Source organism: Phaseolus vulgaris, chromosome 9 (assembly GCF_051622355.1).
Source record: "Phaseolus vulgaris cultivar YP4 chromosome 9, ASM5162235v1, whole genome shotgun sequence".
Taxonomy (NCBI): domain Eukaryota; kingdom Viridiplantae; phylum Streptophyta; class Magnoliopsida; order Fabales; family Fabaceae; genus Phaseolus; species Phaseolus vulgaris.
Genome location: NC_143506.1, coordinates 7,524,840 through 7,669,018, shown reverse-complemented (window position 1 = coordinate 7,669,018; position 144,179 = coordinate 7,524,840). Strand labels below are relative to the sequence as shown.

General features: G+C 35.4%; 9 protein-coding genes, 1 non-coding gene and 3 pseudogenes across 14 annotated transcripts; 4 read left to right on the top strand and 9 right to left on the bottom strand.

Moving 5' to 3' along the window:
* Window positions 1–18,914: 18,914 nt before the first annotated feature.
* Window positions 18,915–22,043, top strand: LOC137821662 (transcription factor bHLH63). Its single transcript, XM_068626363.1, has 7 exons — window positions 18,915–20,020; window positions 20,125–20,370; window positions 20,484–20,618; window positions 20,710–20,781; window positions 20,864–21,073; window positions 21,156–21,258; window positions 21,873–22,043. The coding sequence occupies exons 1-7, from the start codon at window positions 19,613–19,615 to the stop codon at window positions 21,911–21,913; spliced, it is 1,215 nt and encodes a 404-aa protein (XP_068482464.1). The 5' UTR covers window positions 18,915–19,612; the 3' UTR covers window positions 21,914–22,043.
* A 14,684-nt stretch (window positions 22,044–36,727) lies between these two features.
* On the bottom strand, window positions 36,728–38,108 carry RD2 (Adenine nucleotide alpha hydrolases-like superfamily protein). Its single transcript, XM_068626304.1, has 5 exons — window positions 37,761–38,108; window positions 37,593–37,672; window positions 37,264–37,382; window positions 37,110–37,186; window positions 36,728–37,019 (listed from the first exon to the last, which is right to left on the bottom strand). The coding sequence occupies exons 1-5, from the start codon at window positions 37,990–37,992 to the stop codon at window positions 36,994–36,996; spliced, it is 534 nt and encodes a 177-aa protein (XP_068482405.1). The 5' UTR covers window positions 37,993–38,108; the 3' UTR covers window positions 36,728–36,993.
* A 33,301-nt stretch (window positions 38,109–71,409) lies between these two features.
* LOC137820741 (protein RER1B) lies at window positions 71,410–73,698 on the bottom strand. 3 transcript variants are annotated; one of them, XM_068624973.2, is made up of 4 exons: window positions 73,469–73,698; window positions 72,936–73,389; window positions 71,890–72,070; window positions 71,410–71,735 (listed from the first exon to the last, which is right to left on the bottom strand). In XM_068624973.2, the coding sequence occupies exons 2-4, from the start codon at window positions 73,283–73,285 to the stop codon at window positions 71,682–71,684; spliced, it is 585 nt and encodes a 194-aa protein (XP_068481074.1). In that variant the 5' UTR covers window positions 73,286–73,389; window positions 73,469–73,698; the 3' UTR covers window positions 71,410–71,681. The 3 variants fall into 3 exon arrangements, with proteins under 3 accessions (XP_068481074.1, XP_068481075.1, XP_068481076.1); XM_068624974.2 differs by having other exon boundaries at window positions 72,936–73,302; window positions 73,469–73,651; XM_068624975.2 differs by having other exon boundaries at window positions 72,936–73,342; window positions 73,469–73,619.
* A 2,268-nt stretch (window positions 73,699–75,966) lies between these two features.
* On the bottom strand, window positions 75,967–78,335 carry LOC137820118 (SNF1-related protein kinase regulatory subunit gamma-1). Of its 3 annotated transcripts, none has more exons than XM_068623950.2 (7): window positions 78,058–78,335; window positions 77,781–77,956; window positions 77,605–77,712; window positions 77,118–77,276; window positions 76,948–77,030; window positions 76,642–76,833; window positions 75,967–76,563 (listed from the first exon to the last, which is right to left on the bottom strand). In XM_068623950.2, the coding sequence occupies exons 1-7, from the start codon at window positions 78,245–78,247 to the stop codon at window positions 76,176–76,178; spliced, it is 1,296 nt and encodes a 431-aa protein (XP_068480051.1). In that variant the 5' UTR covers window positions 78,248–78,335; the 3' UTR covers window positions 75,967–76,175. The 3 variants fall into 3 exon arrangements, with proteins under 3 accessions (XP_068480051.1, XP_090150838.1, XP_090150839.1); XM_090294712.1 differs by having other exon boundaries at window positions 76,379–76,563; window positions 76,674–76,833; XM_090294713.1 differs by having other exon boundaries at window positions 76,379–76,563; window positions 76,701–76,833.
* Window positions 78,336–78,817: 482 nt separating this feature from the next.
* On the bottom strand, window positions 78,818–83,120 carry APL4 (Glucose-1-phosphate adenylyltransferase family protein). The gene is made up of 15 exons (XM_068623947.2): window positions 82,821–83,120; window positions 82,474–82,719; window positions 82,254–82,376; window positions 81,973–82,143; window positions 81,737–81,829; window positions 81,548–81,631; window positions 81,408–81,463; window positions 81,111–81,204; window positions 80,583–80,768; window positions 80,393–80,473; window positions 79,902–79,988; window positions 79,681–79,785; window positions 79,494–79,600; window positions 79,357–79,417; window positions 78,818–79,254 (listed from the first exon to the last, which is right to left on the bottom strand). The coding sequence occupies exons 2-15, from the start codon at window positions 82,699–82,701 to the stop codon at window positions 79,153–79,155; spliced, it is 1,578 nt and encodes a 525-aa protein (XP_068480048.2). The 5' UTR covers window positions 82,702–82,719; window positions 82,821–83,120; the 3' UTR covers window positions 78,818–79,152.
* Window positions 83,121–89,895: 6,775 nt separating this feature from the next.
* LOC137823007 (uncharacterized) lies at window positions 89,896–90,954 on the bottom strand. The gene has a single exon (XR_016515656.1). It is a non-coding gene; the product is annotated as an uncharacterized LOC137823007 (transcript).
* A 1,794-nt stretch (window positions 90,955–92,748) lies between these two features.
* On the bottom strand, window positions 92,749–93,761 carry LOC150025133 (uncharacterized; annotated as a pseudogene).
* A 7,145-nt stretch (window positions 93,762–100,906) lies between these two features.
* On the top strand, window positions 100,907–101,984 carry LOC137822151 (uncharacterized). Its single transcript, XM_068627054.2, has one exon. It carries the CDS (start codon window positions 100,955–100,957, stop codon window positions 101,840–101,842), a length of 888 nt encoding a protein of 295 aa, XP_068483155.1. The 5' UTR covers window positions 100,907–100,954; the 3' UTR covers window positions 101,843–101,984.
* A 1,708-nt stretch (window positions 101,985–103,692) lies between these two features.
* LOC137823006 (uncharacterized) lies at window positions 103,693–104,690 on the top strand. Its single transcript, XM_068628076.2, has one exon. It carries the CDS (start codon window positions 103,767–103,769, stop codon window positions 104,688–104,690), a length of 924 nt encoding a protein of 307 aa, XP_068484177.2. The 5' UTR covers window positions 103,693–103,766.
* A 1,505-nt stretch (window positions 104,691–106,195) lies between these two features.
* On the bottom strand, window positions 106,196–106,652 carry LOC137822149 (uncharacterized; annotated as a pseudogene).
* A 1,047-nt stretch (window positions 106,653–107,699) lies between these two features.
* LOC137821219 (uncharacterized) lies at window positions 107,700–108,917 on the bottom strand. Its single transcript, XM_068625703.2, has one exon. The coding sequence runs from the start codon at window positions 108,701–108,703 to the stop codon at window positions 107,822–107,824; it is 882 nt and encodes a 293-aa protein (XP_068481804.1). The 5' UTR covers window positions 108,704–108,917; the 3' UTR covers window positions 107,700–107,821.
* Window positions 108,918–111,355: 2,438 nt separating this feature from the next.
* LOC137823195 (Ribosomal protein S25 family protein) lies at window positions 111,356–113,204 on the bottom strand. Its single transcript, XM_068628360.1, has 4 exons — window positions 113,068–113,204; window positions 112,910–112,984; window positions 112,654–112,788; window positions 111,356–111,570 (listed from the first exon to the last, which is right to left on the bottom strand). Exons 1-4 carry the CDS (start codon window positions 113,068–113,070, stop codon window positions 111,457–111,459), a joined length of 327 nt encoding a protein of 108 aa, XP_068484461.1. The 5' UTR covers window positions 113,071–113,204; the 3' UTR covers window positions 111,356–111,456.
* Window positions 113,205–128,957: 15,753 nt separating this feature from the next.
* LOC150025132 (uncharacterized) lies at window positions 128,958–130,248 on the top strand (annotated as a pseudogene).
* The last annotated feature ends 13,931 nt before the right edge of the window (window positions 130,249–144,179 follow it).

The window sequence follows — 144,179 nt, the reverse complement described above, 5'->3', positions numbered from 1 at the left end:
GGAAGCCCATATCACTTATTCCATCATCTCCACTGGCTACACCTTCTATCATAATTGGCACATTTGAAAGCAGTCTCTACCAGCCACAACCACCTCCAAACTTATATTTCATTCAATGTCCTACCCCAACTAGACTGTCTACCCTAGCTAGACTGTCTAGCCTTAGACCACAACCCTTAGACGATCCCCAAACAATTAACCATATTAGATCGTTTATATTGAATAATTTTTTGTCTTCCATCTATACTCTAGAAAGTACCATCATCCATTCATGGAAGAAATTGTACCATTTCACACGCCCTCTAGACCTACCCCAGTTCCATCCACTATTTCAAGGCTTCTTCATCATAATATTTTTGTTACATAGTTTACCAAGGTACTGCATGCTTTGGTTAGACGTTCCAGCTGATAGTGTTTCTACACCACTGTGGATGAAGAGTCTTGGCTTGTACTGTAAAGGGGATGGTTGAAACAGTTGCAACTGCCACTTCCCTCAAGCTGAATGAGCGAGTACTTCTTCTCGTACTTTTATCATACACGTTTGTTTATTGATTTTACATTGAGGACAATGTGTGATTTAAGTGTAGGGGAGAAGAATCATAGTTTAGGATTTATCTTTTGTTGATTTGTTTTTTTGTTTTTCTTTTATTTGTTTGAATTTCTTTTTGGTTCTGTTAAAATAAATAAACTTTTTAGGATTGTCTAATGGCTGACATGTTTTATAATTCTTGAAAATCTTGGTTTCTTGATATTTTTTGTTTGGATTTTCTTAAAAATTGATAAATAAACTGGTTATGAGAAATTTTGGGTTGAATCTTTTGATAAACTGTCCCTAGTGAGTTTAATTAATATATCATTTTATTTTATTTTATTTTAGTGTGTTTTCACTCATGTTTGCTTATACTTTAGAACTTACCTTGATTATTTGTTTTACAATTGTGATTTACGTGCATGAACTGATATGATAGAGGCATTCTTTGTTTAAATTAACCCATTAGCCAGATTAGCCTACCTTTATTAATCCATTTGTTATCCCCTTGAGCCTATAGCTTTTTTCTTATTTTTAACCCTCATTATAAGCCAAAAACAGAAAAACCATGATTACCCATACCTTAGAAGATAAAGGAGCTTTGAAATTATTTGGGAATAGGTTCTTGAATAAGTGTAGGGGTGTATCCCATTCTCATAGTTTACCTCTTCAAATACAAAAAAAAAAAAAGAGATAGAAAAAAAAGAATACAACAAAAAAAAGCAAATAAAGAAAGTAAGAGTGGATCCTCTAATACATTGGATTGACAGTCTACTGTATGAAGAAAAATGATATCTTGAAATAAAATAAATAAATAAATAAAGAGTTGAATTGTCATGATACTTACACTTGTTTTTAGACCTATCCTCCATTTCTCCTTTGTTTTCTATGGTTTTTAAGCTTATTTTCCCACTTTTACCTACCTTTACCTTAGCCTCATTACATCCCTTTTGAAGTCCTCTTGATCTCTACTTGTATGTTTTTCAATTGTTCTGAATATTAGAGTCTTGCTAAGCATATGGAAATGTGTGTTTGCATGAGTGCTGAGTGTAAATACAAACCCTAAACACTTGAGAGTAGGAGAGTGTCCAGTGAAGTTTTGTCAATTTTGATTCAACCTTCAGTTTCAATATTACCTGCTTGTATATTAAAATATAGGAATTTCCATTCACATTTTTCTTGATTCCTTGATTTATATCTTGTCTTTCATTATGAATTCTTAGAATTTTCTATTTCTTATTTGCACTGCTTTTGTTTTCTTTTTAAACCTTAGAGTCTATTGCCCAGGAGTGAAAAAGGATAAGTGTGGGGTATTTGATGAACATATATTTATTCACACACAATAGCCTTAATCATAGATTATTGGACTCTAATAAAAAATAAATTCATTGTTTTAATTAATATTCTTATAATTGGGTTTATTTGGGCCTTAACTATTATTTTTGTTAATTTTGTATTTTTAAAGTAAATTATGTGGAGGAAGCATCTAGCTTTGTGAATGGGCCAAATATGCAAAAGTCCAAGTTGCTTCTTGAACCAAAATAGGAAACAAATTCTGAGGAGAAGAAAGAGAAAATAAAATCTACAATATCTCAGAAACAGAATTGGAAGCAAATCATCTGCAAAATACAAGAATTCTGGAAAGTTGGAAACTGTTCACAAAATATAAACTACAATATTTTCCCAAAATCCTTTGAGGAGAAAAGCCTATAAAAGGACACAAGCATCAAGGAGAAAGAGAGAGCTTCATAGGGTTTTCTTAGTTTCTTTTCTTCTTTGTAATTCTTTTGTTTTGTCTCCGCATGGAAGGATAAACCTTTTTGGTTGATCCCTTTGTAATTTCTCATTGAGTTCTAAGATTTTGTTTAATAAAAGTTTCGATTTTTAATTCTCTACAACAGTTGTTTTTATTGTCTAATCTCCTGGAAAACTGGTTTTTGTGAGAGGTTGTACTTGAACGCATGCTTGAGAGTCTTCCTTATCTTAAACTTTGGTTTCTTAGTTAGTTCGCATTGTTCTAATTAATTTCTTGGGCGCATGATTCAAGAGAGAGGAGGTAAGCATTCTCATGGAGTATACGCATGGAACAAAGTGGGTATTGATTAAACAAGTAGACGCATGCTTTACTGGTGAGTTTCAGTTTTATTAGATTGACGTATGTTTAATCTGGTTTAACTTTGTTGGAGGATTGAGAAAAGATTAATCTTTAGACAACCTGTGAAGAATTCAATGGTGGAAGAACTCAGGGATCAACCGTTTTTTATTTGTTGTTTTAATCTTTTTTACATATTTTGCACAACTATTTCAACCTTTTTTTTATTATTATTGTTATTGCTAACTTTTATTGCTTGCAGATAGATTCTAAACACCGATCTAATGATTTTACTATTGGATTCATTTGGAGACAACTTGGGGTCATCTGACCACAATTATACTATCATCTCTCTAGTGTTAGAGTGGTCTACGCTAGAATCATATTAATTTGACAGCAAAACGACAGTTATCAACGACCAAGGAGAACCACAAGAGGAAGTTGTTCTAAGGGACCAGGCACACGTGGTTCCCGTGCATGCCGAGTTAAATACGATCTCGGGTGGGTTTTCTAGAGGAGGCAACACGGCTACCAAACGCAAGGGCGCTGATGTTGTTGGAAGCAAGAGATCACGATGACACGCTAGATCCAGATCTCTATTTCACGAAGGCCGACTTGGTAGGTGTGGTCCCCCGACAACGACTGGTAATGATATTCATTTTTATGATAGGAAGAAAGGTGAATAAAATAAAGTACTAATGTTAGGTTGAGTGTTTATCACTAGTTATATCTTTTAGTTAGATAGAATTTTTTTAATTAAATATGTAACAATTATGATTTGATCTATTTATACTCATATTAATTTGTTGGAATGAGTTTCTAAAAAAAAAATTTATTGTAAAATTCTAAACATTTTTATATATTTTGTATTTATTCATATTTTAACTTAAATGATTTTATTGAAAAACTTAATTTAGTGAAAGTGTTAAGGATTAGTATTTTAAAATATTTATAAAGGGATTAAATGACATTATTGGTTTTTTTGGATTGTGTAGAATATTTGAAGTAATGAAAAATGATAAATTTAAAAAAAAAAGTTGTTTGAATTAAGAGAAATATATTAAAAGATATTTTTTATAAAATTTTGGGAATGTATTGAATTTGATTGAATTGTAAATTAAGATTAAAATATATTTTAAATTAAATTTGTATTATTATAAAATATTAATAAATAAAAAATAATATTTCAAAATAAAAATTATTAACATAAATCATCAAAATTTAATTTAATTTATTTATTCATTTATTTAACATTAAATATATATTAATAAAATATTAAATTAAATTAATTGATTATTTTAATATTTTTGTTTTATTATTATATATTTTAGTCATTTATTATTTTAGAATAAAAGAATAAATATCTTGTTATTTTTATTCAATATAATCCATTACTTTTATATGTTTAATCGACTATAAGTTAAAAAAATCAAACACTGGAGAAAGTCGATAATCTGACAATGATTTTTTTTTTTTTCGTAATTTCAGATTTGTTTTTTCTTTTTTAACTTTCCTGAACTTTCTGTGCTTGGTAACTTTCCGTCGTTAAAACTGAAGTATGTGTTTGTGACCGTGTCTCCAAATTAACTTTACAATGTCAAATTCTACTAAAAGTGTTCGTACATTCTTAAATATTATGTTTATGTGGAATGTCTCCTTTATTTTGGTTGAATACCTAACATGTACTTTATCACATGTGTAAACAAGACACAATCTACAACCTAAATTCTAAGTGAAATAACTGATAAACTTATCATTTTAATTTCAATTAATAATTTAATTATTTATTTATTTTGTCTCCTAAATAACTAATTTTAAATAAAAATTGAGAAGTTTTAATTTAAAAAGGTTCTTTTATGCTGTGAGAAGTCAGTTCAGTTGTTAGGTCTAAATAAGACCTGTTTCAGGGTAGGTCCAGCCTAAAGCACATGGTGGAGTTGTTACACAAATTAATTTTATCTATACACATGTTTATAGATATGTTTGGAGTGGTGAATATAATCTTGTTATTATTGTGAGACGTGTTGAAACTGAATATTACGTATAAAACTACATATCAATAATGCACGTATGAAACTTATTGCAATGAAACTGTTATTTAATAAATTAAATTGATAGTATTCTTTCAAACTTTATTTTCTTAAAGATTTATTCAGTTTACAAAAGCGTCCCTAACTGCGTGAACCAAGCTGGGCCTGGACTTCCGTTGCCTCCAGATTTATTCACAGCCAATTTGTCACAAGCGTTTTCTTCTTGCACCTCCAAAATATTTTTAATTTCAAAATTATCCTTCAAATTATAGAATTTAAAATATAAAATATATTTCGAATTGTAAAATATATTTTTAAAATACCTTCTTAATTTTAAAATTCAAAATAAATTTTATATTTCAAATTATAAAATTTAAAAGTTATTTTTTAAATTTAAAAACATTTTTCAAATTCTAAAATTTAAAATATAATTTTCAATTTAAATTGTAGAATTTGAAAATTACTTTTTTAGATGCAAAGATACATTATTAATTCTACCATTTAAAATATAAATTTATTATAAATAAATTAGACTTTTTTTTTAAAAAAAGTATGAAAGTTTAATAATAAGGTATGAAAGTAAAAGTATTTTTAACATATTTTTTTAAATCCCACACCATTTCATTTTTTATATCAAAATTTATTAAAAAAATACCCTCATACATATAAGGTTTTGTAACATTCCTATATTTTTCCCTATCTAATCACCATAATCTGTATGACATATTAAAATAAATATATAAACATAATACAAATATATCTACACTTCTTTCATATAATGTTTCAAATTATCTCTCTTCATAAGATTTGAAACAATTACATAAAATTAAAAACAAAATTTCAAAAGAAAATAAACATTTTTTCTCATCCATCTTCTTGCCGAGAAACTTTATCACCTGTAACATCATCTGCTCCCGTGTAAAATACACGATCATTACAGATCAAAGAAAAACAACCACAAAACAAAACAAAGGGTAAACTAGGTATTTTTAAAACTTATAACATAAATATAACTTTAAACATCCACATAAATCCATCATTTCTCATTCATTCCACATAATCATCAAGTGTCTATCAACAATTTCAATATTCATCTTTCTCATGTCAGACTTCTACTGACTCATAACACATAGACACTTGACTCTACTTCCGGAAGACTCGTGCGTTGACTTAGACTCAGAGATCTGCACTTGTCATACTACATCACTGTGAAATCCACACAACTATGCGCATAAATAATCTCAATATCATCTCTCTCCTAGTATGACAAGGTTAACTCATATAAAAAGTCAAGTTAGTTATCTTTCAAACAACTTACCCATTCATATGAACCTCCTTCGACTCTCACCACATGAATAACTTCATCTATATGATTCCATTATCTCAGTAGAGTCAGAACATCTCCTTTTAGACGATTCCCTAGTCAATGCACATCCTAAACAATCTTAACAGATATTTTATTTCCTAAAAATACTATGTCTTGATTGAAATTCATACTTTGAACCTCACAAAAATCCAACATCAAAGAATCAAATCATACAAAATCTTAGAATTTCCAAAACATACCACAATTCATCTACTAATAATGTAAATGTCTAATTAAAGAGATTTTCAATTAAATATACATGAAATAAAAGTTTATATAATTTATAACTATACAGAAAGAAATAAACCAACCTTTTAAAAACAAATATATATAGAAAACAAATTTCAGATTTATTTTCTATTTTTTAGAGAGTCTAGCTTGAGCTAGAATTTGCTAGCTTGAGCTAAACTCAACCCGGGAACACCCAAAATTTTAGCTTGAGCTAAACTCAACTCGAGAGCGCCCAGAATTTTAGCTTGAGCTAGAATTATCTAGCTCAAGCTAAACTCAACTCGAGAGCACCCAAAATTTTACATTGAGCTAGAATTATCTAGCTCAAGCTAAACTCAACCCGAGAGCACCCAAAATTTTCGCTCGAGCTAGAATTATCTAGCTCGAGCTAAACTCAACCCAAGAGCACCTATAATTTTAGTTTGAGCTAGAATTATCTAGCTCGAGCGAAATATGCAGAAAAATTCTGCATAACTTAATATACCTATTAGATTATAAATCAACATCTCATTTAATTCATAAATTTATAAATCTACACATTACATTGACAGTTCCTGTTCAATATGATACAATCACTCTCATTGAATCATTGAGCTATTATGTCCATCTATGCATATATATGATTTCTAATTCCAAAACCATTTAAATTTAAACAACCAATTCTCAATCACAACACTTTCAATTTCAATCAAACTACAATCCACTCAAAACAAGAAATCTTGCAACAAAATTTGGAATTGGTGAACACGTCACACTCACATTCAAATCTTCTAACCTAGGGTTCTATTGAAAATTTTAAACTAGCTTCCCTTACCTGGACTTTAGCAGATACTCACTAAGAGCTCCAAACCCACCAAAAGCTTAAGGATACCCTAACCTGCACCACAGAGTTCTGATCACAAATCTAACTATATCACTAGTTCCCTGAGCTAACAAAGACTAATTCTGAAGATAAAAACCTTACATGCAAACTTTAACTTAAAGGCAACCTAACCAGATCAAAACTAACTCAAAGGAAAAGGAGTCAAGAATGAACTTACTCTATCTAAGATTTTGATCGGTCAATCTTGTAGAGTTCACTGTCAGGAGTCCAATGACGGACTCCGATCGTTGATCTGATGAGCGAGGATGTCGAAATTTTAGAGAGAAGGCAGAAGAAAGGAAAAGGAGTTTTTAGAGATGATGGTTCTTTTCAAATGAAATCTGAATAACTAAATTTCTATTTATATAGCCTTCTCACTTTAATAATAAAATATTTGCAGGTGCCATTTTAATTGTACCATTTTTACTTTTTTTCTCGGTCTTTACAGGTTTCCTTTTTTTTTTCTTTCCCGAACTGCTAATGTTGGTGTGTTGGTAATTATATTTTGTGATTTCGGTCTTTTAAATTTAAAACGTGTAAATTAAATTATCAACATTGTGATTCTTTTAAATATTTTATCGTCAAATTGCTAAGAAAAATTCTAAAACTTTAATTAATGATCTCTAAATTCAAAAAATTAATCGCTAAAATAATTAGAGACTAAATTAAAATTATTAATTTTAGAGAAATATTTAAGATTTAATAACTAGTTATTCCATTTTCTCTTTTGGCAAGCATTTACTGGGACTTTAGTTTAATGTTCTTAAAATGAATACATAGGTTAATTACTTCTGTTCTTCATTTTCCTACCCCCGTTGCATCATTTAGTCGGATAGCTTTTACTTTCAAAAGAATTTTTAGTAATTTATAAAAAAAATTCTAATTCTTTCAAAGCGACATGGCTATTTTTTTTTTAAGATTTTTATTACAAAGTGAACTTTAAGCCTAACTCAATCCCATAAAACTCACTCATGAGGTTGAAGTTTGCACCCACTTATATACAATGAAAGGCTCTAATATCTAGTCAATGTGAGATCTCCAACATACACCTCCACGCCGAAAGTGACAATTCGTGCGTGGGATAACATATGATGGGTGGTCCGATAACGGCCCGATAGCAGGTGGCCTGATAAGCCCAATAAACACTCGCTAGGATAGACTCAAAATGACTCTATACCATATTATGAAGTGGACTTTAAGCATAACTCAACCCCATAAAACCGGCTCATGAGGTTGAGGTTTGCATATTATGGGTGGTTTTTTTTTTTTTTGAGAATGAATATCTCTTTTTTATTCTTATTCAAATCAAAACAAATGGTCTGAATATATACAAGTAGTACACTCATTCTAGGTTTACCTAAAGAGGGAAAGAATTAATAATTAAATACTAGAATCATAACACACAAAGACAAAAACACCTAATTATTCTTCTCTATAAAGAGAAACAACTGATAATTAGAAAAGACACCCAATTAATATTAGGATCCTTCTATAACTCTCTGGTATTTGTATCCTTTAATACCCCGCCACAAGCTGAGGAGCAAATATTGATGAGACCCAGCTTGGAACAAATATTCTTAAAAGATTGAATACTTAAAGCTTTGGTATAAATATCAGCCAGTTGCTCCATGGTGGAAATGGGAAGCAAATGGATGAGACCCTTCTTTAATTTTTCCCGGACCACGTGACAATCTATTTCTATATGTTTTGTACGCTCGTGAAACACTGGATTTGATGGAATGTATCTTGTTGAGTCATTGTCACAGTATAAAAGAGATGGTTGCTCAAAAGGAACTTTGAAATCTTGAAGAAGATAATTTAGCCATTGAATTTCACATGTAACAATGACCATTGCCCTGTATTCAGCTTCACAAGAACTCTTTGATATTGTTCCTTGCTTTTTGGATTTCCAAGATATGAGAGAATTCCCAAGATACACACTAAAACCAGTCACTGATTGTCTTGAATCACTGCAGGTGCCCCAATCACTATCACAAAGGGCTTTGAGATGAATAGAGGTAGTGGAAGAGAAAAATAGACCAAGACTTGGAGCCCCTTTGATATATCTGAGAATTCTAATCGCTACATTATAGTGAGCAATTGTAGGCTTAACAAGAAACTGAGAAAGTTGTTGCACAGAAAATGTTATGTCAGGTCGGGTATTAGTGAGATACATAAGCCTTCCAATCAATCTTCTGTAGGCTTGAATATCTTTGAAAGGAACACTTCCAGTAGAAGAGAATTTCTCATGATTATCAATAGGAGTGGGTGCAGGTTTGCAAGCTAAAAGACCTGCATCTATTAATAATTCCAATGCATATTTCCTTTGATTTACCATTATTCATGTCTTACTTCTTGCTACTTCTAGACCAAGAAAATATCTTAAATTCCCAAGATCTTTAATCTTGAATGTCTGATTCAAGGCTTGTTTGATTCGAGCAATCTCTTCTTTATCATTTCCTGCCAATATTATATCATCCACATATACTAATAATGCTGTAAAAGATCCTTCAGAAGAATTAATGAACAAGGAATGATCGTTCATAGATTGAGTATATCCCATAGAAAGCAAAAATGATGACAATTTGGCAAACCATTTTCTGCTAGCTTGCTTAAGGCCATATGAAGCCTTTTTTTAGTTTACAAACTTTTCTTGGTGGAATATAAGTCAATCTAGGAGGAGCAACCATGTATACATCTTCTTTCAAATTTCCATGTTAAAAGGAATTGTTTATGTTTAATTGTTTCAATTCCCAATTATAAATAGAAGCTAAAGAAAGAAGCAACCTTAAGGTGGTCATCTTTGCTACTGGAGAAAAAGTATCAAGGTAGTCAATGTCTTCTGTTTGTGTATATCCCTTTGCCACTAACCTTGTTGTATACCTTTCAATTGTCCCATCAGCCTTATATTTTATTTTGAATATCCATTTGCAACCTATGGCAGCTTTGTTCTTAGGCAGAAGAGCAGTCTCCCAAGTTTGATTTGACTCTAAAGCAGATATCTCACATTGTATAGCTTTTCTCCAACAGTCATGTTTCACAACTTCAGATTAAGTGTTTGGTTCAACATGTGAAGAAAGAGACATAACAAAAGATTTGTAAGAAGGTGATAAATTGTTATAAGAAAAAACAAAATTCAAAGGATATTTAACTTTTGAAGATGTACTGGAAACATTAAGATTACAATGATAATCCTTTAAATACTCAAGTGGTCTTTTTATTCTTGTGCTCATTCGGACAGATGGATCTGATTCAGAACTTTGTTCTATATCATGAATTTCATTGAGGTTTTGGTTTATATGGGAACAATCTTCTTCTGAAACCTCAATTTGTGACTCACAATTATTATCACTGCTATTTTCAACATTATCACAAGGTGTGTTATCACAGATTAATCTTCAGCAAACAAAATTTGATCATTAATGTCAGGACTATTAGTTTCATTGCTAGTATCTTAAACCCTTTGGTATGGAAAAACATGTTCGTAAAAGACAACATCCCTAGACACAAAAAATTCTTGATTGAATATTTAACAAAATATATCCTTTTGTCCCCCTTTGAAAACCAATAAAAACACATTTTGATGCTCTTGGATCAAATTTCCTTCTATTTGTTGACAAAGTGCTAGCATAACATAAAGAACCAAACACCTTTATCCATTAAAATCTGCATCAGTTTTGAAAAGCATTTCATGAGGAGAAGAATAGTTTAAAACAGGTGTGGTAATCATGTTTATAATATGTGCAACACGTATCACAAAATATGACCAATAAATTTTGGGTAAATGAGATTGTATCGTAAGAGCTCTTGCTACATCTAAATGACCATGTTTCCTTTCAACTATACCATTTTGTTGTGGAGTATTGACACATGATGTTTGATGTATTATTCCTTTACTGACAAAAAAATTAGTCATGAAAAATTCAGTTCCATTATCACTTCTTATTATTTTTATTGTTGTCCCAAACTGTGTTTGAACAAAAATAACAAAATTTTCCAAAACCTTAACAACTTCAGATTTTTGTTTCAAAAGAAAAATCCATGTGTACCTCGAATAGTCATCAACTATGGTCAAGAAATATTTATGACCATGAATTGATGGTATTGAGTATGGTCCCCAAACATCTACATGAATCAAATCAAAACATTTTTTTGATTTAGTTGTACTAATAGGAAAAGAAAGTCTTTTTTGCTTTGCAAAATGACAAACATCCCAAATAAAAGATTTGTTATATTTAACACAAGGAAATTTATTCTTGATAACATCAATACATTTATTTGAAATATGAACTAATCGAAAATGTCAAAGGGTTTCTAGATCACTAGCACTGACATTAACAATATTGATGATGTGTGTAGATTCAAGGGGCTTAATTGAAATTTCTGGTAAGATGAGATCCTGAGTATATAAAGTCTATCTTGCATCTTAGCAGAACCAATTATTTTCAAGGAGTTTTTGTCTTGAATGTGCAACCATTAGAATCAAAGGTAAGAACACAAGATAGTCTATCAATCAATTTTGTTACCGAAAGAAGATTAAAAGTTAAGCAAGAAATATAATTTGTTTATGACATGATTTTGATTGAGAAAAACACTTCCAAAATAATTTGCAATGACTTGATTTCCATTTGGTAATTTGACATAAATAGGATCAATTTGATGATATGAAGTGAAGTAAGTTAAGGATGAACAAATGTGATCAGTAGCACCACTATCAATAATCCAAGAACTAAAAGAATAAATAAAGTTATTACCAGTTTGTGTTGTCATGTTGGAAGGAATAACAGAGACTTGACTAGAAACATTGGCGCTGGATTTGACCTGTTGTAAAAGAGCTAACAATGTTTGATACTGCTCAGGAGTAAAACCAATTTGTTGAGACTCCACTTCTGACTTTGAACCTTCATGATTCTGCTCATTATTGTTAAAATTTGTATTGTGAAAGGTTGCATGACTCTGATGATGGTTCTGATTTTTAAATTTGAAATGAGGTGGAAAACCACGCTATTTATAGCATGTATCAATGGTATGCCCTGTCTTTCCACAATAACTGCAAATTTTGGAAGTATATTCTCTTCCCTAGCTTCCTCTTCCATATCCACCACCCATGACATAGGTCGTAGCATTGTTTTTATAACCTCCTTTGCTAGTAGCAATCATTGCCTTGGATTGATCACCAAAAACTTGTCTCTTTGGTTGTGTAATGAGAGAGTAAACTCTATTCAAGGATGAATTATCTGATGAACTAACATGGTAAGGTGAACAAAGATCTTGTGAGGGATGAACAACTTCACCCATAGATAAATGTAGCAACCAGAGCTCTAATCAGAGCTCTGATACCATATTATGAAATAGAAGAGAGATGAATAAAAGAGAACAAAGATGAACAAAAGAGTAAAAGAAAGGTAAAGGATATGAGAATGAATTATCTGATGAACTAATATGGTAGGCTTAAAGTCCACTTCGTAATATGATATCAGAGCCATTTCGATCCTATCCTAGCGAGTGTTTGTTGGGTTTATCAGGTCACCTGCTATCGGGTCGTTATCGGACCACCCATAATATGCAAACATCAACCTCATGAGTCGGTTTTATGGGGTTGAGTTAGGCTTAAAGTCCACTTCGTAATAATTCTTTTGAACTATGCTTCATTTTCGTTTTATGTATAAAGGGTTATTATATAATTATTCAAACCAAGGACTTTTTCATTCCCATTCTTCCGCAATCAGCCTTTTTTTCTCAACTCAAATCTATAGCTATATTCAATTCTACTAATACCAATAAACATCTTATTTTAAAAACATATATTTGAACCTCATTGGTTATAACTTAATTAAGTTAAAACAAAAGTAATTTTATTTTTTGTATTGGACCAGAGCACGTAGAACTCAGGTGGTCGGACATTAGCTTCTGTGCTAAACAAGTCAGCTCGGTCATTGAGTCAAGACTGACATATCACACGAGTGGGCCCCCGGTATGTGTGTATTGACTCTCATTCATATACTTAATGTATTCCTTCGCGTATAAGGCCTAATCGTTCAGCGAAGAGTGTTATTGGGCCTAGGGGTGCGTTTAGTGCATTCGGGTCTAGTACAAGTAAAACATTCTCCATAAGCCTAAGAGCGTTAGGGTTTAAGGGAATAGGTTGCATGCATGGTACGTAAAGGCATGTATGTCTGCGAGAGACAGATTGGACCCTTGATGTTGGTACATGAGTTGGTACCCTGGTGGTTATTCTTTTAAGATTTTATGCACTCCAAGGATGTAAGATTCTGTGCAGTTCAGCGCTAAGATTGTGCGCATTGTAATAGACTCTTCTCCCATTAAACATGCTTTCACTCTAGATAAGATTCTCGTGAGAGAAGGTTGTTACAAGAGGTAACATATAGGTAGTCTATAAAAAGGACTTGAGATCCCAGGTGAAGGTACGTTGTTTCTAAGACTGAAACTACTCACTTACTTCTTGTTTCTATACGCCATATACTGACTTGATTGTTAGAGTGCAATCAACATGTAGGGTTCCCCCTGTCTCAACGGAGCCGCATCCCAGCATCCAAAGGGAAGCACATAATCCACCAAAGATAGACGAAACCACAACTTATCTTTGAAGTCAACTGACGACCAGGTCAACCGACGAGAAATTTTTTAAAAAACTATTTAATTTTTTTTTATATAATTCAATAGTTTAATTTTATTGCCCACCAACATAATTGGAAACAGTGGGCTACAAGAATGCTTTTAGGATGAAGCCGCATGTCAGGGTTAGTAGATGATAAGCATTACTTGAAAACATTATATAGTAAATTTAAGCATGGAAACCGACAATTATTTTATAGTTAAAACTCTATTTACTTGTATGTACTCTTGCAATATGAACACCGATAATTTGACAACCCACTGAGTGGCTGCGCCAAATTACAGCTGTTTCAAATTTTAAAATTTTTCTTACAATGACAAAAATACCATTGTTCACGTCATCAACCCTTGCTACGTGAAAGTTGTAATTGGCGCAATGGAAAGAGAAGTTGTCAAATAATACTTTTCCTATCTGTATATGGCAAAATTAATTATGGTACGTGGTGTAGAAAATGAGAATGTAAGGAAAAGGAAAGCGTGAGGGAATTAATTGAAGAATGATTTGAAGAGAGTAAAATTTGTATTTGATTATGGTAGTTGAATAAATGAATATGTTGATGGCGTTCCATCTCTTTTTTTCTCACTTTGAACATTAGAATATGGGAAAAAGAAGCATGTGTCTGCTACTTGCTGGTTTATTTAATCCATATAGGACATTTTGTATTGCCACTTGCTAATAAAGAAGATACTAGATAATAATCAAACAAATTCATTGTTGAAGTTTGTGTACTCAGGGAGAGAGAAAGAGATTGCCATATTTATCTTCAGTAGCTACACAAAGGGATGCATACTAAATTGTTGCACGCAAATTATACCAAGAATACAATGAGATGAGCTAGTTTAGTGCCTGCAAGAACTAGATTTGAGATCTCACCATCTCTCTCTTCCCAGTCACATTTGTCTGTACTCCATAATCTTCTCATTACTCCCTCACTTTGCTCACTCCAAAATTCTATTCTAATATTGTCGAAGCCTTTTGTGTCTTTGTTCTTAGTGATTCTTCCAAAAACCTTCATGTGGTATTGCCTCTCTTTATCCATTCACATCTCCTATTTTCTCCCGCTAAGTTTTCAACCTATATGGGCTTCCTTCTTCAATGTATATGAGTTTGGGAGCATCATTAAAGTTGTAGGACGATGATAGGATCACTCTCATTAAAATATGAGACTTGTTGGACACTATGCAGAAAACCTCTGCATGAATAATGATGAATTTGAAGGGTCTTTAGATTAGATAAGATATTGGTAGCAGCTGGTAACTTGGAACAACATTCTCTCACTTAAGACTCCATCTATATATATATAAATTTAAAGCTGCTTTAAAAGATATTGATTCACTGGGAAGATCAGCAATTCTTGATATATTTGGAATAATAATTGGAATCTAAAATGTGTGATATTCTCTCAATGTGATTACTCGTTACAGGTGAATCTTATCCCTACATAAAAGAGTTATGTAAAAGCATCAGTTAAAATTAATTGCTTTAAACGTGTCTGTCGAAATTGCTAGCTCACTTGAAAAAATTTGATGTGCACTGAACTTGGGTCGAGCGAGGATATGCTCTGAAAAGTAAAAACATGTGAGACTCGTGGCATCTTGTCACCATCATCTTATTACTGCATGTACGTCAGTATCTTTTTATACATGCATTTGTGTATAGCATATTTTGTGAAGAGTGGCGACTGTTTTTATCTTTTGAGTTAAGTTTATACAAAGGGAAACCTTTTACGTACATGCTTCCTAACTTACACCTTTGTCACACAATGATGTAACTGTTGAAAATATTTTTTTAAAGAAGAGGAAGAAGATAAACGATGAAGACAGAAGGGTTAATATCGGTTGATGAAGGACGAATGAATTACGGTAAAAATTAGACAAGAAAATTAAGAATTATGTTGTCAGAAGTAGGCTTGATAGCTAGTAGGGTCTGCATTGAAGACAAAATATAGTTTGAATAGTTCAGACTCCATATCTAATATAACCATGTAAGCAAAAAAAGTGGTGAAACCTTTAAGGGTAAAGTTCATGAATGTACAAAATAGATGTAGGTAGGTGCATGGTAGTATCGTGTGATGTCCAAATATAGAAGATAGTATGTATTTTGAAATAGAAACAAAATTGGCAACGCAGAGTGGTGAAATCAGCACAAGAAGCGTAAAGAATATAACCACCAAAATGAATTTAGAAAACCATGTGGGAATTGTTGTTGGATTTGACCTCAAAGGAACACATGCCATGCATTTCATTTCTCTTTTTCTCAGAAAAACGTCTCTTAAAAAATGACTTTAATTTAAATGTAAAGCATCCACAGCTAAATATATGTGTGTGTGACAGAGAGATCAGAACATGTAGAATATGTTTGAAAGGAAAGAAAAGAAAAAGAAAAGGAATATATTGAGATGAAATTTGGAGAGTAGGAGAGAAATTATTAGTGCATATGCATGCGGTAGCAGTTATAGCTTGTTGCTTCTCTGGTAGGTAACCACAAGTTTCAATTATGATTATAATTATGAAGTATTTTATGAACTGTTACTATTTCAGAGTCAAACTTTTAAAATAAATAAAAAAATTGAGTATCCTCGATAGAGAACTATATTTATTATTGAATTAAGCTTATAACAAGATTAAATACAACGAGATTTTAGTATATATCTATATAAGAAAGAAAGATAGGTGAGATTTTGGATGTTTATTTAGTCCATATATAGCAGTAGTACTGTCTTCTAATATGTTGGGATATCTTTAAATTGTCTTCTTCTTCGTGCTGCTAAATTCTCATATACTCAATACTTTAGGTGAATTATATATTATGCATACTATTCTTTATTAGTTTATAGGATTTTTTTAATTTCTAAAACTGTGAAGGAGTGAGTTTTAAAGTAAACAGTATAATTTAATTGAGTGTTAGGAGAAAGAAAACTGTGAGTTTCATATAGAACATAGGTTACCAGAGAAGCAAAAGATTTTCTGCCGCCATGAAAAATGAAGCAGAGTGTGTGTAGATGTAGAACGTATCGTTGTGTATGTGCAATATGCAAGGCATGTGCGCTGCTAGCATGACAAGACGTAGAAACTTTTACTGCAAATTTAAAAGGTGCGGGTTCCAACGTCACGAATTGGAACTAGAAAAGAGACTCAATCTTTTCTACTTTTTCTTTAAAAAAATGTCTAATTTTTGTATTAGTGTTGAGTACTTTTTATTTCATTGAATTCACGTTTAGGTAGAAGTTTAAAAAAAAGCGCTTCTAATCTAACATGAAAAGATAAATGCACTCAAATGTCATGTTGGGAACACTTGAACACAGTTTTGTATTGAGATATTTTGAGTATATTTTTATTATTCATTGAAAATGTAGTCTTGTCAGTTTATGTTGTAACCCAAACAGAGGTTATCTCGAAGAAATATTATTAGATTAGAAATAACAAAATTGTCTACATATGGTATTAGACATTTTAAAAGTATAAATATATTATTAAAATATTTATTAACTCAAGAATGGAATGGTGTAACAATTAAATTCAACTTCTACACATGCAGAAGTAAATTAAGATTAATCCAATGATTTAAAAGAATTTCTCTAAAAGATCAATAATCTTCTGTATCTATCAAATAAATCTAGAGAAAGTTATGATTATTTTTTTTTACTAAAAAGAAATAAATCAATAAGAATTGTTACATCCGAAAATCACTCAACTTATTTCTCCTTTCTCTGCCTAATAAATATAACATTTGTTAATATTATTATTATTATTATTATTATTATCAAGTAAAGGACTAGTTTCCGATACATTGGATCTGGTGCTCTTCTGCGTTGCCACATGCGACATCTTTCTTTCCAATTATTAATTTGGTTCATAATATATATATATATATATATTGGATAAGAAGAACTTCCTCGCCAACCCAATTATTAAAAATGGGGATTTAATTTGCGTGATTGGTCCGAACAAGATATAACATCAGACTCTCAACCGACAGTACAAAACGAAAAATGGAAAAAGAGAAAGAAAGGAGAAAAAACAACAACACACCTCAAACTATGATAATTTTATCAAATACTTGGATGCTTGTAATAAAGTAAACATGTAAAAAATAATTAATATGGCAAACCTTTACCACTGAAATTTTATTTAACTTTAAATATTTATATGTTATTACAGTTTTTCTTAATATCTATCAGTAAATCTATTGAATTTATCTACTTGAAATATTTAAAGTGTAACGAAAATTTTACATGCGTTAAAAATTTGATAAACTTAAAATTTATAAATCAAAGATGATTTCCGCTTGGTAAATAGATTTTGTCCTCTGTTAAGTTTGATCTAAATTTAATTCTAATACTAAAGGAAGATTAATATTCTAAACATCAAAATTTATGGTAAAGTTAAATTGTCACTAATTCTTAGGAGATGCATTGTGTGAAGGATATGCAAGTAGCAATAAGATAAAATCTATTCTAAAAGATTGAAATTTATTAATAAATGATCAAACTCTCTCAATTAAATATCTGTCTTCATTGAAAATAATGTCTCATTTAGTATTTGACGAGATTTAATAAAATTGTTGGAATAAAAATATAGGCGCGATCCAACTCAAAAGTGTTGGAGTCTCGTCTTTGGGTACAGGCAAATTACACATGTTGATGAAACAAAAAAAAACTAAAAATTATAGCGCCCAAGTATATATGATTGGGCCAAAAGTTGATGAAACAAAGCTAAGGATGAGAAGCTAATAACTTTATAAGTTATTACTTTGATATACCTAATTATTGCTTAATATATGTTTGAAAATAGAGCATTTAGTTTAAAATTTGACATTAAAAAAGTTAGTGAAGGGAGAGGCCCATTAAGCAATAATGGAGGTTGTCTTGATCTCATAGATCCTACCTTGTATCTTTTTATACTTCACTCAGTCCTAACCAGGTACAAAAATTATGTACATCATAATATCACCTTCCACCATTGCTTCAACCTGCAAATGGTGTGCATAAATAAATGTGCAAGCAAAGCATGATTTAGACCACTCACTCTTTCACTTCAACTAGTTGTGGGCCTTCTCTTCTCTTCTCTTGTGGCAACCAGATTCCTCACACTCACTCACATTTTACTCACTAACCTTCCAACCCATCACTTCCATTACAAAAACTTAAACCAATTCATCATTATTTAAACACACAACTTGTAGGAATTGAAACATCCATCCATCCATCCACAGCAAAAGGGATTTTGAAGTGGTCCAGTAGGTGGGGCAGGCCTAGTGGCTTAGGTAAGAAGGTTGAATCTATATGAACGGGGTTTTCTATTTTTGGAACGGACTAACAGGAGTATAAGAATGTTGAGCTTCTAATCATGAAGCTACTGTGCTTTGTAGCTTAACTTTTGTGGTAAATTAAGAAAGGTGTGATTATGCGTATTTTGGGTAAAAAAAGTGGCACATGGATGAAGTAAATATAGGTGATTAGTGTTAAGCAGTAGGGTATGAGTGAGACAGGCCCACGTGGCAGTCATGTCAATAGGGTCCAACGCCCACAGCTCTCTCTTTCTCAACTTCTAATCTAATCCACTCCTTGTCTCTCTTCAATTAATTCACACTCACCCTTTTTTCATTTATTTTTTTATTTTTTTATCTTTTCCACCACTTTATTTATATATACCCCATCCCTTCTCCACTCCAATCCTAACCATAACAACATTTGGCTTCTCCTAATTCTCCTTCACTTCGCAAGAACTTCCTGTGGGGCCCTACTTACCTTTTCTATAAAGTATTGCCTTTTCCCCACGCGCCCTCTGCAAAATCCTCTCTTTCAATTCAACAACAACCTACAACTCTTACTTATTTTCTAATTCTAATTAACGTAAAGAAAAAATGTTGCACTGTGCGAACGCGTCGGGGAATCTGGCTGGGGACATGACAGTGTTGGAAAGACAGAGGGCGAGGATGAAGTGGCAAGAAGAGCAAGGGTACTTTTCTGGGTTCAACGCTGTTTTCTCTTCTTCTTCTTCTTCTTCTCTTCATGTTCAAGATTCCTTGATGTTGGCTGCTGATTCCGGTTGTGCGCTTGGTGAAGTGGTGGCTCAGGCTCAGGCTCAGGCTCAGACTCGCTCCATGAATAAGCCGTCTCTTGCCGGGTTTGATTCAAGTTCTTCAATTTCAAGGACTTTTAGTTGTCCGCCTGCTCTGGTGGAGCCCGAGCCCAGGCCCAGGCCCACTGACTCCTCATTTGGGAAAGAGTGTTTGAAGAAAAGGAAACCTGACAAGCTTCACAATGCTAAGGTGTGTGAACGGAGAAGAGAGAAGAGAGAAAAGAAGATGTTGTGCATTCTATGAGTGTTGTTGTGTTATAATTGGCTAAACTGACCGTTAGAGTTTTTGTTTAGTTTGTTACAGAAAATGATACCAAAGACAAGAGGATCAAAGTGGGCGCTGACGATGAACAATCCAAAATCACAGGGAGCCCCAAGAGTAACACGAAAACTAATAGCAACAAAAGAGAGGCTTGGGCAGATACTTCAAATTCAAAGCAAAATTCCAAACCCTCCGAGGTTCAAAATCAAAAGCCTGATTACATTCACGTACGAGCACGTCGTGGCCAAGCCACCGATAGCCATAGCTTAGCTGAAAGAGTGAGTGCTAATGAACATTTTATCTTCTGCGTTAAGGTTCACAGTGTTTCTCTTTGTCTAGATTTTGGCTCTTGGATTTTAAAGTAAGCATTCAATTTCAACTTTTTACGCAGGTCAGAAGGGAAAAAATTAGTGAGAGAATGAAGTATTTGCAAGATTTAGTACCTGGTTGCAACAAAATCACGGGAAAAGCTGGAATGCTTGATGAAATCATCAACTATGTTCAATCTCTTCAACGACAGGTTGAGGTAAGTGTTAGCGGTGCATTTCCTCTTTTCCTTTGACATTGACGTGGACATTAAAAACTTATTGTGTATATTTATGTGATCATTATTGCAGTTTCTGTCAATGAAATTAGCTGCTGTGAACCCAAGGCTTGAATTCAGCGTTGACGATCTATTTGAAAAAGAGGTCAGGAATATTATGCGGTTACAGTTATTCCTACGTCTTAATTGTATTTTCTGATTCTGAAATATTTGATTTGATCCTATAGGTGTTTCCTACTTCTGCTGCCAATTTTCCAAACATTGGAATGTCATCAGATTTGACTAACTCTGCCTATCTTCAATTTAATTCACCACAACAAATGGTTTCGTATGGAGGATTAGACACGGGGATTAACCCTCCCTGTATGGGTCTAAAAAGGAGTATAAGTGCTCATGTATCAATGCCTGAAACATATCATCACTCCTCCTGTTTCACAGTAGGTTTCCCCTCTCTTTATCTATTCCTTCTCGTTATATTGCTCAATTTTCTCAATTTGATCTCATTTACTTATGCTGCAGCAAATGCTGCCCTCCTCAGCATGGGAAGGTGATTTCCAAAACCTTTGCAATTTGGATTTTGATCAAGTGCGAGCCACATCTTTCCCTTCTCATCTGTCCTCAGGTAACTAAAAATTTGTGCCGTGTGGATCAATTTTTCCTTAGCCTGCTATCTTAAAAGCAGAAAGTAGAAAGCTAAACAGAGTGGATTTTAATGCATGATAGAGACGTGAAGCCCCACTGATGTTGATAACAGCATATAAATGCTCATACCTTTTTCATTAATCAGAATAAATATTTTTTTTAAATGATCTGTTTAATCATTCAATTATTCAACTGGTTTTCTTTTACGTGCTTCTTCGTTTCTGAGTCCATTGTTTACTCGCTGAGAAGGATAAGACATTAATTAATCACACGAGAAAAGGAAAAGAAACCAGGTTGTTTAGAGAGTTAATTGTATATTAAGTGAAATAAAATGAATAATATTGAAGATGAAGAAGCTTCCCTTTTGGCAATTAAGTTCCTATTGGGCAAGTTGGATGAATAGGGCAGGACCATGATCAATCGTTTTCTTGAAGACATCTTAGCCTAGGGGATCGCAAATTGGACCTGTCTCTCCTTGTCATTTCACAATCTTTCTTTTTAAGACCATTTGAAATATTTACAGACTTTGGAAGTAGTTATACTAGAGTATTCAATATAAATTCTGAAAAAGTTGTTTGTTTGACATCTCTGCAGGACTTGTTGAAGCTGGCAATCATCTAAAGATGGAGATGTAGACTAGAGCTTCTATTTCCTTCTGCAACTTAGCAAGATTCTTTTTGTTTTCTTTTCAAGTACATAGCATATATCAATTGTTTGTAACTACTCCATAATATAAATAAAATTTATTAGTACCTGTTAACTTCAGTCACCGTCTCCACGTTCAAATCATGATATAGCCAATGAAGAAAAGAAAAGAAAAAAGAAAAAAAAAAGGAGAGGTTGATAACGATCAGCAGCAAGCTATAATCTGGGACCAAAAATGTAATCAGTTTGCACAAGGGATTTAATCTGGATTTCTCATTGGTCGCCCTCCCTGCATTGAGAAATTTCGGTAAAGCGAAAAAATCAGCATGAACTTGAAAAGTTTCTTATATTGAAATGCATAAGCAAATACTTAAATGTATATATCAAGTGTGCAGCCATTAACATCAGCTCCAGATTTGGTGGGTGTTTAATCAAGTTAAAAAATTGGTTTAATAAAGTTATATTAATTAATATGCCTTTATTCACGTGTTTAATGGGTTTTAAGTTTATGGATTTATAATATATTTTGAATTGAAAACAACTTTTAAATGACTTGTGTTTTGGGTTCATGTATGAATTACAAACGCACATATCTAACTATTTCCTTTTGTTAGGTCCACATCCACGGGTAACAACATGTCACCACATACACTGTGAAACCTAAAAATTACACTACTTCACTTCAAATTCAATTTTATAAAGCTCCCTCAAACACACATTCTACAAACAACCAACCATTGGTGCTATTAAATCTACATGAACAGAGTTTAGCAGCAAATCATGTTAAAAAGGAAATGAACTGAAAATATATTTTGTGTGTGTATCTTTATTTATTCCCCTTCAAATCCAGATGCATATGCATGGTTGAATTAAGAGTTACATTTGGTTAGGTGAAGAAGAATGAAAACACAAAAGATGGAAGAGAGAGAGAGGTAGATAGTGGACCTTGAGAAAGCAGTTGATTGGGACAGTGATAGGAAGGCCACAGAATGATGAATAGAAAGGTCTAAATATGGGGTGGAGAAGAGGGAGATGGGCAGACATTTGCATCTCTTGAATTTATTGCAATGCTCTTTTGTCTCTCAAAGTACTCAACAATTGTCATTCACTTCAATCAGAAACCCCGTTTCTACTCACGTGTCCATGGTTAAAAGCATGCATGGTCACCCCAGTTTTCTAATGTTTACAATAGCATTGACAAAGGACACTCGCGCCAAAAGGAGAACATATCTTACCATTTCTTCATTTTAGTTCCTCCATTGCTTAGACTAGGGACATGTGTACTCATGGGAACCAAAACCCAAATCTCAATCAATTTCCCATGTTGCTCCTACTCCTACACCTACTTCAATCATTTCTCTGTTTGCTTCTCTTTTAACTTGATTCAAATCAAAGTATCCCCAATCACATCATAATTACGTAATTAGTAAGTTTGTTCATAGACCAATCCAAATAATTAACAGACATAAGTTTTGGGATGTCTTATCTTAATTTGCATGAAAGGAACTTTTCAATGTTTGGTTGCATTGGGGAGTGGTTTTTTTTTTCTTTCTTGTTTATCTTGGAGGGACTGGTGCCTAAGGTATAGTTCACTTTCAAGGGATGTATAAAACGGTGACAATGGTGGAGCTGTCACATTCATACCAAAGATTTTGTTGATTCTTTGTTCCTGCGGATAGGGAGAGATGATATAGGAATTTGCTTTCAGTGGCCCCTCTTCTCTGTTTCTCTTCTTATGTCTCACTCTCTTCCCTTTCACTCACATGGGGGCTCCTCCACCACTTCCAATCTTATTAAGGCTATGGAAAACCCACAAAGATTCCCTCTCCCTTCCTTTTTCTCCCATTTAGTTCTATTTCTTAACCACATCCCCATCTTGGATCACCTTTTAAGGACTGCAACCATTCCACCTATGTAACATTCATCAAACTCATTTTTTTAATAACATCTAATTTTTACAACAGTATAATCATCACTCATTATAATTCAATACTTTTTCACTAAATTTTGATAATATGTGGTGGTCTTGTAACAAATTCTTATTAAATAGATTTAAATAAATTTAATATTAAATTAGAAAGTAAATTTTAAAATTAATTTAACTTTATACCCCTATGTAATAAAATGGATTTTGTGTAGTGAGAATTAATCCTCAAGTAGTTTTATTTTGTCAGGATTCAGTTTGTTAAGCGTACAGTGAGATATTATAATTTTTTAGGTCAATTCTTAATAACAATTTTTATTTTATTTTTTATTTACTTTATATATGATTGCGAGGTGAGCAGGTGCAAGCATTTAATTATTTAATGTTGGTACGGCTGCTACTGAGCATATAACGTGATGTATAGTTTTCATTTTTAAACCTCGCTTAATTTTATTAAAATCTTATTTTCATTTATATTAATTTTTTTAAAACTAACATTTTTTTTAATTTATTCAAACGATACTGTGTGATGAAATTCGTAACAAATTCAACAAGATTCAACCATTTATCTTTTTAAAAAAGAGAAAGCATTAGCGGCTAATATGTCACTACAAAAAAAATAATATAGTGGAAAATTTATGCTAAGTCCCAAATATTTATACGTTTTATTTAATGAGTCGAATTAAGAAAGATTAAAAGAAAAAATAATTTAACCGTTTTCCTTAACGTCCTAGAGGTACTAAAATAGATAAAATAAAAAACTAAAAACGAGGCAATAATTCACTTCAAGATAATAAATTAGAATATTCATTTTATTTCTGTACAAACCTTTCTACACCAAACTTCCAATTTATTTATTTGTTTAAAATCACACGTTCTTTTGCTTTTGAATTTTTAAACATCTGGAGTGTGTTTGACTTATAAAAGAAAGTAAAATAATAGAAAAAAAGTGGAAAGTGATAATTGCTTTATATGCTTACCTTTTCCGGTACATGTAGTTGTAATAATCTTATCTTTCCTCAATTTAGAACCATGTTTGGTCCGATATTAAATAAAATTGTAATTAGTTAGGAATTAGGTTTAATTATTTAGATATTAGGGTTTATTTTAACGTCATTAGTTTTTATTTATAAAAATTGAAAAATTAAAGTAGTAATTTTGAAGTCATGACAAAAAATAAATCAAATGAGGAAGCACTTTTCTATGACCTTCTTTTAATGTTAACTTTGCTAAGTCAAGATCAATATTGCTTGGCAAATATGAGAAAGAGCAAAGATGTTTGCAACTCTAAGACTTTTATAATTTCAAATATTTTCCTATTAACTTTTTCTTTTTGAAGTTTTCTTAAATAAATTTACGTACCTCTATCATAATTAAACATATTATGAATAGTTTTGAATTAATAGTTTTAAATTTTTCCTATATATGAAACATCTGTCCTATATGATAATTGTTGGTTGGTTAAAAAAAATAACTAGTAAATTTATTTTTTGTAAGGGACAAAACAAAACTACAAATACAATGATCCTCAACTTGTCTTTGCAATTGTTTCCACGACAAATTTAGACCAGGATCCGATGATTGACGTGAAATCACCAAAATATTTTTTATAAGTTTTTGAAATCTATTTTTTAGATACGTTTTTGGATTTTTTTTTTGAATTTTTTTAATGAGAATTTGATTTTTCAGTTTCATTTTCGAAACACAAAATTATTCTAAATTTAACTTTTTCAAAATGAGAAACAATTTTAAAATTTTAAAAAGTTGATTGAGTACTTAGAAATTGGTTATGAGAAAGGCTTCATTATGGAAGTAATGTGAACCCAATTTATTTGGGCTTTCAACTAGCTAAGATTGATAAGAAAAAGCAATTGCTAAATATACCTCCAAGAGTATTCTCATTTCTTTTTAAATCTCCAACACAAACCATCGCTCAGCCGCCGTTTTTTATCCTTCGGTTTTATCGAACGGCTGCGGAAAAGTGCAGCACTACTATAACTAAGGAAGGACCTTCAACATATAGAATAACCCTATACGAGTACCTTTCAATTCAAAGGACACCAACAATCATTTAAAAGGAAAATGACACTTTCACACCCATCAAATAATATAACAATATATATTAAAATTTGTTAAAAACAAAATAAATACAATTAAAATATTATTATTTTGTTTGAGTTGGTGAGTGTCAAAAATATCACTATTCAATAAATAATTAATAAAATAATTTGAAAATCCAACCTAGCAATTTAGGATTGTTAGTTAAGATATTTTCATTGCACTACAAAATTTATTGTTATGTAAAATAGTTTATAAACCATTTTTTAAATTCACATTTAATTAGTTTCCAAAATTTAAACATTCAATTTTAAAATTTAAATTAGTTGGTAATTAGGTAGAGCATTTTTTTAAATTTAATTTTCTAAAATATATCTTTATTTTTTTTTCAATTTTTATGGATAATTGCTGTTTTTTAATTTAAATTTTTGAATTTTTGAGATTTAAAAAAATAATTAGTTAGTAATTAAAATTTTAACAACTAATTAAATATCAATTTATAAATTAGTTTATAAATTTATAAATTACTTTAAATACCAATATTTTTTTTAAGTATCTAAAATAGTCTTTAATTTAGCTATATCAATCTAAAAACTAATTTATAAATTAGTTTACATACCATTAAATTTGTAGTCTCGTACAATAATATTTAATTTAGTCTGTAGTGTTTTGAATATATTACTAACATTTTTTAGAAGAAATTTTAACTACATTTATCCCACATTCATACATTTATATATACATACATATATATATATTGCACTACACACTTAAGCTTTTAATGAAGTGCCCACAAAAGCATTTCTATACCAATTATTCCTGACTTTAAACTTAGTTACCAAGAATAATAATCATTACAGTAAATTATTCAAAATCTATGTAAGCTAAAAATATAAAGATTGAAAGATAGTTTATAATTACGTTATTATATTTTTTATAATTTTGCGGTTAAAAATTCTTACAGAATAATATAATATAAATATTTTATCTAAGTTTTTTTGAGATATGATTGATTTCATAGTATTCTTCCTCAAGTTTGAGAATCAATATAAAACATTCTCAACTTGCATTTCATCAAGAATAAATTGACATTCTTTCTCTCTGTGTCAATTTCTCTCCTGAAATATGAAGTTAGTTGTAATATCTAAGGGTGCTCTCTATTGTTAAAACATAACAATGTTTGTTTTTGGATGCAATATTGGTAAATCTCTCAACAATGATTATAATCAAGACAACTCACAACAAGTAGAGTCATGTTTTTATATTCAGTTTTTGTTAGGGATAGAGAAAGAATCTTTTAACTCTTTATTTGCCAATAGATAAGGAAGATCATAAGAAAACACAATAATCCTTAGTTAATTTTTGAAATACTAGGAAATCTTCTGAGTTTAAATTGTAGAAAGTTTGCAATGATAAATCATTTTATGAAGGAAAAATAGACCTTGATCTAAATTATTCTTTAACTACCACATAATAAATAGATTGTAGCTTCGATTTGAGACTTACATGGAACAAACAAGAATATGCTTAGTATGTGCACTACCTAAATGATATCCAAATTAGTAATTATAAAATAAAGTAAGCGACCCACAAACCGTATGTATATTGACAAATCCTTTAATAACTCACCTTCATCTATAAGTGTTATATACACTACAAGAAAATGATGAAATAGAAACCAATTTTTAGAAACCAAAATAATTAGTTGTAATAGTAACTAAATTAGAGACCATTTTAGAAACTAAAACAAAAATTGGTTTTTAAATTAGTTTCTATTATTGTTAAATAGTTTCTAAATTAGTATCTAATTAGCAACCAATGTTTTATCTACCAATTATTTAGTTTCTAAATTTAGTCTCTAAATCCTTGGTTGCTAATTAGAGACCAATTTAGAAACTATTTAACAATAATAGAAACTAATTTAGAAACCAATTTTTGTTTTAGTTTCCAAAATGGTCTCTAATTTAGTTACTATTGCAACTAATTATTTTGGTATCTAAAAGTTGGTTTCTATTTCACCATTTTCTTGTAGTGATATTATTATTTGGAAGGCTTAACTTCCAAATATCCATTTGACAATTTTCAATGTATTTTTCCTTTTTGATATGAAAATACCTTTCTTAGAAGGACAAATGTCAAATACCTATAAAACTTTAAATCACCAAAATATTTTATCCAAAAATGATTGTACAAAAATTGTTAAGATTAGATATTGCAATAGATATCATTATCGATTATGAGAATATCATCAATATAGTCAACAAAGTTGCAAATGACTTTCCTTTTATAGATGTAAATAGTGAATAATCTACTTTTGATTAAATAAATCTAGCAACTTGAATAGTAGAGAATATGTCTAACTATTAACAAGATGTTAGTTTTAATCTATATAAGGACTTTGAGGTGTTGCATATTATTTTCTCTTGTCCTTATAATTAGGAGGGATGAGACATAGTTTTTTTGAAAAAATCACCATGAAGAAAAAGCGTTAGGGACATCAAAGGTCAATGTTGAGAAACTACAAAAGCTAATAACCATTTTAGTAGCAGGTGAAAAGATTCATGATAATCAATATCTTCTAGTTATGTATATTCCTTTGCAAATAGGTGCTCATTATACACTTCAATAAAACCATCAGATTTTCACTTGATTTTGTACACCTAACTATACCCAATAACATGTTTTCTAGGAAGGAAGAGTTGTGAGAGAACAAGTATTATTTTGTTGAATTAAGCACTAACTACTAGACCAAAATATAATTAATAATCAGGTTGCAACTCTTTCTACTTAAAAGTGTAGTAGTCTAAGCTCTTAGTTGTGGATATTCTTTTGTAACTAGGTGCGCCTTATGCCCTTCAATAGAACTAACAAATTTTTACTTGATTTTGTAGACCTAACGACCCAATAACATGTTTTCTAGAAGCAAGAGCTCTCACAGACCAAATATTTTGTTGAATTAAGCACTTACCACTAGACTAAAAATTATAACTGATGATAATGATGCAACTCTTTCTAGTTTAGAGTGTAGCAACCCAAACTTCATGATTTAATTGTGACTTGACTCACTTGGCTACATCTTGAAACAATTTTTTTCCACCTAATTGTCCTATTGGGAACAATTTATGTCATCTACACTATTATTGACCTAAGTAGCCAACTCATATCATTGTCCATTGCCAAAAAGTTTAAGGAGCTTGAGCACAACATGCATGTGTATTTATGGGAGGAAGATATATCAATGACATCACTATCAATTATTAGTTTACGTGGTGAGAAACATGAAGAAACATTAACATTGTTTGTCTTAGGAATAACTGCCCAAGATTACCAATTACCCTACATAATAGACAAAATGTGTTACCATTGTAACTCAATTAATTAATTCATTGTGGAATAAAACTATTGTCTCATTGGTTGGGTTGGGCTCACTTCCTATATGGAGGCCCAACCCAATATTAATCACCTTTAGGTTTTATTCTTGAACAAAGAGAGTAGTCAGCAGAGAGAGAAAAAGAAAAGGAGAAAAGAGTGAAGAGAGAAAGTTCCGTCCAACAACTTTCGGTCGTTGTTGACACTTCGTCCACCGTTGGATCGGGCTGAGTTTTTTTTTCAGTTGTGGTACTTCAATCCGACTGTTCGGATCTTTGAGAAGTTGATTGAGCAGTGAGAAATTTGTCTCACATTGCAACAACGTTTTTTGAGGATGGAAAATTTTCCAATCATCGTTGCTGCTTCGTCCAATGTTGGATCGGGCTGGGATTTCGTTAGCAGGTTCATAACTCATGGTGCTTCAATTTGACCATATGGATTGTTGAAAAGTCACCGAAACAGTGACCTGTAAGCCGCGTACAGTAGCTGCGATTTTTTGTGAATTTTCTTTTTTCTTGTTCTCTATTTCATCTTGTTGTCTTGCTATTTGGTTGATTATTGAGCACAATTTGTGATATGATTTGAGACTCTCTTGTAACCTTAATTTTTATCATAGTGGAACTTGATTGACTGGTTTGTGTCCGTGGTTTTTACTTCTCACATTTAGAAGGTTTTCCACGTTAAAAATTTTGTGTCTTCCTTCAGTGTGTTTTTTGTTGCTGCCATTATTTGTTATTGCTCCTCACAGATTCTTGCAAGTTGTGGAAATTATTATTCGCTGGTTATTACTCTGGTTGAGTTATTATTTTACTGTGTTAAGTTTCCCATCAGAGTGGTATCAAAGCTCCTTGGTTGGAGCTATTTGATTGCTTGAATGATGGAGGCAAATACAAATAAGATGGTATGTTTGAACAACACTAACTATCATTTATAGAAGGGAAAAATGAAGGATCTGTTATTTGTAAAGAAATTCCATCTTCCCATGTTTGCTACTGAAAAGCCAAAAGGCAAGACTGATGAGGAATGGAAGTTTGAGCATCAACAAGTTTGTGGTTTTATTCGTCAGTATGTTGAAGAAAATGTTTCTAATCACATTGCTAATGAGGAAGATGCAAAATCCTTGTGGAATAAGATTGACACTTTGTATGCTTCTAGGACAGGAAACAATAAATTATATTTTTTGAATTCCTTGATGAATTTGAGGTACAAGGAGGAGACTTTTATTTCAGATCACTTAAATGATTTTCAAAGGCTCCGAGATCAATTGTCAGAAATGGGCATCAAGTTTGATGATGTTAGGATTATGGCTACTGAATACTCTACCAGATTCTTGGAAAACATTTCGGGTTTCAATTACAAACTCATCCCCTGATGGTGTTGTCTCCTTGGAAAATGTCAAGAGTAGTGTTCTTAATGAGAAAATGAGAAGGAAGTTCCATGGTACTTCATCTCATTCCGAGGTACTTGTCACTGATAATAGGGGGAGAAGTCAAAAAAATGAATTGAAAAGGAGTAGACAGAACAACAGAAGTAAGTCCAAGTCTAGATACAAAAATGTGGAGTGTCATTATTGTCACAAAACAAGGCATATTCAGAGAAATTGTTTTCTAGGGAAAATGGAGAATAAGGATAAGAAAGGGAAGCCGGAGGAGAAACATCATGACAATGATGATTGTGTTACTACTACTACCTATGATGATGATCTTATTATTCCCAGTGACCATGATTCATTTAATCTTGTATCAGATGAGAGCATGTGGATAATTGATAGTGGTGCTACACTGCATGTTACACCAAGGAAGGAGTTCTTCACATCTTACACTTTTGGTGATCTTGGAGTGTTGAAGATGGGTAGCTATGGTGTGTCTAAGGTAGTTGGTATTGGCGATATGCTTGCAGACCAATATAGGAATGCAGTTGTTGATTAAAGGAGTCAAACATGCTCCAGATATCCGCTTTAATTTGATCTCTGTGCAGATGCTTAATGATAGTGGTTACGAAAATCACTTTGGTTCAGGAAAGTAAAAACTCTCCAAAGGTAATCTAATTGTGGCCAAAGGGGGGAGAATTATTAAATTGTATTGGACAAAAGCATTGGTTGCTAAAGACAGTGTGAACACCATGGATATGAATACTTCTTTGTGGCGTCGAAGGCTTAATCATATCAGTGAAAAAGGGCTGAATTGTTTAGCTAAAAAGGATGTGCTTCCAGATTGAAGAGTTTAGAGTTGGAGAACTGTTCTCATTATATGGCTGGTAAGCAGACCAGAGTATCCTTCAAGAAGCATCCTCCCTCAAAGAAGTCAGAGTTGCTTGGATTGGTGCATTTTGTGGCCCATTCAAGGTAAAGTCATTTAGTGGTGCACTTTATTTTGTTACCTTTATTGATGATTGTTCCAGGAAGCTTTGGGTTTATATTTTGAAGACAAAGGACCAAGTTTTAGAAAAGTTCAAAGAATTTCATGTTTTGGTTGAAAGACAATTCGAGAAGAAGTTGAAATGCATTCGTACTGACAATAGTGGTCAGTATTGTGGACTGTTCAATGTTTATTGCAAGCAACACGATATCAAACATGAAAAGACTCCTCCTAAAACTCCTCACCTGAATAGTTTAGTAGAAAGGATGAACAGGGCATTGATCGAAAGAGTTAGGTATATGCTTTCTGAAGCAAAGTTGCCTAAGCATTTTTTGGGTGAGGCATTGTACATTGTGGTGCATATTATTAATTTGAGTCCTGTAGTTGCTTTGAATGGTGAGGTGTTAGAAAGATTTGGTTTGGGAAGAATGTCAGGTATGATTATTTGCGAGTCTTCGATTGTAAAGCATATGTGCATGTTCCAAAGGATGATTGATCCAAGTTGGATGCAAAGACAAGACAATGCATCTTTATTGGTTATGGTCAAGATGAATTTGACTACAAGTTCTTTGATTCTGTTGAGAAAAAGGCAGTTAGAAGTCGTGATGTGAAGTTCATGGAAGATCAAACCATTGAAGATATTTATAAGATAGAAAAGACAACATTTGAGATAGATAATAGATTGTCTAATGTTGAACTAGTTCGAATGCCATTACATGATCTGGATACTATTGAGAATAATGTTTAGAATGATGAGCAACATGATGATGTTGATGATCAACAACTTGGAGATGATTTTGATGTTACTGTTGCTGACGTTGAAGAGGAACATGGGATGTCACAAGATGAGGATCTTGGTGAGGCTCCTGAACCACCTCAAGTTCAAATTTGGAGGTCTAATAGGCAGAGGGAACCATCTACCGGGTATCCTTCTGATGACTATGTTACCTTGACAGATGAGGGAGAACCTGAGTGTTATCTTGAGGCCATGAAGAGTGAAGAAAAGAAAAAGTGGTTGGATGCAATGCAAGATGAAATAAAATCTTTGCATGATAATCACACTTTTGACTTGGTGAAATTGCCAAAAAGTCAAGAAGGCTCTGGAAAATGGGTGGATATACAGGGTAAAGCAAGAAAGCAATTCTACATCTCCAAGGTATAAAGCCATATTTGTGGTGAAAGGTTTTAGACAGAGAAAAGACATTGATTTCAATGAGATTTTTTCCCTTGTGGTGAAGATGTCATCCATTAGAATTGTGCTAAGTTGGGCTGCTACTCTTGATTTAGAGGTAGACCAAATGGATGTTTTGAGGAAGAGATTTACATGAAGCAACCTGATGGTTTTCTTGTTGAAGGCAAGAAAGATCATGTGTGTAGGTTGAGAAAAAAAGTCTATATGACTTGAAGCAGGCTATGCGTCAATGGTACAAGAAGTTTGAGTTTGTTATGTGTGAGCAAGGCTACAAGAAGACTACTTCTGATTATTGTGTCTTTGTTAAAAAGTTTTCTAATAATGATTTCATTATCCTGTTGTTGTATGTTGACGACATGCTTATTGTTGGGAAAGATATTTCCATGATCAACAAGTTGAAGAAGCAATTGAATGAGTCATTTGCTATGAAAGACATGGCAGCTGCTAAGAAAATTCTTGGTATAAGAATCATGCGTGATAGGCAAGAGAAGAAGCTTTGGTTGTCATAGGAGCACTATGTTAAAAGAGTGTTATAAAGGTTCCAGATAAAAAATGCCAAAGCGGTAAGCACTCCTCTCACTACTCATTTTAAATTGAGTGCAAAACAAAGTCCTTCTAATGAAACTGAAAAATTAGATACGCAACGAGTTCCTTATGCATCTGTTGTGGGTAGTTTGATATATGCAATGGTGTGTACAAGACCAAATATTGCACATGTTGTTGGTACAGTTAGTAGATTTTTGTCTAATCCAGGTAGAGAGCATTGGAATGCTGTGAGATGGATTTTAAGGTATCTTCGTGGTACTACTTGTTTGAAACTTTGTTTTGGAGGTAATATGCCTACCCTTATGGGCTATACTGATTGTGATATGGGTGGAGACATAGATTCTAGAAGGTCTGCCTCAGGCTACGTGATTAAATTTGCAGGGGGAGTTGTGGCATGGCAATCTAAATTGCAGAAGTGTGTTGCGTTGTCCACTACTGAGGCAAAGTTCATTGCATTACAGAAGCATGCAAGGAGTTTCCTTGGGTGAAGAAACTCCTGCAAGAGCTTAGTTTTATTCAAGACAAGTACTTGCTATTTTGTGATAGTCAAAGTGCAATTCATCTTGGTAAGAATTCAACTTTCCATTCTAGGTCCAAGCATATTGATGTGAGGTATCATTGGATATGTGATGCTTTGGAGACTAGGTTGCTGGAGTTGGCAAAAGTTCATACAAATGATAATTGTGTCGATATGATGACTAAGACACTACTGATAAGCAAGTTTGAAACTTGTTGTTAGATTGTCAGTTTGTCGATCATCTCCACATAGTTGTGAGGGGGAGATTTGTTGGGTTGGGCTCACTTCCTATGTGGAGGCCCAACCCAATATTAATCACCTTTAGGTTTTTTATTCTTGAACAGAGAGAGCAATCAGCGGAGAAAGAGAAAAAAGAAAAGGAGAAAAGAGTGAAGAGAGGAAGTTTCATCCAACAACTTCCGGCCACCGAAGCTTCATCCACGGTTGGATCGGGCTGAGTTTTTGTCAGCAGGTTTATAACTTGTGGTACTTCAATCTCACGGTTCGAATCTTTGAGAAGTTATTTGAGCAGCGAGAAATTCGTCTCACATTGCAATATTGTTTTTTTAGCACGGAAAATCTTCCGATCGTCGTTGTTGCTTCGTCCACCGTTGGATTGGGCTGAGATTTTGTCAGCAGATTCATAACTCGCAGTGCTTCAATTTGACTGTTAGGATTGTTGAAAAATCACAGGAACAGTGACCTATAGGTCGCGTACAGTAGCTGCGGTTTTGTGTGATTTTTTTGGTTTCTTGTCCTCTATTTCATCTCTGTCATCTTGCTATTTGATTGATTATTGAACACAATTTGTGTTGTGATTTGAGACTCTCTTGTAACCTTAATTTTAATCATCGTGAAGCTTGATTGTCTGACTTGTGACCGTGGTTTTTACTTCTCACATTAAGAAGGTTTTCCACATTAAAAATTTTGTGTCTTCCTTTAGTGTGTTTTTTGTTGCTGCCATTATTTGTTATTACTCCTCACAGATTTTTGCAATTTGGGAAAATTATACGTTGCTTATTGTTGTGGTTGAATTATTATTTTACTGTGTTGAATTTCTTATCAAAGGACTTGATCTGACATTATTAGTTGAAGATTGATTGATTCCATTGTGCTTATTAGAATAAGCGATCCTGAGTTATGTATGCTTTAAGTGTCTAAGCGGATAACCATATAGCTTTGAACATGTTTCTTTTGTGTGATGACCTTTATCACAATGAGAACAATGCAGTAATTTGCAGTTAGATGAATTAGCATGAGAAGAAGGAACATGTTCTTGTCAAACAGTAATGGTTACTATATCATTTTACTATATCATTTTCCTTAACAACCATGACTGAAGCTTATATTATTTTACGTGTTGTGCCCAAATGTCATTTTTCTTATTGAATGATGGAAGAATAAGTTTTTGTGACATCAAGTAGTGGATTCCTCGTGTTGAGCATGAATAACTTGCATCAACTTGCGCCTTTTATTATCTGTTCCACACGTGCAGATCTCATTGCTCTAGGACTCTACCTCATTCCGTAATTTCTTTAACCTTTAGGCAGCAATACTCATTTGATCTTAAGCCAAGCAAGAAATGTCTCTCAATCTAAACAAATTATGGTCCATGGCTATGACAAAAGCGATTTTGAATATCTTCTCAAACTTTGTGCGTAGTGTATAAATAATGACACTACCTACAATATCATGTATCAGAATTTTTATGCATTTTTATACTATTGATACTATATTTTCTGTAGCCATTCTGATGGAAACCGTCCAGCCACGCATAACCCCATAATAAGGAGGATGAAAACTTAGAGGTTGTTTATTGATTTAATTGCAAATATGGGTCTAATTGGGCTTTTGTTTATTTTTGTAGGCTCAATCAAGAGGACAACTCTAGGGTGAAAGAATGAACAAACATATCCAAGAAGCCCTTCAAGTCATCAAAACATAAACTAGAGTTTTGGTAAGAAGAACACAAGAAAACTGAGTTTTTGCTGACTAGTCAACATTATTTTTGGGTCAAGTTTTAGCTTAAATAAATTGTATAAAGTTGTTTAGAATTTCATGGGCCATGTATTGGGCCTAGTAGCGTAAAATAATTGGACCAAATATTTGGGTCAAGTAGTATAGGTTTTTAAGTTTGCATTTGGGACAATAGTAAAATATGACTAATTAGAGTTAAAAGTGACTAGTTAGGGTAACAATTGGGTTTCTTTGAGCCCAATGTAACCCTAAAACGTCTGGGGTATATTGGAGAACGAAAATACTTTGGCATGGAACACATGAACGTCCACATGGCAACATAGGAGTGGAGAGGATTTAGCATATAAGGTGTGAGCTAAACATGAAAAGCATGACTCCACATAGCATCTTCTCATTGGAGAATTTTATTTTGAATTTTCAAATTTTGGCTCCAAAATGTTCACCCTCTCTCCTATAAATTGAGGTGCTTGGTTCATGTATTTTCAAGATTAATCAATGAGTTAATTGCTGCCAAATTTTTGCCAATTACACTCTTGTCTCCTATCCTCCCAAGGATAGACGTTTGATCTTCAATTTTCCACTAGACTAAGTGATTAGGCCTCACCTATCACTCTCCATACCTATCATTCACCTTCTTCAAGGAATCCACAAGCTCTAAGTAAACTCCTTATCCGCTATAATCTATGAAGTCTCCACACCTCTTCACCAAGAAAATCCAATCGGAATGAAAGCACTCTTCCATCACATTCTAATTTACCTTATATTGGAGAATGGTGTCCACACGGTATGCATGTGAAATCTAAGCAGTTCAATTTATTTTATTTTATTTTTGACAGAATAAGCAGTTAAATTTTAAAACCAATAAACAACTAGCAATAAGTTCTTTATTTACATTCAAATTTATAGGTAGAGAGGTTTTCAAATATGGGAACATAAGCAACGAGTCAATGGCTACTTTCCAGAAAACAATATGTAGAATCACAAGAAAAATCACAGCATTCGATGCTTTTTTTTTTCTTGATCTGATGAATTAGAAACAATCTCCACACAGGCATTTGATGTTAAGATACAGGGTAAAACGAAAGGCGATATACCTAACACAGTCTTTTACAACTCAATTCCACTAGTAACTAGATTACTGACTCGTCTCCAACATCTGTTGATCAAAGAAACGAAAGTGCTTTAAAAACCAGCTAGCTGTAAGAAAATGTTGAAAAAAATAATGAGTAAGGCAGAGAAGGCACACCTTTTCCAGGAACAATCACAATAGGTGCTGCTTTACAGTGGTGCAAGCAGTACGCCCCAACACTTCCCTGTAGCACACTGAAGAAAATCACAAGATGCTTCAGTTCAATCATAAATGCATGATTCAGATGGATAGAGGGAGAGTCAAATCAAACCTTTGAATCAAGCCTCTGCCTCTGGTCCCCAAAATTACAGCTGCAGGTTTGATCCTCTCTGCTTCCTGGCAAACTACTTTTCCTGGATCCCCTTCCACAAGCCTGGCTACTGTTTTCACCTATATTTATATCTTATCAATTAAGATTAAGCACAGGAAGAAGATTTTCAATGTGTTAAAAACCTTGAATATGGCATACAATGATTCTTAACAACACTTGTGGCAAAACCTCCAACATAGTTTGTTTTGCAATTAACAACATCAAGAATTATTTTGTATAACTAACGCAAGATTCAAATTAAAGTCTTGAAAAGAAAAGGAGATGCAAACCATTGTTACTTGAAAAGCCTCAACAGCCAATTTCTCCATCAGCTCCTGGCTTGTGTCATAAACAATTTGGTTCTTCAAATCTGCAAAAAAATCCCAAAAAAAAAAAATAGTAAATATCCATTTGGAGATTAAAAGGGAAAAATATATGAAAAAAGTAAAGCCAGAAACCGGAAACGGCGTGAACGAGATGGATAGTATCAGCGAGTCTGCAAAAGTGAATGAGAGCCCAATCAAAAGCGTGTTTGCTGTCGGGGCCATGATCTATGGCTATGATTATGTCCCTTCCTCTTCTTCTTTCCCCTGTTTCCCTCTGCAGCTCCGGCTCCGCGGCCACTGGAATCATAGACGGAAGTTTCACTTCTCTGCAGTTGAATTCTTCATCTTCCATTACTGTCTCCATTCTCAACTACTTCCCTTCATTTTCTCTGCCTATACATTTTCTTTAATATCTTTTTCTTGTCGTTTTTTTATTAATCATCACCTTTATTCATTACTTTTTTATAAAAATTTATTACTGCTATAAATTCTTATCTTATATTTGTGTTTATAATGCGTTTTACTTTTGAAACAATGTGTGATTTTAGGTGATGTGGCCCACACATTATATTAAGGCTTTTTTTTACATAATTGATGTAATTTTGATTGTAGATTATATAAATAAACAAATTTTTAAAAAGTTATATAATTAGATAAGTAGTGTTTATAAAATTGATTTTAAAATGAAGAAGTTTTTTTTTTCATATACGAAGTAGTTGTATTTTTTCGATTTATTAAAGTCATATTAGCTAAGAATATCTAAAGGAGGAACAATTAAGTTTGAGTTTTATATCCTATTTTATTCTTTAGGTTTCCTTTAAATGTTTCTCAGCCATAAAAAAACTAAATAAGTGTAGAATAAAAAAAGAAAATCCAACCCGTTTATATATTAAAAAGCGATTTAGAATTGGATTTTTAAAGACCAAACTCAACTCAGTCCTAGCCAATTTTTTCATTCTAACAACTCAAGTTTATTTTATTCCTTTAAAACATTAATATTTTATTCCCTAAGTTTAATTAATATTTAATTAAACTAAATAAATTATATTATTTTTATTTTAAGAAAAACTGGATGTCACACTTGAAAATTTAGATCAATAATAAATTAAAACAAAATGGGAACAATAATATGTTAAAAAAAATGTAACTCATCGGCTAGTAATCTCAAAAGGATCAATTAGGTTTGAACTTTTGAACTCTTATCCATTACATAAAGGATATAATTTATTGAATCGATTTAAGATAAATTATTTATGAAGTTATTTTATTTACTGGTATAAGTAATATTCAAATAAACGTGTTTCGAAAACATTATAAGGTATACCAAATATGAATATTAAAAATTAATATAAATTGAGTAAATTAAAGAGAAGGGATATAGAACAGGGCATGATTTATTATGAATAGTGTATATTTACCTGTATAGGTAAAGAAGGCCTAGATAGTACCTGAATGTACAATTGTTGACGTTTGGTGATCCTTTAATTCCTTCATTTAAGTCTTCTTTCACAATGTTGATGCTCGGTTTAGGGTGACCTGAAAAAGGTATTCTGACGATCAAGTAAGTATTATAGGTAAACAGTGTATATTGGTAATTGGTAAAAATGTACCTTATACCTTCGCAGAGGGTTTATTTATACTGTTGGTCCTAGGTCCTTGTTATGATGGGTCAGATTTCAGTTATTTGCTGATGTGCATCATAATCCCTAATTAATAGGGAGGTATATTAGTATATAGGTATGTTGGAATATCTAAAGGATATTTGTGTCATCTTTCAGTTAATCAGTTTGTAGCTAATTTGTCGAAGATACTTTCCACATATTCCAGGATACGAATTATGACTCATTAAGTGCTATTGTAATTGTTGTTACTACCATTTATTGCATGTCATGTAGTGTCCTTTGACTCGAGCGGTCGATCACCTATGTCGAGACTGGCTCGTCCGGTACCAACCGATACACTTGCCCCCTAGGCTCTAAAAAATTAATTTATGAAGAGTCGTTAAATGATCGTTGGAGTTCCCGAGGCAAGATGTGACTGTTGTGTGCATTAAATGCTTGGTAGAGATGTGACGCTTGCTTTTTCGAAAAAAGTCGTCGTTTGGTGAATACTGTTCAATTGAAGAGATCTTACGGTTGAGATTTAGTGTCGTTTCATATGTCGAATGACATGAGCATATTGGATGAACGTTGATCTAACAGTGCTGAGTGGATCACACTATAATCTCTTTCCTCTTTGGTTTCTTATAAATAAAACCTGATTTGAACGAAGTAAAGTTTACTTCTTCATCACTGTGCTATAGAGTTTGCTTAATTTTCTCTGAGTGTCGAGTCTACAAGCTTTCTTTCGCTTTTCTTACACCAAGGTTAATAATGTCTTCTTTCACCGATCTTTCTGATAGTATTTTAAATATTGAGTCTTCTGAGTTTTCCCGCACTGCATCTGGTGGTGCGAGAGACATAATTGGCTTGGACCATAGGTCGACGCTAAGTCCGAATGTCTGAGCTACAAGTGGATTGATCCACGCGTCTTAGACATCCCTACTTGCTTCAGGGGTCCAAATGCTTTGGATAAGTTTTTATCTAAAGATAGTTACGACCACACCGACCGAGTATGTCACGGGCGAAAAAGCGCACCCCAAGACTTCTTTTTTGTGTATAACACGTTTTTTTTAATGATTTACATGTCACACTCCCCTTTGATGAATTTACTATGGGAGTCTTTCGGATCCTTAACGTGGCGCCGACCCAGTTGCATCCCAACTTGTAGGCGTCCCTTCAAGCGTTGGTTGTGTGATATCTTTAAGTTATTGCCTACTCCTCAGTCCTTTTTATTCTACTATAACTCTTGTCTGAGTACTCTTGTGAGTTGGTTGTCTTTGACGAGTCGCCTAGGGAGTATTCGATTTGCAGCCTTTACTTCCTCGTATAAAAATTTTAAAGAAAAATATTTCAAAATTTTGTGGAGCAGGACGACAAACCCTTTTATTTATGATGCGGAAGGGAGAACCAAATTTCCTTTTCACTGGTCCCAAAATCCAACAAGAATTGTCTCCTGGCCGAGGTCTTCGATGATTCCTCATGATAAAGAATTTTTGTGTGTTTTTGACCAGCACCCAAATAAGTTACCTACTCAGGAGTTGGTAGCGATGTACGAGTCGTCCAAGAGGTGGACAAATTTTATTGGTATGTAAATGTTTGATGTACCCGATAGTATTCATTATGTTGACGAAGTGTTTAATTTTTTTGTGTTTTGCAGTCATCATGTCACGAGTGGATCCAAACTCGGTAAATTATTTGAAACAATTGAGAAGGCAAACAACCACAAGAAAATCAAGTAGTTTTGAGTTAATTGGAACAGGAAACCCAAACCCTTCGGTCGACGTCGTGCCGCCGGCGACAACAGTGCCTCTGATGAACCCCAAGAAAAGACGTTGACTGACTAAATCTACACAACAAAGGACAGAGGCGGGGTCGTCTTCTCGCCAACCAAGTATGCTCGGTCAACAACTACAGTTGGCCCAAGGTTTCCAAATTGCTTTGACTCAAGAAGAAGAAAGCATTTTGGTGGTCATCTCGACACAAGGCATAGTGGCAGAGTTGGCTAAGCTTCATAGCCTTGCCATGGTTATCGGTCGGGCATTGGGGGTGTTGAACAAGATGCTTTGATGTCTCAAAATTCAAGAGGAAAGCTTGAAGACCTTGTTGCTGGGTGTGTGTGTTGTCTAGTTGTTTGAAGCTTGTTAATTCACTCCTTAAGATTATCAAAGTTCATTTGAATCTTTAACCTTTTGAAAAGATGTGTTTTCTAAAAAGCTGTCAAAATTTCAACAGGTTGTTTTACCTTAGTAGTTTTTGAAAAAGGTTGAAAGCTGTTTGACTTGGTTGACTTTGTTGTCAAACCAAATCAATCGATTGTTTCGACAAAACAATCGATTGTTTTCCTGAAAACCTTAACAGAATTCTGTTAAGTGGTTTTTATATGTTTTAAATGATCCTAACTAACTTGGCTCCTTTATTAAATGCTTTTGACCACTTGGTAGGTCTATATAAATGTGGTTTTACGCTCCTAATCTTGGAGTAAGAAAAAGAGTTTATCAAAACAGTTTTTCCAAGATTTGAAAGAGCTTTTGATCATTCTTAAGTGTGTGGAATAGGATTGGGTTGTAATTTTGAACTTTAAGCTTTGTAATACCCAGGTGTATTCTATTCCCTTCTTCCTTGATTACTGTATTTTTGTAGTTGTGTTGCCAAGGAGTGTTGTGTGTTCTTGAGGTGTTCAAGATCAACATTCTTGGTGTGGTTTGCCATAGGTAGTGTGTTTCTTGAGGGGTTCAAGGTCACTACTTTGGTGTGTGGTGTTTGTAATATGGTTTTGATTGCATAGTGGATTACCCAGTGGTTTCTGGGGACTGGATGTAGCTCTTGGTATAAGAGTGAACCAGTATAAATCTGTTTGTGTGATTCTCTCTTTCCCTGATCTCACATATATTTGTTTTAAGTATTTTTTATTAACTGCTGATAAAAACAACTGATTGTTTCGACAAAACAATCGTTTGATTTTCTGGAAATCAATTAAATCAGCTTTGTGCATTGCTTTCCTTAATTCCTTTCTATGTAATTTTTCATTGGCTTTCATTATACCTTCAAAGTTTGCGAAAATATCTTATAAACAATTCACCCCCCTCTTGTTTAAGGCCATATATTCTAACAATTGGTATCAGAGCTAAGTTCTTGTAGTTACTCAAGTTTATGATCCTAAATCTTTTTTCTATGGCTGAAAAACTACCTTTTGGGGAGGGTGCCTCAATTAACAGGCCACCTCTATTTTGTGGATTGAATTATCAATTATGGAAGGTTAGAATGAAATTCTTTCTTGAAACTATAGATAGAAAAATCTGAAATGTTATTACAAATAGTTATCTCATGCCTATATCTGAAAATGTTTCTTCTGAAGAGAACATCTTGATTGTGTAGCTATGAACATCATTGTATCTGCACTTGATTCTAATGAATTGCTCAAGGTTTCAGAATGTAGTTCTGCCAAAGAAATGTGGAATACCCTTGAAGAGTATCACAAAAATCCAAGGAGTGCCTTAATGGACAAAGAAGAATCTTCTGCTGAATCTTTCTCTTCAGAATCAGGAAAAGAGGTTTGTCTTGTGACAAAAGAAGAATTTGGATCAAGTCAAGCAAGAAGGAAAAGAAAGCAAAATAAAAAAGAAGCCAATTTGTGTCTGATGGCCAAAGAAGAAGATGATGCAAGTAGTGTAAGTTCTTGTACTTCTTTAAATGTTGAAAATTATAGTCAGCTTCTTCAAGCCTTTAATGAAACTCATAAGGAAGCTAAAAGGTTGGCCATTTTAAATAAACGGTTGAAAGGTTTAAACAATTCATTGGAAAATAGAGTCAAGATCTTGGAAGAAGAGTTGAACCATTCAAAAACAAATTTTGAAAGTTTGGAAATGATTTACAAAAACTCTTCTTGCAAGTGTGATTCTAGCTTTTGTGAAAATTGTGAATCACTTGAAAAGAAAGTCCACTACCTTTTAAAAACCATGGACAAGTTTTTCAAAGGTCAATCCAATCTTTCAAAAATGTGTTTTTGGCAAGGCTTGGTAGGGGTTTAATCCAAATAGCAAGAACAAATTTGTTTCAAAACCATTTTCAAGTTTCTTTGAAAAACAACCTGTTGTTTTATCGAAACAACCGGTTGAAATTTGTCATTACTGCATGAAAAGGGGCCACACTATTAGATTTTGTAGAGTAAGAAGGTTTTTTGTTCCTAAAGGTATTTTGAAATGGGTTCCTAAGGTTTCTAAGGTTCCTAAGGTTCCTACTAACATCATTGGACCTAAATTCATAAAGGGACCAAATCTTGCTTCTTAATCTTTTCTTGTAGGTATCCTTGGCAGCCAAGAATCATTTTTGGACTTGAATAATGGCTACTAAAGGGAAGTATATCAAGAGCAAAGACAATCTTTGTACCTACACTTTTCAATTGTATATGTCTTGCAGATTTCTTTGAATGCTAAGAGACATCCTTGGCACATGCATAGTGTTGATCAAAAGAAACTTCAAAGAGAGTATGTGTGTTTTCATTTCTCAATTTATGTAAGTGTGCCTTGTGACCATATGAACATCTCAAAGTCTTCTTTTTGAGTGAATATATTGGGGTTCTCTGTGCAAAGGTATGAACAAATTGCATATTGCATTTTCATCAATTTAAAAGGTAATTTTTTGTTATGAAAAATGTTCTTTTTGCTGTCACAGTAAAACAACCGATTGTTTTTCCTCTGGCACCTTTGTATAATGCTGCCAAGTTTGCTTATGCATGATTAAACCATTCCTCTTTTTCAAATCTTGCTTTTGAACAAATATACATTGAGTGTGCCTCAAAATTTGATAATAAAAGATTATATCCACTTGTATTCTTGAAAGCTCTATGTCATTTTCTATTCTTGAAATGTCAACATTGTTTGTACTGCTGGTCTACTATATTATCATTCTGATTTCTACTTTGTACAATCCTTCTCATTGTCTATTTGTATATCAAATAGGGGGAGAAGTTTATGCTTGATTTGGTTGTATAGTTAGCTTTAAATCTGATGCATTATGTTGTTGCTTCTCTGCACTTGAAAGCTTTGATTACTTCAATTTTTTTGGTTTTTCTACTAATGTTGTGTATGCAGAAAACTGGTTTGTGTGTCTTGTTATCTTGCTGCTATACTTGCTTTGTATATGCATCAATTTTGTGTTACAGGACCTTTCAAGTACAGGTGCTATGATGAAGAATGATCAAAGTGATGCTTATGGTTCAAGAGCATATACACCTTACTCATATTCTTGACAAGTTAAAATTCATGACCTATGTAAAGAAACTTCAAGAATAAAGAGTCTGATCTAGTGTTGTTGATGGCTTATAACTGTGGAGGAGTCTGTCCATGTGGTGTTTGATGAAATCATTCATAGTGATCAGGGTTCTACAAAGGTTTATGTAGAAGAAGATGAGTAGAACATCACCTTGGAGAAGCTGGAATCCTGTCCAGAAAAACAACCGATTGATTCTGTGAAACAACCGGTTGAAATTCTGCAATAGGAAGAGTTGTCAAAGGAATGGAGAAGTCCAAGTGATCTTTCAGTGGAGAACATCAATGGATGCAAATGGGTTTTCATAAACAAGATGGATGAATCTGGAGTAATTACAAGGAACAAGGCAAGGCTTGTGGCTAAAGGTTATAATCAAGAAGAAGACATAGATTATGGTGAAACCTTTGCTCTAGTTGCAAGATTAGAAGCTATAAGGTTGTTGCTGGCCTTTGCTTGTATGAGTGGATTCAAATTGTTTCAAATGGATGTTAAGTGTGCTTTCCTCAATGGAATCATCATTTAGGAAGTCTATGTTGAACAACCACCGGGCTTTGAAGATCATCAACATCCTAACCATGTATACAAGCTGAAAAAGGCCTTGTATGGGCTTAAGCAAGCTCCAAGGCAGTGTGGTATGAGAGGCTTAGTAACTTGTATACCTTCATCCTTTGTAAAGTAAGTTGTATATGTTCATCCCATGCTTTTGACTTCATAAGACCAAATGAAATTCTAAACATGCTTGAGGTAATGCAAAGGTATGAATGTATTTCATTATGCATTTCTCATCACTTTGAAAGATGATTTGCTTTGAAAAATAACATTTTCTTGTTGTCTCAGAAAAACAACCGATTATTTTCACGAAACAACCGATTGTTTTACCTCTGGCATATTTGAATAAAGTTGTTATGATTTCTTATGCATGATTACAACTGTTTCTTTTCTTTCATAACCCATTATGAGTCAAATATGCATTCTTTGTGCCTATGAATTAGATCATAAAGAGATGTATTCTTTGTTTTCCTTGAAATTCAAAGCTTTTTGTGAATGGCAACCACATTGGTGGTCATGGGGTTGATGAATATTTGTGAATGTATCTTTGGAACGTCTGGAAGGTTTGCTCTTAACAGAAGAAAGAATATTTTTCTACCAAATCCACCTCTTGAGCAATCATTTGACCAACTTGAATTGCTGGATGAAGAAAAGATAGGGGGAAAAATTGTGGTCTCCTTGCTGAAATTTTTGGGGTCTATGGTACTTTGATTTTGCTGCTGTCATAGCTCTGATACACCATATATTTTTGCTGCAATTTTGATATGGTATCACAGGTTTGTTGTTGCAATGGTGCTGCTACACATACTGGTATTATGGTTTTTCTTAACCTTGTTTTTATCCCTTCTTTCATTCTATTTAAGAAGACAAATAGGGGGAGAATGGTGTGGTTTTATGTGTTGTGTTGTTGTTGCTACACTATGGTGTTATCTGATTTTATCATGGTTTAAATTCTGTTGTTGCCATGCTCTTATTCACCATAGTTCTGCTGCACACAAGTCTCATTTTGGCACTAGTTTTTATGACTATTTGACTGGTTTTTCTGCTTAAAGGCTTATGCAGAAAACTAGTTTTGTGTGCCTTGGTATACTTGCTTTGTATATGCACAAATTTTGTTTTGCAGGACCTTTCAAGTTCAAAAACAACAACACAAACAAACCAGGGATTTGTCTTTATCAAATAGGGGGAGATTGTTGAACAAGATGCTTTGATGTCTCCAAATCCAAGAGGAATGATTGAAGACCTTGCTCCTAGGTGTGTGTGTTGTCTAGTTGTTTAAAACTTGTTAATTCACTCCTTAAGATGATCCAAGTTCATTTGAATCTTTAACCTTTTGAAAAGATGTGTTTTCTAAAAAGCTGTCAAAATTTCAACAGGTTGTTTTACCTTAGTAATTTTTGAAAAGGTTGAAAGTTGTTTGACTTGGTTGACTTTGTTGTCAAACCAAATCAATCTATTGTTTTCTTGAAAACCTTAACAGAATTCTGTTAAGTGGTTTTATATGTTTTAAAGGATCTTAACTAACTTGGCTCCTTTATTAAATTCTTTTGACCACTTGGTTGGTCTATAAAAAGGTAGTTTTATGCTCATAATCTTGGAGTAAGAAAAAGAGTTTATCAAAACAGTTTTTCCAAGATTTGAAAGAGCTTTGGATATTTTTAAGTGTGTGGAATATGATTGGGTTGTAATTCTGAACTTTAAGCTTTGTAATACACATGTGTATTCTATTCCCTTCTTCCTTGATTACTGTATTTTTGTAGTTGTGTTCCCAAGGAGTGTTGTGGGTTCTTGAGGTGTTCAAGATCAACATTCTTGGTGTGGTTTGTCAAAGGTAGTGTGTTTTTTGAGGGGTTCAAGGTCACTACTTTGGTGTGTGGTGTTTGTAATCTGGTTTTGATTGCATAGTGGATTACCCAGTGGTTTTTGGGGATTGGATTTAGCTCTTAGTGTAAGAGTGAACCAGTATAAATCTGTTTGTGTGATTATCTCTTTCCCTGATCTCACATATATTTGTTTTAAGTTGTTTTTATTAACTGTTGATAAAAACAACTGATTGTTTCGACAAAACAACCGGTTGATTTTCTGGAAATCAACTAAAACAGCTTTGTGCATTGCTTTCCTTGATTCCTTTCTCTATAATTCTTCATTGGCTTTCATTATACCTTCAAAGTTTGCAAAAATCTCTTATAAACAATTCACCCCCCTCTTGTTTAAAACCATATATTATAACAGGGGGAAGAATTGGAGAGGAATTCGGCCACCGTGATGGCAAAGCTAAAATAAGATTTGAATGAATCGTCCAATTCCCTCTAGACTAACCTGATGCCATGGGGGCATTGGTTGTGAAGTTGTGCCAAGTCACCAAGGAGGCCGACAAGGCGAAGAAGGAAGCAGCCATGTGGAAGGTTGAGGTTGAGACGGGGAAGACCGCCCTCACCTAATATCAATAAGAAACCACAAAGAGGGAGAAGACATTATCCACCAAGTTAGAGAAATGTCAATCCTTCATCTTGCAATTAAGCAAGAACTGTTTTTATCCGAGCCTTCGTTAGGCAGCCTTTTTCCATGGGGTTCCTTTGGAGGACAACCGGTACGACATCAACAAGGATGTCGTAGATGGAAAATTGCTACCAGTCGATGAAGATGAAGAAGATGGAGTAGAGAATGTTGAAGGCCAAGGTGCTTAGCGGTGCTCTTATGGAAGTCGAAGCCTCTGTAGAGAAGGTTATCAAACCTTTGTAAATTTATTCGTAATATCCTGGACCCGAGATGTCGGCACTGAACAATTTTATTTTCTGCACATTTACTTTGCGTCAACGATGTTTGTAATATTTCGCGTTTGCTGATAACATCTTTAACCTTGATTGCGCTTACCTCCATAGTGATAATATTCTGGTTGACCGAGCTTTTTTGTAATTTGTCTTCAAAAATTTATAACGAAAGCTTTCAATGATTTTAAAAACATAAGTAGTAATGGTTGGTCGAGCCTGAAGGTTTCTTCGAACAATTTATAGTTGTAAATGAATGTCGCATGTTAAGCCGAGCATCGAGAGTAAAATAATTTGAATATTAACAATTTAAATAACTTCGTCTGATCGACATGGCGTAATAAGTTGGTCGATGTATAAGGCCTCTTCTTTTTAGAATTCGTTCGTTCGTTGGGATGAGATTGATGCGAAGGCTTGGACGATTGTATGGTGAATGAGAAGGCTTGGTCGAATGAGTCTCAAAATGTCAAAAGCCAATCCAGTCCATACAATTTTTAATCAATGAAAATTTATTTTGATTGCGATAGATATTTGTACTGGTCAAGAAGTTGGCCTTTGATGGGTTTCGAGTAAAAACTCTTATTCTGATTGTGTTAGTGAGAAAGTGTGCTGGTCGAGCAAATTGAAATTTCTTATTTTATTATGATCGAGTTCGACGATAGGGGTTTGTATTTGCCAACTTATTCTTGATAACATAAGTTGAAGTGCGGTAGGTTGTACCGGTCAAGAAGGTATTGTCGAGAAATGCATTTGGAGTTAAGACTCTTATCCGAATTGCATGAGCGATAGATGATGTTGGTCAAGAAGGTATTCTTGATAAATGCAGTTGGATTTGAGATTCCTATTTTATTTTGATCACGGTAGGCGATAGTAAGTTATACTGGCTGGAGGGTTATTCCCGATAAATGCAGATGGAGTGAAAATTTCTATCATTTTTTTATTGCTCTGGGCAATAGTTATTTAAGTTGGTCGGGTGGTTATCCCTGATAATTTAGCTGGAGTGAAAACTCGTATCATATTCTAATCACTCTAGGCGATAGTTATTTAAGTTGGTCGGGTGGTTATCCCTGATAATGTAGTTGGAATGAAAAATCCTATCATATTCTGATCGCTCGGGACGATAATGTGATAATGATTTGATCGGTCACCTACACCGGTAGGGATCCTAACATTTGAGCGACAGCCGGTGATGGAGATCAAGAAGAAGAAGAGAATGAGGTTGAAGTTCAAGATGCTCAAAGACACATTAGCTCATCATCCTTTTTACCTCAAAGGATTACAAGGAGCAAAGCTAAAGGGTTAAGTAGTAGGCTTCAAATGTTTTCTCTTTTTATAGTTTTTTTGGATAAAATTTAAAACATATAGAGTAGTGTTTAGGAAGGTGCTAAAGAGGGAAACCTAAGACACCTCCTTTGTATAGCACCTATAGGCGTTAGTTTTAGGAAAAATCTAGAAGGTGCCTATTCACTTTCCATTTAGGCGCTAGAATTGGAAGAGTTAGAAGGCTACCTTGCAAAGCTTCTCTTGTAAGCTTCCTTTGTAAGAAGTGACCGGTCCTCCTCCCTATAAAAGGAAGGCTTGGGTCTTTGAAATAATAGAATTGATTTTGTGAGTAAAGAACCTCTCTCAAATTGGTGAGTGAATTGAGAGAGACTTGCGTCTTCTTATTTTCTAGTCTTATCTTGAGTGAATCCTTGGTCTCTCAAGTGGCGGCAACACACTCATCTTGAAGCCTTTCATCCTTCAAGTGGCGTGCACATTTCCAAGAGCTCCAACCACATATGTTTCCTTGTTCTTTTCATCTCCTTCTTCCATTTAAATTCCAAAACAAACTTTAAAACATGTCTTTGGTGTTTCTTGATGTTTCAATCGGTAGAACTTGTTTGTTTTGTGTTTATATTCAGTAGTTTCATTGTAGTTGTTGTTCTAGTGGTTTTAATTGTGTTTACTTGAGTTTTAATCGGTTCATTTGTGTTGTTTTTTGTTTTAATCGGTTCATATGACAAAATATGGGTTTCTATGTGAGTTTGGCTTGGTTACTTGTGTTTTGGTGAGTTCTTGAATGATAAGAACATTGATCCAATTCTTAAAAATCATCTTTCTCCTTTTAAGTTGTTACCATCTCCTATAGGATTTGTGCCTAAAGAGAAAGTAACCACAATTGAACATTTTAAAATGCATAAGATGATTAGAGAACACATACAACAATCAAAAGAGAAATATTGTACAAAGTTGCCGAAACCAAAAGAAAAGCAAAAATTGCAACATAGTAAAGTTGATTTTCAAACTAACACCTATGCTTTATTTGATGATTCCCATAGGTGGACGTTTGATCCAAGAGGACAAGCCTTGATGAAGCAAGAGGCTGCTATCCTAGATCAAATCTGTAGATATGAGGATAAATCTTCTCAAGAGGGAGGAGATGATGGACACCATCCAGCCACTTTCATCCTCCTAGTTAAAGAAAAAGCAATGGATTTGAGGACAAAACCTTTTCAAGAGAGAGGGGATGATGGAAGAGGCCCCAGCACCACCATTCATAAAGGGAACCCACAAGAGCGTCTAGGACAACCATTGCATGAAGGCAACCCAAAAAGGAGTGTCTAGGACCACAGAGGAGCGTGTAGGACAACCATTGCATGAAGGCAACCCAAAAGGAGCGTCTAGGACCACAAAGGAGCGTCTAGGACAACCTTGCATGAAGGCAACCACAAAGGAGCATCTAGGACAACCTTGCATGAAGGGCAACCACAAAGGAGCATCTAGGCCAAGAGCAAGGGCGTTACGAATAAAAGGGAAACATGCCCAAAAGGCCCATCAAGTGTAGCTTAGTCTTAATTGTGGTGTAAATAGCATAGCCTTATGAACCTTTGATTAAATTCTGCAAATTAAGATTAAGGAGGAGTTAACCTAGATTAGCTACGGTTTCTAGAAGCTCTCCACTAATCTAGGACGTCCATGTGCAAGTTAGGAGGCCATGTGCCTCCATGTGCTACTCTTTTGCATTTCATTTGGCTTGCATTTGCTCATCATTTAGGTCATCATTTCAGGTCCTCCTTAGCCTATAAAAGGAGGAGCCAACCTCATGTATTGGAAGATTAAATTGAGTATTGTTATGCTGCCAAACTTGAGCCATACATTACTCCCTTGCCTAGAATTTAGGTCTTAATCTTCAATACTTTCACCTTCCAAAGGGGCTAGCCGAACCTCCCTAAATTCCCTACTCTTCTTGCACCTACGAGGCAGCCACACCACTTAGGAGGGCCTTGATCCATCAACAAACCACTAAGCTTCCGCAAACCACCCCAAAAACACAAAAGAGAAGAGCTCGATGCCGTCATTTGGTATCATGAGCTATGGTCTTCAAGAGATAAGTATCTCTTTGTATTTTTCTGCTTGGGTTCTTCTTATTTCCATCTTGTTCATCTTGTGTTCATCTTGTCTTGCTGTTTTTACGTTTTTAATATGATTTGAATGCTTTTCTATGCATTTCAATCGGTAGTTTTTGTTTGAATTGTGCTTGAACATCTTATTTCAATTTTGTGTAGGATTCTTGATACTTTCTGTTGCTGTTTTTTTTTTATTTTTTAGGTTGCTTGAGTCTTGATTGCAATTCTATTTGGTTCATATAATGTGTTTGAGTCATTTTATTTTATGAATCCATAAGTTTTGTCTAGTCATGTGTTTTCCAAATTTGTCAACAAATTCTAGTAGTACTCTTCTTGATTTAATTGTTTCTTGTTTTGGTTTGAATGCTTGATCTGAAATCTATATTGTTTTGATCCTTTGGTGCATTTTTATTTTAGTTTGAGTTTATATTTGTGTGTTAGATCCACACAAATTTCATTACACTAATTCCATTATGTTTTTGAAGTATATCTTTCTGTTTTGATTTTAGATTTCAGAATCCTCTATTTTTCACAATTCTGTTTTGGCTGTTTTGCATTATGAAAATTAACTAAATCATAAGAAAATTCTGAGCCTCTGGATTTCACTAGTTTGAGGTGCTAGCAAAAGAACAAAAAAATAAAAAGAATCAGTTGAAAAAAAGAAATAGAAAAAAAAGATAAATCACACAAGAAAAGTGTGTATTCTGGCGCTGGAACTGACGGTTTTGGACACTGATTTTAAAAAAGTATCATAATTAAATGGCACATGTTATTTAAGTGAAACCAACGCCAAAAGTTTGTTCAGAAATTGAATTAAGTGTGTTTAAATTTTCAGAAACAAATACAAAATAACCAGCTTAAGATAAATCTTTGAAGTCACGCATTCTGGACCCCAATTTTTTTTCAGTGGTGCTGTTTTTGGTTTTTAAATCAAATCTAGTGCTATTCCTTAGGTTTCTTTTGTGTGCCATCCATTATTTGAGTGCCTATTTTTATTTGCTTGTCCATTTCATTCTGAACTCCTTCTAGTTGTGTCACAATATTAATTCCAATTGTAGTGGTGCTGTTTTCAAATTTTATTTGTTTCTTGCTTTATTTTCTTGACCTCTAAGCTTTGTTTGTGGATTATTATCAATTGGTGCTTGTTGAGTGGGATTTGACTTGAGGAGAGTATAACTTTACTTAATAGGTGTTGTATCGAAGAACCTAATTACCTAATTCCAAGAGGATCAAGGCAAGGGGCAGCAACAAACACCATATCAAAAATACAGCATACACTTTTGAAGGTCACAACCAAGAAGATCAACAACAAGCCAAGGGAGTGCACTTTAACTTGTGGAACTTAATTTATTTGCAAATTACTTTTGTTAATTAGTAGCTTAATCACGCAAGTAGACGGTGAGTGTGTCTTCAAAGGCTCCAAATGTCTAAGAAGCCTCAACTAGGATCGCCCAGTTTAAACTTTCTAGCTTAGCATTTGTTAATTGCTTTAATTACGCCATTTGTTTTTGTTTAACTTCGCTTAATTGCTTTTGTTTGGTCTTGTTTAAAGCTTTGATAATTTGCTAGACAACTTGCATTGTTTTTGTTGCATAAAAAATTTGATTTCTACGTCCTCATTGTGTTTTAAGTGATTTACCTAAAGAAAGATTTGTGTGAAGATCTTGAGGGATAGTTTTTGGCTAAGGCAAAGACTTGGTATTTAAGTAGTCCATTGTGACTCACCTCTCTTACCTGGAAAACTACCTTCATTAACTTCCCTCATCTTTCTTAAAGTAAAACATTTCTATACACAAAGTTTTAGTCATTTCTTCTCACTCCTCTAAATCTCTTAAAAGTGACGTGAAATCCTTGAAATCTCTTTTAAAACAACTTTCCAAGGATATTCAATCAATTTCATCTAAACAATTGGAGAATGAGACCAAAACTAATGAATTGACTAAAGCAAAGGATGAGAAGTCTCACATTTCAAAAAAATTACCTTCTCGTGCATTTATCTCTAAAGATCATGATTCTTTTGGGGAGGGAAGCCTTAAAATAAATTATTATTATCAAGCACCCCCTAGAAGACATAGAAGAGATAGAAGAGAACAAGAAAGCCCAAGAGAGGTTAGGGTAGACCTACCCCATTTCCATGGAAAAGAAAATGTAGAAGCTTGCTTAGATTGGGAAATGAGGGTAGAAAAATTGTTTGTTTCCCATAAAGTAAAGAAGGAAAGAAAGATACAAAAGAAAAGAGAGGAAGACGAAAGGGAAGCTAAAGAAAAAGAAAAACCAAGTGAGGGGTGGTGTGAATCTAGAAAGAGTGAGGAATATCTTATAACACCCCTTACAAGCATATTAAAAATAGAAAATCAAGAGAAAACCCTTGAAGAACAAAAGGCATGGGAAAAGAGTGTTACTTCCCACAAGATCCTTCAACAAAAAAGAAAATTTGAAAATACCTTTGAAAACATACTTCTTGTTGAACAACCTAGCCTTACCTTTTGTGAAGGAACACTTGCAAGCATAGTCACAAAAGAAGAAACCTTAAAAGAGGTTTGCATAGATAAATATGTATTAGTTTACTTTGAATATATGAGATATCACCCACAAGTAAAGGTCAAGTTATCTATAGGCAACTACCAAGACGATTTTTTATGTAAGGTAGTCCCTAAAGAGACTTGTCATGTCTTATTGAGACAACCATTGCAAAATGATTCCATGATCAATGGTCGTATCAACGAGACTACCTTCACACATAAAAAAGAAACTCGTCATGAAGGAGAACTCATGGGACAAAATAGAGTTGATAAAACTCTAGTGCTTTTAAAGGGAAAACTTTTGTCACCCATGAGAAAAAGATGTTCAAAGACATTACCCTAGATACATTTCTTGTTTTAAAAATACACCTAAGGTGATGTCTCATGAGCTCTATACTCCTTTACCTTTTGCAAATGATCCTTGGGAAGACATAAACCTCAATTTTATCTTAGAGCTTCCTAGGACAACAAAAGGTTTTAATTCCATGGATATGGAAAACCTCTTCTCTAGAGAAGTGACAAGTCTCCATGGTTTATCTTCAAGCATAGTGTTGGATAGAGCTCCAAAAGTTAAAAACCATCATTTGAGGATTCTCTTGGAAAAACTTGAAACTAAGTTGTCCCCTATAAATTCTTATCATCCTCAAAAGCATGGTCAAAATACATTTGAAAATCTAGCTCTTTCTACTATGCCTAGAGTAATCATAAAGAACAAACACATACATACCATAAAGTAGTTCACAAAACTATTTATATTTCTACTTTTGAGGTTATATGTGGGCTAAATCATCTTTCTCCTTTTAAGTTGTTACCATCTCCTATCGGATTTGTGCCTAAAGAGAAAGTAACCACAATTGAACATTTTAAAATGCATAAGATGATTAGAGAACACATACAACAATCAAAAGAGAAATATTGTACAAAGTTGCCAAAACCAAAAGAAAAGCAAAAATGGCAACATAGTAAAGTTGATTTTCAATTTAACACCTATGCTTTATTTGATGATTCCCATAGGTGGACGTTTGATCCAGGAGGACAAGCCTTGACGAAGCAAGAGGCTGCTATCCGAGATCAAATCTGTAGATCTGAGGATAGATCTTCTCAAGAGGGAGGAGATTATGGACACCATCCAACCACTTTCATCCCCCTAGTTAAAGAAAAAGCAATGGATTTGAGGACAAATCCTTTTCAAGAGGGAGGGGATGATGGAAGAGGCCCCAGCACCACCTTTCATAAAGGGCACCCACAAGATCGTCTAGGACCACAGATGAGCATCTAGGACAACCATTGCATGAAGGCAACCCAAAAGGAGCGTCTAGGACAACCATTGCATGAAGGCAACCCAAAAGGAGCGTCTAGGACCACAAAGGAGCTTCTAGGACAACCTTGCATGAAGGCAACCACAAAGGAGCATCTAGGACAACCTTGCATGAAGGGCAACCACAAAGGAGCGTCTAGGCCAAGAGCAAGGGCGTTATGAATAAAAGGGAAACATGCCCAAGAGGCCCATCAAGTGTAGCTTAGTCTTAATTGTGGTGTAAATAGCATAGCCTTATGAACCTTTGATTAAATTCTGCAAATTAGGATTAAGGAGGAGTTAACCTAGATTAGCTACGGTTTCTAGAAGCTTTCCACTAATCTAGGACGTCCATGTGCAAGTTAGGAGGCCATGTGCTCCATGTGTCTCCATGTGCTACTCTTTTGCATTTCATTTGGCTTGCATTTGCTCATCATTTAGGTCATCATTTCAGGTCCTCCTTAGCCTATAAAAGGAGGAGCCAACCTCATGTATTGGAAGATTAAATTGAGTATTGTTATGCTGCCAAACTTGAGCCATACATTACTCCCTTGCCTAGAATTTAGGTCTTAATCTTCAATACTTTCACCTTCCAAAGGGGTTGGCCGAACCTCCCTAAATTCCCTACTCTTCCTACACCTACAAGGCAGCCACACCTCTTAGAAGGGCCTTGATCCATCAACAAACCACTAAGCTTCTGCAAACCACCCCAAAAACACAAAAGAGAAGAGCTCAATGCCATCATTTCATCCCATATGTCAGGTTGTATGGGGTTTTCTGTGTAGTAGATTGTGGTGTACATTGGTAAGCTCACAAGACTTCGAGAAGTTCTTGGGTCCACTTACCTTTAGCTGGGTCGAGTCTCCTTTTTAATTCATTAAGAGTGATTTTATTAGCGACATCGACTTGGTCGGTGGTTTGCGTGTGTTCCATTGAGCTCGTGATATGTTTAATATCAAGCTTTTCATAAAATTCATCCAATTGTCGGTTGGTAAATTGTCGACCATTGTTGGTGATAACAACATGTGGTATTCTGAAACGATACACAATCCTTTTTCATACAAAGTTTTGGACATTTCGTGTTGTGATGGCTGTCAGTGGTTCGACCTCTATCCACTTGGTAAAATAGTCTATTCCCACCAGAAAAAACTTACATTGCCTTTCCTGGAGTAAAGGGTTTGATGATGTCCATTTCTCATTTCACAAATGGCTATGGGGAGAGAATATAGTGAAGGTTCTCAGACCTTTGATGAGGATAAGCTATAGTATTCCTGACACTTAATACATTTTCTCAAAAAATTTGTACAATCGCCCTAGACGGTCGACCAATAATAAACTTCCCTGATACCTTAGCGGCCATTGCTCTTGCTCCCGAGTGCGTACCACATACCCCCTCGTGTATTTTTCGCATGACATAATTGGCTTGATCGGGGGTGATACATTTTAAGAGAGGTCGAGTATATCCTCGGTAGTAGAGATCCTGGTCAATAAGAAGAAACCAGGCGGCTTGCTACCACACTATTTTTTCAGAGTGTGCCCCACAATTCCCATCTATTAAAAATTGTTTGATGGGTGACATGCAGTTCGGTTGTACATCAGTCATCATACACTCATCTGAGCTAATATTAGGATTGTTCAGGGTAGCGTAGATGACCGACTGATGGAGCCCTTTCTTTTTTACCGTGGCTAGACGTGAGAGCGTATCATCTCGGGCATTTTGTTCTCGACGGATGCGCTGGATCATTCCCTCAGTAAATCTGGCCATCAAATTCTGAATGAAATGATAGTACCATTATAGCAATGATTCTTTAATTTCGAATTCTCCTTTAAGTTGATCGACAACAAGTTGGGATTCACTTTTGTAAATAAGTCTTTTTACCTCCAAATCGAGGGTTAGATTTAGATCGGCTATGATGGCTTCATACTCGACCTGGTTGGTTGATGTTTTAAACTCAAATTTCAATGCTTGCTCAAGAAGTTCGAGCATCACCCTTGCACTGCACGATTTGTTGTTGGAGGAACCATCAACATGCAAAGTCCATTAAGAGTTGAGCTTAGCTGCAAAATCAGCTAAAGCTTGGGATTTAATTGTCCTCCTGGGCTGGTATTGAATCTGAAATTCCGCGAACCATCCTATCATCCGTCTGGCCAAGGCTAGTTTCGCTAGTATCTTCATTATGGGATAGTCAGTTCTGAGTATGATAATTATAGAAGTACATACGCATTCGTTGTGCAGTTATCACTAAGGCCAACGCGACCTTCTCAATCATCTGGTATTGAACCTTGACGTCGTGAAGCACTCAGTTGATGAAGTAAACTGTTTTTTCCTTTTTTTTCAACCCCTTGAACTAATGATGCACTGATGGCATCCTTCGAGATAACGAGAAAAACAGTTATGGGCTCCATGGGGGGGGGGGGGGGGGGGGTGGGGGCACACCAAGAAAGCTTTCAACTGGAGGAAGATCCCTTCGCACTCGTCCGTCCATTGGAACTTAGCCGCCTTTCATAGTAGCTGCACAATAGGTTTTGTTCTCTCTGCTAGCTTTGGTACGAACCTGGAGAGTGTTGTAATCAGCCCGATTAGTCTTTGAGTTCCCCTTACATTCTCAGGGCTTCACATCTCGATGATCACCCAACATTTTTCAGGGTTTGCTTCTATGTCATGATGAGTGAACAAAGAACTGAAGAACTTTCCTCCTTCCACCCTGAACGCGCATTTGTCGGGGTTAAGCCTCATGTCGTGGTCACGAAGGGCTTGAAACACTTATTGTAATTCTTTGATGTGTTGTCGGCATTTGTCGGACATGATGACAATGTCATCCACATAAACTTCAACACTTTGGCCGATTATCCCCTTGAAAATGTAGTCCATCAGTCGTTGGTAGGTGACACCTGCATTTTTGAGGTCGAACGACATGACTTCGTAATAGAAGTTGTTGCAGTCAGTCATGACCGCTGTCTTTCCTTTGTCTCTCAAATGCATCCAGATTTGGTTATATATAGATGCATCTAAAAATCTTAAAACGGTGCGACCTGCTGCTCCATCGATGAGTCGGTCAATGCTCGGTAGAGGATAAGAATCTTTGGGATAAGCTTTGTTGAGGTCGGTATAATCAGTACACATCCTCCATTTACCATTTGATCTTTTTACCATGACCACTAATGGATTTGTGCCTTCATGACCGAATTCTTTGATTGAATTTTGGAGAGGATTGGCGGAAGCTTCAATGGAAGAGGCGTGCAAGGAGGCTCACATGGAGCTTGCAATTTCCTTGGAGGTGCAAGCTAAGTATGGAGAGTGATGGAGAAGTGCCTTCATGATTTGTAGAATTGTTGGTGATCGGCGGAAGCTCTATGGAGTGTAAGCGAACAAGGTCCTCCTAGGAGCTATGGTGACCTTGAAGGTGCATGATAGGTAGGGATTGAGAGTGGTGAGGCCATCTCTCTTTGGTAAGGGGGAAATTTGAAGATCAATATCCTAACCTAAGAGGTTTTGGGCAAGAAATGAAATTGGCTCAAATTTGGCAGCAATTCATTATGTATATTAATCTTGTAAAACCAAGAGCCAAGGCACTCCTTAAATAGCATTGGAGGCCGGTTTACAAGGCAAAAAAAGAGGGAAATTCAAAGCTAATCTAAAATGAAAAGTGGCGCCTAAAGTTTGAGCACATTGGAGGTATGTTCTAGAATTTAGCATGTGTAATGAATTCTAGAACTTACGCTCCAATTGGCTAGCTTGGATCAGCCTAAGTTTAATTAAGAGCTTAGGAAGTTCTAATTAAACTTAGGTTAGCATTTTAGGTACCAAATGTCATTTTTAACAAAAATACAAAAGAATATTCTATGCTAATTTGGTCAAAAATTAAGATGCCACTCTACACTAGAGTTTATGGCATGTAAAATGCGTCCTCTTGGATCCTCTTGACAATCACTCTAGTGGTTGACTCCATTTGGCATGTTAGTGGTCTTTCAATAGAATTGGTGTTGGAGCCTCTTCCATCATCCCCTCCCTCTTGAAAAGGATTTGTCCTCAAATCCAAGGCTTCGTCCTCGTCATTAATAGGGGAATGTATGTGGCTGGATGGTGTCCATCATCTCCTCCTTCTTGAGAAAATCTATCCTCAGATTTATAGAGTCGATCTCGAATAGCAGCCTCTTTCTTTGAAAACTATGCTCGTCCTCCCGGATCAAATGTCCATCTATGAGAATCATCAAACAAAGTAAATGTGTTAGTTTGAGCAGTTGTATAAAAATCAATTTTATTAAGTTGCCATTCCTCTTGTTTTTCTATTACTTTTGGCAACTTTTCACAAGATTTCTTTAAAGAGGGTACAAAATTTTCTTTTCTAAATGTTTTCTCCCTTGTTCTAAATTTTTGTTATTAACCTCTTTAGGAATTTTTCTATGTGTTCCTTTTAAAAGGCTTGAAAGTTGTTCAACAAGAAACATATTTTCAAATGTGTTTTTAATTATTTCTTCTTGTTGAATGACCTTATGGGAAGGAGCACTCTTCTCCCACGCCTTTGGCTCCCTAAGATTTTTTTTGTTTTTTCTAATATTTTTTTTTCTCTTCATCCCTCTTTTGTTTCATTTGTACTTGATCTTTTACCACTTGTGAATGTGATAAAGGATTAAGTATAAACTTCGTTTCGTTATGGGTGAAGATAATCTCGTTGGTTAGACCATTGTGCATGGTTTTCTTGTCAAATTGCTAAGGTCTTCCCAATAAGATGTGACAAGCTTCCATGGAAACTATATCACATAAAACGTTATCTTTGTAGTTACCCACAGAAAACTCGACTTTCACTTGCTTGTCTACAGTTAATACCCCATCTTCATTGATCCATTGAAGTTTGTAAGGTTTTGGATGAGGGACTAATTGTAGATTTAGCTTTTTCAACCATCCTAATGCTACAACAATTGCAGCAAGAACCGCTATCCACAATGAGAGAACATATATTATCTAAAACCTTGCATCTTGTATGAAAGATGTTCTCCCTTTGTGTTTCTAGGTTCACACTAGTTTGGTTGTTGAGGGTTCTTCTAATCATCATTAATTCCCCCTCACATGGATATACTCTCTCATTGTTCTCCTCTTCTTTCCCACTAGGTGTATCATCACAACTACTATACTCATCTACCCCCTTTAAAAACAAAGTTCTTTGATTTGGGCATTTAGCTTGTACATGATCTCTTCCATAACATTTAAAGCACTTGACATCCCTAGCGCAGATAGGTGGAGTGAGCATATCTTTTCCTACACTTTCGGGAGTTTCTCTTGGTTTTTCCTTAGGCACACTTTCCTCCCTTCTAAACTCTCTTCTTAGATAAGAATTAGGGTATAAATCTTCCCTATGACTTGAAGTTTTCCTCAAATTTTGTTGTTCAACCTTGATACACAATTGAACTAAACCATTCAAGTCTTGGTAAGGTAAGAGTTCAACTCTTTCTCTAATCTCAAGATTAAGCTCACTTAAAAACCTTGCTATGGTAATGGATTCGGATTCCCTAATGGAGGTTCTCATCATATATAGTTCCATTTTCTGCCTATATTCCTCTACACTCATGGTCTTTTGTTGGAGTTTTTGGAGCTTGTCCATTAACTCCCTATTGTAATAGGAGGGAATATGGCGTCATCTTAAAGCTCCCCTAAGATCATTCCAATATTCTATGGGAGGGTCTTTATGAAGACACCTATTTCTCTCAAGGGTCATCCACCAATACATAGCACTGCCTTGAAAACTTAGAGTGGTTAAGGGTACTTTGTTTCTTCGCTCACTTTGTGACAAGCAAACAATTGTTCTACTTTCATCTCCCAGTCTAGATAGATTTCTACATTCTCTTTGCCATGGAAATGAGTTAGATCAACCCTAACCTCTCTTGGACTTTCTTTCTTTTCCTTCCTAACTCTCATAGGTGGTGGTTGGTAGTATTTATTGATTTTAAGACTTTGTTCTCCATATGACTCATTGCCCCTAGAGCTAGATGTATGCGAACTCTTTTTGGATTTAGTGTATTCATCTTTAACCATTTTCAAGTCATCTTGCATCAAAGCAAATTGAGCATCCCTTTCTTTAAGTTAGATCTCATGTTGCAATTGTCTATATGAAAGTGCTTGAACATCTTGTGCAATTCTTTCCAAAAGAGTTTTAAGAAATGTTCCCTCACTTTCATTAGAGTTGTGAGATGGAGAAGACATGGTTAAAGACTTGTGTTATAAGTATTTTACCCCAAAAAAGATAAGGATAGTAGTGAAGGTAGCTTTCCAGGAAAGAGAGGTGGATCACTAGGATCTCTTAAGTACCAAGTCTTTCCTTGCCAAAAACTATCCCTCAAAACTTGTCACAAACCTTTTTCTAAGTAACTAACTTAAATCACAAGTAGGAATGAAAACACAATTTTATGCAAAGAAAACAATGCAAAGCAATTAACAATACAAAACAAGTAAGTAAAGTAAAACAATTAACTAAGCACAAATTAAAGATTACTAATTAAAAAGCTTTAAAACTAGGTGAATCCTAAGGTGAGGCTTCTAGACACTTAGAGTCATTGAAGACACACTCACCGTCTAATATGTAATTATTCCACTAATTAATCAAAGTTGAATGCAATTACAATTCAAATAGAAATTGAATTTCAAAAATAAAATTCAGATTTCCTATACTATGCAATCCTTGGCTTTTGTTACTCTTTCTTGTTGTGTTCCACAATTTGTAAGTGTTTGTAATCTTATTTGTTGCAGCTCCTTGCCTTAACCTCTTATGGTTAGCCAATTTAAATCTCCAAAACAATACCTACTAAGTAGGGATGGACTCACCACAAAGGTTAATTCCAACTTAACAAGCACCACTTTGAAATTATTTCACCAACAATTAGAGGTCAGCAAATTAAAGCAAAGAACAATACAAATTTAGAATAGGACAACAACAAATGGAGTAATTTGTATGACACAACTAGAAAGAATGTTGAATAAATTTGACAAGCAATCAAATAAGCACTCAATAAAAGGTGGCACACAAATTAAACCTAAGGAATGGCACTAGAATTGATTAAAAAAACCAAAACAGTACTACTGAAAATTTTAGGCACAAAAAGCGTGACTTCGAAAATTTATGCTGAGCTGGCTATTTGAAATTTGAATCTGAAATTTTAATTTTTCCAATTGAAACAACTAATTCTTTGTCTATTTTCTTATTGATCATCACCAACGCAAATACACTTTTAATTGTTTTGTTCTATATTTAACGATTATTGTACTTGATAATTCACTGTTCCTTGTGGGATCGATATCCGTCCTTAGGGACAATAAACGCGGTGCACTTGCCGTAAAAAGTCAACACTAGACCATGAAAACTCCTAAGATCTCCTACATTTTGTGGGGTTGGCCATTCTTGGATGGCTTTGATTTTTTTGGGGTCAACATGTACCCCATTTTTGTTAACTATAAATCCTAAAAATACTACATTATCAACACAAAAAGTACACTTATCTATATTAGCAAACAAACTATGTTTCCTAAGCACTAAGAGAACCTCCCTAAGGTGACTTAGGTGGGAATATAGGCTTTGACTATAAACTAATATACCATCAAAGTAAACTACTACATATTTACCTATGCAATCCCTAAAGACATGATTCATTAGCCTCATAAAAGTGTTAGGTGCATTAGTGAGTCCAAAAGACATCACTAACCACTCATATAGTCCAAATTTGGTTTTAAAAGTAGTTTTCCACTCATCATCCTCTTTGATTCTTATTTGGTGATATCTACTTTTAAGATCAATTTTGAAAAATATAGTGGAGTCATGCAATTCATCAAGCATATCATCAAGTCTAGGAATTGGATGCCTATATTTGATGGTGTTGTTATTGATGGCTCTATAGTCACAACACATTCTCCACTTGCCATCTTTCTTAAGCACCAACAAAATAGGTACAACACAAGGACTTAAACTCTTTTGAACCCAGTCCTTCTCCAACAATTCCTGAACTTGTGATTCTATCTCCTTAGTCTCCTCGGGATTAGTTTTATAAGTTGGTCTATATGGTAGACTAGCTCCCGAAACTAAATCTATTTGATGTTCTATACCCATAAAAGATGGAAGTCCAATGGGTCCTTCCTTAGGAAATACATCCCCAAATTCTTTTAAAATTCTTTTGACTTGAGGAGGTAGTTCACAAACTTCAGCAAGTGTGGCGGTGCATGTAAGTGTTCCTTTACAAACAAGGAGGCCTGAAGGTTGTTTAGATAGAAGTATCTTTTCAATTTTATTTTCAAATTTTTCTTCTTTCTGAATGATCTTGTGGAAAGGAACACTCTTTTCCCACGCCTTAGCTTGGTCCCTAAGAACTTTCCCTTGATTTTCTATTTCTTTCTTTTTTTTCTCATTTTCTTCACTCTCACTAGTTTATTCTTCTTGGCTACTATATTCATCTTTGTCCCTTAAGATCATAGTTCTTTCATTGGGACACTAAGATGCTAAACGACTCTTACCAAGACATTTAAAACACTGAATTTCTCTAGCTCGAGTGTGTGAGATATGTTTATATTTGGATAGGTTTAGGGAAGGTTCTAGAGATGTTTCTTTTATATACTTACCCTTATTATATATAACACCATCTTTTGTCAATATTCTTCTACACTTAGATTTTTTTGATGAAGTCTTTGGAGCTTGTCCATCAACTTCCTATTGTAGTAGGAGGGAATATGACGGCGTCTTAAGGCTCCCATAAGATCATTCCAATACTCTATGGGAGGGTCCTTATGAAGGCGCCTTTCTTTCTCAAGGGCAGTCCACCAATACATAGCATTACCTTGAAAACTTAGGGTGGCTAAGGGTACTTTTCTTTCCTCACTCACATGGTGGTAGGCAAAAAAGTTGTTCTACCTTCATTTCCCAATCTAAATATGTTTCAACATTTTATTTTCCATAGAAATGAGGTAGATCTACCCTAACCTCCTTTGAGTTTTCTTTTCTTTCTCTTTTAACTCTCCTAGGTTGAGGTTGATAATATTCATTCATTATAAGGCTTTCTTCACCATATGAATCACTCAACCTAGAGCTAGATGCATGTGAAGATCTTTTTATTTTTTTGATGTATTCATCCTTTTCTTTAACAACTTTCAACTCTTCTTCTAATATAGCAAAATGAGCATCCCTTTCTTTTTTATCTTCTTTAAGTTGGGCCTCATGTTGCAATTGTCTATATGATAGTTTATTGAAAGTCTTTGACTAATTGTTTTATAAGAGATTTTATAGAATTTCTATCACTTTCACTTGGACTAGAAGAATGAGAAGACATGTTTAAAGTTATGTGTTAAAAGAAATTTACCACAAGAAAGATAGGTGCAGTAATGTAGGTAGATTCCCAGGAAAGGGAGGTGGATCACTTGGATCACTTAAGTACCAAGCTTTTCCTAGCCAGATTCTATCCCTCAAAACTTTCACAAACCTTTCTCTAAGTAATTCACTTAGAGCACAATCAAGAATGAAAGCACAATTTTATGCAAGAAAGCAAAATGCAAAGCAATAAACACAAACACAATTGAAAACTGCTAACTAGAAAGCTTTAAACTAGACGTATCCTAAGGTGAGGCTTCTAGGCACTTAGAACCATTGAAGACACATTCACCGTCTAATGCGCAATTAATCCACTAAATGATCACAGTTTTTTCAAGATACAACTCAAAGAAAATACAATGAAAATTGAATCGTCAAATTTTGAAGCACCAAAAATTTTGAGCCCTAATTTATGCACTCCTTCTTTTTTGTAACTCCTTTGTGTATATTTTTATGCTAGCTTGTTGTTGTCCCCCTTGTTATACCTCTTTAGGATATTCAACTTTGAGTATTCAAATCTGCACCTCTTTAGCGATATAGCTCTCACCAAAAATTTCAACTCCAAAACTCACCAAGGCACTTTTTTAATTACTTCCACCAAGAAAGAGGTCAAACAAATTTTTAAGCAACAAAAACTCAATTTAAAATTGGACCACAACAAAGAGAATTAATATATGACAAGACTTGAAAGAGTATTTAATGCAAATGACAAGCAAACAAATTAAGGTACTCAATAAAAGGTGGTACACAAATTGAACCTAAGGAATGGTACTAGATTTGGATGAAGAAAACCAAAAACAACATTATTGGAATTTTGATGTGAAATTTGTGTGACTTTAACAAATTATGTTGAGCTGGATATTTCAAATTTGAATGTGAAATTTAAACCACAGAAAGCTCAATGTCTTAACTCAAATTAGGCACTGAAATTATGCCAAAATAGTGCACCAGTTAATTATGATAAATTTTTCAAAAACATTGTCGCTTCACTTTCTTTCCAGAGTTAGCATTTTACACTTTGTACGTATTTCATTTATCATTTTTTTTTTGTATTTTGAATTTTGCTTCACTTTTTTTTAACACTTCAAACTACTCAAATCTAGAATCTCAGAATTTTTCAACAACGAAATTAATTTTCACAAACATTTTCAGCCAGCACAGATTCAGTGAAACAGAGGAAACCTACACTGTAATTAAAAACAAAATTGAAAAACTTCAAAGACACAATGGAATTGATGTATATGAACTTGTATGGATTTAACACACAAGCATGAACTCAAATCTAAAAATAAAAATGCACCAAAAGCTCAAATACAGAAATATAAAACTGCACTCAAATTAAAACAAGCAACCAAATCAAGAAACAATCAGCACAACTTGGAATTGATGACATTATGGAAGAAACATGACTTGAAAAAACTGAATTGGAATCAAAAATTTAAAATGACTCAAACCAAACAATATGCACCAATTGAAATATCAAGAAGACTCAATTACAATAAAAACAGAACATCACACACAATTAGGAACCTAAACACAATTGAATTTAGAAGTTCAAGAACAAATTGAACCAATTAAACCGTACAGGATTTTAAAAACAGCAACATATACTAAATCAAAATTAAAAATAGCAAAGACATTCAAGAACATGATGAACAACACAGAAATAAGAACACAAAAATTAAAAGAATAGAAGACACACTTAGTTCTTGAAGAACCATGGCTCTAGATACCAAATGATGGATTTTTGCCTTCATGGCCGAATTCTTTAATTGAATTTTGGAAAGGATTGGCAGAAGCTTCAATGGAGGAGGCGTGCAAGGAGGCTCACATGGAGGTTGCGGTTTCCTTGGAGGTGCATGCTAAGTATGGAGAGTGATAGATGAGACCTAATCACTTGAGCTAGGTGGAGAGTTGAAGACTAAAGTGTCTATCCTAAAGAGGCAAGACAAGAGTGAGAATTGGCTCAATATTTTGGCAGCAATTTCACTCATTCATTAATCTTGAAAAATGAGAGTCAAGCATCTCAATTTATAGGCGAGAGAGCTGAACATTTTTGGAGCCAAAATTTGAAAATTCAAAATAAAACTCTCCAATGAGAAGGTGCCATGTGGAGTCATGCTTTCCATGTTTAGCTCACACCTTCCATGCTAAATCCTCTCCACTCCTATGTTGTCATGTGGATGTCCATGTGCTCCATGCCAAGGTGATTTTCGTTCTCCAATATACCCTAGACATTTTGGGGTTACATTGGGCTCAAAGAAGCCCAATTGTTACCCTAACTAGTCATATTTTACCATTGGCCCAAATACAAGCCCAAAAACTTATGCTACTTGGCCCAAATATTTGGTCCAATTATTTTATGCTACTAGGCCCTACACATGGCCCGTGAAATCCTAAACAACTTTATACAATTTATTTAAGCTAAAGTTTGACCCACAAATAATGTTGACTAGTTAGCAGAAACTCAGTCTTCTTGTGTTCTTCTAGCCAAAGCTCTAATTTTGATAAGTTAGAGGTCTTCTTGGATATGTTTGTACATTCCTTCACCCTAGAGTTTTCCTCTTGATTGGGCCTACAAAAATAAACAAAAGCCCAATTAGACCCATATTTGCAATTAAATCAATAAACAACCTCTAGGTCTTCATCCTCCTTATTATGTGGTTGTGTGTGGCTGGAGGCTCTGCCATCAACCACGTTGGTCAACCATGTAGTGTAGTGCGCCTTTTTGATGAAGCCGACTTTCACCAACTTCTCGACCTCTTGTCATGCGGCCACACGCTTTTCTTCCCCCATCTTTCGTTTTTTCTGGGCTTTTGGCTTGGCTTCTTTGTAAATAGAGAGATGATGTGTAATAAAATCCAGGCTCAACCTGGGCATATCGGCAACTGTCCAAGCAAACAAATCAGCGTTATTAACCAAGGTTTGTTTTACCAACTTGCTATCGTCCGGTTTTAGGGACGTTCCAATGTGCGTCTTGTGTTCGTCGTCTCTAAGAGGTAAAGGGCGAAGGTCCTCACACGGTTCAATACAGGCTTCGTTGAGTCGAGGATCAAGATCAATGAGAGTGATCATGTGTTCTTTTGTTATTCTTTCTCGGGAACGTTTCCTGATCGGCTCCCTGTATGCAGAGGACCATCCCCTCCTTTCTCGAGAACGTTCCTGCGGTGAGGCTTTGTACAAACGACTGGTTGACTCAATCTTCAAACTCGCCATGTAACATTCGCAGATTGTTTTTTTGTCCACATGAACCGTTACAATGTCATCAACTGCTGATGAAAACTTCATCACTAGTTGAGGAGTAGACATTATTTCCTGCAGACGATTTATGGACGACAGTCCAAGTAGTATATTATAAGAGGTATTTGCATTTACAAGTAAATACCTAATTTTTATTGTTTTACGAAGGTATCCTTCTTCCCGAACGTAGTATACAGGTCGATGAATCCCCTTGTGTATACCCGTTCCCCTAAATATTCGACAATCTATTCATCATATGGCTGAATTTCTAACTTTGGAATCCTCATTTTCTTGAAGGTCATCCAATACAGAATATCGACCGAGCTGCCTTGGTCCACCAAAACCTTGGTAATGGTAAACTTATCTATCTCCACGGTGATTACGATGGGGTCTTCCTGAGCCGAGTCGATTGCGGTGAAATCTTTGTCAATGAATGTGATCCAGGGCATCCTCAGTCGACTTCTGGTGGATACAAAATGGACCGATAGAACGACCCAAAAGTGCTTCTTTCGGGCAGAATTGGAGCATTCGCCTCCAACAAAGCCTCCTGCGATTATATTTACTTCTCATCCAGTGCTTTCGAATGGGATCAGACCAGCTATAGTATTGATAACCTCTTGGGCACCGCGTCTTGTTCAATCGTTCTTCCTAAGACCCTCGCTTCGCGGTCGAGTCCTTCGTACTAGGCTCTCACTTCTTCTTCTATGCTTTGCTGGACGCTGGTTGTCATCAAAACGACATGAGCCTTCTCATCCACACCAATCGTATTGTTCTTTACGACTCTTAAGTAGGTAGCCTCCCTTTGTGGAAATCGGTACAAGTTAGTGTCGATCTTAATGAATTTGCGCAGGTGGCCAGCTTGGATGAGTTCTTCTATCCTGTCGTTTAGTGCTTGACATCCCTCGGTCGTATGGTCGTAATTGCGATGGTACTGACAATGTTTAGACGTAACAACATTTTGCGGAATTTGTGATGACCATAGGGCCGGGATTAATTCGGCTTGTAGCTCCTTGTCCAGAATTCTACCCCTTGGAGCAGTCAATGGGGTGTAATGAAGAAATCGAGGTCCCCGATTTTCTCTGAAACGATCTGACCGACCTGATATAGGTCGATTCCCCCTGTCTTTCTCCTTCGCTTTTTCTCCTTTCTCGGATCGAATGCTTTTGTGATAGTTGGTATGTTCCTCTATCTGCATGAATTTGGTTGTGCGGTTCCTCAATTCATCAAGGTCTTTGGCAGGTCTCTTAATCAAGCTTTCGGTGAATCGGCCCGATCGGATTGCCGAGACTAGGTGATGCATGGCTAATTCTGGCATGAGGTTCCTAATGCTCATCGAGACATTATTGAATTTATCCATGAACGCCCGCAAATATTCCCCCTTTTCTTGCTTTACGTTAAGGAGGGACATGGATGAGGTGTGATGCGATCGGCTTGTTGCATACTGAGTGGTGAAATTTAACCGTCAAGACTTTAAAGCTACCCACAGAGTTAGGAAGGAGCTGGGTGAACCAGCCGAGGGGCCCTTCTTGGATATAAGTGGGAAAAACTTTACATCATACGACTTTGTTGATTGTATAAAGGGTTATATGTGTTTTGAAGACGTTGTGGAGTCGTCATAGAGGTTAATAGTCAGTCCCTTCCACTTTGAGGGGAGTTGTGTGTCTATGACCTCACCCGTAAAAGGATGTCCTCTTGTGTCTTCATCGTTGTCGGGCGAGGGAGTGTGCTTAGAACTTTGATGAGTCTGTGTTCAAGACTGGTATTTTCGTTCACGCCCATCAAGTCGTTGCTTTAACTCTTTATTTTGTTCCTTAAGAAGAAGTACCTCCTCCTCATTCTGATGTCGATCCTCTTCATTCCGCAACTGGTATTCAATGCCTTTTTGTCGTATGTCGTCCATTTGTGCCTGGAAATCTTGGATCAGTGCGATCTGCTCGTCCGCGACTTGATTGTTGTTAGCGTTGTTCCTTGTTGACACCATTGTTGTTGGTTTATACTTGTTGCTGAAATTGACTACTATCTCGGCCCACGGTGAGCGCTAATTGTACCTGTATAGGCAAAGAGGGCCTAGATAGTACTTGAGATTGGACGTACAATTGTTGACGTGTCAGTGATCCTCTAATTCCTTCCTTTGAGTCTCCTTCCACAAATGTTGATGCTCGGTTTGGGGTGACCTAAAAAAGGTACTCCGACGATCAAGAAAGTACTATGTGTAAAAAGTATATATTGATAATTGGTAAAAGCGTATCTTACACCTCCACATATGGTTTATTTATAGTGTTGGTCTTGGACCCTTATTATGATGAACCGGATTTCAATTATTTGTTGATGTGCATCATGATCCCTGATTAATAAGGAGGTATATTGGTATATATGTATGTTGGAACATCTTAAGGATATTTGTGCCCCCTTTCAGTTAATCGGTTTGTAGCTTATTTGTCAGAGATACTTCTCGCGTATTTCGGAACACGAATTATAACTCATCAAGTGCTATTGTAACTGTCTTTACTATCATTTATTGCATGTCGTGTGGTGTCCTTTGACTCGGACGGTCGGTCACCTATGTCGATATTGACTTGTCCGATACCGACCAGTACAATATCACTACTTAATATTTGTAACTAATCCTCAAACAAAAGCTTAATATATATATATATATATATATATATATATATATAATACACTTATTTACTCATTTGATTATAAATTTTTTTATGTTTAATTTAATATAAATAGGGATGTTTAACTATGATATTTTTTTTAATCATGGTATTGGAATAAATTATTTAATGTTAGAATCAATTATTAATATTGTTGAGACTTTATTTAATTAAAAATTACCAATTAATATTCCAACACCTATATAATTTGTTATGAATATAATGTTACTTTTACTTTTAAAAAAATATTATGATCTCCCACGTTAAACCAATGTAACTTTATTTGGATGTCCATAGACTGTTAGTTTTATTCAAATTCTATCACAGATAATTCGTGGAGTAAAATTACATTAGAAATGTATCGGATCAAGCTGAGTAATACATAAAAGTTAACCTGTGAAAAAAAGTCTTCAATGCTGACCATTAATTAAAATGAATAACATGAACGTTAAAACTTGATTAAAAAAACATGAAACTTTGTTAAGGTAAAATAAAAACATTTTCGACTTGTAAAATAACACTTAAATGATGAAATATTTTATGATAGAAATAATAAAATTTTATTGAAGGGAGTTGGTGAAGACTAATTTAAAATGACTCTTAAAATGAAAGAGATCGAAAATAAGGGAATGGAAAAGAGAATAAAAAAAGAGAGAATTATTTGCATGGATGAAGGAAAACTGAAGAGAGAAGAATGGAAAGATAAAAACTTTCTAAATATTTCAACTTTTTCTTTTCACTTTCCACTTACTTCTCCTAGATTTAAAGGATTCAACTTTTCAAGTTTTTTCTTTCCTCTTTCCACTAACTCATTCCCATATATCCAAATAAAGGCATTAAATTTTAATTATTTAGATCAATATAATAAATAAAATATAATTTCAATGTATGTTTGTAAAGGCCAAATCATTAGGATAATATGTCCACATATTTTGCTGATGACTTTCCTAATTAAGGTCTTTCTCTTCCATCCAAATGGAAATGGATGTCTAGACAGCTTATCAACTTTGCTTTCGGTGATGGAAATGGAAACCTGAATCTATCCACCAATCTCTCTACTTTCGGTGATGGTGTTCAAATCAACACCCTATCTAATCTTTAACTGTATGGTTGGGGCAGACAGAAAGCCTAAAGCGACAGATCAACTTTGCAGGATTGGAAAAATTCCACTATGACAAATTCAAGAATACAAGCTGAGATTTACAAGAAAATCCAATCAATACATGTGTACCAATATTAGCACGTCTTCATGTGTAATATGATAAAGAGTGGGCAATAAGATTTTCTGTACTGCATAATGCATACGCATCCATAATACCCTAAATACAAATTCTTTCATAAAAAGGTGGAGGGGGGATTAACTAGCCTGATTGTTCAGAAATCCTAACACAGTAGATCCTCATCGTGAGAGCCAAGTTTTAGTCTGCTCGAGAGCCACTGCTACCTGCAGAAGATTTCTTACCGCTATACTTCTGCCAAATATTAAAAGAAACAGTGTGTTATATTTCAGGAAGAAAGGATACAAATAAAACAGCCAATCTTACTTGTGCTGGACTTAAGTTACGAGAGAAATACTAACAATTGTACAAATAAACTATGGAAGGGAAATCTAAGAATAAGACCAACCTGCTTCCCCAAGTTAAATGGGATATATTTGTATTTGATCATGTGTGCAACTTGGCGCCTCATTGTAAGGACAAAGAGAACAAACCAGTAACAGAGTAATATAGGCCAAAAGACAGGGACATCAAACGGGGAAAAGAAGGTCATCACAAACGCTATGCAGAGAGCCTTGGTGAAAGAATACCTACACCCATTACAAAATTCACACGCATGAAAAACAACAACCAATTTTAATAAATAAAGAAGTTACATATACAAATGAAGTCACACCACCGAAATCACTTCCAATTTAGACTGTAGTTAGATAACTTACCAGTAAGTACTTACAGAAAAAGAAATTAGGATAAAAGGAATTGAGTTTTTCCCTTAAAACTAATTAATAAAACTTTCTCATTTATACGCCTCAATTAATTCCAAAAACTGATTTTAATTTACAGGAGAAACTAACGACTTATTTGGTGGATAAATTTCTCTATTAATACTTTTAATAAAAAAAATACAAAATTGTTCCACAAACTCAAATTAGTTCATGCATTGGTTAGAAAATAGATTTCGGCTAAACTAAAACTTTTACATAAACATATTAAATTAAATAATAAATAAGCCAACTATGGTTTTTACATAAACATATTTCATGTTTTCTTCTTTTAGAAGTATTTACGTATCCAAAAACTAACCCTTAATTCATCTTAGCATCTAGTTTTCTTGTTCTATAAGTGATTACTGAGAAGTAGTTTATCCAAGCAGTAACTTATTACATAAGCTAATTTTAAGATGAGTTCTCAATAAAAACTTCTACATGAGAAAAATTAATTATTTCATAGGCTATAATTAACTTATGTCATTATTCTTTCTTTGTATTCCTTTTTCATGTATTCCTTATGGAGAAACTCTTCCAAAAGAACCCTAAGTTTAATTCGCTTCATCTTCCTATTTCCTATACGTGCAATAAGTTAAACTCAGGCAACTACAAACTGGACCATAAACGGGCATACAAAAAATCCCGAATTAGCATAACTTAGAGAGTTAGAGTGTGTGTGAAAAGTTACCAGAACTTAAACTCAGGGAGGCGGCGAATGAAGGGTTTGAACTCATCGGATCCTTTGGTTGGAAGCAAAGGGGAGTTGGAGGGATCGAGCTCTGGATCAACCAAAGGGGAGAGAAAACCAATCAAGAGATTGAGGAGGTAGATTCCGAGGCCGTAAGAGACAACGTAAAACCCCTGCACATAAACAATACGCAAGACGTAGATTGATGCCATGACCAATGTCCCAATCCATCTGTAGGCGGAATGGGGGGTAGATTTGTCCAGATAATACTGAAACAGCTTAGAGAACTCCTGCAAATATTGCTTCACCGGCGCAGACGACGGAGAAGCGCCACCGCCACTTCCCTCCATTCCAAAGGATTCCGACGCTTCAAGTTTAGAATCCCAACAAACGAAAACAATCGCGTACTGTTATTGTTATTTATTGAGGTTTAGGAAATCAGGGGAAAGGAGATCTGGGAGGAAAAGAAACCCTAAGAAGGTGGAAAAGAAAAGAAAAGAAAGAAAGAGAAACGAAGAAGAATGGAAGCAAACCTGAATGAGCGGATCTACTCTACAAGGTGGATAGGTTGGGTTTGAATGTTTGGTTCCGTCAACCTGTGTCTCATGTCATGTTAAGAGGATCCAAGTGGTAACTTAGCTTCTGTTTCATCTTTTATGTTATACGTTTTCTGATTCTAATGCTAACTCACTCACTACCTTCTTTCTTACTTACTTACCATCTCTACCCTTCAACACTGCATCTAATTTTCACAACTAAAATCAACATTGTAATAAAAACAATTATTTCTTATTTTCACTTTCAATGTTAAAATTCAAATTAATTATAAAAAAATGCAATATATTCTACTGCTGGATAAAAGCAAAAGTTAATTATTTTAAAATGGTTATTTTAGTCTGATGCTATTCCGAGGGTACGTTCAATTTTAAATTTCTCTTCTCATTGCTTCTAAAAAAATTGCTATAACTTTTCTAAAGAAAATAAAAATTTGAAGGTTATTCCTCTTATAATATTGTCTTTCTTTTGCATGGTTCCTTGAATTGGGCTTTGCCCGTCGGCCCAATACATTATGGGCGTAACTTTGTTTGTACCTTCCTTTTCTTAATGGGTGTTTCTTCCTGCATTTTTACACTTTTCTTCCTGCATCCCTACATTTTTCAAAAATATTAAAATTACCGTGGTTCCATAAGCAAAGAATATTTTTGGAATAAAAAATTCAGAAGACAAAAAATCATTCTGGATTTATAAATCCGGAATTCATAAAACATGTTATGGAAAAGACGTTCCAGAAATATTTTGGAAAGAACAATCCAGAAACCATATTTTAAAGGGGCAAAACAATCTTTTCTGAAAGTGAGGGGGTGCAGGAAGAAATTTGTAGAGGTGCAGGAAGAAGTGGCCTTTCTTAATTTAGTTTTGATCCTATTATGACTGCTTCTTCCTGCACCTCCATCATTTCTTCAGCCACCTCCATAAATTTTAAAATTCCCAAAATTATCCTTAAGTTAAAAGATAAAAATATAAGTAATATGGTTTAGGGTTTAGGGATTACATAATCCAGAAGTCAAAAATTACGACTTCCAGATTACGTAATCTAAAAGTGATACTGGATTACATAATTCAGTAAGTTTATTTTCTTAAATAAGTTCTGGATTACGTAATTTGTGAGTTGTTAAATAGGTTCTGAATTACGTAATCCAGAAGTGCAAATTTTTGACTTCCAGATTATGTAATCTTGGAAGTGGGAAAATCCGGAAGTGATAATTTTTTACTTCTAGATTACATAATCTATAATATAAAATATTGCTTCTATTTTTATTCTTTTACTAAAGGTAATTTTGGAACTGAAAAAGTGATGAGGTGCATAAAGAAGTAGTCCCTATGTAGCTATGACGTGATCAATAGATTAATATGTATGAGGATATTAGTGTGCATCTTGGCCTAATAGATCTTCAAAGAAGAACAAAAAAATCATATCATTGAACAATGGTTTGGCAAAGAATAACAAAGAATCACATCACTAAAAAACAATGAAAATAATAATACATTTTGAAAATTAAAATAAAACTAAAAACGGAAAACAATAAAGTACTTAAATATAGTTAATTATCATAAATAACATTATCACAAGAAAAATATGTCTCCAATTACTATCTTTAGCTAACAATTTATATTATTATTAATATAATATGTAAATAAGTTAGGTTGAATTAATAAGATTCAAAACTCATTAATTGGATACTCGATCCGATTCTAATTGAAGTTGTGAAATAAATCCAATTAAATTCTATATTTTAGTTCAATGATCCAACTTATATAAATGTAGTTGGGTTGGGTTGGTAAGATATAGAAGTTTATTTAACATTTGAAAGTGCATTTGATAGAACTCCACACTTGAATATGAATGAGAGGATAACTCTCAAAATCAAGAGAGATTATTTCCTTGGATGGATCTATGGATATTAATAGATTACTTTTTTTTTATTTCTTACAAACAACTACTTGGGTTCACGAATAACGATTTTTTTAACCGGACTAAAAACATGTCAATTTTAGAGCCATGGAAATGTCGATTAATTATGTAACTTAAATATAAAATTATAATTTATTCCACAATTTTGTATTTGTTCTGAATGCTAATAATCAGTTCATTTTCTCTTTTGTTTTTTTTCTAGCTCATATGGTTTAATTCATGAAAGGAAAATGATAATTTGACAGCTGTATACACTTTAGCTGTGATGTGTTTAGAAACTAATATATATAATAAAAAATAAATTTAAAATTAAATAATATAAAAAAATATTAAAATAATAATATTAAGAATTGTAATGTGGATTTATAAAAAATTGGGTGGTTAGTGTATTATTACCCATGATGATACATGAAGAAATAGTTGTTGACCCTTCTTCCTGCATCCGTACATAGTTTCCTATGCTGTGCAGATAATGATGCAAAGTAAAAACACAGTAGCTGTGGCAATGGCAACTGTTCTTCGTAAGATGGAATCTGCAGAAGGCGGATTAAAGGACTATTGGGGATATCGGATTCTTCTCACGGTGCCAGAAGCGGGAAAACTGTATACAGTCCTAAGACTTGGCAAAATTATGAATATGTCAAGAACTTAGAACACAAAATCATAGGTAATGCAGAAACGGTAAAGATTACACTGCATCTTCCCAAAAGTGGCATGAATTTTGTAGGCCTTGATGAGCCTAAGTCTTTAAAGATTGCTGTATCAGATCAATGATTACGAATCATAGTTCCATTTTTCACTTGACATCCACTTTGCTCCAAGGCAAATTCAAAAAAGCCACCTCCATTAATGGTAGAATTAACACATGGGGGGCCAAACAGCAGAATTATATCTCTCAATGTGAGCAAACCTGTAACTTGGTCCTTATCGTTGAGCAGAAAGCTGAAACTGCTGTTAGTCTCTGTGGTATGCTCCATTACTTGCTTGAGCGTTGCATTTTCCTTGATGGCAACTGGCAAGTCCATTCTGGGTATGAAGCTGTTTTTCAGCCGAAGACTTCCTGCTGTGAGAAAAGCCCCATGATCATGTTCAATGCTTGGCTTAGTTTTTGCTTTCTCAGTCTCTATGTGAATGAATTCCCCCACAGTTAAAATCCTGTCATTGCATATAAATAGCCATCTCTATCATATTGGTTACAGCAATACTGAGAAAGAGGACATGTCTTGAACTTACGTTCTACTTCTAAAGAGGTCATTATTCCTTACAAGAATATAAACATCACTTTTCCTCACATTGCCAAGGAGCTTCTTAGTTTCTCGATCTACCACAGCTACTGGAGTAGTTTGGTTTTGCCAGAGCGACTTCAGAGCATCTGCGACACTTTGGTCCGCAAATACACAACTGGGATTTTCTTGGCCTTCAAATCTTTGCAAGGATAAGAAAAGGGTCAAAGAGCAACAAAGCAAGATTGCCATTTCACTTGAACAAGTGGAGAATGGATGCATCATGTATGTACATTAAGGAATGTGAGTTGAATACCGCAAATTTGACAAGTTCTTGTCTGCAATGTTATCAAACCACTCTAGTTCACTTGATTGAAGAAGGTGTTGGACTACCGCATTCTAGCAGAAAAGCACAAGCAGCATATTACAATAAGATATCTGTGCTTCACCCCATAATTCTAAACCTGTGCTTAACTCAGCAGATACCTGTGTAACAAAACCGATGAGTCCATCTTCACGTTGCTGAATGACCGGCAAAACGTGCACCCGATGCTTAGAGAGAAGTAACAGTGCATGCAAAACCGTATCATCCAAGTTTACGGGGAAAAATGGTTCCCAGAGGAATGATCTGGCCAACTCGCTAATCTAGTAATATTGGAGTAGTAACTTAAAATTAACAATTGTTCAAGTGGACAGCTTTTGCATGCTTATAATGAGATCCATTCCAAGCCTCCTATCACTGCAAAAGTCTTTCAAACACAAATTTTGGGCATGGTTTGCAAGGACAGAATAAAGCTTTGAATAAATTTCTTTTTGAGATCTTGTAGGAGAGAGAAAAAGATTAAATGAACTGAAAAGATCTTCAAATTTGTAGATTTTTTTTTTCATTAAACTCTACAACTTAAGAAGTATAAGTTGACTTTAATCTCAAAGATATTCAGAGTAAAAGTAGCATAAAGAAAGCGCAGGAAACCTTGGTTTGCCCAATCTGAGGAATCTGGTCCAGGATGGAGAAAAAGCCGTTGTACTTGAGATCTTTGTGAATGTTTTCCGTGGTATCACTCATGATCTTTCCATATTCCTTTTAAATAGCACATGTTTAATTAGAATGGCGTGAGATAGAAGGTTTCCTAAAAATACAAGTAATACCTCAAGGCACCAAAGAACCATGCTTGTAAAATCAACGAGACCAATGTACTGATCTGAAAACGTTACGCTATTCGCATTGGAGTCTAATACGTCAACAATTGCTGCAGAAAAGACGTCCTTTTCGTACAACATATGAATTGCATCCCTTATACTGTCTCCGGCTTTCAATTCCAAAACTTCAGATACAAGGGACAGGAGACGTATTGAATCATATAATGTTCACGACATGCATTGATTCTTGAACAAAAACACAAGTAGGCAACAAATATAAACGTACCAGGTGAATTTTTTATGCCAGCTATTGAACTAATGGGTATGTGATCAAGAAATTGTTGAAGGGCGGAGCCAGAATCAATCTGCACGTGTTGGTTATCACCATTGCCGAGGCTTGAAGTTAGGTTCTTTTCCTTGTCTTCTAACCCACCCTCCGAGACGTTCAACCCTTCCACTATCTTCCTAGATTGCATTGTCTTCGTTTCTTCTTCTCCATGCGCTAAACTCCATGCATTTAATTTAGCTTAACTCTTACTTTTCACATTCCTCACTCACCACCTGTGCCTCTCACCGCACATTTAGGACTTTGACTTTCTTCAAACTCGCAACTTCCACGTCTCCATTTCTTCATAATAACTTCTCCTCAATGGAGAAATTATTTACTATAGATCTACATTGTTTAATTACAAAAATGATGCAATATTTAACCACACTTTATGAATACAGTGCTATATGAATATGAAAACCACTTTATCCTCGTTATCTGATAATAATTCCTTCCACTAGACATTATCTTGACAAAACTCTTCCAAACTATTTATTAATTATACGTAGACACCTTAACATATCAGTCACTATAATAACAGCATAATTACTATTCTTTTTATAGTATCATATGATATCTCGTATCTATCCTTTTCTCCTGAAATAACTTGATAGTGTCATTTTCCTGAGAAATTTGGCGTTCATTTATACTGTCACTATTTTCATCACACTCTCGTCATTAGTGCTTCAGTTAGCGTATAACTGTAAACAAGAACGGATGGTTATGAGTCCGCTGACTCATTCTCTATTACTTTAGCGAGAAACAAAACAATATTTTACAAAGGGGTAAATAAACTTTGTAGCTCAGTATTGGTCCTTCAATTTATTTGCTTTCATGCAAGTTGATTTTCATGTTTTATTCATTCTATTTCTACATGTAGTGATGGTGGGGGAAATTCTATTTTACAAATAGAAAATCGGGTGCTCTGATTTCTCCTTTGTCACCTAACACAGCATTGCATTCTGCCCGAAAAGACGTTTGAGTGTGTTCCTCACAATGCTTCTTTCACCGAGCGCCTTTGGGCAACCCGCCCAAGACATAAGCGCTATCCTTTTATATGACAGTGCCATCTTCTATTGTTGCCTTCTCCGCTATGATGGTGATTCCTGATCGAATGTAAAACCCATCTTCCGGTCTATCTGCTTCTTGAACATCCTAGAGAGAAAGTATTTGATTTGCTAGTTAAGACACAAATAGGTTGCTTAAACCAGAAAACAAGTGACTGTAAAACAGGATCAAAGGTAAAATCACGCTTACATCTTTGTTCTTGATGATGACATCTTTCCCAATTTTTGCATTTTTGTCAATGATACAGTTCCTTCAACAAAGATAACAAATTATGTGAACAACTTCATTTACTTTTAACTTTTCAGGCCCACAAACGTTAAAATTACCTAATTTTGGTATTCCTTCCGATCCCAATTGGGACCTTCCCCTCTGCCAGGAGAGAAGCAATTTCGGATTCAGTTTGGTAATAGTCCGCTCCCATCATTACAGTGTCCTGCAAAAGAAGGTTTCAGTTAAGAGGAATTTTAAGTGGGGTGGTGTAGCATCACAGGTCTAGAATGTGAAGTAGGTTACCTGAATTTCAACTCCATAATCCAAACGTGAACGTTCACCCACAATGGAGTGTTGGACAGTGCATTCTCGCAGGAAACATCCATGGGAGATAATGGCATCCACAATCTACCAAAGCCACTCAAACAGAATGAGCAAGACATTTCATGATCTTACTCTTCTTTTTCAAATAATTGCATGATGTTACTAACATATTATAAGGTGGAATTTTATCAATGTCATACCCGGGATTTGTCAATCTTAGTTGGTGGTAGAAATCCAGGAGATGTGTAAATGGGAGTCTTGGGGTCATAAAATTCGAACTCATGACTCTGCAAGAGAATGACATAGAGCAGACGAGTATTAGTTTTAATAAACACAGAAATGACACTGAATACTGATAACTTGCAACATTATAGGAGCTAATTGAGATGAGTTTCACTGTAACTACTAATTAGGCCTCTGCATAATGAGCCATAGTAAGTACTCTTGCTTATTAGTTATACTAAACTGATTCATGCCTCCTCCGATTTAGTATGCTACAATTTTACCATTTTTTATTGGCCCTCACACTCGACCGAAAGCCTATGTTACTGAACATTGGGTGCAAAAAAGGGACCAGTAATGTATCTTTGGTATTGTGGCTCGTAACTAAGGCATGGTGCCTACTGCCTACACTCAGAATGGGAAAGCTATTAAATTAGAAAAACGATAGCCATAAACATCTTGAACCCACCTCTTCAGTAAGAGCCAAGTTAGCATCATAAAAGGATTTTATTGTTCCAATGTCTTCCCAATAATCTCTGAAAAAATACGACTGCAAAGACAACAAACATGTAACTTTTTTACTTCTTCCATAGGTGTAATTAGAACTCTAATGTACAAAATCATTTGAAAGAAGATAAATTAATGGAATTTTCTCTTACTTGGACATTGTGGTCCCTCACAGCTGCAGGGATGATTTCAGATCCGAAGTCATTGGAGGTAGGATGCCTACATTTCAGAAGATTGAGTAAAACATCTGTCTTGAATACATAAACCCCCATAGACGCAATATATGGTGACTTTAATGCATCTGGGGGCGACAACCCAAGAAGAGAGGTGTCCGCTTGCTGCGAGAATAGCACAGGAATACATGAGTACATTAAGCTCAGACAAATATATATTATGAACATATTATTATGGTGGGAGAAAGTTTTGTAGAAAAATCAAATAACTATGGCAAGAAGGAGAAAAGGATGAAACATCAGGTTTTGAGGTTTATTTTGGTCCAGCAAGTTCAGGGAAAATGCTATAATGCTAAGATTTTTACTCCTACAAGGAGGAAAGACTCTTGAAATTGAGGATGGTAATTTTCTTTTCTTTCTCTTTGTAGCAGTGAGCAGCCACAACAAAATTACCAGATAACTTGAAAACAGAAAAAAGATGTAACATTAGGCTAGATTGTGAATTACCATTGCTGTCATATCATCACCCTTTGGTTTTTCTGAAAATTGAATGATGCGGCCTCTATCATCTACTTTAACCAATCCATAATCTGATGCACGGCTGTAAAGCAGACAAGTAAATTTGTAATTTTTTTGTTACCAGGAAGTTAGTTGTTTCTATGTACTCATCCTGGAAATAAATTAAGCACAATACTTAGCATAATAGTACTTTCTCCGGTCCCTTTTTATAAGAAAACTATAATTTGTTCTATAAAGGAGGGGTAGTATCAAGCAACAAAAAGAAACACATCTGTCTAAACACACCTGTTACCCACAGCAGCACATGAAACTGTGATATCAGCATTTCTATCAACGTGACTCTGTTCATTTGTAACCAAAGTAAATGAGAAAACTTTTGAAAAATAAAAATAGTATCCATTATACAAAACAATTACACTGTAAACCTGTATTAGGTCCATGTAATCCATTCGATATAGATGATCTCCAGCCAAGATCAATACATTCTCAACGTGTGTATTCTTGGCATCCTGCAACAACGACCCTGTTACTTGTAGAGAAGCTCAAAACGTGATAATTGTACTGAACAAGAGCTTAAAGAAAAGGCCAAGTAGTATACAAAAAATCGCGCCCACCTCAAATACCCAAGTGAATTGCCTCACAGCATCTGCAGTTCCTTGGAACCACTTCTTTCCAGCCTCTCCCGGTGTTTGAGTAGCCGCCAGAACCTGTTTGGAGTTGAGGTTGGCTTAATTAGTGACCACATGCATAATTAAGAAACACAAAACTGAAAGTGGTCAAGGAAGAACTTTATAGTGGCTCATATTTCTCTGTAAATCACAGTAACCAAAAGTGGTGGTGTTGCACGTACCTCCACGGTTCCATCCCCAAAGTTGATGCCATTTCCAAAATAGGTGCGGGCGATGTGACGGTTGAGAGATGCAGAGTTGAACTGGGTCAGCACAAATATTTTGTTGATGCCACTGTTGATGCAGTTGCTCATAGGGATGTCTATAAGCCTGTAGCATCCACCCACAGGCACCTGAAAACGCATTGCATGCCACACACATGACAAGAACAACTTAAGATTCAGACCAAAACCACCACAGCACAAACAACTTAGGATTCAGACCAAAACCATGATTCACTTACCGCAGGTGTGGCAGCACGTTGGGTGAGGGGAAAGAGTTGCTTCCCAGGTCCTCCACCCAATATGATGGAAACAACATTTTTAGGATCGACCCTTCGTCTCATGAACGAAGGCACTTGCAAGGACTGAAACTCAAAGCACACCAAATAAAAATGCAACCACACAAACAAAGAAAAAGGTCCAAGAAGTAGAAGGTGAGTTCCAGAATCAAATTCAACTAACCAGTGATTCTTTGGCATCGTTTGAAGTGAGAATAGCAGATGCAACACCATGATTCACCCTCTTCTGGCTTCTTGAACATCTGGCCAACTGATTCGTCACAAAGGCACTGTTGTTGGGGCCAACTTTTACTCTTTCCCCAAGAAAGCTACTTTCTTGACGAAAAAGGTGACCTTTCTCTGAGTTTGCCAAGTGAGCATTGGCTTTCAAGGTTACAGAAGAAGAAGCCATTGCAGTGATCTCAACTCACTGCTAAGAAGTGAAGGGTCAAATGTTGAGTTACAAACTCTCTGAAGTGTGCATTACATAAAGGTCACGAGAAAGTTTAAACAACATAAAGAAAAGCTTACCTTGACACTAAGGAAGGTGAAGCTGAAGAGGATTAAATTAAAGAATTTGTAAGTATGCAATAAAGTGGAAATCTGCAGAAGCAATAACAGTGAGTGATCTTGATTTTTGAGATTATTGAAAATCAATCATTAGACTTCTCAATGCGATCGAGTGGTGGTGAGGTGAAGGTACCAGAGGTTGCCTTTATTGGCTCAAGAGAAAAATCTTATTATGGTTTTGATAACTATTATTATTAACTTGAAAAGGTAGCATATATATAAAATAATGTTGTCTTGCCGCTGTAGTCCAAGTTTCTAGGTGTCTGTGACACGTGGGATAGGCATTGAGCAAAAAAGACATGTCATCAATTACGCCCACTGCTCCTAAATGAAATCAAAGAAAATTATTAATTAATATATAGAATCCTTCCAAATAATTTGATGTGAATTTCTACGGTTGAAATTTGCTTCAGTGTGTCATAGTACCCAACACATCCTGCTCTAACCTGACAGATCTTCGCCACCCTTGGACCTATGCACCCACTTCACATGTTGCCAATTTCTCACTCTTCCTTCTTCTTCTTCATTTTTATTTCGATCAAGATAAATATTTCCATTTCACACATTATAAATTTACGACTCAACCATCATATTCATAAATAAAACAACTACGTGTTTTTTTGTAAACTTAATTCTATAATAATTTGTTTATGTTTAACAAAGTTTTATTTGTCTAAGAAAAAACAAAGAGTACCCAGCAAAAACATTATTTGGAAATAAACCAACCCCTGCTAACCCTTTAAAAACCTTGTACCAATTTGCTATATTTGAGAAAGATTTCTTTTTTCTGATTTCAAATGTTTTTGAGAATAAAAAAAATGTTTGTAGTTTTAGCTCTATGTTAAACAACTGTTTTTCCCGAAAAAAAACTAAGCTATTTTTATGAGTGTTAAAGTTTGTAAGTTATAGCATGCATACAATCGTATATTCAAACTGAAAAGAATCATGATAAATGAGAGAGCATTCCTCTGCATTAAGAAGAATTAATGTGTTCAGTGGTGGTTCATCATTCTAATTTGCTCCTCTCTTATAACCTATATAGACTATTTTTGCACCATAAACAAACACGTTCTTTGTAAGTCATAAAATATGTGTTATGAATGAATTTAAAGTATAAAGTTTCATAATTAATTGCCATTGTTATGTGAAACTAGAAAAACATTTGTGACCGAATGAGGTGGGAAGAATCCATTTGATGCCTCCTGAGTCTGAAACATGGACCATTTATGTGACGATTCCCATTAACTTATAGCATAAATACGTTGAGAAATTCAGATCCTGTTAAATATTGTAAAGATCTAATCGAAGTATACAAAATCCTCTGTCAAATAGTCCAATTCTATGAAAAATGTCCATGTGCAGATGAGAATTACAAAATGAAAACCAACTCAAACTCATTCATTTTCTCTGATTTCAACTTTTACTCTTCTCCGATCAAATTAACAGTACAAAAATAGTTTCATTGTTTTTCACTCTAAACCTACTTATACTAAATTGATTATGATATAAACTTAACTGATATAAACATGTTAACAAACGACTCCTTTTTTATTGTCATTTTATAAATATAAATTACTTCTTTTGTTCTTTTATAATATAGTTTTAAAAAAAATCCATTTCTAATACAATTTTAAGTGAGTTATCTACTGTATTTTCTTCACTTTTCTTATTTTATTGTACATTTATTTCTCATTATATTTTATTTATGTTGCTATAAGTATGTTTTTATCTTTATCTTTATATTAATATAACAGAAAAAGAAAAAAAGATGGAGAGATTGTCTAATAATCAAATATCCTATTTTAATACTTTTTATTTATTTAGAAAACTTGAATGTAAAATCTTTTTTAAACAAAATTTGATCCATATCAACGTTATAATACGACTTTCATTTGATGTTATTTACCATAATACATACCTTTTAAGTAGAGAAAAAAAAATCATTTTTGTTACTTAAATGCGTTAAAATTGGTGGTTAAGTAAAAAATGTTATAGATTAAATCAACTCATATGTTAAATTATCTATATAATTTGGTGTGGAACAAATAAATTTATTCGACTTTAAAAAATAAAATAAAAAATATGTTTTTAAATTTAAAATATTAAAAGTGATATATATATATATATATAATTTAATGAATGAAACTAATTCTAATTGTAAATATAATAGTTCGAACATATATATGTTAACAATTATTTTTTTAAATAGACTGATTTAGCCTAAACTTATATGATTCACTAACTAGTCAAATTAGATAAAAATAAATAATGCAGTTCAATTTAGCTTCTCTTTTTTTTTCGGTAAATTTTAAGAATTTTGTAGACTGATGTATGAAGCTAAGCTAGGACCTTTTTCAAACCTTTATTACTACTATTCAATAGAAAAAAAAATTTAAAATATTATTATGAATCCGTTTAACTAAGTTTGATGCACTATCGCGTAAGTGATATTGTCAATTAATAAAGATGCCATTAATATAATTTTTCAGTTTTTCAAGTAAGTATAATAAAAATAATGTATATTGACTACAAAACGTTTTATAATTGAATAGAAAATATGAAAAAAAATTGTAGAATAAAAATACACGTAATATAAAATAATAATGGTAAAGAAACAAATATTTTGAATTTGGAAGAACATGAGATGGAGAAGTATAGAAGGTATTTTCAATCATGTAATTGTCATTTTAAGAAATAATGTAACTGCTGGATCAGGTGGCTGCCCAGAGTGACCAGGCCAGCTGCATGGACGGTTCACAGAGACACAGATGGGCCCAAACCCATTCCATCTGTCAGTAGGCCCATCTCTTGTGGTCCACACTTTTCCATCACCTCCCTTAAGTTCTTCATTAACATTAATTAATACCAACACTACAAAAATCATTCATTACAATTTACATTTAAATGTTAAAATCATGCTAAAATAAACTATTTAACTAATTACTAGGGAATAAAATAAAATCATATAAAAACAAAAGAATGTGGAGAAGAAGATGAGGCCCGTTAATTAGAAGTTGGAGGCCCACATTGAATGATTAGGAGAACAACACACGTGAGAGGGATTGATGCATTAGGGTTGGTGATGATGGATGGGTGGGCTTAATTACGAAAACAAACAAGCGCATGATGCTACTCACATACATATATGCATGCATGATGCATGTGAATATGAACCCTCCCATTGCCTCCACCGTTGGTTCCTTTCTGATTGGTATGATATGATCATATGTTGAAATAATCATCACGGTTCACTTAGATCAATCTCCACCGTTGAAATGGTGTGCTTGAATCTAAAAATATCAGACATGACAATTGATAGAACCACTAAACTCTTCGTCGTATTTCAATCATTTTATTTTATACTAAAAAACACTTTTTTTATATATTTTTAAAATAATCATTTCTCTAATTAATGCTAATTATAGTTTTTATAATTGACGAGGCGATCATTTTTTAGCGTTGAGTTTTGTTATGGAAATATTGAATAACATCGAATTTGATTTCTCAAATATTGCAGCAACTACCTACAAAAAATTTAACAAAGAGCTATAATATTCATAATTTTGACTTATTTTTTAAAAAATTGATAAGAATTTTTAAGATTAAATTTAAATATAATAAGTGTTGTACATGCTCCTTGATTAAATTTGTTATATTTTATGATTAAAATTTTCTATATGAATAAAACCAAAATCTGATACGGAACCCATCTGATCCTCGTGTTATGAAAAACAACTTACAAAGTGACAACCTTCATGTGGCATGTCTGCTAGTAATTGATTAACACAGATACAGAACAGTTCTTTTTTTTTATTATTTTAGCTTCATTTCTTTATATAATTATGTGTGGTATTTTAATAATGTTTATTTAAAATCAATTTTAAATTTTTACTTTTGTGATCAAGCTTTGCTATTTCATTTATATAAAACTATAAAATTCTTACATTAAAATTTTTATGTATATTTATTATTATAAAAATTATAAGCCAATATTTTTATGTAAAAAAATAATGCAAGAATATGAAAACAATAAATTAGAATCTTTATTTAGAATAGTTGTTCACTACCATTACAAAGTACCAAGTCAAGCTTAATCCAGAAAAAAAAATATTTTTTTTTGGATAAAAATAGGAAAGTTATTGAACTTTCTCCTCTGACTATAGGAATTGAGGCAAATTCAGAAACTTTACAATTATTCTTTTTGCTTCTCTTTTATTGGACACAGATGCTATACTTATGATATTAAAATTGTTGTAATTTATAAACATAATTAATGGTAAATATATGAATATGAGATGTATAAATAAAGTGAAAAAAAATCACTATTTATACTATTTAAATAAGTTATATTTAATATTAATGTTTATTTATTAGTTAATTATATTTGAAGTGTTGGAATAACACACAATTTTTTTATTTAACCATTATTTTTTATAAAAATAAAATAAATAATGGTTTATTTAAATAAAGATTAAAGACGATGATAATTAAAAAATTTATGTAGTTACGCAAGTACTGATTTTATGACACATTTCACTAGTGATGTCTTATTGTTTTCATGAGAAAGAATTAAAATGCATTTATCACCTAATTAATACATTTAATCTAAATTGTTAATATAAAATTTTATATATATATATATATATATTACAAGAAAATTATTAAATAAAAAATAATTTAAAAAAAATAATTATTAGTTATATTGACTAAATTAAATATTATTTTAGAAATTATTGATATCTAAATTAATTTCTATTATTAATAAATATTTTTTAAATTAATATCTAATTAGTTATAAATTTTAGAATATAAATAATTTAAAGTCTTAGTAATTAATTAGATATTAATTTATAAACAATTTATCAATGATATAAACTAATTTAAATATTAATAAATTTTTTAATCTCTAAACTGGATTTAATTTAATTAATATAATAAATAATTATTTTTTATCTTAAAAATTAGTTTTTATTTAATGATTTTTTTAATAATGATATATATTTATTTTATTTTTATTGAATTTAACCTTCATCCCTCGTATAAAAAATATAATAATAAAATATGAAAAAATGACAAGAAAATATTATCATATCATATTAAAGATACTAAAGAATGTTATAAATTAAGTTATATATTCACTTTTTTTTCGTGCGAACCAAACAAAGATGATTATCTCACCAATTATTTAAACTAAATAATGTTTTAATTGTAATATATCTTCACCATTTGCATCCTCTCAAAAGAATAGTTATCTAATAAACGATTTTTACTTATATTTTTTTTTTCAACAAAATATGAACTATAATTTTTATTTTATAAATATTTGAATGGCGTAAAAATTACAATCGAGTTGAACATATTTTAAACACTCAATAAAATAAACTTTTTAATTATAATTCAATTTAAAATGAGATACTTACAACTCAATTCAATTAAGTCAATAGCTTTCCCACATTTATATTTTTACATTTTGAAATCCAAATTATTATTATTATAATATTTTAGTTGTCGAAATATAGAGTGGAGTGTAAATACGTATCCATCATTTTTTTTAAACTCCAAATTATCTTGTTATCTGAAAAACATTACTATATTGTGAATTAACATATGCAAAAGACAAATCTCAGTTCAGATTTATATATCTAGAAGTGTCTTATTTGTGTTGTGATATAAATATCTGAAAAAATAAGAGTAAAACAAATATTTCTTTTGCAGAGAGTTGAGTGTAGATCATAATTGGTTTGGTAGAGGGAAAATTAACCAAATCTTATACCATAGTTCAAGCAATTTCAAATCCAAGATATTGAAGCAGAATTGAAGCAGAATTCAAAAGATAAAGAATAAAAAACACTTTAGATAATATTAAGAAGGAAGAAAGGCCAAAGGTGCATTTTTATCACCTTGAATCCCCTATAATTATATAATATGACTTGTTTTATATTTATTATTCTATCTTCGTCTAAAATAATAACTATTCAATTAGCTTCTTTTTTTTTCATGGTGATTGATCGTTCTTTAAATTTTTTAATTAGTCACACAAATAATATTCAAAGAAGTATTAAGAACAGATATGAACAAAAATAAGGTCGATAATTAAAAATTTATAATTTTGATTATTATAGCAGTCCTCTGTCAATTAATCAGTTTGGATGTTAGAAATTAATTGATTAAAAAAAAATATCAATTCCTAAAAAACATTAAGAATAATGAAATAATTATCAGACTCATAAATCAGTGTACGTAAAATATTTATAACTAACCCTAACCCTAACACTACTTTTCTTGTGGAGAAAGTGAAGAGAAAATTCCCTAAAGCAAATAAAACTAAAAATATTTACGGCAACGCAAAAGTTTAATTTTGAAAGTGTGTAACATAAGTTATTTGAAATAGAATTAAAGTATGGACTCAATTAAATCGAGAATGATAATTTTAATAAAAAAATTATAAAAAAAATTGTAATTAAATAGTATAGAAAATAATAATAATATTGAAAGCTGTTGGTAAATATAGAAAAAAAATGAGTTTTCATCATGGTTCTTAAATACAGCGTGACAATTTTAGTGTTGGACATGATTTTGTTGCCTAGCAGGTGTATATTGCTTTTCAGCATGATTGTGTTGAGGTAACACACGTTGGCTGGAGTAAAAGGTCGTACTAGGTAGCTTCAATTATTTTCCATTTTTAACTTATTTTAAATTAAATACTTTTTAGGTGAAATAGTATAGATAAAACCTTTTGTCCAATAGCTGTTATGTTCTTTAAAACATGTTTGATAATCTTTTTCGTCATTCTATTTATTCAAAGTCTTGTGCACATAGAAATAGATCTACTTCAATTCACTTTAATCAATACAAAGTGAATACCCAAACAAAACTAATATAATAAGAGTAACACGATGGTACGCTAAAAATATATTACTTGCTGGATTTAGACTGTTTTAGCAATTGTATGGTGGATAAGTGCAAAAACTGTTGTCATGATGTAATTGATGTTCAAGTTCCCAAGAAAAGATCCACTCAAGAGATAACAGCAAAATTTCAGAAAGATTTCCAGTTCATTATATCACTAGACATATACATCTGCGATTTGCATGTACAAATGTATCTATATCGATCAGTACAAAAATTCAGTCCCAGCTATGTTGGACTAGTGGTTAAGGACATTAAGAAGGGAAACTCTGATTTTGATCAGTCGCCTAAATAGAAACTCGAGTCCTTCTTCAAAGTCTTGAATGCAGGACTCCATTTTCTCCAAATGGCTTTGCAGATTGTTTGTTTCTTCAAATTTGCATGTCTTGGCAAAAACAAAGGACTGCAATGCTGCATCCACTTGGGCAAATTCACTTTCATCTGCCACTTCCGAGCAACTCACTCTTTTTGGCTGAATCATCTTTGAAATTGAAAGCCAGCTATTTGACTTCGTTTGTGTTGACCCTGAGATAAATTGCAACAGTGTCTGAAATGTTGATAGTGTTGCCACTTCTGTGTCTTGTAATAAGGTAATCAAAGCCACTGTTTGGTGATCTTTGTTTGTGGTGGATGAGATGTTGCAACTCTTTGAAGTGCCGTTCAAATTTGCGAAGGCTTTGGAGATGGCCTTTTTCACCACCTTTCTAGATGTCAAGAATTTCTTAGCCTCTGCTGTCAACTCCACTTCACCACCCCTCTTCCTTCTTATGATGGAATGAAGCTCACGTGCGCATTCTTTTGTGTGCAGTAAAGCATCTTTGGCGGCACTACACACATCTAAGAGCCTTAAGGATCCATCCAAAAGCTCATCTACCCAATTCTCTTGACGCTCATGGAGAAGGACATCTTGAGTGAGGGGAAGATGGGTCAAATTTTCAACACACTCAATCAGATCTTGCAAGCATCTTATCTTATGGCTAAGAACCAATGAGGAAAAGGTGGTTGCTTTGGAAGCCCTTAAGCTGTCCAAGTGCTCATTGCATTTTATAATGAGAGGGTGTGGTCTAGACGGCAAGCTATTTGAGACCATGGGAATGGGATTTTGGGTTCAAGGAAGAGGATGCCATTTTTGATCAAGTGAAAATAAGAGATGAGAAGACTTGATTTTGAATGTAGAATTGATGAGTTTATGGATCTGCCTTCCTTCCAATGGCATCTGGTCTATATATATATATATATTATAGTTTGTTGGAGACATAAAGAATCTCTTCCTAAACAAATATCAGTGAGGCTAACTAATCGAGATTTGGATGTAGATGTAATGATATAAATATTGTAACAGTGTCTCCCCCATGGAAACTATCCAACTCGTTTTTTTGTCTCAACTTGCTTTCTCACTTGCATGGAAACTATCCAACTCGTATTTTGTTTCAAATCTCGTGTAACATTTTTTTATAGACTATGTATATATCATTAATAGCTGGTGTTGAGGAATAAAAAGTAGAGAATAAAATACTGAAATAGAAAATATATTAGGTGAAACAAAATCGAGCAAAATATCCAATATCTGCTTACAATTACATTTATAATGTTTGCATTGACTCTTAAATTCTTTTATCTAAAGTTTAGGCACAATTACTTAGAAAGATTTATTTCAATTGAAACAGGAGAAACAAATAAAAACTACAGTTACAAAAAATAAAATATCTAACACTTCTCATTGATTTTTGAACTGAAAACTAATATTGTCTTAAGAACTCATACATGCTAGTTGGAAGTGGCTTGATAAACAAATCTGCAACCTAATTTTCAATTTTGCAATAAACAAGAACAACAACTCCATGGCATCTTGTCAATATATATTCATTATCTTTACTAACAATTATATTTATAATGCTTACATTAACTAATTCTTAAATGCTTTTACTTACAATTTAGGAACAGGTACTTAAAAAGATTTATTCAACAAAATAAACAAATAAAAACTGCTACAAGCGTACTCAATTAAAACAGACCACAGCAAGTGAAAGTCAAACTTAAGCTTGCTCATCTACATTGTTTTCCCTCTGTTTCCTGTTTCTAACTTACAATGGAAGCTGTGGGTGGAACCAGAGAGGTGATGCTGAAGCCACCCACATTTTTTATGTTTTTCTAATATTTCTCTATAGGCCCTTCAGATTTAATTATTTTATATATATATATATAGATATATACAAAAAGAATCAAAGTAAAAGATATCCATGAGAAATACTGTCTAAATATATAAAATATCACACTCCAACCTTCGCTTGTAAATATGTTTTCATCGTTTCAGATGGCAGAAACCGCCACTCCACCAAAGAAAAGAAACAGACAAACTTGCGCCACAATCCAACTTTAGAATTATTAATTTTTCATTTCTTTCTTTTTACCAATTTACGAGTGAAGTCTTTGAGATTTATATTTTTAGTCGTACTTAGTGGTAGATGGTCGTAATTTAATGAAGTGGGACTTATAATTTTGTTAGGTGAGCAATAAAATTGAATTATATTAGGTGTAATTGAGTCATATTAATGTGTTATTTATATCCATTTCTCTGCTGTCTTGCACAATCGTCGTCATTTTTTTTTCATATTGTCCTTAAATTTCAAAAATTGAGAGCATGTGAGGTGCATAATTAAATTTTGATTTAATCATCAATCAAATGGAAATCTTAAGCTTGAGGGCTAGGACACCTATTCAAATTGACCTTGAATCATGTGGATTCAATGCTTGATTTGCAGAATTTTCAGTTTTCTAATATTAAGACTTATTCCTCTTCCTCTTTGACCATTCATTTCATTTTCCTTCTTGTATATGAAGAAGGTTGATAAAATGTTAAGTTTTTAAATGAAAAATGTTTGCGTAACCTTGTTCTTTCCTTTCCCTTATTTTAGAAGTGAACATTTGAAAGAGTAGAGGGAGTTTGAAAGAAAAGATGTGGAGTGTACTAAAAAATAGGGAAAAAGAGAGAAAGTGAAGTAACTATAATTTGATCCTTAGTTAACACATGTTCTGCCGAACAAACAAGACTTAATTGACATTAATGTACAGATGGAAGACAGAACTCATGGGGTAAAAATTTAGTTCACAAAAATCACATAAATGTTGTATGATTAGCGGTTGAAGATATTGAGAAGGAAAACTCTGTTCCTAAGTAGTTTTCTTGAGAGGTGTTCAATTCCTATTTCTAGATCCTGAACGCACATCTCCAAATTTTCAATATGACTTAGAAAACACTCAATAGGAGAAGGCTTGTGACTAAGGAAACACTGCACCAGTGCATCCACCTTCTCATATTCATCTGTAGTCTATTCTTTAGAGTCAGAAGCCACTCTTGTAGGCTGCATCAGTTTTGAGATTGCTGACCACCTGCTCTGCTTGTGTTGTTCCTTTGTGTAAAAAATAAACAATAACAAAGATTATAATGATCTCGTTGTGACTTCTTCTGCTTCTGTTAAGACACATAGCATGGAGAAGGCACCTTTTTTGTGGGAAAACTGGGGACTCACTTTTTACCCCTTTCAAATTTCTCAAGGTCATTTTGATTGTCTTCTTCAACTTGTTTCTTGAAGCCAAGTATTTTCCACCAGTTTCATCACCTTTCCTTCTTCTGATGACTGAGTGAAGTTCTTGCATTATTTCCTTTGATATCGGTAGTCATTCTTTAGTTGTACTGCAGATATCTAACAGCCTAAGAGACCCTTCTAGAATGCAATTGTCACTGCATTCTCGTGCTAAGGCTTGTTGTTTGATTGGCAACTGAAGCAACTTATCATAATCAAGTTTGTGGTGTAGTGAAGATGATGATGATATTGAATAAGTGGCTTCCGAGTCCTTCAATATTTGCAGATGTTCCTCACATTTGTTACACTGATTTCCATATTCTCTTTTCAGAAAACAAAAGGCTAGGAGGCAATAGGATATAGTTTTGTGTATTCTGAACTCTTGGGCCTTGAGTTTAAGGGTTGGCATTTACTCTATATATAGCAAACAAATTATGGGAGACAAGTTTTTTTTTAATCTTTCTCCTGAGGCTTCACACAATGATCATCCGAATATATTTTTGTTTATTTGGATCTAAGTTTCCTCTTCTTAGTGAGATTGCTATTTTACACAAGGGAGACAAGAAGAATATCTTGCCTCAGTTGTCTGAGAGGTCAGACAATGCTTCCCATGCACCTAGACTTCTCATCCTTCAAATTGTTTCATTTTGCCAATTAAATTATTGAAAAACCGGCATCTTTGCAATATCAAAGTATCAAGCTGTGGAGCATGTGCATCACAACATAAGCTACTATGAGGAGGAGAGTTTATGAACTTGTCTGCCTATAACAGGACATGAAAGACAGAGAGAGAGAGAGAATCTTTATTTTCTGATATCATCATATTAATTAAGCATTCACAAATGTATCAACTTGTGCTACTACTTGTCATTTTGTTTGTTGTTATCATTAAGTCATTAGTACTAGAAATTACTTGAACCAATTGGTTAGGAAACATGAAGGGAGTAAGGGAGATACATTAAGCAATGCAGTACAGAAACAAGATGCCAGCAATCTGGTTTTGTTCTGCGTACATTGGTGCCTTCCCTCCATTGAGATTAGTTCAATGTATATTGTGAGTTTGGGACACAATGAAACAAATACAATATTCAAAAGGGATACGTAAACAAGGTGACAAAGCCTCAGTAATGTTAAATCCAATGTGTCTTGCACAGGAACACTCCTAATTTTGCAGTACAAACATATAAATGGGAGAATTTGTCTGGAGTGAAGGAGCTGTTTCTATTCCCAAACATAACTATTACAAAGTGGACTTTAAGCCTAACTCAACCCCATAAAACCGGCTCATAGGATTGAGGTTTGCACCCACTTATATATTATGAAAGTCTCTAGTTGATGTGGGACTATATATTTTGGGTGGTCCGATAGCGGGTGGACGATAGGCCCAACACAAACACTCGCTAGGATAGGCTTGAAATGGCTCTGATACCATATTACTAAGTGGACTTCACTTATATACAATGAAAGACTCTAATCTTCAGTCGATGTGGGATCTCCAACACACCCCCCTCACGCCGAGACTACCAACTCGTGCGTGAGACTATATATTATGGGTGGTCCGATAGCGGCCAGATAGCGGGTGGCACGATAGGCCCAACACAAATACTCGCTAGGATAGGCTCGAAATGGCTCTGATACCAAGTTACGAAGTGGACTTTAAGCCTAACTCAACCCCATAAAACCGGCTCATAGGGTTGGGCCTATCGTGCCACCCGCTATCGGGCCGCTATCGGACCACCCAAAATATATAGTCCCACGCACGAGTTGGCAGTCTCGGCGTGAGGGGGGTGTGTTGGAGATCCCACATCAACTAGAGATAAGGACATTTCATAATATATAAGTGGGTGCAAACCTCAATCCTATGAGCCGGTTTTATGGGGTTGAGTTAGGCTTAAAGTTCACTTTGTAATATGGTATCAGAGCCATTTCGAGCCTATCCTAGCGAGTATTTGTTGGGCCTATCGTGCCACCCGCTATCGGACCACCCAAAATATATAGTCTCACGCACGAGTTGGCAGTCTCGGCGTGAGGGGGGTGTGTTGGAGATCCCACATCGACTAGAGATTAGAGCCTTTGATTGTATATAAGTGGGTGCAAACCTCATCCCATTGAGCCGGTTTTATGGGGTTGAGTTAGGCTTAAAGTCCACTTCGTAATTATAACTCTTTGTACAATTTGACATCTACGCTCTCAATTAAGGGCAAAGCAAATATTCAATCACATATATCAAACAGGGTGCAAAAATACTTTTGTAGCTGATACAGAAACAGAATACAAGCATTTGAAGACATTTATTAATAACAATGTTTTCCAATCTTGCAACATTTAACCAATGTCTTATGGTCTTCTTCTTTTCGTGGAGAGAGAATACCCGATCTTATTTCTTCATATTGAACATTTTTAAGCTATCGGGTACGTATTTACGTTATTTTTCGTGGAGAGAGAATACCCGATCTTATTGGTGGCTTCAGAATCCTTCATCTGACCAAATGCTTCACAACTTGTGATACAATGGAGTGTGGTCAAAATTGAAAATACAATTTGTTATGAACTCCAGGTCTTGGTATTTGATATCTGTGCAATATGTAACAAATGAAAGGAGGAGCCAAGAAGAATATATTTGTTTTCAAATGTCTGCAACTTCACTATCTTAATGTATTACAAAATAGAACAGAGATGAACAAAAGTACCAGAGATGAACAAAAAAGTAAACTGAAGACAAAGGATATAAGAATGAATATCTCTTCTTTCTTGTTATTGAAATCAAAACAAATGGTCTGAATATATACAAGTAGTACACTCATTATAGGGTTAACTAAAGAGGAAAAGAATCAATCATTAAATATTAGAATCATAACACCTCTATAAAGAGAAACAACTGATAATTAGAAAAAACACTCAATTATTCTCTTCTATAAAGAGAACAATTGATAATTAGAAAAGACACCCCAATTAATATTAGGATCCTTCTATAACTCTCTAAATGGGAAGCAAATGGATGAGACCCTTCTTTAACCCCGGACCACGTGACAATCTCTTTCTATATGTGTTGTACACTCGTGAAACATTGGGATTTGTTGCAATGTATCTTGCTGAGTCATTGTCACAGTATAAAAGAGATGGTTGCTCAAAAGGAACTTTGAAATATTGAAGAAGATAAGTTAGCCATTGAATTTCACATGTAACAGTGGTCATTGCCCTGTATTCAGCTTCACAAGAACTCTTTGATATTGTATTGTTCCTTGCTTCTTTGATTTCCAATATATGAGAGAATTATCAAGATACACACTAAAACTAGTCACTGATTGTCTTGAATCACTACAGGTGCCCCAATCACTATCACAAAAGGCTTTGAGATGAACAGAGGTAGTGGAAGAGAAAAATAGACCAAGACTTAGAGCCTCTTTGATATATCTGATAATTCTAATCGCTGCATTATAGTGAGCAATTGTAGGCTTAGCAAGAAACTGAGAAAGTTGTTGCACATAAAATGTTATGTCAGGTCGGGTATTAGTGAGATACATAAGTCTTCCAATCAATCTTCTGTAGGCTTGAATATCTGTGAAAGGAACACTTCCAGTAGAAGAGAATTTCTCATATTATCAATAGGAGTGAGTGCAGGTTTGCAGGCTAAAAGACCTGCATCTGTTAATAATTCCAATGCATATTTCCTTTGATTTACCATTATTCTTGTCTTACTTCTTGCTACTTCTAAACCAAGAAAATATCTTAAATTCCCAAGATCTTTAATCTTGAATGTTTGATTCAAGGCTTGTTTGATTCGAGCAATCTCTTCTTTATCATTTCCTGTCAATATTATATCATCCACATATACCAATAATGTTGTAAAAGATCCTTCAGAAGAATTAATGAACAAGGAATGATCATTCATAGATTGAGTATGTCATAGAAAGAAAAAATGATGACAGTTTGACAAACCATTCTCTGATGGCTTGTTTAAGGCTATATAAAGCCTTTTTTAGTTTACAAACTTTTCCTGGTGGAATAGAAGTCAATCCAGGAGGAGCAACCATGTATACATCTTCTTTCAAATCTCCATGTAAAAAGGCATTGTTTATGTCTAATTGTTTCAATTCCCAATTATAAATAGAAGTTAAAGAAAGAAGCAACCTTATGGTGGTCATCTTTGCTATTGGAGAGAAAGTATCAAGGTAGTCAATGCCTTCTGTTTGTGTATATCCCTTTGCCACTAACCTTGCTTTATACCTTTCAATTGTCCCATCAGTCTTATACTTTATTTTGAATACCCATTTGCAACCTATGGAAGCTTTGTTCTTAGGCAGAAGAGCAGTCTCCCAAGTTTGATTTGACTCTAAAGCAGATATCTCACATTTTATAGCTTTTCTCCAACAGTCATGTTTCACAGCTTCAGAATAAGTGTTTGGCTCAACATGTGAAGAAAGAGACATAACAAAAGATTTGTAAGAAGGTGATAAATTGCTATAAGATAAAACAGAATTCAAAGGATATTTAACTCTTGAAGATGTACTGGAAACATTAAGATTACAATGATAATCCTTTAAATACTCAGGTGGTCTTTTTATTCTTGTGCTCATTCGGACAGATGGATCTGATTCAGAACTTTGTTCTATATCATGATTTTCATTGAGGTTTTGGTCTATATGGGAACAATCTACTTCTGAAACCTCAATTTGTGACTCACAATTATTATCACTGCTATTTTCAACATTATCACAAGGTGCAAGAATGGCTTGTGATGGCTGATTTAAGACAGATTGATCTTCAGCAAACAAAATTTGATCATCAATGTCAGGACTGTTAGTTTCATTACTAGTATCTTGAACCCTTTGGTATGGAAAAACATGTTCATAAAAGACAACATCCCTAGACACAAAAATTTCTCTTGATTGAATATTCAAAAAAATATATCCTTTTGTCGCCCTTGGAAAACCAATAAAAACACATTTTGATGCTTTTGGATCAAATTTTCTTCTATTTGTTGACAAAGTGCTAGCATAACATAAAGAACCAAACACCTTTAATCCATTCAAATCTGCATTAGTTTTGAAAAGCATTTCATGAGGAGAAGAATAGTTTAAAACAGGTGTGGGAAGCATGTTTATAATATGCGCAGCATGTATCACAGAATATGACCAATACATTTTGGGTAAATGAGATTGTATCATAAGAGCTCTTGCTACATCTAATAAATGACCATGTTTCCTTTCAACTATACTATTTTGTTGTGGAGTATTGACACATGATGTTTGATGTATTATTCCTTTACTGACAAAAAAATTAGTCATGACAAACTCAATTCCATTATCACTTCTTATTATTTTTATTGTTGTCTCAAACTGTGTTTGAACAAAAATAACAAAATGTTTCAAAACCTTAATAACTTCAGATTTTTGTTTCAAAAGAAAAATCCATGTGTACCTCGAATAGTCATCAACTATAGTCAAGAAATATTTATGACCATGAATTGATGGTATTGAGTATGGTCCCTAAATATCTACATGAATCAAATCAAAACATTTTTTCGATTTAGATGTACTAATAGGAAAAGAAAGTCTTTTTTGCTTTGCAAAATGACAAACATCACAAACAAAAGATTTGTTATATTTAACAAAAGGAAATTTATTATTGATAACATCAATACATTTATTTGAAATATGACCTAATCGAAAATGCCAAAGGGTTTCTAGATCACTAGCACTTACATTAACAATATTGATGATGTGTGTAGATTCAAAGGGTTTAATTTGAAATTTCTGGTAAGATGTGATCCTGAGTATATAAAGTCTATCTTGCATCTTAGCAGAACCAATTATTTTCAAGGAGTTTTTGTCTTGAATGTGACAACCATTAGAATCAAAGGTAAGAACACAAGATAGTCTATCAATCAATTTTGTTACTGAAAGAAGATTAAAAGTGAAGCAAGGAATATACAAAACATTGTTTATGACATGATTTTGATTGAGAAAAACACTTCCAGAATAATTGGCAATGACTTGATTTCCATTTGTTAATTTGACATAAATAGGATCAATTTGATAATACGAAGTGAAGTAAGTTAAGAATGAACAAATGTGTTCAGTAGCACCACTATTAATAATCCAAGAACTAAAGAAGAAATAAAGTTATTACCAGTTTGTGTTGTCATGTTGGAAGGAATAACAGAGACTTAACTAGAAACATTGTCATTGGATTAGACCTGCTGTAAAAGAGCTAACAATGTTTGATACTGCTCAGGAGTAAAACCAATTTGTTGAGACTGCACTTCTGACTTTGAACCTTTGTGATTCTGCTCATTATGGTTAAAATTTGTATTGTGAAAGGCTGCATGAATCTGATGATGGTTCTGATTTTTAAATTTGAAATGAGATGGAAAACCATGCTTTTTATAGCATGTATCAATGGTATGTCCTGTCTTTCCACAATAATTGCAAATTTTGAAAGTATATCCTCCTCCATAGCTTCCTCTTCCATATCCACCACCCATGCCATAGGTCGTAGCATTGTTATTATAACCTCCTTTGCTAGTAACAATCATTGCCTTGGATTGATCACCAAAACTTGCCTCTATTGTTGTGTAATGAGAGAGTAAACTCTATTCAAGGATGAATTATCTGATAAACTAACATGGTAAGGTGAACAAAGATCTTGTGAGGGATCAACAACTTCACCCATAGATAAATGTAGCAACCAAAGCTCTAATCAGAGCTCTGATACCATATTACAAAATAGAACAGAGATGAATATATACATTCTATGTTTAACTAAAGAGGAAAAGAATCAATAATTAAATACTAGAATCATAACACACTAGACAAAATAAAGGTTATTCATCTCTATAAAGAAAAACAATTGATAATAAAAAAAAGACACCTAATTATTCTTCTCTATAAAGAGAAACAACTTATAATTAGAAAAGACACTCAATTAATATTAGGATCCTTCTATAACTCTGGTATCCGTATCCTTTAATATAATGTTTTTCTAGTCTTGCCATCCTAGTGCTGTCAAAGCATTGTTTGCTCGGTGCTTTTCATGAATCAAGCTTCCAAACCCAATTTCTTAATGTTTAAGTTGGGAATCACATGAATATTATATCTGCCTATAAATGAGATACCTTTTCTATGTCTCCTACATCTTTTCAGGTCCAAGATATAAAATTTCAAATTGCGAACTCCAATAGGGCAGGTGGTTGGATTGAACGTTGGAAGTGGATCTAGTGTCTGCTGGAGGAAAAGCAGATCCATTTATAAAAACAATCAAACAGAACATGTTGAACTCTATAAGGCTTGATCATCGGAACCAAAGTGGGGGTATCTCTTCATCTTCAGACATCAAAGATTGTCGTATCTCGATGGCGATGAGTATGCAGTGTTCCCAGATCATTGCACGTAATTTGTTGCAAATGCATGTTTTATGCAAAAATAGTAGCACAAGTTTATACACTAATTAATAGTGAATTAACTGTTTGATGTCAACTCCTGTCTAAAAAGCAAACTTCCACTATATATAGAGTAGATGCTAAGTTGCCAACCCTTGAGTTCAGAACACACAACACAGTCTTATCCCTAACCCTTTTGTTTTCTGAAATTAAAAATAAAAATGGCAGTTGCTGAAATAAACACAAAGAGCTCCCTGCACATTCGAAGCAACAGCTTTCCAACCGCACCTCACTCACTCGTATCACAATACGAGGAGCATCTGCGAATGTTGAAGGATTGTGAAGCTACTTCTTCAACATCATCATCTTCACTAAGCCACAAAATTGATGGTTTGCTGGATTTGCAGGACTGCACTGCTAAGTTGCTTCATTTGACAACCAAACAACAAGTATTAGCTCGAGAGTACAGTGACAAATGCGTTGATGGCCTTCTAGAAGGGTCTCTGAGGCTCTTGGATATCTGCAGTACAGCTAAAGAATGCTTACTAATATCAAAGGAAAGCCTGCATGAACTTCACTCAGTCATCCGAAGAAGGAAAGGTGATGAAACTGTTTGCACAATTGAGGGTGGAAAATACTTGGCTTCAAGGAACAAATTGAAGAAGGCAATTAGAAAGGCCTTGAGAAATTTGAAAGCGATCAAGAGTGAGTATGCAGTTTTTCCTTCGAACAAAGATATTGGCACTTTGCCCATGCTTAGTATCTTAATAGAAGCAGAAGAGGTCACAATGAAGTCATTAGAATCTTTGTTGGTGTTTATCTATGACCCGAAGGGGCAACCAAGACAGAGCAGATGGTCGGCAATCTCAAAGCTGATGCAGCCTAAAAGAGTGACTTGTGACTCTCTAGAATCAAACACGAATGCATTTGAGACAGTAGATGCAACTTTGCTGTCTCTCCTCCATCACAAGTCTTCATCTATCGTGTATCTTCAAAGCCATCTGGAAAATTTGGAGATGTGCATTCAGGATCTAGAATTAGGAGTAGAGCAGCTCTCAAGAAAACTAATTAGAAACCGAGTTTCCCTTCTCAACATCTTCAATCACTGACCATTGTACATGTCTATGATTTTTCTGAACTCAATTTTGACCCCACGAGTACTGTCTACCAATTGTACATCAACGTAATTAAGTTCTGTTCTTTCTAAAAGAAAATGTGTTAATTAAGGATCAAACTATTGTCATTTCATCTTCTGGCTTGTTCCCTATTCTTGAGTACACTCAAAATCTCATCTTTCAATTTCCCTCCATTCTTGCAATGTTCACCTCTAGAATAAGTGAAAGCAAAGTATAGATTGAACAAACATTTTACAATTTTAAAACTGTAGCACTCCGATATACAAGAAAGAAAATGGAATGAAGGATCGAGGAGGAGGACTAAAGTCTCATGATTAGAAAACAAAAAATTATTACGAGGGGACAGAAAAAAGAAAACTCAGCAAATAAAGTATTCAGCCCACATGTGATTCGAAGTCAATTTGAACATGGATCCTAGCTGTCAAGCTTAGTATTGTCATTAAGTCAATGGTTAAATCAAAATGTAAATGTCCGCACGCACATGTTCGGAAAAAAAAATACAAAAGGAAGATGATTGTGTTCCTTTTATGAAGACAAACTGATTGGTATCTTCTCTTAATATGCAGTTTATTATTAATTGACTTGCAAGACAGCAGAGAGGTTAAAATCCAAGTTTTTTGCTCGATTGAACGAGATTGTGTTCTGAAGGACCAATAAGTTTCATTAAAATAAAATCATCTACCATTAAGTATGATCAACAATATTTTTCTCAGAGACTTCATGTGTAAAATAGTAATAGAGATTGAATTAAGAAATAATTTCTAACACAGGATTGTGACTAACTTCTGTTTTTCCTTTTTCTTTTTGGCTGCAGTGCTTATTGTGAACTTGACTTTATGTAAAGTCTGTAAACTATCCAAGTCAAGTAATAAACTTATTACGTAATCTATGAAATTCCATTACTTAATCCTAGTGAAATTTTATACCTCGTTATCTGCATAGTGTTGGGTATGAAGCTAAACCGGGTTGAGTTCACTAAACACCATGTTTAGTAATTGGGCTTAATGATTATCTCTCTTTTATAATCTCTATTTAAAGAGATCATTGTACTTGTAATTGGTGGGCAGAATGAAAACCTAATAGTTGCCCGTGTGGATGTAGGTTGTTGTTAGCGACCGAACCACGTTAAATTTTGTGTTGTTTATTTTCTGCCGTTGATTCGTGATTACGTGTGTTGTTTCCGCGTGTTTTTCCCATCACAGAGAACATTTTTTTTACCCGTGTTCTTTTAAGATGTATAACCCACAGAGACTGAAACACACCCATGATAATGAGTTTGTAACAGAAAAAGAGACGGAAAACATTGTACACGATAAAACAAGCTCTGGTTGGCTAGACTTTTAGTTATCTGTTTCAATGAGCGCGCGCACGTGTATTGCATCTTCATACTCTAAAAAAGATGGTATAGCCTTTACATAAAACCAGGGCAGACCAAGGATTAGAAGCTTAATATTAATATTTAAGCGTTACGTGGGAACGAGTGATGCGATGTGATTCTTGTTCCTTCGAGAGAAGATTTCCAAGCATTGTTTTACCCTTAATACAGCAGTCCAGGCGTGCAGGTGAGTTATATTTAAGGTTGAAACACGTTTTGGGTGAGGCATTTGCATTGAATATGTCATAATCATCAATCATGCATGTGAGAGAGCAAGTTGAGACAAAATAACGAGTTGGATAGTTTCCTTGGTGGGAGACACTATTCTAACATTTCTGTAATTATGTTTAGATCCAAATCTCGATTAGTTAGCCTCATTGATATTTGTTTTAGAAGAGATTCTTTATGCCTCCAACAGCCATAATATATATTGACAAGATGCCATTAGCTGATGCATAGACTCATCAATTCTACATTCAAAATCAAGTCTTCTTCTCATCTCTTATTTTCATCTGATCAAAAATGGCATCCTCTCCTTTGAACCCAAAATTGCATTCCCATGGTCGCTCAAATAGCTTGCCCTCTAGACCACACCCTCTTATTCTAAAATGCAATGAACACTTGGACAGCTTAAGGGCTTCCAAAGCAACCACCTTTTCCTCATTGGTTCTTAGCCATAAGATAAGATGCTTGCAAGATCTGATTGAGTGTGTTGAAAATTTGACCCATCTTCCCCTCACTCAAGATGTCCTTCTCCATGAGCGTCAAGAGAATTGGGTAGATGAGCTTTTGGATGGATCCTTAAGGCTCTTAGATGTGTGTAGTGCCGCCAAAGATGCTTTACTGCACACAAAAGAATGCGCACGTGAGCTTCATTCCATCATAAGAAGGAAGAGGGGTGGTGAAGTGGAGTTGACAGCAGAGGCTAAGAAATTCTTGACATCTAGAAAGGTGGTGAAAAAGGCCATCTCCAAAGCCTTCGCAAATTTGAACGGCACTTCAAAGAGTTGCAACATCTCATCCACCACAAACAAAGACCACCAAACAGTGGCTTTGATTACCTTATTACAAGACACAGAAGTGGCAACACTATCAACATTTCAGACACTGTTGCAATTTATCTCAGGGTCAACACAAACGAAGTCAAATAGCTGGCTTTCAATTTCAATGATGATTCAGCCAAAAAGAGTGAGTTGCTCGGAAGTGGCAGATGAAAGTGAATTTGCCCAAGTGGATGCAGCATTGCAGTCCTTTGTTTTTGCCAAGACATGCAAATTTGAAGAAACAAACAATCTGCAAAGCCACTTGGAGAAAATGGAGGGCTGCATTCAAGATTTTGAAGAAGGACTCGAGTTTCTATTTAGGCGACTGATCAAAATCAGAGTCTCCCTTCTTAATGTCCTTAACCACTGGTCCAACATAGCTGGGACTGAATTTTTGTACTGATCGATATAGATACATTTGTACATGCAAATTGTAGATGTATACGCTTAGTGATATAATGAACTGAAAATATTTCTAAAATTTTGTTGTTATCTCTTGAGTGGATCTTTTCTTGGGAACTTGAACATCAATTACATCATGACAACAGTTTTTGCACTTATCCGCCATAAAATTGCTAAAATATTCAAAATACAAAGGGTACGTTTTTTTCCACTTATTGCCTCCTCTTGTCACATCATTCTTCTATGTTGGTGTGCGTGCAAAGCATGAACCAACTCTACGTTTGAATTGCCTGTAAACAAAGTACAACTCCTTGGTAAGGCTTTCCTGCGTGAATTTCAACTGTAGTCAGCTTCAAGGAGAATATAAAGAGTAAAATTGGAATGAATGTGTACCTCACATTTCTCATGCTTGCCTTATATTGCTGGTCTTTCTTTCTAGGTGTCATCTGGGACAAGTACATACGTGATACATCTCCTCAGGCTCCCCATGATTCTCAGACTCTCATTACAAGATATTTTCAATTTTTATATCTGGTAGGACACTAGTGTATTGTTCATCATGTTAACCTTAACAGTTAAATTTTGTTATACCTTGTCACTTAATGACCAGGAGCCAGCGGGGGATCAACTGATATTTATGGAATTCACCAATTCAGAGACATAAGATTTTTCATGTTTATATATGACAGACACTAATTAAAAACTAAATGATTTTGATTAAGATCTCAAAACATGAGGATTTTCTCCCAATGTGAGCTGATACGAGTGGTTAAAGATTTAGAGTTAACTTTTATCCTCCTCATTTGACATGGGTTATATTCCCATGCTTCCAGTAAATCTCCCTTGCTTGCGGTTTAGGCCTATGCAGTAATCCTCTGGGTGTGCATCTGTTGACAGCATCAAGCCCCCAACATGCAATTAGCAGCCTGGCTAATAGAACTGCGGGGTAGCTGCCTGTTCTGCCACTTCTGGCTATCAAAGAGAAAACTATGTCTTATGCACAGGAACACTCCAACTCAAGACTCTTAACTCGGAAGACATTAAGCACTTTGTTTTCTGCACTTGCAGCACTAAAATACGAACAAATTATTCGTTAATGTCAGAACAATTAAATATGATGTCGACTATTTGATTCAAATTGACTGGAATGGCTGAATCCCATGTGAGCTAAAGTTTGATGCTAAGTGATTGTCATTTTCCAACTCCTCCTTCTTTAGTCATACACTTGCATGTGTTACAAAATAAATAATGTAGATATTAAAAATTACTCTGCCATTATTTGTAGTTTCTTTTTCTTTTGGGGTCTGAGAGTACAGGATTTTTTTCATTTTCAGCATTTTTACGGGTTCTTCCGGACTCAGAACAGAGGGAACATATATAAGCATTTTCTTTACCAAAGAGAAAAAGAAAATAGAGATTTGAGAATTTGAAGGGTTAGAAGTATAGCATACAAATGATCAAAAAGGAGTATAAAGTGTGTGAATGGTTAGAAACATATTTTGTTGATTAGTGGCTTTAAATGTTGAGTAATGTAACTCTCTTTATAATCAGTTGTCTAGAGAGGCGTTCAACTCCAACTTCCATATCTTCGATGCACAACTCTAGATTTTGCGCATGGCTATGAAAATTGTCAGTTACTGAAGGCTTTAAGCTAATGTGAAGCTTCAACACTGAATCAAACATTGAAAATTCATTAATATCAGACACTTCAGAATCAGAAGATATTCTCTTAGGCCGCACAAGCTTTGGAGATCACCAACCACCTGTTCTTCTTTAACTGACTTTTGGGTCCAGTAATGAAACACAACATAGATTCTAACGATCTCATAGTGACCACTTCTGCCACTTTTAAGAAGCTAAAGATGGAAGAAGTCTCCTTGTCCTTGTTTGAAGAAGAAACCGTGATGAACTTATTCTGTATTGCCTTCAAGTTTCTTGAGGCCTTTTCAATTGCCTTTTTCATGTTCTTCCTACACGCCAAGTATTTTTGAACCTCAATTGTGAATCCAGTTTCAGCATCGCTCCTCCTGTGAATAACTGACACAATCCTTCGATTGCAGCAAACAATCTTTAACAGTAATACAAATATGGAAGCAACTATTTTAGGAGTTGATAATAAATCGGCTATTGCAATTGCAAAGAAACTTGTTGAACATGGAAGAGCAAAGTATATCAAGGTTAAATATCATGTAATCAGCGAAGCAGAGAAATCATATTGGAGCATTGCAGCTCTGAAGATCAATTAACATATATAATGACGAAGGCATTCCGAAAAAGCAAGTTCAAATTACTATGATCAAGACTTGAGTATTAGAGCAACATTTTAAAGAAGAGTGTTAGAATTTGAGAATATTGTACAATCTAATGAAGCTTTGGTCACATGATGAGTTTTTCTCGGTCAGACTAAGCCTATGCTTCTTCATTTATTGTTCTTTAATTGAAAATGACAGTTTGAGCTCTTTTTTTTTTCTTTTTCTTTTACCAGCATGTAACCTATTGAATCATATACAGGTGAAACCAGTTTCCCCCTTTTTTTTTATCAGCAAACCAGTTTCCCCTATTTTCTAATTCGTGGAAGAATAATAATTACAATACTTACAAGCTAGTTTTCTACCCTTCAAGGTTAGTAGGTAGTTTTACAGTACACTGCAACTGGGAAATTCGCAAGGGAGAGGTAAGGATGCAAAACACTTGTTAAATAAAAACACTCAAATGTATAATAAATGTTAAAAAAGAATGTTAAAACTATTAAATCTCATCATGAATCTGCTTGGTGTAAGTTACAAAACACTAATCAAAATAAACTTATATGATTTTAAAAAGTACTAATATATACTCATAATAAAATTGGGGTTTATTTTAGGAAAAAATAGGAAAATTAATATAAATTTAACATATTTGTGATTCTATTTGGTTGAATTGAGTTTTGGAAATGGGAGAAAAACTAATGCGATTGGATCTTTTGAGCATTTATTCCATGAAAATATGTCAAGAATGCATATCTGCAATATATGAACAATATATTGTGATATATTTAGCATATCATCAACATAGGAAGTACATTATCTACAAGTGTACCCAGAACGATAGTATCTACACCATACAAAAATTTGATGCCTTCAGATACCTCAACTAGTGATTAAGAATGTTGAGAAGGGCAACTCTGATTTTAATTAAACGCCTAAACAGCGATTCAAGTCCTTCTTCAAGATCTTGTATACAGGTTCCCAAGTTCTCAAGCTTCTTTTGCAAATCATTGATATCGTTTGACTTGGTTGACATGTTTAATGCAAATAACTGCAATGCAGCATCCACTTTTGCAAACTCATTCTCCTCTGCTACTTGTGCGTACCCTACCCTTTTGCTGTGCATTAGCTTTGAAACTAAAGCCCAGCTGCTTCGTTTTGCCTGTGCTGATCCAGAAAAGAAATTCAGCAACGACTCAAATATGGAAAAAGTGATCACTTCAGCTTCCTTTAACAAGGTTACCAATGCCATGGTTTGGTAGTCTTTGTTAGTGATGGCAAGGTTGCTTTTAGTTGCATTGCCCTTCAAATTTTCCAAGGCTTTGAATATGGCCTTTCGCACCACCTTCCTTGAGGTCAAGAATTTCTTAACCTCTACTGTGAGTTCCACTTCACCTCCTCTTCTTCTTCTTATAGTTGACTGTAGCTCACGGGTGCACTCCTTGGTGTGCAGAAGGGCATCTTTGGTTTCCGTACATGCATCAAGGAGCCTTAGAGATCCATCCAAGAGATCATCCACCCATTTCTCTTGGCGTTCCTGGACAAGTGCTTCTTGAGTCAAGGGTAACTGAACTAACTTTTCAATGCACTCTTGCAAATCTAGAAGGCTAGTTAGATTTTGGCCAAGCAATGAAGAAGAGATGGTTTCATAGGCACCTAATCTTGCTAAGTGCTCATTGCACTGAAGGATGAGAGGGTGTGGCTTCGAGGGCAAACTATTAGAACGAGCATGGTTGTGGAATTTGTGGTTCAATGAAGAGGCTGTCATTTTTCTTCAACTAGACAAGAGGAGGGACCTGGTATTGAATATGTGCAATTGAATGGCCAACTTGCTATCCTTCCTTGGCTATTGATCAATATATATGGCTATGGAGACACTAGGATTCTCATCTTAAACCAATACAAATAATTGCTAACAGATCTACACTGGTATAAATATTATCAGAGATATGTTAATGTGATGTTCCCCCTGCCTAATCTTTACAACTCATACCCCTTTGTTTTATTAGCTTTCCTCAAGGTTCTATAATCTCACTTGGATTGTGATCCATTGTTTCTTTTGGTACAATGTTTCTTTATCAAAAGTTGCACGAGGACATTGACATTATCTTGGCAGTTGCCACTGATACAATTACATTTTTTGTCTTCTGTGACGAATTATTTTCTCCATGTTGAGGCATGCACGTGTACATGTAGACTATTTGAATTGGTAAAAGGAAAGCTCCATACCTCTTGGTAATCATCTTGAATTAGTATTATTAAATATACAATCATTTGTCATTCTATCACTTAAATTTTGTCACTTTGTACTCGGGTGTGCCGGTGATTGACTTGGAAGTTTCATTGCTTTTTGGCTTCATTGTTACGTCTTTCCTTTCGTGTAAAAGGAAGCCTCTATAACAGCAGATATGCCATGAAATAAATGCAACTTCCTTGTCTTCTGTTTACTTAGATGAGTATGACCATTGACTCGCCCCTCCCCTCTTTCATTAAGCTGCATTGTCAATTAGCTAAAACAACATTTATGTGAAAATGAAAGTGATGGATTTTATGAACAAGATAGGCTCCATCCAGTATTCTGATTTAGACAGTGTTATTGCTGAAATATAATTTTAGCATAGAGTGTAGTTGTGACGGTGTTTGTGCATTATAGACCTTGCTTTGCTGTCAGCATAATATAGAAAGATATGATAAGGAAACTGAATGTTGATTTGATTTGTCTCATAATAATAGGAAGACAACCATCGCATCGTTCATTGAATTGAAGTTCTGATATTTGAGCCCACCAATGATAATGGAGAGCAGTTGATCAATCACAAAGCCACCAACCGAAGGGCAGAGACAATCATGAGATCAGCCACGAGATGTTGTTCCAATGATTGATCAATAAAACATGAAGCCTAGAAACACCAAGAATAGACTTGGAGCATAACACTTCAATTCAGATAACAACATATAACTTTCACTATTAGCTGATGTATCAGATTAATTTTGAGTAGACATTAACGGGTCAAATATTCATACTTCTTCCATCCCAACTCTTCTATTATTCTTTTATTTATTTTGAAGCTGAACTTGAAATAACACCAAAGTGAGACATGGCTGATACTACTTGTGAGGGAAAGGGGAGAAAAAAAACAAGGATTATAACTGAAATTTGAACTTAACGGAGTCTGCTAGGTTAAGATTTCAAAGAATTTATTTGCATAAGAAGTCCTATTATACTATGTTGTATAAAGATGTTATCTTAACTAATTTGAAATCGAATTTGAAATCGAAATATAAACGGTTAACGAATTTGAAATTGAAATATAAACGGTGAGATGGTGATCAGCTACCTATATAGTTCAATTATACTGTTAAATAAATTATATCAATATGTTTTGTGATATTTAATTAAGATTATAAGAAAGTTTTATAATATTTAATTAAGATTTTTTATAACTTAAAAATCTGTGTGTTCAATTTCCTCTGAAAAAAAAACATAACTTTACACGTATTTTTTGAACTCAGGATCGTAAAAAAATGATAAAGCATGGAAGACCACTGCGAAGAAGACGTAAAGTTAAAACTAATCAGTTACTAAAAAAATTATATTGATTTTACTTTCTAAACCTTATCATTATTATTATTATTATTATTATTATTATTATTATTATTATTATTATTATCATCATCATCAACTCTATTAATTTTGAATGTTTCTTAAATATTTACAGAGGTCTTTCAAAACTTATAAATTTATAAGTTTTTTCAATTCTTTCCATCTTTTTAGGTATATATTACAAAATCTGAACCATATAAATCTTTTGAAAAATATCATAAGTTGTAACCTTCTTCACATTCTTCATCGGTGACACAGTTACTTACTACCTTCAATTTCGATTGATATTTCAGTACCTCTCCTACTGCTAAAAGTTTTATATCAGGACATGTAGAGCAATGTTTAACACTACAGATATCCCCCGGAGACTACAAACCATTGTAGTAAAACATGCCCTTTAAGCTATTTTATTTTATAATAAGAGAAATTCTAGCCCTTTGGAGTAATTCAACTGACACGAATGGCTATTAAGGTTTCAAGATAAGAAATTTCAATATCATATATAATTTACAAGTTTTCTAAAATTTATAGAAAGTGAAGACCCACCACTGGAGTAATCTTATATTACCAATTTTTTGTTGGCAATTACACAAATAACATTACTCACCACGTTAAGTTATTAAGAAAATTATCCGAAGTGATTTCTACACTCGGAATCTTTCTTTAGATTTGAAAACATAAACCGGCCTTTAAGGCTAGCTTTTAAGTAGAAACCTACATTAGTAATTCAACGAAGAAATACGACAGAATAAGATGCTAACAATGCCCAAACGATAAAATATGAAAGCGTTGTCAAATATATAATTACCAAGGATGTAAAAGGAAATAAACGATAAAATTATAAACTGTCGGAAATGAGTCAATCTAGCATGATGTCTCAAACTGAAAAACAAAATCAATTAAGCGGAATACTACATCTAGGTGTTTGTAGCTCTGGTGTAAATCTGCTGACTTGCATGGGCAGACACCATCCTGATGGAACCTCTAGCCATCAATTCCCGTATAGCCTTCCTTGCAAGTGATCCATTAACCTGCAAAGTGCATGCAAAATTGATTACAGTCATCGATAAGATATATATATATTGCTGAGTACAAGTCATTGGTTAATATAGTTCATCAGTCTACGGTCAACTGAAATTGTCAAGAAACTGAAAGAAGATCATAGACCAAAGAGAGTGAAAAAAGTTGTGTTTGATGATGTATGCCCAGAACATTTCAGTAAAAATAAGACATTGCAACTGCAATTGTCAAGAAACTGAAAGAATAGCCTAGACCAAAGAGTGCAAAACACTGTGTTTGATGATGTATGCCCAATACAAAATTATGGTGCAGAAGACGAACTAAAAAAGAGAATTAATTTTCAGCTACTACCCGGTTTTTTGTATTGCAAATTTCAAAATGAGGTAGGCTCAGACATATTTGTCATGGAGAGAAGACCTCCTAACTAAATAACGAGTATACCTAAAATTTACCAATGCATAGGTTTTTAAATTGGTATTGAATCCTGACATCATACTACACAATTTACTGTTTGGAAATTACCATTAGCAGAGGAAAACTATAGTTAGCAAATCTAGAAAAATATCAAACAGGCCATTACAAGAAAACGTAGGCATGCCCATGTTGCAAGAAGGCTGTCAAATAGTTAACATAAAAAAATTATCCAGGATTATTCCTCAAAAGAAAGTAAGAGAGCAGATAGAGACCCGTAAACAGGAAATAACTAAACTAACAATAAATTCTAGGTTTAAAAAGCTTGTAATACTATTCAATTGACAGACAAGATATGGAACGTATCAAATTTGCAACAATTGAAGTTGAATCTCTTCCAATGAGTGAAGAACATCCAAATTAAAAACATAGCGATACTAAATACTGTTTTAGACAAATCCACGTCGGTCTAGGGATGCAGATCTTGTAGAAGACTACCAATTGAGGAACGGTTGCAACTTGAATCTGAGTCTCAAGATTAAACAAACTCTCATCTTTCCCAACAAACATACAAATATGTATAATGCATCAAAATAATGAAAATGCCACGAACACAAAAGCCATTATCAATACGAGTAAACCTTTAGCATAAGAATTATAAAATAGGAAATCAAAACAAGTACCCTCAGACGATCAGAGAGAATGGAAGGAGTAATAAGCTTGTATTTGGGTGCCTCAGAGAGGAGCTTGTCATAGGTCCCCTGATCAAACAGCACCATGTTATTCACCTTTTCCTTTTGCTTTCCCTTGCTCCACTTCTGTTGCAACAAAAATCTTACATTAATATCACAAACCCATCCATCACACTTGTCTAGAATTACCCATTTGACAAACAAAAAGAATTGGAACAAAATTAGAACTTGAACAAGAAACAAGAACCTTCTTCTTCTGCTTGCCACCGCCAGACTTGGCGGGCTTTGATGATGGTGGGGGAGCCTTGTCCTTCTTGGGAGCCTGAAAATATCATCAAATCAGAAACATGGACATTAGATTTTACCAACAAAAACAAAATTGATGAAATTAGCAGAGAAACTTGCCATGAATTCCAATCACAGACGGCAGGAGCTCTGAGATTAGGGATGGCAGCGAAGTAAGGAAACCTAAGTCAGAAATCTAGGGTTTTTAGTAGTGGGTGAGGTGTGAGGGATAAAAGACCAAAATACTGAATTATACTACGTCGTTTCATTTGGGCCACTTGTTGATAATGGCCTCTCATACCCAGCCCAGCGAGTTTTGTATTAAAACAATTCATTGTTTACACTCCTCAATTTAATAAGTACCCCTCTCTTTTCTTATATATTTTTAAATAACCATCTTTTTTTTTCTTAATTAAACTTTACTCTCCTAATGTTACCAGCATATTCTGTTTCGCACATTTTTTTGTTCTTCTAAAGACCTACTTTACTCCTTTCATTCTTAAATATAGGACATTTTATTATTAATTCATAGTTAGTCGATTTTATTAATATCATTAAATCTATTTGTAAATATAAAATCTTCAAAATTACCTTCAAATAATTAATGTACAGATAAAAAATTGTAATGGTGAAGTTTTAATTTTAAAATTAAACTCTTCAATTCTTCCACTTAATAGAAAATAGAAAACGGTTCATGACATTTTTTATTTATAAATTAAAACAATTAATGGTATTTTGATGAAGGAAAAAACAATAATAAACTTATAAGGAAAGTGATAATAAAAATAAATAAAACTATAGAAAGTGACAGTGAAATTTAAAAACAATAATATAATTTGCAATCTTTTTAGATTAGATGCCAAAATATTTTTTATGATATTAAAAGAAATCATGCATCATATCCTATTTATAGAATCTCTCCTCCTCCTGAAACCATTTGGTAACCTTATACAATTTCTTTTTCATTTTACTCATTTAATATATTTTTTATTATTTTATTAAAATAATATTTGATCATTATTCTCGTAAAGGAGCATTTTTTTTAATTTGATTTTCGAAATAGTTTGTATCTACAATTTTTTATTTTAGATATGTTGGTTTTTTTTATGTTGTTGGCCTCTCAAACTTTTCTTCTTCTGTTGTTTTACTTTTGATTTCAATAGAGCGAGTGAAGTTAAATGAAGTTAAAAGAGGAAGAAGATCGAGAAGTCGATGTAAATGAAGGAGAAGTAACTGGATCTACATCCAACTCTTTCAACCGCAAGGAGTAATTCCGAAAAGGATCCGTCTCCATGCGTCAATAGGTGAGGCTGTTGAAATGCATAAGATACATGTCAATGGTAAATCAAAACTCTACCATGAAACGACGCCAAAGAAAATGAGAGACAAAAATTCTGGATTTAAAAATTTTAGAGGTGAGGTTGGTGGTGCGGCGAGGGCTTAAAGATTGATATTGGAGTAGGTTAGAATAACTTAGTGTGGTTGAAATTAAATATTTCTTAATTTTTAAATATTATTTTTAATGTAAGTAATTATTCATTAACTATTCTTAATTATATTTAATGATGTTATTAAATTGTTTATAAAGACTAGTATTTTTAAATATGCACGTGCAATATTTATTTTATTAAAAGTAAATTCATCCATCAAATATACACATGAGATAGAATTTTTTCATAATTTGATCAAATTTCAGATATATATATTTTATGAAATATAATAATTATAAAACAATATTTTTTTTAACAAACTAATTTTAAATTAAATAATTATATTTTATTTAAAATCACTTTTAAACATAATTTCAGTTAACAAATTGTATATTAATGTATTTCTAACATTTTTTAAATAATATAAATTAATTTTTAATTGTTTACTAGTGTTTTCACAGTTTGTTTTGCTTAAGTAAAGTGCTTTTAGTTTTGATATTTAGATGTAGGATTACTAATGCTCATTATATATTTTTTTACAGTGAGATGTTTCAAGAGAGTTTGGAGATGTGCAGTGATTGATGATCCTGGTAATTTTGATATTGGTGATTTTGGTTTTTTGTGGGGTTGGAACTAAAATTGTTTGTTAGTAGTGAAAAAGAAGGTTGAGAATCTGCCATTTTAGTTCTGAAATAAACAAAACCTTTGAAAAAGTGTATCAGGTCATGATAATCATGATTGCTACTATGTGTGTGGTGTAGGGTAGGATTTAAAGAGGAAACAAAAGATTTCAAATGAAATTTAGTGTATATTTATTGTTATGATATACATAATTTTTTTTATTTTAATCTTATTATAGTAAAAAATAAAAAATAAATTATAAATACTAAAATTAACATCTTAAAAATATAATACATTATAAATAATATATATATATATATATATATATATTACATGCCACTCCTTCATTATTTTAGTTATTATAACAAAGTGATGTGACTTTAAAATAATTAATATTTATTAAAAATTATTATTTTTATTTAATACAATTAATATTTTTCAATGAGTGAAGTATTATGTATAAATTAGTTTTTCAAAATATAACAAATGATATAAACTATTTTATTTGAAGAAAACCAAATATAATCAAACCACACTATGCAGAATATTTAGACATTTCCAATTTATTTAACAACAGATGCAAGCTCATAAATTTTAAGAAAGATAAAAAAAATAAAACACTCAAAATATGAAATGGGTCAGTTTTAAATTCAAATAAAATGATAACATTTTAAAAGACTTTTTTTATATATCTCAGAATATTTTTTTATTCATAAAAACAACCCACACACTACATGATGGCAGAGGCTCAAGCTCATGATAGAAACAGTCCAAGCCCAAATACAAGTTCAAACTTCAGCTCAAGTCCAACAAATAGAAGATCTAGGTCAACTAAGAATCATTGGATGTCTTTTTTTGTAATTACTTTTGAGTATTTTTAGTAGAACATAAAGGGAGATGTAGATATAGATATAAGAGGTGCAAATGTATAAAGATAAGTCACACCTTCCATGTGACATAAAAAGAAGGTGTAGGTGTAGATTTAGGAGGTACCAAAAAAAAGAAACCAAGTCACACTTCCCTTGTGACTAGGAATTGGCTCCAAATTCAAAATGCTTCTCATTTGAATTTCCCTCCACTTTCATTTGAATTTTCAGCCCTCTAAACACTATAAATAAGAGGGTTTGGCTCATGTAATTTCAAGATTAATATACATAGTGAATTGCTGCCAAATTTGAGCCAATTTCACTTCTTGCCCAAAACCTCTTAGGTTAGGCTATTGATCTTCAATTCTCACCTTACCAAAGAGAGATGGCCTCACCACTCTCATTCCCTACCTAGCATGCACCTCAAAGGTCACCACACCTCTTAGGAGGACCTTGTTCGCTTACAATTCATTGAGCTTTTGTCGATCATCAACAAATTCTACAAATCATGAAGGCACTTCTCCATCATTTGGTATCATGAGCTATGGTCTTCAAGAGATAAGTGTTTTATCTTGATTTTAATTTTGTGTTCTTCTTAATTCCTTGTTGTTCATCACTTCCATATTGTCTTGCTGTTTTTTTTAATTTTCGTTTTGAATTGGTGTGCTGTTTAGAAATTCCAATCGGTGCATCTTGTTCAATTGTTCTTAACCAATCCTTGTGCAATTTTGTGTAGGATTCCATATAGTTTTGTGTTGTTGTTCTGTTTTTGGTTTATTTGAGTCTTTATTGCAATTTTAATCGGTTTATATTGTGTTGATTTGAGTCATTTTGTTTTTTTAATCCAATTGTGTTTTGTCAAGTCATGTTTCTCCTAAATTGTCATCAATTCCATGTAGTGTTGTTTTTGATAATTTTGGTTGCTTGATTTGCTTTGAGTCCAGTTTTAATCTGAAATTGTTTGATCCTTTGGGGCATTTTTCTTTTAGATTTGAGTTCATATTTATGTGATAGATCCATACAAATTCTTATACATAAATTCCATTGTGTTCTTAAAGTTTCTTCAAACTGTTTTTAATTCCAAGATTAGGAATACTTTATTTTAATTCTGTGCTGGCTGTTTTTACTTATCAAATTAAAATTTGTTGAAGAAAATTTGTAAAATTCAGGATTTACACAAGTTGATGTGTTAGAAAAACAAGAAAAAGAGAAGTAAATCAAAATACAAAATAGAAAAAAAATGATAAATCAAATGAAAAAAGTGTGCATCCTGGCGCGAACAGAGACGATAATTTGACAACATATTTGAAAAAATTATCACAATTAATTGGTGCATTGTTTTGGTGTTATTCCAGCACCAATATTTTGCTAAGATCTTGAACTGCTTGTGGTTAAAATTTCAAAATATCCAGCTCAACATAAATTTTTTAAGTCACACATTTTGTGCCTCAAATTTCCAGTAGTACTGTTTTGGTTTTCTTAATCAATTCTAGTGTCATTCCTTAGGTTCAATTTGTGTGCCACTTTTTATTGAGTGCCTTATTTGTTTTCTTGTCAAATTTATTCAATATTCTTTCAAGTTGTGTCATACAATTACTCCATTTGTTGTTGTCCTATTTATAAATTGAATTGTTCCTTGCTTTAAATTTGTTGACCTCTATTGTTGGTGAAAGATTTTCGAAGTGGTGCTTGTTAAGTTTGGAATTAACCTTTGTGGTGAGTCCATCACTACTTAGTAGGTACTGTTTTGAAGATTTAAATTGACTAACCTTAAGAGGTTAAGCAAGGGGCTGCAGCAAGTGAGATTATGATATGATTCCAATAACAATATAGAGATATTATATGAACATGTTATGGATTCAACAAGACTTGGAATATGATTAGACACTTTTTAAGAGTTGGATCAATGTTCTTAACATTCAAGAACTCACCAAAACTCAAGTAACCAAGCCAAACTCACTTAGAAATCCATAATATGGCATATGAACCGATTAAAACACAAAAGAACACAAATGAACTGATTAAAACACAAGGAAACTCACTTAAAATCACAAGAACAACAAACTAAGAAGAACTACCGAATAGAAATACAAAACAAGCAAGTTCTACCAATTGAAATGGATAGAAACATCAAAGACATGTTTTAGGATTAGTTTTGGAGTGGAAATGGATGAAGAAGATGAAAAGAAATAGGAAACTTATGTGGTTGGAGCTCTTGGAGATGTGCACGCCACTTGAAGGATGAAACGCTTCAAGATGAGTGTAGATGTCGCCACTTGAGGTTCCAAGAATGCACTCAAGATAAGACTAGAAGAGGAGAAGACACAAGTCTCTCTCAACCACTCAACAATTTGGGAGAGGTTCTTTACTCAAAATATCAATTCTATTATTTCAAAGACCCAAGCCTTCATTTTATAGGGAGGAGGACCGGTCACCTATTACAAAAGAAGCTTACAAGAGAAGCTTTACAAGGTAGCCTTCTAACTCTTCCAATTCTAAAGCCTAAATGGAGAGTGAAGGGGCACCTTCTAGATTTTTCCTAAAACTAATGCCTATAGGTGCTATACAAAAGAGGTGTCTTTAAGGTTTCCCTCTTTAGCACATCCTAAAGCTATTCTATATTAATTACAAATTTATACAAAAGAAACTATAAAGAGAGATATTAATTGAAGCCCATTCTTGAATGCTTGTAGTCTTCTTTTGGCTTTAGGCTTGGTCCTCTCTTTATTTAATTTTTCTTTAATTTTTTAGAAGACTAGAAGGAAGAACTTTAAATGTTTGGGTGGATGGCATCTTTCTTCATTAGTAAAATCCTCTCTTACTTGATCTCTATCATGTTCCCCGAGTTGGAGAGAATTCGTCCACGAATTCTGAATCCCTGCATATAACAAAGTCAGTTTACTATCAAGATTAACAGTGGAATAAGAGAAAGGCAAACATGACTTAGAATGTGTAAGCAGTGGGAGTTCAGAAAAGGAGGTCCTATAGACAGACCAAGTTGGAAAAAATTGTTTGGGAATGATGATATTTTTTGGAAAAAGTCCTCTTAAATGGTGAAAACCATTACGAGGTATGAAAAAATCATCCCTAACATTCTTTAACCAATTTGGTGTTGAAATAGTAACCTTGGGTAATGAAAAAGATAAAGAAGAAGAATACCTTTGAGGTTCAACTTGAGGCATAACACGAGTCAACACGATAGATTTAGTGGATAAAGTGGTGTGACTCAGTTTAGTACTTACTTCTTTTGTTTTCTCATTTTCTCTTTTAGTTTTCATTTTTATTTGGGCCTCGTGAACCTCTTTGGGAGAGGGGTTTTAATATAACCTTGTGTTAGAATATATGGCATTAAACAAGAGGGGGGTGAATTGTTTTTAAAGGATTTTCGCAAACTTTGAATGTATAATGAAATTCAATGCTGAATTACAGAGAAAGAAATCAAGGAAACAAAGAACCAAAACTGTTTTAAGATGATATCAGAAAAACAATCAGTTGTTTCTTCGAAACAATCGGTTGTTCATACAAGTTAGAACATAAACAACTTAAAAGAATTTAAAGAGTTAAGGGTAAGAGATAAGCACACAAGCAATTTATACTGGTTCACTCTTACACCAAGAGCTACATCCAGTCCCCAGAAACCACTGGGTATTCCACTATGCAATCAAAACCAGATTACAAACACCACACACCAAAGTAGTGACCTTGAACCCCTAAAGAAACACACTACCTTTGGCAAACCACACCAAGAGTGTTGATCTTGAACCCTTCAAGAACACACAACACTCATTGGCAACACAAATACAGAAATACAGTAATCAAGGAAGAAGGGAATGGAATACACCTAGGTATTACAAAGCTTAAAGTTCAGAATACAACCCAATCCTATTCCACACACTTAAGAATGATCCAAAGCTCTTTCAAATCTTGGAAAAACTGTTTTTGATAAACTCTTTTTCTTACTCCAAGATTAAGAGCGTAAAACCACCTTTATATAGACCAACCAAGTGGTCAAAAGCATTTAATAAAGGAGCAAAGGTAGTTAGGATCATTTAAAACATATTAAAACCACTTAACAAAATTCTGTTAAGGTTTTCAGGAAAACAATCGGTTGTTTTGTCGAAACAATCGATTGTTTTGGTTTGACAGCAAAGTCAACCAAGTTTTTCAAAACCTTTTCAGAAACTGCTAAGGTAAAACAACCTGTTGAAATTTTGACAGCTTTTTAGAAAACACATCTTTTCAAAAGGTTAAAGATTCAAATGAACTTGGATCAACTTAAGGAGTGAATTAACAAGTTTCAAACAACTAGACAACACACACACACCCAACAACAAGGTCTTCAAGCTTTCCTCTTGGATTTGGAGACATCAAAGCATCTTGTTCAACAATCTCCCCTTATTTGATGAAGATAAATCCCTGGTTTGTTTGTGTTGTTGTTTTTGAACTTGAAAGGTCTTGCAAAACATTGTGCATATACAAAGCAAGTATACCAGCAGGATACCAAGGCACACAAAACCAATTTTCTGCATAAGCCTTTAAGCAGAAAAACCAGTCAAATAACCATAGAAACCAGTACCAAAATTAGACTTGTGTGCAGCAGAACTATGGTGAATAAGAGCATGGCAACAACATAATTTAAACCATGATAAAACTAGATAACACCATAGTGTAGCAGCAGCAACACAACACATAAAACTACATCATTCTCCCCCTATTTGTCTTCTCAAATAGAATGAAAGAAGGGATAAAAATCAGGATTAAGAAAAACCATAATACTAGTATGTGTAGCATCACCATTGCAACAACAAACCTGTGATACCATATCAAAATTGCAGCATAAATCTATGGTGTATCAAAGCTGTGACAGCAGCAGAATCAAAGTACCATAGACCCCATAAATTTCAGCAAGGAGACCATAGTTTCTCCCCCTATCTTTTCTTCATCCAGCAGTTCAAGTTGGTCAAATGATTGCTCAAGAGTTGGATTTGGTAGGCACACTCTCTCTTTTGTTAAGAGCAAACCTTCCAGATAATCCAACGATACATTCACAAATATTTATCAACCCAAAGACCATCAATGTAGTTGTCATCCATAAAAAGCTTTGAATTTCAAGGAAAACAAAGAATACATCTCTTTATGATCTAATTCAAAGGCACAAAGAATTCATATTTGACTCATAATGAGTTATGAAAGAAAAGAAACAGTTGTAATCAAGCATAAGAAATCATAACAGCTTTATTCAAATGTGCCAGAGGTAAAACAATTGGTTGTTTCGTGAAAACAATCGGTTGTTTTTTTGAGACAGCAAGAAAATGTTATTTTTCAAAGCAAATCATCTTTCAAAGTGATGGGAAATGCATAATGAAATACATTCATACCTTTGCATTACCTCAAGCATGTTTAGAATCTCATTTGGTCTTATGAAGCCAAAAGCATAAGATGAACATGTACAACTTACTTTACATATCTCATGAATTTTGACTTGTCAAGAATATGAGTAAGGTGCTTTTGAACCATAATAAGAAGCACCACTTTGATTAGTATTCAACATAGCACCTATACTTGAAAAGTCCCGTAACACACAATTGATGCATATACAAAGCAAGTATAGCAGCAAGATAACAAGACACACACAAACCAGTTTTCTACATATACAACATTAGCAGAAAAACCAGAAAAATTGAAGTAATCAAGTGCTTTCAAGTGCAGAGAAGCAACAACATAAGGCATCAGTTTTAAAGCTATCTTATACAACCAAATCAAGCATAAACAGCTCCCCATATTTTCTCTCACAAAAAGCAAATGAGAAGGGTTGTACAAAGCAGAAATCAGAATGATAATATAGTAGACCAGCAGTACAAACAAGTTTGACATTTCAAGAAATAGAAAATGATATAGAGCTTTCAAGAAAACAAGTGGATATAATCTTTTATTATCAAATTTTGAGGCACACTCAATGTATATTTGTCCAAAAGCAAGATTTGAAAAAGAGGAATGGTTTACTCATGCATAAGCGAACTTGGCAGCATTATACAAAGGTTCCAGAGGAAAAACAATCGGTTGTTTCATGAAAACAATCGGTTGTTTTTCTGTGACAGCAATTTAAGCATTTCACAGATTCAGAATTGACAGGTAAAGATGAATCAGAAGGATTGACTTCATATTCACATTACATAGACGAACGATAAAGACATCAATCAATATTTTTCATACTACAAAATTAAAGAAAAATTCAAGAGAAGAAAATAAAAACAAGGAAAGTCTTATCCTTTTGACAATGTAGTTCTTTCAATGAGTCATTATCCATAATCAAGTAACTTCTCTTGGCCTTCAAGAAAACTAGGTTTTGTACTCAACAGTAATTGGAAGTCCAGAAAGAATCTTTTCCCTTTAGCAGTCATTCTTCAAGTCCAAAAATGATTCTTGGTTGCCAAGGATACCTACAAGAAAAGATTAAGAAGCAAGATTTGGTCCCCTTATAAATTTGGGTCCAATGATGTCAGTAGGAACCTTAGGAACCTTAGGAACCTTAGAAACATTAGGAACCCATTTCAAAATACCTTTAGGAATAGAAAACCTTCTTACCCTGCAGAATCTAATAGTGTGGCCCCTTTTCATGCAGTAATGACAAATTTCAACCGGTTGTTTCGATAAAACAACAGGTTGTTTTTCAAAGAAACTTGAAAAGGGTTTTGAACCATATCTGTTATTACTGTTTGGATTAAACCCCAACCCAGCCTTGCCAAAAACACATTTTTGAGAAGCAAGAACAATTTCAATATTGGATTGGCCTTTGGAAAACTTGTCCATGGTTTTCAAAAGGCAGTGGACTTTCTTTACAAGTGATTCACAATTTTCACAAAAGCTAGAATCACACCTGCAAGAAGAGTTTTTGTAAATCATTTCCAAACTTTCAAAATCTGTTTTTGAATGGTTCAACTCTTCTTCCAAAGTCTTGACTCTATTTTCCAACGAGTTGTTTAAACCTTTCAACCGTTTATTTAAAAGGGCCAACCTATTAGCTTCCTTATGAGTTTCATTAAAGGCTTGAAGAAGTTGACTATAATTTTCAGCATTTAAAGAAGTACAAGAACTTACACTACTTGCATCATCTTCTTCTTTGGCCATCAAACACAAATTGGCTTCTTTTTTATTTTGCTTTCTTTTCCTTCTTGCTTGACTTGATTCAGATTCTTCTTTTGTCATAAGACAAACCTCCTTTCTGGATTCTGAAGAGAAAGATTCAGCAGAAGATTATTCTTTATCCATCAAGGCACTCCTTGGATTCTTGTGATACTCTTCAAGGGTATTCCACATTTCTTTTGCAGAACCACATTCTGAAACCTTGAGCAATTCATTAGAATCAAGTGCAGATACAATGATGTTCATAGCTACACAATCAAGATGTTCTCTTTCAGAAGAAACATTTTTAGATATAGGCAAGAGATAGCTATTTGTAATAACATTCCAGATTTTTCTATCTATAGATTCAACAAAGAATTTCTTATGCACCACAGTTCATAGTTCATACCATAAAACAAAGGTGATTTGTTTAAACAAGCACCTTCCCCAAAAGAAAACTTTTCAGCCATTTAAAAAAGATTTAGGATCAAAACTTGAATAACTTTCAAGAACTTAGCTCTTGATGCCAATTGTTAGAATATATGGCCTTAAACAAGAGGGGGGTAAATTGTTTTTAAAGGATTTTCGCAAACTTTGAATGTATAATGAAATTCAATGCTGAATTACAGAGAAAGAAATCAAGGAAACAAAGAACCAAAACTGTTTTAAGATGATATCAGAAAAACAATTGGTTGTTTCTTCGAAACAATCGGTTGTTTATACCAGTTAGAATATAAACAACTTAAAAACAGAATTTAAAGAGTTAAGGGTAAGAGATAAGCACACAAGCAATTTATACTGATTCACTCTTACACAAAGAGCTACATCCTGTCCCCAAAAACCACTGGGTATTCTACTATGCAATCAAAACCAGATTTTACAAACACCACACACCAAAGTAGTGACCTTGAACCCCTCAAGAAACACACTACCTTTGGCAAACCACACCAAGAGTGTTGATCTTTAACCCCTCAAGAACACACAACACTCCTTGGCAACACAAATACAGAAATACAGTAATCAAGGAAGAAGGGAATATAATACACCTGGGTATTACAAAGCTTAAAGTTCAGAATACAACCCAATCCTATTCCACACACTTAAGAATGATCCAAAGCTCTTTCAAATCTTGGAAAAACTGTTTTTGATAAACTCTTTTTCTTACTGCAAGATTAAGAGCGTAAAACCACCTTTATATAGACCAACCAAGTGGTTAAAAGCATTTAATAAAGGAGTCAAGGTAGTTAGGATCATTTAAAACATATTAAAACCACTTAACAGAATTCTGTTAAGGTTTTCAGGAAAACAATCAGTTGTTTAGTCGAAACAATCGATTGTTTTGGTTTGACAGCAAAGTCAACCAAGTTTTTCAAAACCTTTTCAAAAACTGCTAAGGTAAAACAACCTGCTATTTTGAAAAACAACCTGTTGAAATTTTGACAACTTTTTAGAAAACACATATTTTTAAAAGGTTAAAGATTCAAATGAACTTGGATAAACTTAAGGAGTGAATTAACAAGTTTCAAACAACTAGACAACACACACACACCCAACAGCAAGGTCTTCAAGCTTTCCTCTTGGATTTGGAGACATAAAAGCATCTTGTTCAACACCTTGCGCCCTTTGAAGGAAAAAGACATTGTATTGGATAGGCCATCATGTAAAACATGTCTATCATATTGCCAAGGCCTTCCTAAAAGAAGATGAGTTGCTTACATGGGCACAACATCACATAAAACCTCATCTTTATACTTTCCTATTGCAAAGTTAATGAGGACTTGTTTGTTAACCATGATTTCACCTTCGGTACTAAGCCATTGCAATTTATAAGGCTTGGTATGAGAGATAGTGGGTAAGGCTAACTTCTCCACAACTCTTGTACTAGCCACATTAGTGCAACTACCCCCATCAATAATCAAGGAATATAACTTGTTTGTGATAAGACAACGAGTGTGAAAAATATTTTCTCTTTGGGTATCATCCAAAGATTTTGGAATTGTTCCCAACATTCGCCTTATCATCAATAAGTCACTTTCACAAGGACTTTCGCTCTCAATCTCACTTGATGGCTTAGAAGGTGAAGAATGCCTAGATGAATTGGAATCATGCTCACTAACTACCACCCCATTATGCACAAACATATTTCTTTTAGAAGGGCAATTAGAAGCTATGTGACCATATCCTAAGCATTTAAAACATTTTTTACTAGACGATTTGATTGGTGATATATGAGTAGAAGTAGAAGGCTTAGACTCCTTAGGGTTGAAAGAAGAATCTTTAGAAGGAAGGTTTGAAAAAGGTTTTTTATTTTTCCAAGAGTTGTTGTAGTAGCCATCATTGGGAGAGTTTTTGAAAGCATTTTTCTTTGCAAGTTGGGATTCAACCTTCATTGCAAGGTGAACCAAAGATCCCAAAGATGAATACTCTTGAAGTTCAACAACATCTTGAATATCCCTTCTTAGACCACTCACAAACCTAGATATCTTTGCTTCCTCACTTTCATCCATGTCTACTTTGAGTAAAAGCGTTTCTAACTCCTTAAAGTAAGCAGCCACACTTAGCGTGCCTTGTTGAAACCGTTGGAGCTTCAACAATAGGTCTTTCCTAAAGTGTGGTGGCACGAATCTAAGGCGCATACACTCTTTCAAATCGTTCCAAGAAACCACGGGAGGTCTCTTGCTATATATAATGTCCATTACAATGTTATGCCACCATTTCATGGCATAATCTATGAATTCTAAAGAGGCTATTTTCACCTTTTGGTCATCAGTAACCTTATAGGCTTTAAAAATTTGTTCACATGTAGCCTCCCAATCTAAATACACATTAGGATCACTATCATCACTAAAGCTAGGTACTTTTACAAAAGGAAATTGAGGCTTTGCTTCTTGGTGATATCTTTGTTCACGGTGATGGCTCTCTCCATGAGAATGATGGTGATGCCTCCTTCTTCTATGTTCTTCTCCATGGCTGTGAGCATTGGAAGAACCTTTGGAAGAATGTCTAGGAGAATGATGTCTTCCATGGATGGAATGTGAGGACTTTTCTTGCTTCAATTCAACCTTTGCCAATCTTTCTTCCAACTTTTGCATAGCTTCATCTTTGATTGCTAATCTTTCTTCCATCTTTTCCATAACGTCATCTTTGAGAGAAAGGGCTCGTTTAGCCTCTTTTAACTCATTAAGAACATAGGCTTTATGAGTAGAATGTGGCTTGGAAGATTCAGTACTTGAATATGTATCCATTGGACAAAGAAAACAAGGTTAGCAAATAGAACAATTATAGGAATGTGCTCAAAATTAAAAGATACTCAAGTCACTCCAAGAAAGAATACTTGCCTCAACCAATCTGCTCTTGAGGTCTTGGTAACCCTCAAATGAAATATGTCAAAGCAAAAGCACTCTATCTCAAAGCCAATTCACCACAAAACTTAAAGAACAAGAAAAGACAAGCAAGAAAAGGTGTAAACAAGAAAGGCTATAACAAAAGGAATACAAGAGATATGACAAACACAAAGAATAGTGAAGAAAAGACAAGCAAGAAAAAATAAGGTACGCAATTAAAGGATGCCACACAAAAGAAACCTAGAGAAAAGCACTAGAATAGATGAAGAAAACAAAAAATAGAACTACTGAAATTTTTTTAATAAACTGAGCATGACTTTACAGATTTACCTGGAACTGTATAATGCAAATTGGATTATGAAATTTAAACCACAGCAAGTTCAAGATCTTATCTCAACAATGGCACTGGAATAACACAAAAAAAGTAAGCCAATTAATTGTGATAAATTTTGCAAAATCACTGCTAGATTACCGTATTTTTATCGCCAGAATTACACACTAGACGTATTTCATTTATCATTTTTTTTGTACTTGAAATTTTGATGTACTTCTTTTTTCTAATTTTTTATAACACTTTGAAGAAATTAAGTCCAGAATTTCAGAAATTTCCAGTAAGCAAAGAAATTGCAATAAATCGAAACAGTCAGCACGTTTTCAAGAAAACAGAGGAAACCTAACTGGAATGAAAAACAGAATTAAGAATTGCAAAAGACACAATAGAAGTGAAGTTTAAGCTCTTGTATAGGTCTATTACACAAGTATGAACTCAAAACTAAAAAGAAAAAACACCAAAGGATCAAGAAAACAAACACATAAAACTGTACTCAAAACAAAATCAAGAAACAAAAATTATCAACAAAAAGGACTACATAGAATTGATAACATTTTTGGAGAAACATGACTTTGACAAAACTTATAAGGATTCAAAAATCAAAATGACACAAACACAATGTAATAAGAACAAGAAAACAGCAAGAAATACTAAAAAATAAACCTAAAACAGAAAGGTAACAACAAAAATGTAAAGTTCTTGAATTAAAAGTGCCAAAACAACTCAAACATACACAAGAATAAACCTAAGACTCATGATACCACATGATATGATTCCAATAACATGATAGAGATATTATATGAACATGTTATGGATTCAACAAGAGTTGGAATATGATTAGGCACTTTTTAAGAGTTGGATCAATGTTCTTAACATTCAAGAACTTACCAAAACTCAAGTAACCAAGCCAAACTCACTTAGAAACCCATAATATGGCATATGAAACGATTAAAACACAAAAGAACACAAATGAACAGATTAAAACACAAGGAAACTCACTTAAAATCACAAGAATAGCAAACTAAGAAGAACTACCAAATAGAAACACAAAACAAGCAAGTTCTATCGATTGAAATGGATAGAAGCATCAGACATGTTTTAGGATTAGTTTTGGAGTGGAAATAGATGAAGAAGATGAAAAGAAATAGGAAACTAATGTGGTTGGAGCTCTTGGAGATGTGCACGCCACTTGAAGGATGAAAGGCTTCAAGATGAGTGTAGATGCCGCCACTTGAGGTTCCAAGAATGCACTCAAGATAAGACTAGAAGAGGAGAAGACACAAGTCTCTCTCAACCACTCACCAATTTGGGAGAGGTTCTTTACTCAAAATATCAATTCTATTATTTCAAAGACCCAAGCCTTCCTTTTATAGGGAGGATGACCGATCACCTATTACAAAAGAAGCTTACAAGAGAAGCTTTACAAGGTAGCCTTCTAACTCTTCCAATTCTAGCGCCTAAATGGAGAGTGAAGGAGCACCTTCTAGATTTTTCCTAAAACTAATGCCTATAGGTGCTATACAAAAGAAGTGTCTTTAAGGTTTCCCTCTTTAGCACATCCTAAAGCTATTCTATATTATTTACAAATTTATACAAAAGAAACCATAAAGAGAGATATTAATTGAAGCCCATTCTTGAATGCTTGTAGTCTTCTTTTGGCTTTAGGCTTGGTCCTCTCTTTATTTAATTCTTCTTTAATTTTTTAGAAGACTAGAAGGAAGAACTTTAAATGTTTGGGTGGATGGCCTCTTCCTTCATTAGTAAAATCCTCTCTTACTTGATCTCTATCAGATTACAAAAACATACAAAGTGTGGGTGACAATAGAAAGAGTCACAACAAGAAGGAGTACCAAAAGCAAATGAGTGCATAGTATAAGAAATCTGAATTTTACTTTTGTAACTCAATTTCTATTGTATTTCTTTTGAATTGTAAGCCCTTTCTTCTAGATCTAGTGAAAGTGATCTAAAGTCCATTAAAACTCTTTTAAAATAATTATCAAAGGACTTTCAATCACTCTCATATAGATATTTAGAATATGAGGAGCAAATCAAAAAGCTGAAAATGGCTAAAGGAAAGGATGAAAACTCTAGTAAATCTAAAAAAAGTTCCCATGCATCTAGTTCTAAACATCATGAATCTTTTGGGGAAGAAAGTCTTAGGATAAATGAATATTATCAACCATCCCCTAGACGAACTAGAAGAGAAAGACAAGAAAGAGAAAGCCTAAAAGTGGTTAGGGTAGATTTGCCTAATTTCCATGGAAAAGAAAATGTATAAGTATATTTAGATTGGGAGATGAAGGTAGAACAATTATTTGCTTACCATAGGGTAAGTGAGGAGAGGAAAGTACCCCTAACCACTCTAAGTTTTCAAGGCAATGTTATGTATTGGTGGACGACCCTTGAGAGAGATAGGTGTCTTCATAAGGACCCTCCCAAAGAATATTGGAATGATCTTAGGGGAGCCTTAAGACGCCGCCATATTCCCTCCTATTAATAGGGAGTTAATGGACAAGCTCCAAAGACTCCAACAAAAGACCATGAGTGTAGACGAATATAGGCAGAAAATGGAGTTATATATGATGAGAGCCTCCATTAGGGAATCCGAACCCATCACCATAGCAAGATTTTTAAGTGGGCTTAACCTTGATATTAGAGATAGAGTTGAACTTTTGCCTTACCAAGACTTGAATGATTTGATTCAACTATGTATCAAAGTGGAACAACAAATTTTGAGGAAAACTTCAAGTCATAGGGAAAACTCATACTTTAACTCTTATCCCAAAGAGGAGTATAAAGGGGAGGAAAGTGTATCTAAAGAAAAATCAAGAGAAACTCCCAAGAATGTAGGAAAAGTTGTGCTCACTCCACCCACCCGTAGTAGAGATGTTAAATGCTTTAAATGTTATGGTAGAGGTCATGTTCAAGCCCAATACCCAAACCAAAGAACTATGTTCTTAAGAGGGGTAGATGAATATAGTAGCCTTGATGATGAAACTAGTTGGGGAGAAGAAAAAGAAAAAGAAAATAGCGAAAGAGCATATCCATGTGAGAGTGAGTTAATGATGATCCAAAGATCCCTCAACAACCAATCTAGTGTGAACCAAGAGACACAAAGAAAGAACATTTTCCATACAAGATGTAAAGTTTTTGAAAATGTTTGTTCTCTCATTGTGGATAGTGGCTCTTGCTGCAATTGTTGTAGCACTAGAATGGTTGAAAAGCTAAATCTACAATTAATACCTCATCCTAAACCTTATCAACTTCAATGGATCAATGAAGATGGGGAATTAGCTGTAGATAAGCAAGTGAAAGTCGAGTTGTCTGTGGGAAACTATAAAGACAAAGTTTTATGTGATATAGTTCCCATGGAAGCTTGTCATATTTTGTTGGGTAGACCTTGGCAATTTGATAAGAAAACTATGCACAATGGTCTTACCAATGAGATTACTTTCACTCACTAAGAAAATAAGTTTATACTTTATCCCTTATCACCTTCACAAGTGGTAGAGGATCAAGTGCAAATGAAAAAAAAGAGAGAGGAAGAAAAAAATAATAAAAATAGAAAACCAAGAAAAAGTCCTTAGGGAGAAAAAGGTGTGGGAGAAGAGTGTTCCTTCCCACAAGGTCATTCAACAAGAAGAAAGAATTAAAAACACATTTGAAAATATGTTTCTTGTTGAACAACCTTCAAGACTTTTAAAAGGAACACATAGAAAAATTCTTAAAGAGGTTAATAACAAAAATTTAAAACAAGGGTGGAAAAACTTAGAAAAGAAAATTATGTACTCCTCTCTAAAGAAATCTTGTGAAAAGTTGCCAAAAACAATAGAAAAACAAGAGGAATGTCAACTTAATAAAACTGTTTTTTATACAACTACTCAAACTAAGTCATTTGCTTTGTTTGATGACTCGCATAGAAGAACATTTGATCCAGGAGGACGAGCATAGCTGTCAAAGCAAGAATAAGGTTGTTGTTCGAGATCAACCTTGTAGATCTGAGGACAAAACCTCTCAAGAAGGAGGGGATGATAGAAACCATCCAGCCACATACATCCACATAATGATGATGAATGAGAAGCATTGGATTTGAGGACAAATCCTTTTCAAGAGGGAGGGGATGATGGCAGAGGCCCAAGCCTATGATAAAAGAAGCCCAAGCCCAAACCCAAATACAAGTTCAAGCTTCAGCTCAAGCCCAACAAATAGAAGATCTGGGCCAACTAAGCATCATTGGATTTCTTTTTTTGTAATTACTTTTGAGTATTTTTAGTAGAACATAAAGGGAGGTGTAGATATAGATATAAGAGGTGCAAATGTATAAAGATAAGTCACACCTTCCATTTGACATAAAAAGAAGATGTAAGTGTAAATTTAGGAGGTGCCAAAAAAAAGAAACCAAGTCATACTTCCCTTGTGACTAGGAATTGGCTCCAAATTCAAATGTTTCCTCATTTGAATTTTCCTCCACTTTCATTTGAATTTTCAGCCCTCTAAACACTATAAATAAGAGGACTTGACTCATGTAATTTCAAGATTAATATACATAGTGAATTGCTGCCAAATTTGAGCCAATTTCACTTTTTGCCCAAAACTTCTTAGTTTAGGCTATTGATCTTCAATTCTCACCTAACCAAAGAGAGATGACCTCACCACTCTCATTTCTTACCTAGCATGCACCTCCAAGGTCACCACACCTCTTAGGAGGACCTTGTTCGCTTACAATTCATTGAGCTTCTGCCGATCATCAACAAATTCTACAAATCATGAAGGCACTTCTGCATCACTACAACATAATAAAAATAAAAAATTTATAACTATTATACTATTAATAAAACATGAAAAACATAGTATCATCTTAATTTTAAGATGGTTTAATTTTAACAAAAAAAATTCATAACATTGTACCTATAACATTATATATACAAGTTTGATAATTTGTACAAACAATATTATTATTTATTTTTATATTTAGAAATACATTTAAATAATAAAGTTACTTTAAATATTAATATATATATAAATATAAATAAGATTAGTTATAAGATAAAAAAAATAAAATGAAATACTTATTTTGATAATAGTATAATCAGAATAATTTAATAAATTAAAATATTTATTATAAAACTCAAGAAATAGAAAAAAATGGATTTAAATATATATATATATTATTAGTTATAAGGTCTACAAAATAAAATAATATATATATATATATATATATATATAGATATAGATATTATAAAACTATCTATCTCAAGTTATATAGAGCAATAATAAATTGAATTAAAATAAGCAATCAATTTCAACAACTATATATTATAAAACTGTTAGAATGGATGGCTTTAAACTAGAGGGGGTGAATTGTTTAAAGAGAATTTTCAAAACAAGAATGAAATTATCTCAGGAAAACAATTGATTCAGAAATTCAGTTCGCCAAAACAGTAAGCAAAAGCTGCAGTACCAGAAAAACAATCGGTTGTTTCATAGAAACAATCGGTTGTTTATACCAGCAAACAACAAATAAAACTGAATTTAAAGAGTTAGAGATAGAGAGATTGTACACAGATGTTTATACTGGTTCACTCCAAACCCAAAGCTACATCCAGTCTTCTCAGAAACCCTGAGGAAATCCACTAAGGAATCACACTTTGATTACTTACACAACAACCAAGAGAATGACCTTGAACACCTCAAGAAACACACTTTCCTTGGCCAACACACCTACACCAAGATTGCTGATCTTGATCCCCTCAAGAACACACAACCAATCTTAGCAAACACAGAAACGAAACTTGTTTTCACAGAGTACAAGGATTACACTTGTTACATAAGATAATTTGAAATCAATACAAGCATAATCCTATTCCACAAACTTTGATCAATCACAAACTCTTAGCAATCTCAGCTCTTTGAAAAACTCAAAAACTCTTAGCAAAAACTTGTCAAAGATTGATTGTCAAATCTATTATTCTGAATTTATTCAAAGATGTAGTTTGTTATCAAATCTTAACAAACTCTTAAATTAGATTAAAAGATTGGTCAAAGCATTTAATGACTGGAGCGTAAGCAGTTAAATCATTTAAAGCTCAGTCAAAGATAAAACAGTTTTTCTGTTATGGTCCCAAAACAAACAATCGGTTGTTTCCTCGAATCAATCGGTTGTTTTGGTACTTAACAGTTTAACCATTTGAAAAACAGTTTTCAATCTTTTTCTCAAAACACCTAAGTATAAACAATCGGTTGTTTCGACAAAACTGATCCTGCCGACAACTCGAACGTGGAGGAATCGCTTTGTAGCACTCTCTGTCCCGTCTACGCGACTGTGTTCTCTGCAAAATCACCCTCAGAACCTTCTCTTGGATCTCCAAACGTGACCTACAAAACACACAGACGGCGCCTCTAGCGGCCGTTTGCACTCCGACGATCAAGTTAGACCACAGAACCACCAAATGAGAAAAACTAGTAGTGTGTGTGAAAAACTCTTGCTCTTTTTTTTTCTCGTATCCCCTCAATCTCTCCCTGATTCTATTTTATCCCTCCCTCTGTATCTGGGCCTAACAAAATTCTGTTATGCCCCTCTGGCATGTGTCAGAACCCTGTTATGCTTTTCTGAGACAATGTACCTCCAGAATCAGTAGAGTGTGGGTGTCTGTGCGTGTCCGCGCGTCTCTGCGCTTGGCTGCGCTTGTCTGTACCTTTAACGGTACAGAGTGCACCTTTATCTGGACCGCGCCCTTCTCAGATGATGACACGTGGAGGCATGCGACTCACATCTGACCCTACACGTGTCACTACTTGAAGGGCTCTAGCGCTTCTTTTTGTGTACTAAGTTATTCCCTTGCGGAGTAACTTAGCATATTTCTTCCATCTGGGTAAATCGCATACTCTCAGGAGAACGCCAGGTGTGGCTGGTCTAGGCACACTCACCAAGCGTTGCTCTCTGCGTGGACGGCTTACCCTTCACGCACGTAATGGGTTGAGGGAGTCACCAATCACTGATCGGTTTACTAGCTTCCTCAGGCCACTCTCGTGCGCGATTCCCTGAGATGTGCTCATGCGAGGTCCACGCGTAACGCTCTTGCTGGGAACCTCAGTCCCAGCTTAACTGCGTGTAACACGAGGCCCCCGATGACCATGCACACCGATGACTGATCAGTGCTCTATTGCTTCTCGCGTTCTGCCCCCAGGCGTTAGTCTGGGAACTGGTCTGTTGGTGGCCACTTGGCTACTGACCACCGACCACCGTTCTGGGTGATCTGTCCCCTGACCTCTCTGCCGCCTGATCTGTCGATGGTCACTTGGTTACTTACCCCCCGATCACCGCTCTTGGCGATCGCCTCCCTGATCTCTCTGTCACCTGGTCCACGTGTCACCCTGCGAGTGGTCCACATGGTTCTCTGCTGCTGACGTCATTGACTACCGATGACCGATCGGATCACAAGCCCCCAGTCTCGAGCTGTGAACTCGTTCTCGGCGAAGAGACTAAGTGGTTGTGCCCTCAGTCCACGTGGCAAGTGGGGCCGCATCACGTGCCACCTCATGTGCTGCTTCTTTAACGTTTGGACTTCCTTCCTTAATCTTGCGACACGTGGCCCCATCGACGGCCAGTGTGGTGTGCCGCTAGCGCTTCTCTTATTCAAATTGGCGCGCGCCTTCACTGTTCCTTCATCTTCTTCAATCGACTCTTAGACTTCCTGCGAACTCTCTCTCTGTGCACCCATCTTTCTTCAAGTTTTCTGCTTCCAAACCTCTCGCGATCACCCAAAGGTATGGTGTTTCTTCTTCCTGGGTCCATTTAGGTCATTTTTACCGATTGCATTTATCTTCCTCGTTATCATGCATTCATCTTCTCTGTTTTCTCTCTCTCGACCCGCGCTAGGGTTTTTCGCGTTCTTGCTCTGATTTCTGCTTCTCCTTCTTCCTCTTTTCACCTGGGCATCTCTTTCTCCTTTCCCCTTCTCTGTTTTCACCGAACCATTCATCATTCCCTCTTCTTCCATTTATTCTGACTTTTCGTTTTTCCTCCATTGCAGCTATCTCGCGATGGCTCGCTTGAAACAAACCGCTCGCATTATTGCCTCGTCTTCTGGTGCACAGCCTTCCGCAGGTGCGCCAGCTCCACCACCACCCGTTGCGACCTCCTACCATGACAACGCCAGGGTCTACGATTGGGCCCCCCTGGCGTTGCTGGCCGAAACATCCACCCTACTACCGCAGGGTCATCTCACCTCTCTTCTGAGCCATGACCCGGATGAACCTTCGTGCGCCATAGACAGGGAAAACGATTTCAACATCCAAATCCGCATTCCTCCTCGAGGGATGCCCATCTGCGCGGACGATAGGGCCACCAATGGGGTGCCCTTCGTCTTCATCTACTCCGCCGTCTTCAAAAGGTTGAAGCTACGCCTGCCATTCACCTTTTTCGAGAAGGAGCTGATGATGGAGTTGAACGTCGCGCCCTGCCAACTCCATCCAAATGCCTGGGCTTTCATCCGGGCATTTCAGATTCTCTGCAATTACTTCGGACTCAATGCCTCCGTGGACGTGTTCCTTTACTTCTTCGAGGCGAAGAACCCCGGGGACAGGTCCTGGGTGAGTTTGAATGGGGTTACTGGACGGGTGCTCTTGGGCCTGTACCAGCAATCCTTCAAAGACTGGAAAGGCAGGTTCTACATGATATCTGCCACCCCACAAAGTCCAACCCTGCTCGAGGGGTACCCCCTCTACTGGGTTCCTGGGGTTGAGTTCAAGAAACCCCGGGACCTTGAAGCCATGGCCCCCTACGAGCGCGAGCTATGTGGGCTGTTCCTGGGGGCCAAGTACAACTCTGCTCGCCTCATCAAAGATGAGTTCGATGTGTTGGCCCTGAAAAAATACATAGGTAGCTCTTTTCCTTCCACCTCTTAGGATACTTGCACCTTCTCATGCATGCTTGCATACATTTTGACTTACTTGCGTAACTAGGCCATCTAACTCTTCCTTTTCTCATCTATGTAGATTCAATGTCAGGGAAGGACAGGAGGAAAGCTTTGCTGGAGCTTGCCAAGCTTCGGGGGCCCAAAGGAACTGACTCCTCTTCTTCCACCACCGAGCCCATTGCAGCCCCTCCTCTCTCGGTCGCGCCAGCTGAAGGCCCCGAGCAAGGAAGGAAGAGAAAAAGATTGGTGAAGGCCTCTACTTCACTTGCTGCTGCTGCTGCTCCCTCAACCGAAGAGGAAAGCTCTGGCTCTCCTCTTATACACCGCCAGAGGAAACTGCCAGCGGTTGAGGGGGCCTCATCTCTTCAGCTTGGGGAGATCGAGGTGGTGGAGGTAGAGGAAGGTTCACCCCCTCCTCCCTCTACTCAACCTGCCCCAGAGCCCGCGCGCCTTCCCTCTCCCTGCCAACAGCCGCCTCCAGCTTCTCAACCGTCATCTCCCCCCCCAGCAGGCCAATCTCTTGGTCCATCTGCTCCTCCTGCTGGGGGCGCTTCTGCTCATCCGGGGGGTCTCCCGCCACCACTGCCAACCTCCACTGCTACTGCTGAATGTGGTGGATCTAGCTCGCGACCAAGCGCCTCTGGAGCTAGCCACGAGAACTTTAGCCGGGTCATCACCTTGGTTCGACAGCTCATCAGCAACCGAGAGCTCGTCGAATGGAACGGAGATGAGGTGGACATGCACCTGGCTAGGAAGATGGTGCTCTCTTTGGAGTTTTCCACCCAGCACCGCAAACAAATAGCCCTGGAGAAGAGGGTAAAGGAGCTTGAGCATGACAAGGAGTCGCTGCAAAGTGACTTCGAAGCTGCCCAAGGGTCTGTAGATCTGATGCGGGGCATGGTGGAAAAAGCTAGGAGGGAGTACCTAGTGCAGGTCCAAGAGACCATCAAGACTGAGATCTTGATGGGGCAAACCGTTAGCTCTCTGGACTGCGAGGTGGTGCAGCTGCGGGCCGAGACCTCCTCCCTACGCCAACTGAACTCTCAACTAGTGGGGGAGCTCGAGCCCACCAAGGAAACGGCCGCTGCTGGAGAGAAGAGGCTTGAGGAGGTGGTGGGCAAACTGTCTGAAGCCAAGGGCCAACTGGAAGATGCTGCCTCTTCCCTTGCTGCCCTTACCACTGAGAGAAATGCTGCGGAGGCCTCGAAGCAAAAACTGGAGACGGAGAAAGCTGATCTGATGAACGTGGGTGCTGATGCCTTTACTGACGGATTCGAGCTGGCACTCGAGCAGATCCGATGCGTTCTCCCAGACTTGGACCTCTCGCAATTCAGCATTTATCACGAAGTGGTAGATGGAAAGCTCACCCCTCCTCCTTGATCTCTTCTCTTTTTTGTAAATTTATACTTCTGCACAACTTTTTAGTACTTGGAATTTGTATAAGACTTGGTGTGAATACATACTCTCAATTTGTATAAGCTTCTTCTCTTGTATTTTTCTTGAGCTTCACCTTTCTTTATGCGCACGACTAACTGTTAGCTAGCTTAGGTTTAGCGCGATCTTAAGCTTTGTCTTTCCCTTTGCACACGACTAAGTGTTAACCAGCTTAGGCCTAGCGCGATCTGCCTCCTTTGATCTTGGCCTCTACTTTGATCGCGACTAACAACTTCCTTAGCTTTGTCTTTAACAGTTCTTGTGCGCTGCTTTGCACCACTAACCAATCACTGACGACTCATAAGTGATCGTTCTTCGATCTTCACTTAGCTTCTCTGTCGCTCTAGCGCTAAGTGCATAGAGGACTTTGACATCGATCGCTCGAGGTGATGCCTCGTTTTGGGGAAAGAAAAGTGTTTCTCGCTAACCCCTCTTACCTTCCCCAAGGTCATCACCCTTCGGCGGATTGAGTCGTTCATTCCCTGCCTCACTCCTGGGGTGAGAAGGGTTTCGGACTAAGAGCCTTACTGGGCCAATATTGGTGCATGCCAAGTGGGTAAGGACATTTGTCAAAATCTTTCCTTTCCCCTCTCTTGGTCTTACTAGCACCCCTGGCTTTTCAAACCCTTAGCTGCCTGCGCTCACACCTGGGGTGAGGAAGACTTAGATCAGTGTCAGTACTCGCGCCTAGGGCGAGTAAGGCCTAACCGATCACCTGCACTTGCGCCTGGAGCAAGGAGGATTTTAACTTTAATACTTGCGCACACTTGATATGCTGAAAATTTTTTAATTGGGTGGCCTCGTTAAAAACCCTCCTTAGGGAAAAGAGTGCCCCCTTGTCTGTTCAACTGTTCCCACTATATATAAAGCATGTATCTTTAGCGCGAGAACGCAACTACTTTACAACTTAACTGAAGTAAAATTTTAAGTGGGTGGCGTTCCACGTTCTGGGGATTGCTCCTCCCTCCAGAGTTTCTAGCCGATAAGCTCCGTTCTCCAACGTCTCAACCACTCTGTACGGGCCTGTCCACTTTGGAGATAACTTGTTCTCCATCTCATTCTGATGCGCCTTTCTCATCACCAGATCACCTTCCTGGAAGCGCCTGAGCCTCACCTTAGAGTTATGCCTCCGTTCTACTCTTCTCTTTACGGCTTCAGCACTGACTCTGGCTTCTTCTCGCACTTCGTCCAGTAGGTCGAGATTCACCTTTCGCTCTTCATTGGACTCTTCAGCAATGAAATTCAAGAATCTGGGGGAGCTCTCCTGTATCTCCACGGGAATCATGGCGTCTGTCCCGTAGACAAGGCTGAAGGGTGTCTCATGGGTGCTGGACTGTGGGGTGGTATGATAAGACCATACGATTCTGGGGACCTCCTCTGCCCAGCCTCCTTTAGCCTTGTCTAGTCTTCGCTTCAGCCCCCTGAGCAGTACTCGATTGGCCGACTCCACCTGCCCATTGGTTTGCGGGTGTTCCACTGAAGCGAAAACCTGTTGTATCTTTAACTCCTCACACATCTTCCTCAGCTGATGACTCGTGAACTGGGTGCCATTGTCGGAGACCAACCTCTTGGGTATTCCGAAGCGACAGATGATGTTCTTCCAGACGAAGTGCTCGACTTTCTGTGCGGTGATGTGTGCGACTGGTTCTACCTCCACCCACTTGGTGAAGTACTCAATGGCCACGATGAGAAACTTCATCTGCCTTATCGCCAGGGGAAAAGGTCCTAGGATGTCGATCCCCCATGTGTGGAATGGCCACGGGCTATGGATGGACCTCAACTCCTCAGGAGGTGCCTTGTGCCAGTCCGCGTGAAGTTGACACTGTTTGCAACGCTGAGCAAACCTCACGCAGTCTTCCTTCAGCTTTGGCCAGTAGTACCCCGCGCGGAGCACCCTACTTGCCAAAGCGCGACCACCTACGTGGCTTCCGCACACTCCCTCGTGCAGCTCAGACATAAGTCTGGTGCATTGCTTGCCGTGCACACAGATCTGCACAGGGTGAGAAAATCCAAATCTAAAGAGGTTTCCATCAATTAGAGTAAACTTACTTGAACTCCTCTTTATCCTTTTTGCCTCTGCCACGTCAAGTGGGAGTACACCATCTTCTAAGTATAACTGGTATGGCGTTATCCAGGTGTCGGGTTCCTTCACCGCGCGGACCTCCATCGACTCATCGATCTTCGACGGTCGCGCTCTCACCCTCGGTGCTTTCAATGTTTCTTGAGTCAACGACCGATGACCGATCGTCAGACGCTCCATTGATTTGCACACATGAAGTACCTGGTTGTCCGACACGAACGCTCGCGGTACCTTCAAGGTCTCCTGAATGACGGTCCTCTGCTTCCCCCCCTTGCCTGAGCTGGCCAGCTTGGCAAGCAGGTCTGCTCTGGCATTTTGCTCTCTTGGCACGTGCACCAATTCAAACTCGGTGAAGGACGTCTTTAGGAGCTGCACATACTCCAGGTAGGCTGCCATCTGGGGATCCTTTGCCTGGAACTCCCCTGTGACCTGCCCGGTGACTAGCAAAGTGTCGCTTTTGGCCAGCAGGTTTCTTGCTCCCATTTCTCTTGCTAGCAACATTCCTGCGACCAGGGCTTCATACTCCGCCTAATTGTTGCTAGCCTTGAAGGCAAAACGGAGGGACTGCTCGATCAGTACCCCGTTTGGGCCTTCCAGGACGACTCCAGCGCCGCTCCCCTGTTGATTAGAGGAGCCATCCACCGATAACACCCATCGGAAATCTAAACCTTCTGCAGGTGTCGCGATCGACGACAGCTCGACTACAAAAGTCCGCGAACACCTGCCCCTTGATCGGTCCTCGGGGCTCGTACTGAATGTCAAATTCTGACAATTCCACCGCCCACTTGACCATCCTTCCTGCTACGTCAGGTTTCTTCAGCACGTTTTGGATGGGCAGATCTGTCATTACCACCACTGTGAAGCTGTGGAAGTAATGCCTGAGTCTCCTTGCTGAAAATACCACCGCCAGGGCAGCCTTCTCGAGGGCCTGGTACCTTGTTTCAGGGCCTTGCAGCACCTTACTCACGAAGTACACAGGCCGCTGGGCCTGGTCTTGCTCTTGCACCAGGACTGAGCTGACTGCTCTCTCCGTCACAGCGAAATATAGACGAAGAGGGATGCCTACCTGAGGTTTTCGCAAGACTGGTGGGCTCGCCAGATACTCCTTCAGTTTGATGAAGGCCTCCTCGCACTCCTGTGTCCAAAGGAATCTGCTGTTGCGTTTAAGACACTGGAAGTACGGATGACCTTTCTCCCCTCCAGCGGACATAAACCGGGATAAGGCTGCCAAGCGACCGGTGAGCTGCTGCACCTCCTTCACCGTCGTCGGGCTCCTCATTGCCACGATTGCTGCGCACTTCTCTGGGTTAGCTTCGATTCCCCGCTCTGTTAAGAGGAAACCCAAAAACTTCCCAACCTCCACGCCAAAAATACACTTCTCAGGGTTGAGCTTTAGTCTGTACTTGGCGATGGTGGTGAATAGTTCTTCCAGATCAGCTGCATGATGCTTCTTCTCTTGGGACGTAACCACCATGTCATTTACATATGCATGTACGTTCCTTCCCAGCATGGGCGAGAGCACCCTATCCATGAGCCGCTGGTAGGTGGCCCCCGCGTTCTTTAGCCCGAATGGCATGACCTTGTAGCAATAGCAAGACCGTTCCGTCATGAATGCGGTCTTGCACTCATCCATGGGGTGCATCCTGATCTGGTTATACCCTGAAAAAGCATCCAAGAAGCTGAGTAGCTTCCCCCCTGATGCGCTATCAACTAGGGCGTCTATACTGGGTAAGGGGTAAGAATCTTTGGGGCATGCCTTGTTGAGGTCAGTGAACTCCACGCACATTCTCTACTTGCCGCTTGCCTTCTGAACCAGTACCACGTTCGCTAGCCACTCGGGGTACTGGATCTCTCTTATGTGCCCTGCAGCAAGGAGCTTCTGCGCTTCGTCGTGGATCACCTTTCTCTTCTCCTCGTTGAATTTCCTTCGCCTTTGTCGCACAGGTCGAACCTTAGGATCCATCGACAGACGATGGCAAAGGAAATCGGGGTCGATTCCTGGCATGTCGGACGCTGACCATGCAAAGGCACCCATGTGCTTCTCGATAACACCAACAATCAGCTTTCGCTCTTCTTCAACGAGGGATCCCCCCAATTTGAACTTTTTCCCTCTGATGTCCACTTCGACCCATCCTTCAGCTGGGTGGGGCCTTCTCTCACTGGCGATGACCGCCCTCGCGATCCCTGACTCGCGAGGAGCGATCGCGCCTTCCTCTTCTTCTTCCACCTGAGCTACCTGGGAGCCCCCCACCGTAGCGTTCTCCATCCTCTGAGCACCCTGTGTTTCCCTAACCACCGATTGCTCTTCGCGCACACCTGGTGGGGGTGTCGTGGTGACGTGACATACGCTTCTCTTCTGCTTTAGGCTGTTCTCATAACAGCGTCTAGCCTCAGCCTGATCCGACTTGATGGTTATTACGGTCCCTTCCATCGACGACAGCTTCAGCTTCATGTGCCTCGTTGATGGTATTGCGTCCAACCTATTGAGGGTTGGCCTCCCCAACAAAATGTTGTACGCAGAAGGGGCGTTCACCACCAAGTACTTTATCCTTTCAGTGCGGGTTGTCGTTCCATCAGTGAACGTTGTCCTCAGCTCAATGTACCCCCGCACCTCTACCTGATCTCCTGCAAAACCGTAAAGACACCCGGTATACGGCCTCAGTTGATCAGGGGACAACTGCAACTTGTTAAACGTCGGCGAGAACATGACGTCTGTCGAGCTTCCTTGATCTACGAGCACTCTGTGCACTCGTCTTCCTACTGTGATGAGGGAAATGACCACAGGGTCGTTATCGTGCGGGACAACGTCCCGTAGGTCAGCTTTCCTGAAGACAATATCTACTTCAGGGTAATGGCTCTCGTCTACCGAGTCTACCGCCATGACCGATCGAGCGTACCTCCTTCTCTGTGACGCGGTGCATCCCCCGCCAGAGAAGCCCCCCGCGATTGTTTGCACTTCACCGTGTACAGGGACTTCATGCTGCTGTTCTCCAGCCTAAGATCCCGACGCGCGATCACCCTGCGGCTCACGCAGGTAGTCTGCCAGGAACCCAGACTTCACCAACTCTGCCAGTTGGTGTCCCAACGCCAAACAGGAGTGGAGTGTGTGGCCAAAGGCCTGGTGAAACTCACACCATTCATTTTTCTTCCTTCCCAGTACCTTATCTGTCTTCTCCGGTACTCGTAATCTTGCTGCCACAGCAGGAAGTGCGATGAGATCCGCCAATCCCACCATGAAATTGTATTTTGGGGGTGCGTTATTCTTCCTTGCACGCCCCCTGCTCTGATCCTTGCCTGGTGGATAGGGACGAGGTTTTCCCTGCACCTTCTTCCCCTCCTTGGCCTCATGCACCCTTGCTTGCTGCTGCAGCTTCCCTTGCCCTCCACGCGGTCTTGGTGGTGCAGCACTTCCTCTTTTCTCAGAAACCTCTATTTCTGCCACTATGTGCGCCACCGCGCGTCGTCGGATCTCTGCAAAGGTGCTGGGGTGGCTCCTGATGAGGGACTCACTGAAGGGACCAGGCAGCACTCCCTTCTTAAACGCGTGCACCAGCATATCCTCATCCTTGCTGGGCAGTCTAACCACTTGTGCTCCAAAGCGGTTGAGATAGTCCTTCAGCGACTCGCCTTGGTACTGTCGTACATCGAACAAATCGTATGACACCACTGCGGGTGCTTTGTTGACGATGTACTGCTCAATGAAAAGCTTTGAAAACTTAGGGAAAGACGTGATATGTCCTTCTGGTAAGCTCACGAACCACTCCATGGCGATTCCGCTTAGTGTGCTCATGAACATTTTGCAGTACACAGCGTCTGAGCCCCCAGACAACATCATCTGGGTGTGGAACGCCGTCAGATGCGCCTCCGGATCTTCTACCCCTGTGAACGACGCCTTTACCCCTACCAGGTTGGGAGGCACCATGGTTCCCATGACTTCACGGGAGAATGGCATGGGGAACGCTCTTGGAGGCGACGGTTGCCTCGACACCCTTTCGTCAACCGCGTGTTCCCTCTGTGCCTGCAACGTCCTCCTCAGCTCTTCATTGACGCGATTCAGCTCGTCGTTCCTACTCTGCGACGCAGCCAACTCCGTCTGCATCCTCTCTTGTTCAACTCTCGACGCTGCAGCGTTATCCTGCAGCGTGCGCACCATCTCCAGGACCTGCGCCATCGTCACAGCTCCTTCGTCAGCAGATGGCGCAGGTGATGGTTGTCTGTTTCTTGGCATCTTTCCCTAGCAAAGAAATTGGTAAAACTCTGGTAAGCTTCAAAAACTGTGTTGTATATGGGACCACGATTCACTCGTGCCCCACGGTGGGCGCCAAATGATCCTGCTGACAACTCGAACGTGGAGGAATCGCTTTGTAGCACTCTCTGTCCCGTCTACGCGACTGTGTTCTCTGCAAAATCACCCTCAGAACCTTCTCTTGGATCTCCAAACGTGACCTGCAAAACACACAGACGGCGCCTCTAGCGGCCGTTTGCACTCCGACGATCAAGTTAGACCACAGAACCACCAAATGAGAAAAACTAGTAGTGTGTGTGAAAAACTCTTGCTCTCTTTTTTTCTCGTATCCCCTCAATCTCTCCCTGATTCTATTTTATCCCTCCCTCTGTATCTGGGCCTAACAAAATTCTGTTATGCCCTTCTGGCATGTGTCAGAACCCTGTTATGCTTTTCTGAGACAATGTACCTCCAGAATCAGTAGAGTGTGGGTGTCTGTGCGTGTCCGCGCGTCTCTGCGCTTGGCTGCGCTTGTCTGTACCTTTAACGGTACGGAGTGCACCTTTATCTGGACCGCGCCCTTCTCAGATGATGACACGTGGAGGCATGCGACTCAGATCTGACCCTACACTTGTCACTACTTGAAGGGCTCTAGCGCTTCTCTTTGTGTACTAAGTTATTCCCTTGCGGAGTAACTTAGCATATTTCTTCCATCTGGGTAAATCGCATACTCTCAGGAGAACGCCAAGTGTGGCTGGTCTAGGCACACTCACCAAGCGTTGCTCTCTGCGTGGACGGCTTACCCTTCACGCACGTAATGGGTTGAGGGAGTCACCAATCACTGATCGGTTTACTAGCTTC

Coding starts and splice junctions, on each gene's coding strand:
- LOC137821662 (XM_068626363.1), top strand. CDS start 19,613: ATGTTGCACTGTGCGAACGCGTCGGGGAATCTGGCTGGGGACATGACA. Junction 20,371..20,483: donor GCCATAGCTTAGCTGAAAGA/GTGAGTGCTAAT, acceptor CTTTTTACGCAG/GTCAGAAGGGAAAAAATTAG. Junction 21,259..21,872: donor CCCTTCTCATCTGTCCTCAG/GTAACTAAAAAT, acceptor ACATCTCTGCAG/GACTTGTTGAAGCTGGCAAT.
- RD2 (XM_068626304.1), bottom strand. CDS start 37,992: ATGGAGACAGTAATGGAAGATGAAGAATTCAACTGCAGAGAAGTGAAA. Junction 37,187..37,263: donor GGCAGAGGCTTGATTCAAAG/GTTTGATTTGAC, acceptor GATTTTCTTCAG/TGTGCTACAGGGAAGTGTTG. Junction 37,020..37,109: donor TGTGATTGTTCCTGGAAAAG/GTGTGCCTTCTC, acceptor TTTGATCAACAG/ATGTTGGAGACGAGTCAGTA.
- LOC137820741 (XM_068624973.2), bottom strand. CDS start 73,285: ATGGAGGGAAGTGGCGGTGGCGCTTCTCCGTCGTCTGCGCCGGTGAAG. Junction 72,071..72,935: donor CTCCCTGAGTTTAAGTTCTG/GTAACTTTTCAC, acceptor TAATGGGTGTAG/GTATTCTTTCACCAAGGCTC. Junction 71,736..71,889: donor CATTTAACTTGGGGAAGCAG/GTTGGTCTTATT, acceptor AATATTTGGCAG/AAGTATAGCGGTAAGAAATC.
- LOC137820118 (XM_068623950.2), bottom strand. CDS start 78,247: ATGCAATCTAGGAAGATAGTGGAAGGGTTGAACGTCTCGGAGGGTGGG. Junction 77,031..77,117: donor TCATCGGTTTTGTTACACAG/GTATCTGCTGAG, acceptor CTTTTCTGCTAG/AATGCGGTAGTCCAACACCT. Junction 76,564..76,641: donor GACCTCTTTAGAAGTAGAAC/GTAAGTTCAAGA, acceptor ATGCAATGACAG/GATTTTAACTGTGGGGGAAT.
- APL4 (XM_068623947.2), bottom strand. CDS start 82,701: ATGGCTTCTTCTTCTGTAACCTTGAAAGCCAATGCTCACTTGGCAAAC. Junction 81,830..81,972: donor TTGGGGATGGAACCGTGGAG/GTACGTGCAACA, acceptor AACTCCAAACAG/GTTCTGGCGGCTACTCAAAC. Junction 79,601..79,680: donor ATTATGGAGTTGAAATTCAG/GTAACCTACTTC, acceptor CTTCTTTTGCAG/GACACTGTAATGATGGGAGC.
- LOC137822151 (XM_068627054.2), top strand. CDS start 100,955: ATGGCAGTTGCTGAAATAAACACAAAGAGCTCCCTGCACATTCGAAGC.
- LOC137823006 (XM_068628076.2), top strand. CDS start 103,767: ATGGCATCCTCTCCTTTGAACCCAAAATTGCATTCCCATGGTCGCTCA.
- LOC137821219 (XM_068625703.2), bottom strand. CDS start 108,703: ATGACAGCCTCTTCATTGAACCACAAATTCCACAACCATGCTCGTTCT.
- LOC137823195 (XM_068628360.1), bottom strand. Junction 112,789..112,909: donor GTGGCAAGCAGAAGAAGAAG/GTTCTTGTTTCT, acceptor TTGTTGCAACAG/AAGTGGAGCAAGGGAAAGCA. Junction 111,571..112,653: donor TTCTCTCTGATCGTCTGAGG/GTACTTGTTTTG, acceptor TGCACTTTGCAG/GTTAATGGATCACTTGCAAG.